Here is a 121896-nt window from a genome sequence, read left to right as displayed (position 1 = left end):
AACAGGCAGCCAGTAAAAAGTCTTCAAAGTACAGGTACTTCTTGTTTAGTAATCACAATTGGCACCAGCCAATCAGTAGTTAAGCGCAAAGCAGTTCTTAAGCGAAACTACAACATTGCTTATGTTTCAGCATTGCTGTGCTTTACAGACCTGCAAACGTCATAAATGCAAGGACTGGTCGTAAAGTTACTTTTTCCATTATAACTTTGGATAGTTGCTAAATGAGGCATTCTCTTAAAAAAAAAAAGGATTACCTTTAGTATGCTTACCCTTTTGCAGAATAGAGTCACTTTAATGCTTCTGAAAAATATATTGCTAAATCCTATCCATAGCTGGATATAAGTATGTTATATTGTATCCTTTAATGAAAATACACTAACTGTGGAAAATGTGCAGGTTACTGATTTGTGTTCAGTACCCCTGTTCAATGTCCTCAAATTACTCCTCTGAACTTCTGATTTATTTGAAAAATTACAGTCTACTGGAGAATTTACTTTACACCTGTATTTAGGTGTAAATACTCATTCCATTAGTTATGGCCATTCCTTATGGTAAGATTTTCCATTTTTCTTCTTCTCCTTTTGTTCTTTTTGGAGGCGCTCAAGTTCGGCTTCATACATCATTTCCTGAATCAGATATTTTTCTCTTCTCATACGATCCCTTAGATCTTTAGGAAGATCTGGGATTAAATAGGAAATCAAGTGTTTTATGCAAAACACAAGGTGCTGTAAAGAAAGTTTTAACAGCAAGTGAGTTTACTAGCATAATAACCTGAACACTTATACAGTAATATTTATTATTAATAAACGTAATGGGAAAAATACAGTTGTCTCCACACAGTCTTTATATTTCTGTATTTCCTTTTTTTAAAGAATCAGTTCATTTCTATTAACATCCTCACATCTCAAAGAACTACCGGTATCTATTCAGATAGCAATGTTAATTGCTAACTGTACTTATTAGTGTCAATTTATTTCGTTCATTACAATAGAAATAGGAGGAGGAAACAATCCAGATACATTTAAGATTTTTTTTTTTATTTTAGTACTAATTAAATTAAATTTTAATACATTTACATTTAGTGAATTATCTGTGCATCCATGGTACTATGAGCCATCCTAGATACAAACAGCAGCTATTTTGAATTAATAGATTCACATAGGAAGATCTTATACTGTGAATGTATATGAATAGTGTTGTGAAAAAAACATTTCAGCAACCTTTCAATAGATATTGGAAGAGAAAAAAATTGAGCACAGGAAACCAGAATTTATTATACAGGGTCAGCCTACCCAGTGTTAATAGTATCAGCATTTTTAAGTTTTACATTTGGAAGGCTGCAAAACTGAAACTTACCTCAAAAACAATAATAAATGCCAATCGTGCAGCTAAGACATGCCAGAACTGTAGTGTGTAACCATAGGGCACTGGAGAATGAGGGGGATCACGATAGTCTCTGTACCTGAAAGGACAAGCGAAAAAAAGATAAATTTTGTCTATTAAAATGCAAAATGTCTACTGAATGTATATCAACACTACTATGATAAGTCTGTCTTGAAGCCTTTGTTCAACATTAAGCCCATTAATAATTGAAATTAAAGGTATTGAAAGATTATGGAAATTCCCAATATACTGAGCTTCTAGACAAACAACAAGATGATTTAAACCATTTATGTTTGCATAATGTTGTTTGCCATTAAAGAGAACAGTATGACAGTTGTAAATAACTGAGTAGGTAATAATTTGAAGAAGAATAGCATACCAATTTTATCTTGTTACTGACATCCCATTCCACTGAGTATCTTTATGTGGGACACATGAAATGATGAGGGAGAAAGGGGACACTTGCCAAACTAGTGAGACCAGTCAGATTAACCATCGCAATCAATGGGTTATGACATCATATGTCACAGGTTGCCACATTTATCTACATAAATATCTGATTTTTAGCTTATTATGTGTGCTTCTTACCTATTTCTTGTGTTTCCATCCCTTTTCTATCTATATCTTCTTCATCTTTTGGTATTAAAATTCAAACACAGCTTCTGCATTACGTTTAAGTGCTGTTATATTTTCATAACAGATTTAATGTGACTACAGATAGTCCTCAGGTTACAATGGCAATTGGAACTGGGAACTCCATCAGTAAGCAACATGGTTGTAAAGTATGACATCACATGATCATGCCATTTAGTGATGCCAATTCTGGCAGTTCCAGTTGCCATTGTTAAATGAAAACCATATGGATTGTTTAATGGGGGCCTCCTATGATTGACTGCAATGGTATGGTAGAATGTCTTTGGGAGAATAGGCAAAATGATGCTGTCTAGGGAACAGTCAGATAAGAGACAGCATAGCCATAGCTGCATAATGGGCAGAGAAAGGCTCAGGAAGGACCTTTCTTAAGGTGATGGAGGGAGAACTGTAGTTTCACACTTATAGAATTCTGTTAATACAATTTTACAATAAAGTAAAAATAGCCTATGTTTCTTGTTGGGTCTACCTGGTAAGACTGACATTGTGACTTCTGACTTCCTGCTGGCGTTTCCATTGTCTTTGCTTGTGGGAAGCCAGCAGGGAATGTTGGAAATTGTGCTCATGTGACCAGCGGGACACTGCAAAACCGGAATTCTGAGGACCTATCCTAGATCTCCCTTATTCAATGCCAGTGAAACTTTGAGCAGTCACTGAATGAATAGTCATAATCTTAACTACCTGTACAAATCACATCTTAAAGGTCTTAAATGGTCTACATAGCTACTAATGTCTCATATCTGTGGGAGGATGTCAGAACAGGCAAGGTGGTGAGGCTCTACCAGTTTGTATATGATTCAGTGTCATGCACAGGGGTTTTTATCATGCTACAGCTACCTTGCCAGTTTGTCCCTCCCTGTGGATGTTAGTGGATAATGTTCTAGCTTTTTCTATAATAAAATGGTATCCAGTCAGCATCTTAGTCCTTTGCTTCATATGCACTATATTGGATAAATTAGTATTTTTACCATCCTAAATTGCTGATGGAAGTTGTGATGGAGACCTAAGAATAACTCAGGAAAACCCTGATTTGATTTCATACGGCATAAAACACTTTTATTTTACTTAAGCAAGCATTTAAAGTTTTCTATTTCTGAAAGTGGATTTTTGTAGCTACTATTGCTTTAGGTCAGGGGTGTCAAACTGGCAGCCCGTGGGCTGGATGTGTCATACACAGGCCACGCCCATCCCAGCTCTGCGAAGGGAGGAAACGTCGCAAAACGTCAAATGACAGCAATTTGACACCTGTGCTTTTAGGTCAATGTTAATTTTTTTTAAAAAAAAGATGTATACTGTTTTGAATAAAAATAATGATGGTAAAGCAGTAAAAATTCTGATAAACATGCAGCATTTTCACATATATTTCTTTACCTGCAATATTTTAAAGATGCATCAGAAAGCTCACTTCCATTTGATGATGGCTCTGAACGATGTTCAAAATCAGACACCAAAAATAGTGATAAACTTGCATTAACATAGCCAACCATACACCTAGAAAGAAAGAATGGTTTTACTCAGAAGTCAGCCTTCTTACACCAGATTCTGTAATAAGTACTCACAAAAACTCAGGTCCATATTACTTAGATTATTTGCTAACAATGAACATCCTAGAAAGAGCTGTTGGATTTAATTCTGAATTGATGAAAATAATACAGAAATTATCTGCCAAGTTTCTGATCATTTACAATTGGGAAAATAAGAGTAAACATCTCTTCCAAAGCATTAGATTGGTTATTTGTATGTTGAGATAAATATACACCGAGGATTTTATTATCTGGAAAAAACACAAAATTGTTCAGTTTTTTTAAGGGCTTAGAGGTTTTTTATTCATAACTTCAAGAGAAAAATACTGATTCTCAATTAAAATATTTGTTCTGCAATCACGTTATGTAAAATTATTTAAAAAGAAATCCCAGTCAATGGAGAACTGCACATGAGATTCTAGTTAGTAATGCAGTAAATGAATACACTTAATTTTGGTCACTGACCAATTTTTAGTTAATTTATTTTTAATACTGAGCCAAAGGGCTATAAGGAAAAGATACTTTTTTTCACAGTTGGAATGAAGAACAATCTTAATAAAATTAAAAAATACAGAATATCCACTGGGCTCAATGAAATCTTAATCAAGGCTAACTTAGATTATATTGATTTCAGTTGAAATGAATGGGATGAACTGAATAGGATACACCGAATACAGTAGGGATCCAACCATTTTTATGTTACTATATTCTTCCTAATAATACTTTTTATTTTCAAACTATTAAAATAGATCTTAGTTAAATATTTATTTGTGAATATGCTGAATATATACTTCTCTCATGCTCATTTTTTTTTGTATTTTCAACTTCAATTGGCTCGAGACAGGTATGATTTTTTTAAACTTCAAATCAGTTTACTAATCCTAGGAAAAAAATAACATATAATAATGAAATGTCATTAAAGACAAATGACAATAGTGTAGAATTGCCTTGTCTTAGAATTACCTTCATTTGTCCTCAGATATAGCATAGGATCACATCATTAGCTACATGAGACTTCATTACTTCCAAGATTTTTTTAAAAAAATGCCATTCCACCCCTAGGTAAAGCCCCTTTCTGCACTGAAATGGAATGATACAAATAACTCAAGCTCTGGAGAGCCCATCATAGGAAGAGGGGCAGCTTAGAATTCATCAAAGCTTTTGCCAGTGATTGGTTGACAGCTACAACTGGAATGGAGTTCAAGCACTTTCTACTGGTCACTATGATGGATTAAATAAATAATTTTATTGGCTTTCTTATAAAACGTGTTGTTTAATCTGCTACATTTCTTCCAGTTCTCACTGCTGTTCTCAATACTAGCATTTTAAGATGAAAAACTTCATATAATGCAGCTTCAAAATGTTTTTCCTCAGAAAAAGCAATGCAGCTATCCATTGCTAGAAAGGATAATCAATAGTTCAGCTCCTTAAACTCAGCTTCCGGCGGTGACATCATCACGATCGGGTGAGGAAACGGAGGCTCCGTCTCTGAAACCCAAATTTCCTCATTAAGTGCTCTTTAGGGGCATTCCTGAACTTGGAGGGATCGGGAAACGAAAGAGGAATTCGCGAAGCCCCCTGGTGTTGCGCTGTCATCAGGGAGGTCGAGCGATCAATCTCTTAAATTGGTGGAGAAAAGCAAGAGAATATAGGCTTTTCCTCTGTAATTAAGTGCCAAATCCTTGACTCATTAATGAATGAGCAGAAATGCATACCCAAAATTATAACTTTGTGTCTTTTATCCTATGACAAAGCTGCAATAACATCCAAATATATTCACTCGAGAAAATTTTGGAAATAGCTTTCTGTATAACAGGAATGCAAAATATAATACATCTAAATGGTTAATGAAACAAATGCTGCCTAGCTTATTCTGATTCAGTCATATAGATATGTGAGGTTTATTTCGTAAAAAAGAAATATCAAAATAGAATAATAGATCTTATTGGTGTCACAGAGGAACATTGTTTTATGTGGTGGTGTTATTTAATATTTTAAAAAGTAGTTATCTTTAATATGACAATCACATGTTCAATAATCTTAAACCAAAGTTATTTGCTTAGTTATTGGCTTCAGAATACTTGTTCTTTCTAAAAAGCTTTGTGGCCTGCTTTCCCATAAATAGCTAATAAAAGCTGGTTGTATTGGTGGTTTAGTCTCCTTCAAATTATTTTAATTATTTTTGCAGTGGAATCAAACAGCAGAATAATTTGGATGCAAAGAAGAAGCTTAACAATGATATTTCTCTTTAAATATCTCATTAAAAAGTTCATAGTCCTACTGAATGAAATCTTAGACATGTTGTTATGAGGTTCTAAAACTGAAACTGCAAAAGATATTTGTATTATTTTGTAGCATATTTCTTAAAAAATTACTTTTGTCCGGCCTCTCCTTGACCTGCACATGGTCCATATTTGTAAGCATAAACAAGCCGTGGGATAAAATCTGAAGTCACAGCAATAACAAATGCATTTGTGATGACAGAAAGAATTCCAATGCCTTCAAGAATTCCATACCAGATTCCTAACAAAAGAAAAGAGGCATGTCAGTTTTAGCTTCTAAATTATTAGCTAAATTGTAGCATTTATGCACTACTTTAATCAACATTATTAATGGCCCAGTTCTAGTTAGGTCTACCAGACTGCCTACAAAATGTCAATACCAAAGATTTCCCCATTAGATGTTTTTTCAAATGAATGTAAAAGATCAGAATCTGGTAGTACCCATTGATGAATCTTACAAGTTTTTGAAATGTGTTAGTTGGAGAAGGTGCTCCCAGGCTCCTTTTAATGTTTGCCACCATAGATTTAGTTGGTTATTCTCCTATGGTGTCTATAAATGAATTAACACTAAAAGCTTGCCACCCTGAGTCTGATATCTACAATTCTTTTTTTGATTTTTTTTTCCTGATGTGAAAATGAGTGAAAATTGTCTCAGAAATAAGCCATTCGGTGAACGCTATTTCTGGAAATTGCAGCTAGGGGGATATATGTATGTTTGAGTCAGTGGTGGGTTTCAAAATTTTTTACTACCAGTTCTATGGGTGTGGCTTGGTGGGCATGGCATGGCTTGGTGGGCGTGGCAGGGGAAGGATACTGCAAAATCCCCATTTCCTCCCAATCAGCTGGGAATGGGAGGCGGAGAATAGATGGGGGTGGGGCCAGTCAGAATTTTTACTACTGGTTCTCCGAACTACTCAGAATTTCCACTACCGGTTCTCCAGAACTGGTCAGAACCTGCTGAAACCCACCTCTGGTTTGAGTAATCTATATTGTTAAAGAAATGCTTTGTACCAGTAATGAGCTGGCACATTTGGATTATGGCTCTACTTATTGCTCAACTAATTACTAACAGTTGATCTTGGCTGATCTTGAAACAAAGCTAAGTAAGATTAGACCCTGTCACTTCTTGGATGAGACAGGATCTGATAGGTTAGTCTGAAAAATATCCCAGATGAAGACTAGATGGTCTTAGATTATAAATTTCAACTTCAATTTGCACCAACACTTTACACCCATTAAAGATTCTGTTTACCAATATCTTTTGCTTTGGAAGCTAATGGCCGTCTCCACTGGGTGACAAATTTATATGCATCAAGGCGTATTTCAATGATATTGTTCAATAAAGCCAGAAGTGGAGCAAGTGGAAAAGCTGCTACAAATATAGTTGTGAATCCAAACTGGAGGACTGAGAAGGAAAATGAGAGAAGGAATGTCATATTTAGCCACGTATATTTTATGTGTATTGTATATTATCAAAGGCCAGTAAAAGTGTACACTAAAAATTAAATTCAGAATAAGGGTCGAATATGATTTCTATATAGAAAAACATTTCTTCTGCAACCCACAACATTAAATACTAACAATGGCAGATTCATAAGATATTCTTTCTGTACAGATTGGAATATCTAGACAGTATATCCCAGAATAAACAGTATATCTACAGATTTGCAGACTACATTGCTGCTTAAAATGGCAAGATACAAATCAAAATGTACAATGTTTTATCATCTCCAAAATAATGAAAAGAATCTAAGATTCTAGATTAAATCAGTTTCTTTTCAGTACCTCTTTATCAATGCTATAGTTTGAAATGCTAGAAGGCATAGTATCTACTCTTAGAGTCAACATGCCTGATTAACCTAATTTCATTTACACTTAGGTCAGTGATGCCTGAGAATTTATATCAAAATGCCACAAGAGATGTTTTTGCTGAAAAATCGCTATCTCTCTGAAAATAATTTTACAAGCTTACAATGGATGCAACATTGTCCTGGAAGGTTTTTTTTTTTTTTTTTTTTTTTTTTTAAAAACACATTATTATATCGGATCATGAGTAATATATAAAAACACCAGAATCAGGCAACAAAGAAAAAATTGTTCATACTCATTTCGAGGTATTCATCAAAGAGTCCATAGGCATTCAAAGGCAGCAAGTTATAGTCTTTTTCCCATTGTGGTAAAGTTGTTTTTTGCTGTGAACCATACTCTTGCCGCAGTCTTCGTCTGGTCCACCAGTTCTGAATTATCCTGCATATGTGAATATTATTTTTACATATTTTTCAGATCACTTAAATTTCAATTTTTTATTTTTGCCATACATTTGGGTTTTTTTTAATAGAGGTACTCATTTTCACACAATTCCAAGAAAAATAGCCACATAACAAAAACATAATTAAAATAAGCAACTTAAAGTATAAAATAAAAATTGGAATAACCAATGTACTAATCTGATTGCCAAAAATGCAAAGTTCCCGTGTGGCGGATCTAGCTGTGAATGTCTGAAGCTGAACTTCTTCTCAGCAAGATGACACTTTGGTCCTTAGCTCCTATTGAAAACACTGGTGGGATGCTGAAAATTCCTCTGGATGGAATAAGAACATATCCACGCCGTAGGCATATAGTTTGAGAGACCTCTATAACTCATCACTGTTGGAACTTCATCAAAATGAGCAGTGTTTAAGACTTAGAGCTATCCTGGAGGATCCAGATGAAGACATCCAGGAAAAGGTGACCCAAGCTCTAGCTGATTTCTTTGCTTGGCAAGTAGATTTCAAAAAAAAAAAATCCATATATGACAAAATATATAGAATTAACACTTTCCAAGAGATTCGTTGGTGCATTTTTTAAAGGAAAGTAACAAGAGAACAAATCCTCCAATGCCATTTCAAATCCAAATTGAAGCTCAACAATGTAGAGGTAATTATTTTGAAAGAAATTCTTATTAGAATCCTATGTATAAGAAAAGACTTTCCTAACTGAAATATTAAAACCACTCATTTTGTTGGGAAAAGTTATAATACATAGATTTTATCTTCCAACAAAACAGATTTAGACTAAATACTATGCAAAAGGCCAGAGAATTTCTAGAGAAATACAAAAATGAATTACAACAGACCCAGAAAGGCACTGAGGAGCGAATATCCAAACAAATTGAGAGACAAGTTAAGTATATAACCAGCATGAAATAAGAAAAAAAAGTGAGGGCTATGGGCACAGACTTTTCAAAAACAGTTCATTAACTATGTAATAAAATGCTTAATCTGGAACATAAATGGCGCCAACTCCCCCCCAAAAAGGAAGAAAAAAAACCTATTTCACCACCTTAAAAAAAGGCTATAATGTGTCTTCAGGAAACATATATTAGAAATAAAGATGTAAAATACTTAATTTACAAAAATGTGTATGAATTTAGCTCAGCAGAATCAAACATGGCAGTGTTCTATACATTGCCCAATAAAAACCATAATTAATAACTGTTCAGGATGGTAAATATGTAAGGGTAGAAACAGAACTAGATGGCCAAAAAACCTGTGTGCTGGGAATTTATGCCCTGAACAATAGAAATACTTTCTACAAACATGATGGACCTAGTGTTAAATCTACCATACCAAAGTTGGTTTCTGACAGGCGACTGGAATGCTATGGTGTTTTCACAACTGGATAGAATATCTGAAAAAATAATCAAAACTACCCAAGGAAAATTGTCAAAGTGCTTCTTGCAGAAAATTTAACATTAGTCAATATCTACGATAAAAAAAAGATAATTCTAGGGAATACACCATTTTTTCACCAATCATTTTCAAAATAGACATAAGAATTTCAAAAAAATTAGTTATTCTAGCCTCAAAAGCTTTCTTTGATCACAATCCAGTTGAATTGACTTTAAGAAAGAAATCAGCAAATTTTAGATGGAAATGAAACTTTATTACAGAAAGAGTGAATAGTAAAGATGTCAAAGAGAAATTAACAGAATTGTTTGACAAAAACCTAAACAAAGGAATAGACAAAAAAGAGTATGGGATGGAAGCCAATTGAAAAAGAAAGCCCAGGAAAAATCTGGGAGATTTTACAAGAAATTAAAAGTAAAGAAGAATTAAAGAAATCAAGATAAACATTCTAAACCAAACTTATTATCTATGTGTTTAAATAATTAGGGAATAAATTGAACACCCTTAAACAAAATAACTTTGAACATGCAAATAAACCAAGAAGGTGTTTGGCCTATATATTAGGGAATGAAAAAGAAAAGATGATTTTGAAAGGAGGATGACGCAGTATAACAAATAATTTGGCAATACAGAAACCTTTGATTATTACTATTCCAATTTATATAAAGCAGGGGTCCCCAACCCTGGGGCTGTGACCCACTACTGAGCTGTACCCCGTAGCCTATTTGCAACTGGACCATGCGAGTGGTGGGCTGGCACACGCATAACTCGATGCACACAAGTGGCAGGCTGGACCGCACGTGCAAGTTGAGCTGCACACATGCCGGCCCACCGCTTGCGCAGCCCGGTTCCCTTCTCTCCCTCCCCCCAGCTGGGCCACCAAGCTTCAAAGGTTAGGGACCACTGATATATTTTATTTATTTATTTGTTTCCATTTCTATACCGCCCTTCTCCAAATAGGACTCAGGGCGGTGAACAGCCAAAGTAAAAAAAAGAACATACAAAATTTAAAAACAGTTTAAAATAATTAAATATTTTGGCCGTAAATTAAAACAACCCAATTTAAAATCAATTTAAAATTTAACTCAAGCCAGCCCAGCTAGTTGAAATAAATAGGTTTTCAGGGCCCGACGAAAAATCCGGAGGTCTGTTATTGTATGTATCTCTGGGGGGAGGTTGTTCCAGAGGGTGGGCGCCGCCACAGAGAAGGTTCTCCCCCTGGGGGTCGCCAGCCGACATTGTCTGGCGGACGGCACCCTGAGGAGGCCCACTCTGTGCGAGCGTACTGGCCGGTGGGAGGCTATTGGTGGCAGAAGGCGGTCTCGTAAGTACCACGGCCCTAAGCCATGGAGCGCTTTAAAGGTGGTCACCAACACCTTGAAGCGCACCCGGAAGACCACCGGGAGCCAGTGCAGCTCACGCAGGAGAGGTGTCACATGGGAGCGTCGCCCCCATAATCCCCCGCGCGGCCGCGTTCTGGACCAGCTGGAGCCTCCGGGTGCACCCCAGGGGGAGTCCCATGTAGAGAGCGTTGCAGTAGTCCAGGCGGGAAGTGACGAGTGCCTGAGTGACTGTGCGTAGGGAGTCCCGATCTAGAAAGGGGCGCAACTGGCGTATCAGGCGAACCTGATAAAAAGCCCCCCTGGCCACGGCTGTCAAATGATCTTCTAAAGACAGCCGTGCGTCCAGGAGGATGCCCAAGTTACGAGCCCTCTCCGTGGAGGCGAGTGATTCACCCCCAATAGCCAGCGATGGCGTCAGCTGGCTATATCAGGACGCTGGAAGCCACAGCCACTCGGTCTTAGAGGGGTTGAGTCAGAGCCTGTTTCTCCCCATCCAGGCCCGCACGGCCTCCAGGCACTGGGACATCACTTCAAGGGCATCGTTGGGGTGGCCTGGGGTGGAGATGTACAGCTGGGTGTCATCAGCGTACTGATGGAACTCCACCCCGAAGCCACGGATGATCTCACCCAGCGGCTTTACATAAATGTTGAACAGAAGGGGCAAGAGGACTGACCCTTGTGGCACCCCACAAGCAAGGTGCCTCGGGTTTGACCGCTGCCCCCCTGTCAACACAGACTGCGACCGGTCAGAGAGGTAGGAGCAGAACCACCGCAGAACGGTGCCCCCCACCCCCAACCCCGCCAACCGGTGCAACATGATACCATGGTCGATGGTATCAAAAGCCGCTGAGAGGTCTACCAGGACCAGGATAGAGGAGCAATCCCTATCCCGAGCCCTCCAGAGATCATCCACCAACGCGACCAATGCCGTTTCCGTGCTGTGCCCAGGCCGGAAGCCGGACTGGAGCGGGTCTAGATAGACAGCTTCATCCAGGTACCAGGGAAGCTGTTGCACTACCACACTCTCAACAACCTTCGCAACGAAGCAAAGGTTGGAGACTGGACGATAGTTAGTCAAAACAGCCGGATCCAGAGAGGGCTTCTTGAGGAGAGGCCTCATAACCGCTTCTTTCAAAGCAGCCGGCAGGACCCCCTCACTCAAAGAAGCGTTAACAATCTTCTGGAGCCAGCCTCGTGTCACCTCCCGGGAAGCCAGTACCAACTAGGAGGGACACGGGTCCAATAAACATGTGGTCGCGTTCAGCCATCCCAGGACCCTGTCCATGTCCTCGGGAGCCACAGGATCAAACTCCCCCCAGATAACATTCTCAAGACCTGCCTCAGTCATCCCGTCCGGACATACCCAGTCAGAGGCCAGCCCTTCCCGAATCTGAGCGATTTTATCATACAGATACTGCACAAAGTCCTCAGCTCGGCCCTGCAAGGGGTCATCCCGCACTTCCAGGTGGAGGAGGGAGCGGGTCACCCTAAACAGGGCGGCAGGGCGATTATCTGATGACGCGATAAGAGCGGCAAAATAGCTAGATTTCACCACTTTTATCGCCACTAGGTAGGTCTTAATATGAGACCTCACCAGTGTTCGGTCGGATTCGGAGCGGCTGGTCCTCCAACTACTCTCCAGGCGTCTTTTCCGGCGCTTCATCTCCCTAAGCTCCTCAGAGAACCAAGGAGCTAGGTGAGTTCGGTGCCGGGTCAGAGGCCGCAAAGGCACGACACGGTCCAAGGCCCCAGCAGCCGCACTATCCCAGGCGGCCACCAGGTCCTCAGCCGAGTCATGAGCCAGAGTCTCAGGAAATGGCCCAAGCTCCATCTGGAACCTATCAGGGTCCATCAGGCGCCTGGGGCGGAACCACCTGGTCGGTCCCGCCTCCCTGCGGCGGGGTGCAGCGGTTAGAAAGTCCAGTCGAAGGAGCGAGTGGTCAGACCATGACAAGGGTTCGATGACTATATCCCCTGAATCAAGGCCACTCGACCACTGACCAGAGACAAAACCTAAGTCCAGAGTGTGTCCACCCGTGTGAGTAGGGTCATGAATTAACTGAGTAAGGTCCATGGCCGTCATGGAAGCCATGAACTCTCGAGCCACCTCAGACGTTTCGCCGACAGATGGCAGGTTGAAATCCCCCATGACTAGAAGTCTGGGGGTACCAACCGCCACCTCAGCTATGACGTTGAGCAGCTCGAGCAGGGCCGTTGTCACGTGACAGGGAGCCAGGTACGTGATCAACAAGCCCATCTGTACTCCACGATCCCACTTCACAAAAAGGGGCTCACATCCGGCTATCTGTGGAACAGTGGTCTCCCCGGATCAAGACTTTCCTTTATAATAACCGCCACCCCCTCCGCCCCTGCCCTGAGCTCTCAGCTGATGGAATGCTCGGAAACCTGGTGGGCACATATTCACGAGGGGAACCCCCCCCCTCATGGCCCAACCAGGTCTCCGTAATACCTGCCAGGTCCGCTCTCCCCTTCTGAATAAGATCGCAAATGAGGGGGGCTTTATTTACCACGGACCTGGCATTGCACAACAGCAGCCGAAGGCTCGGGCCCTGAGAGTCTGAACAGCCTGGGGTGCGAGAAGAGCTATGGGGACCGGGGCGCACCACCGCTCGAAGATAGCGAGTGCGTGCCCCCACCATATGATGCGGCCCCCTGCTCCCGCCATATCTGCCCCTCCCACTCAACACATTGATAGAGAAGCCCTCGACAGAATGGACTCTGATATCCCCCTTACCCCCGGAATCCGCACCCTCCGTGGCCCCACTGACAGCTGGGCCGGACCCCTCCCCCCGTGGGTTAACCCCCAAACCCACACAACCCTCCCGCCCCTTAAAATCCCTTAAAAATCTATCAAAAAGTTTCCCTAAAAAACCCCTCAATCCCCTTTTTGCGGCATGTCACCTCTCGGGGTGCCAAAGCCCGTCATAAAGGTAGGCCCTTGATAAAGTGGAGGGCCACACCTGCGAGAGGGGGGAGTCTCGCAGAATAAGAAGTTCTGTTGGCGAATACATCTAATCAATCAATTAATTAATTAATCAGGGGGAAGTCCACGGCCTGGGGGTAATCAAGATAGTCCAAAGTCTGGGGAGGGATATTCAATCAATTCCAAGTCAATAAATTCAATAAATTCAATAAATATAAAGGATCTGACATCTCTTCACAATAAATAGAATGTTATCTACAAAAGCAGAATGAACAAGTTACATTGCCCAGGAGGTATCTGTCAGCAAGTATTCTGTACATGTTACAATAAGCAAGCATTAATATGTATATTTTTAAAAAGCACATACGTACGGGTAGCCTAATTCCATGAAGTTGTTCCAAGTCTGCTTTAGCACCATTATAATACCCATCTGCATACAGAGATCAATAAGGCATCCACTAGGGTGGCACTGCAGAAGAAGCAGGCAGCAAGGGAACAAAGAGAAGTTTAAGCCATGCTGACTGGGAATTATTGGAAGGAAACACCAGCATTCATACTGAGGAATACTGGGAATACACATTTCACAGAACTCAGCCTTGTATGTATCCTTATTGTATCGTTATTATGTACATCATTCAAACACTTTCTTTAACCTTGCTGTTTAAAATTGCACCATGGTATTTACGGAAGAAGAATTTACATACTGCTGTTTAAATTTATGCATAAGTGCTTATGCTAGGTTGGGCAATTCATAACCAATAGAGGGGTTTTTTGAGTCAAAGAGGCTAGGATATGAGCTTTGGTCCCTGGGAATATCAGTTTAAGGTGATGTCTTGCATTGGCATTAATAACAGAAGCTACAAGGATTGAAGTGGGAAATCAAGGAGATCAGTTTTTATTTGTATGACCGATTGGCTGTAAAGTTTGAAAACCTTCCCAGACCTATTACTGATTAGCTGTGCATTTTCACCTGCTAGGAAAATGATTTCTGCAGAATGGGCAATGAGGTCTTCAGACTGGCCAGTCTGGGAGTGGTCAAAACCTAAGCTTTACTGACATCTGCCTGCTGCCATGGACAATACAAAGCCAGAAAAAGCTTGAACAGTAGCCGTCAGTCAAATGTAGTTAAACTGGATTATTTTCTGAACAACTGTGTACAGTTATTGGATTTAAACTGCAGTGTATCCTTTTATTACAATTCCACATGCATTTATATAGAAGTAGGCCACATTAACTCAATAGCAATTACTTCCAATAAATTGCACCGTTAATTACTTCACACATTATTTTTAGTACATTAGATATATTTTAGATACTATAAAATATGATATACTTCCAGATACTTCTGCATAACTTATTTCAACCCTAGAATGTATGCATGGAAACTTTGTACAATATGCTTCAATATTAATATAAAACACTTACTTCTTCTAGTCTCCATCTGTTTATCAGTCTGAGGTAGGCACCAGGGTGACCTGTAAACCTTCAATATAGGAGAGGTCATCATCTCTTTGCAGGTACGTTTTTGATCAAAACAATAGGAATGTAAGAGGAGAAGATCAAAGACGAGAGGCACAATTGTATTTTTCCATGGAAAAGGGCATTAAATTTGCATTTAGTATTTAGTACTTAGTATTTGAATGTACAATGTACCAATTGTTTTTTAACAATATTTTTGTAGTTTATATAAGAATCTAGATCAGGGGTGTCAAACTCGATTTCATTAAGGGCCGTATCAGGGTTGTGTTTGACCTCAGGGGGCTGGGTGGGTGTGGCCAGGTGGGTGTGGCCAGGTGGGCATGGGCGTGGCCAGCTCAACGTCACTCATGTTGGGGGCACCTGTGGTGGCCCAGGTGCGGCTGGGGGGATCCACTTTTGCTAGCGGTTTGTTTTGCTAGCACTCTACCAGCAAAAATGGAGCTTGGAGGGGCCTGTTCACCCCCTTGGGCTCCGTGTTTGGCTGTGACGGCCTCCTGCAGCCCCCTGTCAGTGAAAACAGAGCCTGGGGGGGCTGCGTGTGGCCCTCCCAAGCTCTGTTTTTGCGGGTGGAGGCGTGATGGGCCGGTCCTTTGCTATTTCCAGGGCGGCACCGTGGGCCAGATCTAAGCACCCCATGAGTCAGATCCGGTTCGTGGGCCTTGAGTTTGACATCTCTTATTTTATTTTTCCTATCTGTGTAAAAACAAGATGTTCGCTAACAATAATAATTTTGTTCTTGGTTTTGATTCATAGATAACTGTTTCAGCTTAGCCATATCAAAATATTCATGATAAAACACATACTGATCTTTCAAACAAAAGATACATTTGATATTTTTCAGGTGTTGGTAAACATCCCCAAAACATTTTATTAAAAAAGTGAAACATTCCAAATGATTATTTGATGTGTTGATGTATTAAAAGACAATAGGGTCTTCACAGTTGCAGTACACTGCTGACTCATAATTAAGCAGTGGTCCACTCAGACACCTAGATATATCTTTTCATTCATCTATTTTTTTTTTATTTGATTTATATGCCGCCCTTCTCCGGAGACTCAGGGCGGCTTACAATGCGCTAAGCAATAGCGCCACCTATTTGTGGAGTTAGTTTGCAACATAATATTTAAACAGAGATCTTATCTAGTGTAGAATAGCCTCAGCACGCTTGGAATAAATCTGGGCTTCAGTTATGCTTGTGACATATTGTCCCAAATATAGGTAGTTCTTGGGTTAAGATGGCAAGTAGGACTGGAATTTCCATCATTATTATTATTATTATTATTATTATTATTATTATTATTATTATTATTATTAATAATAATAATAATAATAATAATAATAATAATTTTAGTGATGCCATTATAAATAATAATTAAGTGATGCCATTATAAAGCATAATATCATATGACCACATTACTTAGCAATCACAGTCCTTGCAATCCTAGTTGTTGCCATAACTCAAAAACTGCAGGGGTCATTAAGCGTAGACTGTCATGTGGTAAGATGGGAAATCAGGTAAGCAGGATGGCAGGTGAGAGCTAAGGTCAAGTAGGACAGTGCTTTGGGAGAGCACTACAGAGTGTGGGAGGGTATCAGAGGCAGGCACTACAGAACGTGCATGACCGGGGAGACAGGCAGGTGTGGTACAGACTATAGGGAGGTGGGTGCCATGGGAAACTGCTATACAGCACTTGAGGTATAAACCTCAAATGGACTAATTTATAGAATGAGTCCAAAATCTGGGACCCATGATTCATGTGGAATTAAAATTTGGTAAATTTTTTAAAATGCAGTATGACATTATGATATAAAACTACCTTATAACAGTTATAAATATAAAATGTCATAAAAGATTCACTGTGCTGATGTTTGACTGTGCTATACATCCCAACATGGGCTATTATCAGTATGAAATGAATGTATCCCAACTTTTCCATTTAAGGCAGTACATTAGAAGCTCTGCCATTGTTGAAGGCACTGAGGAATCTGGTAAGGAAATATCTCTGAAATGATGACCCAAGGAGTTTTAGATTGCCTAGTATTTATTAAAGATGGGGAAAAAAATCGATGGAAAGATTTAGGTTTTGCACATGATGGCAATACATACTGGTAATATGTATGCAAGGAATTTATGTTTATTAAAAGAAGCTAAAATGGCTGCTTATAATATACCTTTTCATCCACTACATTACAAGAAAGCTGTATGAGGAGAAATTTAAAAGGAAGACCAATGCAGTGGGAAAGATTTAATCAAGAAATATTTAGTAAATTTAGAACAGATAGTGTCAAGAATGAATAGATGCTTAATGAATGTGGACTGAATACTGAAAAATGGGTGATATTGTGGAATACAAAAATGGTATATGATTTATTTTTATTAAATTTATATGTTGCTCATCTCACTGTTGAACAACTCTAGGCAGATGTGATGGAAGTAAAACATGCATGGGAATAATTGAAATGCTTAATTAATGACTGAACAGAGAGTAAGATAATATTTCTTTCTTGTTTAACATTTTTATGGATACAGTATAAAAGAAGGTTGTTGAAAGGGCTTGGTTTTATATAGAGAATGAATTATTAAATCACACAAAGAAGATTGAATGGGTTGATAGTAAGAAGAAGATAGACAAAGTGGTTTTGGATGGAACCAAGCTGTGAAATTTAAATAACAAAAGTCAATGGATGAGTTAATGGATGGACATAGTGAAAGAAAGATGGAATTTATTGAAAGATATAGTGAATGGGGGTGGGAATATTTCCCCTATGTTCTACCTTTCATTACTCTTTCTTACTGCTTTTCTGCACTTGCTGTAACATTACTTAACCACAAGGGAATAGCATGTTCTTATGTAAGTGGTATTACAGATAAAAATACAGAAGGTATTAGACAATGTGACTCCCTAAAAGTGTCTTTAGTGATCACAGTTAATCTACATTTATGAACTTTCGAGGGACATACTGTATTCTACTACTTAGGGCATACTTAGCATGAATTCAAAACAAACAACAATTTTACAGAGGCAGATATCATATTATTTAATCTTACCTTCCAAGGAAAAATGCTATATAAAAAGTAGAACTGTTCAGATTAACAAACTGAAAAAGAAACATTTTCAAAGTGAAGCTGTTTTCCCACTCAGATTCAGTACGAGGCTGCTCTGTAATGAAAAAAAAATGGAAATTGTAATCTTTATTGAAATTTGAATGCTGGATTTGGGGAAACTGCATGCACCCTACAAGTCTAGAAATGTCCCGGTAAACTTAGTTACAGATCTTGCTTATAATGCAGGGAAAGTCTAGTTTCTGAGACAGTACTTCTCAACCTTGACAATGTTAAGATATGTGGACTTCAACTTCCAGAATTCTCCAGCCAGAAAAGCTGGCTGGAGAATTCTTAGTATTGAACTCACACAACTTAACATTGCCATGGTTGAGAAACACTGCAGGATAAGTAGTATACATAGTGCAGTATCCACCAGCAGGAACTTGCAGGTTCTGCCTGCTCTCTATACAGAAAGTTTCTTGTTTTCAGTTTTCCCGTTGGAGATGCTTGTAACTGAACAGAGAGATCTGAACCTGGAACCATTCCTGGCCTTTAAAAGTGCGAAAAATGCATGAACTCAATGGACATCAAATGGGATGTGAGTGGATTGACTCATATAGTATTCTCAGCAGCTCAATTGTATTTAGGACCCAAAGAGGCCAACTTTAAATTTTCTGTTATTTTGTGGAGAGAAAAATATGATGATGTGGGAGGAACTGATGTCCAATAGGACTTTCATATACTTGGCCATATGATCTAATTTTAGAAAATAGGAGCTAGTACAAATGTTAGTTGCAACTACAGTAGGTACCGTAGCTGTAAGAAAAGCTACCTGTACTAAGGATCCTATCTGAGTCAGTCATTGGGACCAAAGTTTTATTCTTCTAAGCTTCTGGGCTTGTGCTGCAGCCCATCTTCAGGGAACTTCTCTCTCTCCAGAGTATGTGCATTGGGCTATTCTATGCATTTTATTTTATATGGTACCTGGTTGTATGTAGCTTTTAGTTGTTAATTAGTGTTGATGGCTGGCTATTAAGTCATTGATTTTTATTTCCTTGTGTCCCTCAGCTCCTATGTACTTGATAAATTGGTGGTAAATCTGATTGCATCCTCCAACATTATCCTAGGCCATGTAGATTTCCCTTCATTCGCAAAACTACCAAGGTTATAAACATTCTACTCAGATGACTTGTTACAGAGTTCTAACAAATAAACATTGTTTTACAGAAAGTCTGGTCCCACATGGTATCTTTTGCATTTGGTCCTTTTGTACCAAAGTCTGACAGAACACGTTCTAAAAGGCTGGGCAATAGGTTTCAAAGGGAGTTGTTTGGAGAACTTTCCTTCCTACTGCATATTAATAGTGCCTGAAAAAACAACACTAAAACATCTTAAAGATGCTAGTTGAAAAATTCAAGCACTTAGTTAGGCAAGGCATACCACATAAACACTTGGTTGTAAACAAACTCTGAGAAATAAAGCAGCACGTGTATTGTTTAATGTAGTGAAGGGGAAAATTCAATCTGAAATCAAAGACCTTTTTTTGACATAGCAAAAACAACTCCAGCTTTTTACAAAGTCTGTCTCACACTGATGGTTCTTAAATAGATTGGACAAGTTTAGAACTAGAACTAACAGTCCATTTTATGCTGTTTAGGACAAGTAACATCAGTTACAGTTCAATCTAATCATGCGAATAGAATTTTTGTGCAAAAAATTTAATACATATGCACAGTAGTGGGCTACAACCGGTTTAACAACTGGGTCTATGAGTGTGAGCTTCACGCCCGCCTGCAGGCTTTGCACGTGTGTGTGCCTAATGCACTTGCACGCAGTGTTCAAAATACAGCAATTTGAAGCTCAGCTGCTTACCTTCTAAGGCAGCCCCGGTAAGTAGAACAGCCGAGGCACGGAAATCAGTTGTGCTGTGCAAATCAGCTGAGCCAGAAAGAAGGAAATATAGGACAGGATAGGGCGGGTGCGGGTGGGCGGGGCCAGCTGATTGTCTGAACTACCGGTTCTCCCAAACCAGTCCAAACCGGCAGCAGCCCACCACTGCATATGCAACTGTATCACATAGGGATTCAACTAGTTAACTCTTTTGCTTAGTATTGTCTATTATACAAGGAATTGTTCCAGGTCTTATTTCACTGCATCCTTGCTCTGTAGGATGGAAGACCGGATGAATGGGAAAACTGGCATATAGAAAAGTAAGTTGATTTGTGGAAACACGAACACATACAGATACACATAAATACATACAGTGACACAGAGAAACAAATAATACAGCATACTGTTAGCTCCATTCATGCAGGAAATGAAGGTGCATGATAACCATGAAACATATTACTTCATTTTCATCACTTACCTAAGTTTGTCAGAAAAAGAGCAACCTTTTCATGCAACTGCAAAAAATGAAAAACAGCGTATAATTTTAATGTAATATATAAATCAGATTTGATGAACATTATGTGCTTACTACCTTCATTCTTTATTTCTCTATTCTAGCGGTGATAATGACAGCTTTAGAGGCAAAATCTTACTGACCTTTCTTTTAAAAATGCCTACTGAGTTAGTTTAGAGCATTTTGAATCTCACCGAGTTTGGATATTCAATATTGGTTTGCATTTGTAAAAATCTATATTTCGAATCAAATAAGACAGTGCTTTGGGAAAGGTACATTTGAGATGAATTATTTATGTTTATATTTATTATAAATGCAAATAAGCATTTTGTTTTAAAGTTAAAACTCTAATCACTGGAGGAAAAGCAGGAATAGAAAAGAAGGGCAATTTATTCCTGTTCAAATATTACTATGGCCTTGGTGTGAGAAGAAACAGTGTTTTCATCCAAAAATATGTAAATGCACTAAATTTTTCAATTTAGCAGACAGATTATAAAAGGGCCCATTTTTCCATATTTGTTTCTCCAAGTAATTTAGCATTTATCTAATATTTATACTATAAAGAAAGTCTATGCAGTCACTAGGAGTTGACACCAATTTGATGGCATATAATCAATAATGTATTTATTAGATTCACATAGGATTTACACTGCTAGTATCTAATTTTTTACATACTTTAAAAAAAATATGGCATTGTTCACTTTTCAGCAATGGGACTGCTTTTGATTAAGATACTTTATCTATTTGATTATAAATTGTGCTTAAAAAATCAAAGTGAAGAACACTATTTTTCCAAAATATATTTCCAAACCAAGTTAAATGGAACGGTGGGCTCTATTTTTATATTTTAAATGATTTTCAACCATTACTCTATCTTTAGTGAAATATTTAATAATGTCTCAATTTTTTAAATAAAATGAGCAGCGGAAGAGTTTTTTCACATTGTAAAAATGCTGAAGTCTTATTCTATTGATCTATCTGTCTGTCTGTCTGTCTATCTATCTTATTTGCATTTATAATAAATACAAAACATCAAGTCTCAAATATATCTTTTTCAAAGCACTGTCTCAGTTATTTTGAAATATAGATTTGTACAAATGCAAACCAATATTGAATAGGCAAAATCAGCAGGATTCAAAATGCTCTAACTAGTTCTGTAGGCATTTTAAAAAGAAAGTCAGTAAGATTTTGCCTCTAAAACTGTTTCTATATCTATCTATCCATCCATCCATGTCATACTCTGTTCTACCTCCAGGAGCTTCCCAAAATTAAATATGTAATTTTTGTTGAGATATTCCTCTTGAATGTCTCAAATTCTTACTGTGCCTTTGACACGTTTGATCTATTCAATCTGCAACTTAATTTTGCTATTGTTTATTTTTAAATGTTCACAGTGGATCTCTGTTATGCCAGAAATATGCAGGAAAAGCAATATTGATATAATCAGTGTAATCCTGTATGTGTATGTGCATTTATAAAACATTTTATGATTCATTTAAAATAATTCTATATCAATAATCTTTTTAAATATAAACAAACTTTGGCTAAACCACCATATACTACAAGTTGTGCTATAGTTCTGATAAGGCTATTTCTTATTACAGAAATCTGAGTACAACTAAGAAACAACCTAAACACAGATTGAAATTAATCAAGGTATGAAGAAATTTCCTTACAACATTCAGCAGCATGATGATGCAAAAATTGATGCAAACTGCAGTCCCAGTTGTTGCAACCTGAGAGTTATTCTTGATTAAAGCCCATTTAAAGGCAGCAAAAGTGCTGACAGTCACAACACGATATATAACAATGCCAAAAACAGCGGCGATCACCACACAGATCTAAAGAAAGAGGTGATAGAAAGAACATACAGTATAGCTTACAACGAGTACAGTAGCTCTCAACAACTAAATAATAAATCCAAGTAAGTAATCTATAAATGTATTCTGATTTTCTTAAATGGGACATGTGTGGGGGTTTATCCCTTATCCCAGACCACCCCAACGATGCCCTTGATGTGATGTCTCGCTGCCTGGAGGCTGTGCGGGTCTGGATGGGGAGGAACAGGCTCAGACTCAACCCTTCCAAGACCGAGTGGCTGTGGCTTCCGGCGTCCCGATATAGTCAGCAGGTGCCATCGCTGACTATTGGGGGTGAATCCTTGCCCCCCACAGAGAGGGCTCGCAATCTGGGTGTCCTCCTGGACGCACGGCTGTCTTTAGAAGAGCATATGACGGCCGTGGCCAGGGGGGCCTTTTATCAAGTTCGCCTGATTCGCCAATTGCAGCCCTTTCTGGACCGGGATGCCTTGCGCACGGTCACTCACGCCCTTGTCACCTCCCGGCTGGACTATTGTAATGCTCTCTACACGGGGCTCCTCTTTAAGAACACTCAGAGGCTCTAGCTGGTCCAGAATGCGGCCACGCGGGTGGTTATGGGCGCAACCCATTGTGCCCACGTGACATCCTTCCTGCGCGAGCTGCACTGGCTCCCAGTGGTCTTCCGGGTGTGATTCAAGGTGTTGGTCACCACCTTTAAAGCTCTCCATGGCATGGGACCCGGGTACCTTCTAGACCGACTTCTGCCACCAATAGCCTCCCACCGGCCAGTTCGCTCCCACAGAGAGGGTCTCCTCAGAGTGCCATCAGCCAAGTTATGTCGGCTGACGACACCCAGGGGGAGGGCCTTCTCTGTGGGAGCCCCAGCCCTGTGGAATGAACTGCCCCCGGAAATACGTAAGATCTCCAACCTCCGGGTATTTCGTTGTGCACTCAAGACCCTGTTGTTCCGCCAGGCAGGGCTATCAACATAAAAATTTTAAATTGGGTTTTAAATTGAGCCAAATTCATTTAATAATTTTAAATTATTTTAATTGATGTTGTCTTGTATTTTTAATAGACTGTACACCACCCTGAGTCCTTCGGGAGAAGGGCGGTATAGAAATAAAATTTATTTATTTATTTATTTATTTATTTATTTATTTATTTATTTATTTATTTATTTATTTATTTATTTAATTAATTAATTTCCTTCCTCATTTTAATGTGATCTCTTCCTATTATTAGTGTCACGGCAAGAAATAATGTTCAAGGACTCAAGTGTCAGATTAACAGGGTCAATTATGCAATTTAATTTTCTGAAGATAAAATTCAATGCTTGGAGGACTTTGTGTTTTGTGAGTTTTCACTTCTCAGTGAACTTACTTAACCTTGCATCATATCCAAGGGCTGGCAGTTTTCTCTAGTTTTTTCTGAAGGATTCAGTTAGGCTGAGATTCAGAGAAGCAATTAAACTAATAGTTTGTAAATTGCTGCTCTGATTAAAAGAGGTAAAGAAATTTGCTTAATTGCTCTACTGAAGTGAGATTTGATTACAAGAGCAGAACCTATTATGATGAACCGTTTCTCACAGAAAAGTAAATTAACATTTATCTGCAATAATAAAAAAAAAACCCAACAAGTCTTAGAAGAGAATTGAGAGAAGGAAGTAATGACCATTACCATAAATATGGATATACAATTCTTGGAGTAGTCTCAGTATAGAATAATTATGGAATGCTTTGGGACCTATAGATATTGAAGCATTTATTTGATAGATACTATTGAAAATAAAGGAGATAATCAATAAAAGAAAGGAGATGATAATTTACTGACTTTCACTTGTAAATAGATAAGAAGCAAGCAAGCAACAGTCAAATAAAAGCAGGCTAATAGCTGCTTTAATAATCCCTCAACTTTTGAAAAGTGCTTAGTTCTTATACAACAGTAACAACATAGTAACATTCAATTCCCTGTACTGTAAAATAAATGCTGGCTCCATTATTTTTAATACTAAATGACCCCTATAAAATGAAGTTCAGCTGTTTGAAACAGATATTTTCAATATTTGAAGAATACATTTCAACAAATAATAAGTTTTAAATTAAACATTTCATTAACCTTGAATCAAATAGCAATAACACTTAGACTTATATATCGCTTCATAGTGCTTTACAGCCCTGATTAAGCGGTTTACAGAGTCAGCATATTGCCCCCAAAATTTGGGTCCTCATTTTACCGACCTCGGAAGGATGGAAGGCTGAGTCAACCTTGAGCCTGGTGAGATTCGATCTGCCAAACTGCTGGCAGCCAGTGATCAACAGAAGTAGCCTGCAGTACTGCACTCTAACTACTGCGCCACCGTGGCTCTTATGCTAAAGAATCAGTTTCAGGCTATCAATTATTTTTATTACATAGCTAAAGTTAAGCTCATATAAATAACAGTCAAAATAAAAACTATAAAATAATAGTTTATTGTTTTGAAATTTAAAGTTACTGTAGGCATATGTTTTCTTCTACTTCACATAAGCACATTCAAGAGCAAGGAGACCTCTGTACCATAACCACTACAATCACCTTATGCTGCAGTGGTATCTGCAGGAAGCTATGATGACACTGTACGAAGTCAGCACAACCCCCCACCCCCAGCCCTCAGCAAGGAGGCTTTCTTATGAACAAATCATACACTTCTCTCCATTACCAGGAAAACACTCCAGGCAGTCCCTCCAATATTTAAGTTTTATAAATGAGATACTTTTGTCTCTATTGAGAAAACTGGAGCTTTCCATTCATTATCCATTTACATATGTATTTTACAGAAAACCAGACAGCTCCATTCATAAACAAAATGCCTTCAGTTACAGCTCCCAGAGAAGGCTGAAGCTGATGGGGTTAAAAGCAGAAAAACAGACTCCTAAAATCTACATTCCCTATCCAGCTCCAAGAACAGGGCATGACTGCCCAGCCACAATGGGAGGCAGGCAACAATAATTAGAATACTAAAAGGGCATACTCAAGCATAGGTCAAAGTACATTGCACAAGAACAGGCATCTTAATCACAAAGCCCCATAGAATGTATAAAAACCCACCTTCTCTCAACCCCATTTTGTCAGTCACCCCAGAAATATGTTGCTGTTACTAGTTTCTGGCTACCAAATAAACAGATACTTATTTTCCTGCAACCTGCCTCCTTTTTATTTCCACCGTCTTTCTCTCGGCTTGGAACCGGACCGGATTTTACTTCCAGCAACACCAAATGATATGCATGTCATAATGTCATGGCATGAATGCTGTTATTATTTGTATCAGGTACCCTGACACAAAACCATAATCATTATGTCATTATGTCATTATTCATGTGTTTTCATTTATTCCAACCTATCCCACCCTGCCCCTCATCCCAGTCAACACTCATTCATATAAGTGTTCAGAGGTAAACTGATAGTCAGTTTACAGAATACATAATTCTACTCTAAGAAAAAGTAGATCTGAATTTTGCATTCAATATTAGCTTGAATTGTGGAGAAGTCTTTAATTTTTTTAAAAAAGATATAAATCTATAGTGTGTATGCTTGGAGGGGAAACATATCACACAATAACTTGAATTAATCTGCACTAATATTAGATAGGAACACTTTCCTTTGCTAGATTTCCCTTGTTGGAGCTTTTTTAAAAAACATGCTAGAGTTTTGTTTTATTTTCATTGTTTAAATTGATCACTCCTGAATTTCATTTTTATTAAATATATTAGCAAGTAAATGTTTCAGTAATAATATCACTGAATATTAAATTTCTTTATATTTTTAAGACAAATAAACATAAGACAACCCTGTGACACAAATGAAGAAAAACAAAACTAAAAAAGTCAAGATGGCTTAATGCTACTTTAAAATATATACTGCTCAAAAAAATAAAGGGAACACAAGCAGAAGACATCCGAGATCTGAATGAATGAAATAGCCTTATTAAATACTTTGTTCTTTACATACAGTAGTTTATACACTGCTCAAACAACTAAAGGAAACACAAAACTACTGTATGTAACGAACAAAGTATTTAATAAGGCTATTTCATTCATTCAGATCTCGGATGTCTTCTGCTTGTGTTCCCTTTATTTTTTTGAGCAGTGTATATGATCTCCATTTTGCTGATGTTTTAAAATCTAGTTTTCAGGAAAAACAAAATTAAAAAATTTCAAACCATAAAAAATATTCCAGATGCAGAAACAATCATTCTGCTGCATTTATCTGCAAATGCTTGATAAGGCTCTGGTTTTCCAGATATAGGATTCACTCTTTCTTTCTTGGAATACTTGGCTTCAAACTGGGGGCGTACTTCTTCCTAAAGAATACAAAAGTTAAAAAAAGAATTAGATATAATTGTGTAGAGAGCTTAAGCTTTTAGTAATTTTATGAAGCTTTTATTAATACATTACATTCAGCCAAGCCAGTAGGCCAAGATGTTAAAAATATTTAAAAGCATTGCTAAGGAACTAATAAAATACTACTGTAATCCTTCAGAGAGGGGTAGAGATATCTTTACAAAGCTAAAGGATTATTTTAGTTTTTGACAGGATTATTTTAGTTTCCTGTACAGTACAGGAAAATTCTTCAAAGTTCAGGAAAATTACTGTTTCTTCCCTCGTTTCCTTTCACTATAAAAACATAACAATAGGAGGTCAATTATCATATTTTAACTAAGTATCTTGCAGCAATGCCAAAGAATTAATGTGGTTGGGACAGCATCAAGAGAATCAAAAATCACAAAAGGACCCTTTGTGAGCTGTCCTTAGCTGTCTGGCCTGCTTGATCTCAAGATAAACATCTTGGCCCTACTGCTACTTTTTCCCATTAACTCATTAATTGCACTCACTCCTTTCAATGGCATCTTTCACTCAAAAGCTGCTCTTATTATGGGAGCTGATTCTGAGGTGGTGCTTTGCTTGATTCTGTAATAGCAGTGACCTTAGATGGCCTAAGATAACACTGATGTTTGGTGTTTGCCTCTGGGCAAATTAACATATTGGCAATTACTGCTATAAACAGAATGCTGACCTGGTTCTTATGTGGGGATAGAAGGGTTCAGTATTTCTTTTATACGTGCTTATTATACCAAAATAATTCCAAATGAACACATAATTTAATTTTACACATCCCTTCTGTTATGTAAATAGGTTTGTTTGGCGGGAAGTTCGAATTAACTGACCATCAGCTGATTGGCTGACCACCACAGCTGCAAGGTATATAAAGGGAGCTGGCTCCCTGGGTCAGTTGCTGGAGTCTCACCATATAATAAAGAGCTGTTGTCACTAACTACTCTGACTTGCTGCGTCCTCATTCACCCAACTTAACATTGGCGACGAAGGTGGGATTTTGAGGCCAGAAGCAGAGGAGAGCTGAAGCCACACTTGAGAAAAAGAGCTGAAGCCACGTTCAGAGAGGGGACCGGAGACCGCAACCGAATCCAGCCAGGCGAGCGAGCAGAGCACAGGAGAATCCCGAAACGATGTCTGCCTACACCCCGCCAGCGCCTTTCGACCCCAAGGAAGAGAAGTGGGGATCCTACATGTCTCGGTTCGAGTGCTTCATGGTGGCAAACGACATGCAAGGGCTACCGGACGTTCGAAAGAAAGCCCTGTTCCTGAGCCACTGCGGGCCACGGGTCTTCGACACAGCCGAAGCATTGTCGGAGCCGAATTCGGTCCACAACATTTCCTGGTCGACGCTACAGACCCTGCTAAAAGACCACTATGCACCAATGCCATTGAAGTACGTCCAGCGCTATGATTTCCGGCAACGGCTCCAGCAGGAGGGCGAATCGATCAGCGAGTATGTCGCTGCCCTGCGTAAGGCCGCAACCCAATGTGAGTACCGAGACCTGGATGAGATGCTCCTAGAGCAACTAATTTGCGGAGTGAGAGATAGCCGGCTCCAGAGAAGGCTGCTTGCGAGGTCAAACCTGACCCTGCTCATCGCGCTAGACGAGGCCAGGGTGCAAGAGTTGTCAGTAAAGGCTACAGAGAGACTAAAGAGCTCCCACCTAACCAGAACAACGCAAAAGACGGCGCCAGTGCACCGAGAGGCCATGAGCACCGCGAGCGAGGGGGAGTCTGAAGAAGAGGTCTACCGCACCGAGCAGTCCCACACAGCCCGCAAGGAGCCCAGAGACGGATGCGCCAGCTGCGGAGGGTCCCACTCACGACAAAACTGTAAGTTCAGGGATGCCGTTTGCCATTCCTGTGAGAAGAGGGGCCACATCGCTTGGGTCTGCAGATCCAAGACACACCAGAGCTACAAACCACGTGGCCAATCCTTCCAATCAGAGCCGGCGCCACACCGAAGGCCCAACAGAGATAGCGGAAACCGGAAGGGCGCGAAATTTGAAGACGCTGGGGCCTACACCATACGCATCGCACAGACCTGCACCTCGCCCGGAGAAAAGACCTACACCACGGTCGAGATCGAGGGACGGGAGTGCCAGATGGAGATCGACACGGGATCACCGATATCCATCATGTCTTGGGAGAACCTAAAGAAAGTCATCCCCAGCGCATGCAAGCGACAGCTCCAGTCACAGCAACGCAGATTGAAGGACTACCAGGGGAACCGCATACCCGTCGAAGGAAGAGGCGAGTTCCAAGTACAGTACGGGGAGTTTACCGAGAAACTGCCCCTCACCATCGTCAGCGACAACCTCCCAAGCCTCCTGGGCATGGACTGGTTTAGAGCCCTAGGCATGGGGTTCACCGGAGTAAGGAACGTTCGAAGCACCCTGAAGGAGGACCTGATGCAAGAGTTCCAGGACGTGTTCGACGAAAGGCTTGGCAAGTATGTGGGGACCCCGATTTCGTTTAATCTCAACCCCAATATTGCACCCATCCGTTTAAAGCCTAGGCGGGTACCGTTCGCCCTGAAGCCCAAAATTGACATTGAACTGGACAAATTAATCAAACAAGGGGTGCTCGTTCCAGTCGACCACGCCAAATGGGAGACCCCAATTGTGACACCGGTAAAGCCGGATGGATCAGTGCGTATATGCGCTGATTATAAATGCACAATTAATAAGGCCCTGCAGCAGAGCGCCTATCCAGTGCCCATCGTCCACCATTTGTTGCATTCCCTGGGCCCCGGCAAGATCTTCGCAAAACTCGATCTTGCGCAGGCGTACCAGCAGCTGCCGGTAGATGGCGCCACCGCAGAGGCACAGACTATCGTAACCCACAGGGGGGCCTTCAAGTGCACCCGCTTGCAATTCGGAGTAAGCGTAGCCCCCGGACTTTTCCAAAGTACCATGGAGCGACTACTACAGGGTATCCCCGGGGTGGTGCCCTATTTTGATGACGTGCTCATTACCGCCGACAATGAGCAACAACTAAGAGAAAGGCTGAGGGAAGTCCTAAGGAAATTCAGGGACGCAGGACTCAGAGTGAAACGAAATAAATGCATGATCGCAGTCCCTTCAGTCGAATTCCTAGGATACAGGGTAGATGGCACCAGCATACACCCAACAGAGAGCAAGATCAGGGCAATCAAAGAAGCGCCCACCCCCAAAGACAAGGCAGAATTACAGGCCTTCCTGGGACTATTAAATTTTTACGCCATTTTCCTTAAAGACAAGGCAACAGTGGCAGAACCCCTACATAGACTGTTAACCAAAAAAGCCATTTGGAAATGGGGGAAGGCTGAAGACAGGGCATTCACCAGCATTAAAAAGCTGCTATCAGCTGAAAGCTTTCTAATTCAGTACAACGCAACGCTTCCCCTTGTTCTAGCATGTGACGCGTCCCCGTTCGGAGTGGGAGCTGTCCTGAGCCATAGACTCCCGAATGGCCTAGAAGCGCCCATCGCATACTACTCCCGAACTCTATCAAGCGCCGAGCGAAATTATAGCCAGCTCGACAAGGAGGCCCTCGCCGCCGTTTCGGGAGTAAAGAAATTCCACGAGTACTTGTTCGGGAGGGACTTTGAACTAATCACCGACCATCGACCGCTCCTGCGTCTCCTCGCGGGAGATCGACCAACCCCGGCAGCACTATCGCCCAGGATGACACGCTGGGCCATCTTCCTCGCAGCATACTCCTATCGCCTGGTACATCGACCAGGGGCAGACATGGGCAACGCGGACGCACTCAGCCGATGCCCACTACCCGACAGCCTAGAAGACCCCACACCCGGCATCCCCATCTTGCTGATAGACGTCTTGGACTCTGGGCCCATAACATCAGCCGAGGTTGCCAGAGCCTCAACCAAAGACCACGTGATCCGGACAGTCGCAAGTTGGGTCATGAGGGGGTGGCCGGAAAAGATTGGGAGCGGGGAATTTAAACCATTCGCGGGAAAACGGGACGAATTGACAATGCAAGGGGATTGTTTGCTATGGGGCGATTGGGTTGTTATTCCTTTACGTTTACGGGAAAAAGTCTTAACATTGTTGCATGAGGGGCACCCGGGAATTGTAAGAATGAAGGGGCTAGCCAGGAGCTACGTCTGGTGGCCCAGCATGCCAACCCTGCCAAGAGTCCAGATCAGATCCACCAACAGCACCCGTGAGGGAGTGGGAAAAGCCCCGGGGACCCTGGTCCAGGATACACATTGACTTTGCAGGCCCATTTCACGGACAGACCTTCATGGTCGTAGTAGACGCATTCTCCAAATGGTTGGAGATCAAGCTAATGAAGGCCACTACCACCGACGCAACCATCAGGGAGCTAAGACAGTTATTCGCCACCCATCGGTTACCGGACATCCTAGTGTCAGATAACGGGCCACAATTCACCGCAACACAGTTCGAGGGTTACTTAGCGGGACTTGGGATCAGACATGTCCTTTCGGCCCCGTTTCATCCGGCTAGTAATGGACAGGCTGAGAGATTTGTGAGGTCAGCAAAGGAAGCCCTTTCACGTTTAAGTCCCGGAGACTGGCAGGAAAGGATAGACAAGTTTCTAATAGCTCAGCACTCCACACCCTGTACAGCCACAGGCCAAAGTCCGGCAGAACTATTAATGGGGCGGAAACTCCGAGGAATACTAGATAGGCTCAACCCCAATTACTCCCCAGAGGCCTTCAAGGGGGGGGAGAGGAAGCTTAGAGAGTTCACCATAGGAACACCGGTACACGCTAGGAACTATGGACAGGGCCCGCTCTGGGAGGCCGGGACAATCACAGAAATCACGGGGCCCAAATCATACAGGGTAGACATGGGGGACGGGAGAGTTTGGCGCAGACATATTGACCAATTAAGAAAACGAATCACCACAGACACCGACGACAAATTAGACGACCCCATCTCTGACCACAACTACCAACCAGAAACACAAACTACAAGCCTGAGTGGAGCGGAGGACTTAGCTGAGGAATCTGGTATCCAGCGCCGCCCCATCGAGGTAGTCCAAACAGCCGGAGAAGTCGCCGCCCACGAGGAGGTCCCGGAGGCCTCATTGGCGGAGCAGGGAGAAACAGAAAGTCCCTCCAACCTGCTCGACGCCGCCCCTCCGACTGAACTGTGCAGGTCAACTAGGACTTGAACACGCCCTAGTCACCTGAGAGACTTTGTATGTAAATAACACCCCAAGTGACTTCTGGGAGGGGAGGAGTGTTATGTAAATAGGTTTGTTTGGTGGGAAGTTCGAATTAACTGACCATCAGCTGATTGGCTGACCACCACAGCTGCAAGGTATATAAAGGGAGCTGGCTCCCTGGGTCAGTTGCTGGAGTCTCACCATATAATAAAGAGCTGTTGTCACTAACTACTCTGGCTTGCTGCGTCCTCATTCACCCAACTTAACACCTTCATTTATCTAAAAACCAAACAACTGACACATTGTGTAATTAGGTCCTTATTTTCTTGGAAAAAAATGTATGATTTGCTGCCAGTTTTCTCCAAATTAGAACTATAGAATAGTTGATCACTATACCATTATATGAGTTTCTTCTCTGCAAGAAGTGGTTGTAAGATTCCTTAACATTGCTTGGCCTTTTTTTTTTTTACAGTTGCCCATCATTTTCTGTTCACTGTTTCACATTGGTCAGACTGTTGACTGATTTGTGTCTTCTGCAAGACAGTGACTCAGCTAAAATGACATAGACTAGAATAGCTAAAAGAGATACCAGGAAACAAACTAAGCTCTATGTGACAGGCAATTATCTTCAGTATTTTCTGTTTATATTATAACCGAGTCAGTTAAGAGCACATTAGTATTAGTTAGAATTGTGACATATTATCCATACAAACCTCCTCTTCTTCCCAGTCAATTAAGTCCCAGTCATAAGCAATTACTGCTCGTCTTCTTTTCCAAAATTCCAAAAAAACAGTGGCTACCGCAGAAAAATAGAAGGAAAAATGTATCTGGTCATATTATTGAATGAGAATTTGCAAGTTAGCTCTGTATTCCCCCCTGCAACCAGAAAATGTGTGTGTGTGTGTGTGTGTGTATACATATATACATGTTTTTATATATATAACAATATATATATAACAATTCTTCTGATAAATGTGATTACTATGTTTTATGAAAATGGCAAGTCTGGTGTAGTGTATAATGGAAAAATCACAGAAAGAAGGATGCTTTATTAACTTCTCAGCAATAGTATTTTAGTGCCCCTTATTCTTGGAAATGTAGGAAATGAACAATAAATGAAGGTATTTCATCTAATTTACTCTGTGGGCATGGCTAGTAGTGATAATCCTTCATATTTCAGAAAGGAAATATTTTCACTAAAAAAAAGTCTGCATTTTTTCTGATTATTTTTTCTCTGCAATCCTGACCAGATCTAGGTAAGAATGAATCTAGCCCATTTTCAGTCAATCTTTTTTTGTTGGCTACTATTCTCACACCAAATTTGGTGCTGTTCAGAGAGCTATTCTGCCAATAGCTCAGATCTGTAGACAGACAAATATAGTATTGAGCCCCTTCATATAATTGCAATAGCAATAGCACTTAGACTTATATATCGCTTCACAGCCCTCTCTATGCGGTTTATAGAGTCAGTATATTGCCCCCAACAATCTGGGTCCTCATTTTACTGATCTCGGAAGGCTAGAAGGCTGAGTCAACCTTGAGCTGGTGAGAATCAAACTGCTGGCAGTCAGCAGAATTAGCCCGCAATACTGTATTCTAACCACTGGCACCACCACAGCTCTAATCTCAACATTTTGTTCGGTTGAAAAGAATGGGGAGAAAAGTTTATGGAATACTATATATAATTTGATATAATATTGTATCACCTAGGACTGTGATAGCAAACCTATGGCATGCGTGCTGGAAGTGGCACACAGAACCATCTCTCCGGGTATGCGAGTCATCACCAGTTGCTCTTCCGGATTCCAGCACGCTGGCCAGCTGGTCTTCACGCATGTAGAAGCACCGGAAACTGGAAGAGCAGCCGCCCGGTGAGCATGCATGCGCCGGGAAGATGAACTTCTAGTTTCCAGCGCGCGCATGTGCACCAGCCAGCTGGTCTTCGTGTGTGCACGTGCCCCAGAAATGGGAAGACCAGGTGGCCGGTGTGCATGCATGTGCCGGAAACCAGAAGATCATCTTCCTGGCACGCACATGCGCACCAGGCAGCTGCTCTTCTGGTTTCCGGCATTCGCGCATGTGCGCGTGCCCGTTTCAGCACTCAGTGCCAAAAAGGTTCACCAACACTGACCTACGAATTCTTTAGCAGAGATTCAAGTTGAAAGGATCCTGAAAATAAAGCATGAAATTCGATTGTATTTGATATAAGGAATACATAAATAGAAATATACAAATTAGTCAAAATTTGATCAGTGTTGGTGTAACACGTTTCCACATACTATTTTGTTTTCTGTCAATTTTATTTTGCACTTAAAAAGTATGAGAAAGGAAAAGAAGAAAAATACTATAGATTGCTATTCATGTTTCCTCTTAAAATATGGTGCTTTGTTTAAAACTTTTTCTAATGTGTCAACAAATGTTTTCATTTTCAATAGCAATAGCACTTGGACTTATATACTGCTTTACAGCCCTGTCTATGCAAGTTACAGAGTCAGCATATTGCCCCCAACAATCTGGGTCCTCATTTTACCGACCTCGGAAGGATGGAAGGCTGAGTCAACCTTGAGCCGGTGAGACCCGAACTGCCAAACTGCTGGCAGCTGATGATCAGCAGAAGTAGCCTGAAGTACTGCATTCTAACCACTGTGATACTGCAGCTCTTACCAACAAATCTATTTTAGATACATATTTCTAACATGGTTTTAATACAACATTTTAGGTGGAGAATGATAATTGATAATGTATTCTGTTCAATGTTGCCAATCTGCTTTAGGATACAATCAGAAAAGATCATCTCTTTCCGATCTCTAGTTTAATTATCTGGGATAATTCAATTATGTCCCTTAATAACAGAAGAAACCTACAGTTATCTTGTTGTGCTATACTGACTTCAGGGGAACAAATGGTGAACTGAAAAGCTGATTAGCTCCATGAAAAGCTAATGATGGTAGTGAAATGAAGAACCAGTGAGTAGAACAGTTCTTCATAGATCTGTGTGGTCAGCCCGGATCCTCCTGATCATCTGAAGAGCCTAAAGACCTGGCTCTGCCAGTTGACTTGGAGCTCCAATGGGGGAATATCACAGTGGACGGGGTGGATCAATTAACAATAGATACCACCTTCACCCCATCCTGCTCCCACCCTCCCCATCTTTTAACTGGGCCACTAAGTTCTGGATTTTATACAAGGTTATTTATGTTTTTAGCTTATATAGTGGTTTTTTAATGATTGTAAGCAGTTACTTCGAGGTAAGATGGGTGGCCTATAAATTTTATAAACAAATAGATAAAATAAATGAATAATTCTGCTCTGCACAAGAAGAGAACTTGAGAACACCTACAAGTGCTTCAGACACTTTCTTTTCTGAGGAGACTGCAAGACTCTGGTAGGTTTAGAGCCCTGTGAAATGAGCAAAAGCCAAAGGCACTGTGGTCAGTGCCTTTGAAAGTTTATTGGATTTGCATCAGGGGTGAAATCCACTTACCTTCGCTACCGGTTTGGGAATTGGACTGCGCGGAAGTGAACATGCACCTCTTCTGCGCATGCGCAGAGGGTAAAAAACCGGTACGTAGTGACGTTCCAGTGGGTGGGCAGAGCCTCCCGCCGTCAGCAGTACCAATTCAGCGAGCCGGATAGAACCGGGTGGATTTCACCGCTGATTTGCATACTTCCTTTTCTAATCACTTTTGGAAATTGCTTGTTAATTGTTTTTCAACTATCTATTAGGGATGCTTTGATATTTATTTATTTATTTATTTATTTATTTATTTATTTATTTATTTATTATACAAAGTCAGTGTCAAGTTTCCGAAAGATGCCCTAATTAATTCATGAGCCATGATCCAAACTTCAAAGGAAATATATTCATTTATTAAGAGCACCATTCCGGCAATACAAGCAGTTAGGACTGATCCTACGTAGATTTACGTTCCCCTATGACCCTGTCTCTCCCCTCCTCTCTGGCCATGTCATAAATCACATTCTCCAATTAACCACTTTGGCTGGCTGTGAAACCTAACACCCTCCTGATTGTGGTGAGAAAGAATGTATGGAATTCACTTCAGTTCTCCCTCCCTCCTGCTCATGGCAACTTGAAAGCTTTGCCAGTTGACAGTCACCTTATTGCCTCCACAAACTGGGTCCTCATTTTACCTACCTCGAAAGGATGGAAGGCTGAGTCAACCTTGAGCCTGGTGAGATTTGAACTTGCTGTAATTGCAGGCAGTTGATGTTACTTAACAGCAGTTTAGTCTGCTGCGCCACCAAGGCTCATAGTTTGAGTTTGAGGAAACCAAGTTCCTTCAATCCAAATAGCAAATGAAGTTTTAAATACAAATTTAAGGACTAATTATTTTTATGGAATAAACAGCAAAAGGGTGATTAAATTTTTGATTTTTAGAAAGCTACAGACAAACTAAAGGTATGGAAAAATTTGAAATAAGATTTTGGAATTAATTATAAAGAAGCCTCCATGTGGGAAACACTTTTGTTTTAATTTCTTTTAAAAAATATGATAAGATTAATGTCTTGCTGCCATATACTGTTCCTATTTAGTTTGCAAATATGAGAGCAGATAAAAATAGAAGCGTTCACTTTTAAAGGACAGAACAGAGGAGTAGAAGTACTCCAAGAATTCCATATCATTGATCTAAATCTGCTGAAGTTAAGCATATCCTCCATGTAGTTATTTTAAACAAAATTATATTGATATTATTCCCTTATCATCACTTACCCCATACTGCCATGAAAACAGCAAAAAAAACAGTTGCTCCATTGTCAAAAAGATGTGTTACCTGGAGAAAAATATTTTTAACTTAAATTCATTTTTTTTTTTTTTAATTCACATTGGTTTGTGATTTCTAAACTAGACATAGTCTAAATCAATTTTTATTTCTACCCCTACCTTGGGCTCAGCCTGGTCATCGCCTACATTTTCTATGTACTGGTAAGTGAACTTCTACAAAGAATAGTAAATAAATAAACCTTACTGAAGTTTAAAGCTAAATATTATTTATTTTATTGGAAGGAATTGTTATATAATTTTTCATAGTTCTAAAATGTTTTCACTAGATTCTACTTGTGTGGTTCTCATGGGAACAGAAGAGGATCTTTGCTAATGAGATTAACACCATTCTACCCAACAGGTTGTTTCTTAAAATGTCCAATTTAGGTATAAATCAGAGGATTTGTTTGTGGATAAAGGATTTTCTGGCAGACAGGCCACAGTCAGTAAGGATGGGATCTCACCATTCCTCTACTCTGATACTAAGCACAGGAGCCCCCCAGGGTTGTGTGCTAAGCCCTTTCCTTTATTCCTTGTATACACATGACTGCACCCCATTGTATAACACCAACACAATTATTAAATTTGCAGATGACACGACAGTGGTGGGGCTCATTAATAAGAACAATGAGTCTGCTTATAGAAAGGAAGTACAAGGGCTGACATTGTGGTGTAAAGAAAATAATCTTACACTTAACACCAAAAAAAACTAAAGAACTTATAATTGACTTCAGGAGGAAGAGAGATGTACATTTATCATTGTACATAAATGGAGAGGAGGTGGAGAGGGTTGGTAGTTTTAAATTTCTGGGAATTTCTATCTCGGAGGACCTCTCATGGACTATGAATGTTAACATGCTTGTGAAGAAGGCACAGAAGAGGCTGTCAGGTTTCGTTGCTATCTTAAATAAACTTCATTCTCAAACGCAAAGTCTCTAATGAATCTCTTTTATTTAAGGATAGAAAAAACGACATGCCTGAACTCTGTTGCAGCCAAGATTGGCACCTCCTTCCAAACCCCTCCCTTTCCGTCCTTCAACCCCAATGTCTCATTGGCCACCATGCAGATCCATCTCTTCGTCCCATGCACTTTCTTTTCACAGGAATTTCACCCGTGTAACGCTAATCCCAAGTAACGCTATCTGCTGAAGAGCCAGGAACTAGGTGAAAGTTCATCCCAGCATTAAAGCAGGTCTTTCTGTGTCCTTCATGATTTCATGTCAGCGCTGAAAGAGATCATAATTTGGAACCCTGACAGAGGCTGTACTTCCTGAGAATACTCAGGAAGATAAATCTATCTCAGCATCTACTTCTGTCCTACTATCGCAGCACCATTGAGAGTGTCCTGACATACAGCATTCTTGCATGGAATGGGAGCAGCTCTGTAGCGAACAAAAATGCTCTACAGAGAATCATTAAAACTGCCCAGAATATCATTAGGCTCCAGCTACCAGCCCTGGACGACATCTTTGAATCTCACTGTTTGAGGAAGTTGCATAACATTCTCAGAGACTCTTCCCATCCTGCTTACAATCTTTTTGGACTGTTGCCTTCTGGCAGAAGATACAGAACAATTAAAACTCGGACCACATGTTTTCTAAATAGTTTTTATCCCAGAGCTATAATTGCACTCAACAATGAACTAAAGGGCCACCATCAGTGAGCTGTTGGACAGCATTACTTGGTCTGTTGTGTGGATGTTTGGATGGTTTAGGGGTGGGGAATTTGTGGTGGGTGGGAGTGTGTTTGGGGATTGTTATGTGTGTTGGACCTGGTCTTTGGGTGTTAAGTGAATTTCGTTGTATGGGTATACTGTGTATACACATACAATGACAAGGACTATTTTGTAGGACAATGCAGGTAAAAAATGGGCTTCACAGCACATGAAGGCTCAAATGTAGCATCTGTCTGAAACTCCTTAAAGCAGCTGTATCTTTCCCAGGATCCTGGGGCAAATACAAAGTGTTGCATTTAAACTCTCACAAACTGTGAATTATATTTTCCAAATTATTTCTTAAGTGCAGCACAACTCCTAGTCCCTGTTCAACAATTGCCTTCAAAACCTCACTGAAAGGTTTTAACTGTTTATGAAAAGTCATAAACAGAATCCCTAATCTCTGTCAAGAGGCTCTTGACTTTCAATAATAAAGGCAATATAAAACAGTAATAATTTTATACAACCTTTAATATAATATAGTGACCTAGAGACCATAAGAATTGGACCATAAGAAAGGCTGAGCACCAAAGAATTGAGGCCTTTGAACTATGGTGCTGGAGAAGACTCCTGAGAATCCTTTGGACTGTAAGCCGATCAAACTGGTCAATCCTAGAGGAGATCAACCTGACTGCTCTTTCGAAGGCCAGATCCTGAAGATGAAATTGATATACTTTGGTCACCTAGTGAGAAGGAAGGACTCACTGGAGAAGAGCCTAATGCTGAGAAAGACTGAGGGCAAAAGAAGAAGGGGACGACAGAGAATGAGGTGGCTGGATGGAGTCCCTGAAGCAGTAGGCGTGAGCTTAAATGGACTCCAGAGGATGGTAGAGGACAGGAAGACCTGGAGGAACGTTGTCCATGGGATCACGATGGGTCGGACACAACTTCACAACTAACAACAACAAAGTGACCTACAGACATTAAAAACTTGCTGTTCTCTCCTTATTCCTCACTCATTACATTTATCTATCAGCAAATCCTTTTAAAAAAACTAAGCATGCTTAATATTTTAATATCTTAAGAAGCAAGCTCTTTGAAGTTGTTGCTTTCAACTCTAGATTTAAATATCTAGCATTTTTAAATGCAATGTCTTTATTTTGAATACACACACACACACACACACACACACACACATAGATAAAACTATTAGTAGAAAAAGAAAAGCAGCATTTATTTGTACCTTGGCATAAATGCAGCTATCTGACAACCTCATGAAGGGACAATATTTATCACAAATTGGGCACATAATAATCTCTGTAGCCTGGCAGATTTCTTTACTGTAAAAGAGAAGAGATAATGATTATTAACCCAAGTTGTAAATATTTTGTTTTACTTTAAAAAAAAAACTCCCAATATTTAGACACTAGTGGAAAGGTGGCTTTTTTCTGTAATAACTGCACCAATAAAATGTTTTCTTTTTGGCTTAAAATTAATTTAAAGAAAACATCAATCAATAGTTCAGGACATTAAATTCAACACGTGTACAATTTTTCTCCACATTTATGTACCAATTCCCATCTGTGCATGTTACACATCACTTGATACTGTTCCCTCATTGACTAGTTTCCATAAATATATATTTATTTTGTAGAACCCTGAGATGCTTCCTTATGCCGCAGGCAGGAATAAGGGGGAAACATTTTCTGGGTATGTATGCTTGCTGTATCTTTAAATTTTCTGCCTTCTTTATTGTGACAAGAAGCACTTGGCAATTAGAAACCCTGACAGCACTGATGTTAAATTTTGCTTCCCAATCGTTCTTTTTTGTGTTTCATTGAAATTATTGTAATAAATTCTCCTGGGATGGTTAACTGTTTCGTTATTTAGAACTTTTCAGACTACATTAGCCTATATTAAACATCTTTGGTGTTTCATCCCAGTACAAGTGGCACTTTGGAAGGCCATAGTTTGTAACAAATATATGCATCTTTACAAGTCAGAGCAGGACAAAACTCTTATTTTACCAAAAAATTCTGCATACAGAATAAATAAATCAAGGCAATGAAACAAATGAATCAATCTATACTATTGTAATGCATTTTGATTGCTGACTGACAAGGAATTAACCATTTACAGAATATTTACAGAATATTCTGGAAAATATTTTCCCCATTTTGACTGATAATCATTTTGGCTGATAAAGGAAGAACCTAAATCAATTAAAGCATCTGAGAAAATGATAGAGTATGGGAAGATAGAAGTAGGATAAAGGAACACAGACAAAGAGTAAGATGAGCAGAGTATGAGAGAAAAAAATCTGATTAATTTTCTTAATCATATTATTTACCATATCTTTCAGAGCATAAGACACACCTTTTTCCCCCCTAAAAGGGGGTGAAAATTTAGGTGCGTCTTATACACCGAATGTAGCCCCGCCCACCCACTGGCCCCCACCCTTTGGCCTCTGCCTCGCAGCAGTTACCTCCTTGCAAAACGGCAAGAAAAAACAGCTCCTTTCAGCTTCAGCACAACATAATTAGCACAAATTGATTCCATCGGCCTCCTGACTCTCAGCTGATTTGCTCTCAACTGTTTTGCGCAGGGCTCTGCTGCTTGCTGCAAAGAGGTAAATTGCTGGAGCAGATTTTTTTTCCTTGTGCTAATCAAGCTATACTGAAAATGAAAATGAAAGTAAAGCAGGCTGTTTGCTGCAACGAGGCAAAATTGCTCAGAGGCAGAGGGAGATTTCTTTTTCTTCTTTTCCTCACCAAAAAGGGTAGGTGTGTCTTATACTCCGGTGGGTCTTCTACTCCAAAAAATATGGTAAATTTGGAACAGAACTAGCTGTCTAGTTTTTTTTAAACAGAACATATGGACTCTATAATCAAACTCATGAACTTAAATCAATAAATCAGTATCCAATCTGGGATGGTCACTGGGACCAGAAGTTTTGTCTTCCAAGCTTTCAGATTTGTGCTGGAGCCCATCTTCAGTAAATTTCCCTCTAGTTTGATCTAGAGAGAGAAGTTTCCTGAAGATGGGCTTCAGCACGAGTCCAAAAGCTCGGAAGACAAAACCTCTGGTCCCAGTGACTGACCCAGATTGGATCCTGTAACATTATCCTAGGACGTGTATATTCACCTTCATTCGCAATAAATCAGTGTTTGAGTGGCAGAATTATTCAGTGATTATTGTACAGTATTGAATTGGATTATGACCTGTTAAACAAATAATAGGATTTTTCTGATATAAAGATAGCAAGGTTTGTCAGCAGATGCAAAATACTATATGGTTGGCCGTTGAAAGTAATTTAGGATTCATTTGTATAGCAAGAAAAAAGAGGAAATTTCCATATTGCAGGAACATAACAGCAATATATAATAGGTTAGAAAGGGGAAGTGAGGTAAATACAGATTATTAAAAGAAATCATACGAAGAAAAAAATAAATGTATCTCAGAATGTCAAGACTTTTAGTAACACTACCACCTTCCAGACTACTCATAAGCATATTCTCTACCAACTTTTGTGCCAAAAGAAAAATTAGACATAATATAATAATTTAATTTAAAAAATAAAAAGTAACAATTAATATAATTATTTTAGAGATAAGCATGTTGACTTCACCTGACTTGGCAGTAATTCAATGTGGCTACTCCATATAAAAAGACAAACAGTCCAATGAAGGCAGCTGGAAAGAGCATTCCTGTATACCAGCCTAACCAGGCAAAATATAAACCAATTTTTTCACCAAAATACCGTCTGTTCAAAAATACAAAAACAAATAATTTTATTAACATTTTTGAAGTAGAATTTATTAGTGGTTCTAAATATAAAATAATCCAGAAATGTATGGACTTCCCATATATGAATAAGATCATATGTTCACATTTTTTCACCCTTATTTTTTTTAAATAATATTGTTATATTGATGCAGATACATATATCAATGCAGATAAGCAATACTGAATATCATATTACCACGTGTTTCAAAAACTGATTATCACTCGGGTGGTTGTTTTTATATACATGAGGATATTCATTATTGATGGGGGCAGAAGATGACTGAAGATTTTGAATAAACTGTTGCACTAGGATGCTATGTTACCCTATTATGGATGACGGATTTAATAATCTAGTGGAAAGACATCAAAGAAGATACTAAATGAATTATAAATTTAAAGTTATTGTCTTTTCTTTTTTTTATAAAATGGAATGTATATATAGACATATGTATATTTTAGCAGAGTGGGCAGTGGATTATATTTAGAATTGTAGTGCATGGTAATCTTGCAGGAAACTGGGTTGAAATAGGTTAGTTTAGTGATTGATTAGTTTAAGAAAAAGGATTTTTAAGTTATATATTTCGGGGAGTGGAAGAATTGGATAGAACTGAATAAATGTTAAATTTGGAGAAGGCTGCTTTGAAATGTTAAATTAATATATATAAAAGTAAAGGTTATGTTGTTGTAATAATAATAATATTTTATAAGTTTGAGGGAGGAGAAAAAGGGTAGATTGTGAAAAGCGGAGAAAAGCGGAGTTATAAGAATACTATGCTAAGGGTCAGTATTTTGAGGAGTGAGTAAGGGTATGGTAAAATATTATGTAATTAATTATGAATTAGTTTATTGTTGTGAAGAAGAAGTCACAGGGGGGGATGGGTGGTGAGGGGGGGTTAGGGAAGAAGGGAGGAAAAGGGGGAAAAACTTGTATTCGAAAAACTTTTTCAATAAAAAAAAAAAAACTGATTATCACTCTTCAGATTACTCCTTATAGACTATTAGACCAAGAGTCCTGCCTCTTCATTTATTTAACCTTGTTAGAGATATTTGCTATTAATTTTGACAGATTGAGTTTTGCCACAAAGTATTAAAAACGAAGAACAATTTGTTTCATGAGATAATTTCAATTTCCATGAGAGTTTTGGCAAAACTGCTTCTCAGTTTTTCACCCAGGATCTTTAGAATTAATTTACACAGCAAAATTGATTATATAAGATAAGATTTCTATGGGTATAGAAGACCCTTTCAATCTCAATATTATTCCAGATTGATTTTATAGTGTTATTGCATCCTACTACTTGCCTTGTCAGAATTTGCCATTTTATGGCATGTGATTTCAGAAATTTAACTAGATCCTAGATGTAGAAACCCTGAGAATCCCCAAATAAGCCTCTGCAGAGCTGGATGCAGTGGATACGGGCAAAGTGTCCTTGGGCTGCTTTTTTCACTTGGTTAGCCCTGGTAGAATTATTTAGTAGTAGAAAAATCGTTTTAACCAGTTAGCAAATAAATATACAAAGGGAAACAAGTAAAATTTCTCTCAAAAGGCTGGAAGAAGATCTCCATTCCATATAAATATTCCTTCTATATATTTAATTGAACATGCATCGGTTCCTGTGCTTCTGCTGTAAACCCACTGTTTGAAATTCTTCATTCCACTAACATAGTAGGTGCTAAAGGCTTTCAGGAATCATTTCTCATATTCCTCTCTTAGTGCCACAGTTCTCACAAGAACAACATCTGTCAGAGGAGACCCTCCTAAATGGAGTTTACCATGTTAACTATCACTTTGATAAATCAGAAAAACATATTACACCATTTTGACATATTACACCATTTTGATATGACGTTAATATGCAGATATAACACTTGTTTCATTCCCAGAGAAAGCAGCAATAGGACATATTTTTCAGTTTGTCAGTGAAAAAGTAACAGGGCAGGTTAGTCTCCTGGCACTCACAAGAGTTCTTGAGAATTTCAAATAGATATTGTGAATCGCCTCAAATAAAATCTCACAATATATTTCAGTATTTTAGGTTACCTATACATTCCCAATACAAATGGATTTTTTTTAAAAAAATTACCGTATAAGATCCAAAGGTTGGTATTTATACCAAGCTCCCCATGAGGCCCAGCATTCATAAAGTAGATGCCTGTGGTTTTCTGCCCCATGACTTCTTATGGAATTTTTACTTTTGTAACTACCCTAAAATACAAGTAAATAAAGAAGAATTAGTTAATAGATATTTATAAATATCCATGAATATTTTAGAGTATTAAATTCATAAATATAAATTTAGCATCTTATCACTGAAATTATCTGTTATCATTGAAATTATGATTAGCTTGTGATCTATACCATCTCAGAAACTTAAGAATGAAGCTATACATCTGTATACAATTTGAGAATAAATCTTACTGAACACAATGGAGCTCATGCTTGAGTAGACTCCATATTTCAAAGAAGCAACCATAATTTTTGAAGTTTGCTTTGTAAGAATGGAGGTCTTTAGTTCCAGATCTTAACTCAGTGTAAAAATAAGTGCAGTGTTCATAATGAAAGACTGGATTTGATATTTTGTAGTAAAGCTATACATATTATAAAGTTAATCAAAAAGAGAAAATACTACAGTTAGTTACAAATGTATAGAAACCTTTTTCCAAACTTCTATTTCTCTTAAAATATGTAATTTTGCCCAATAATTACAGGTAAGTCTTTGTCTTATGACCACAGTTGAGCCCAAAATTTATGTTGCTAAGTGAGATATTTGTTAAGTGAATTTTACCCCATTTTATGACCTTTCTTGCCACAGTTGTTAACAGTTGTTAAGTTATTAACATAGTTAAGTGAACCTGGCTTCCTCATTGATTTGCTTGTCAGAAAATCACAAAAGGTGATCACATGATCCCAGGACACTGCAACCATCATAAATATGAGTCAGTTGATAAGCTTCTGAATTTTGATCATGTGACATGGGGATACTGCAATTGTCATAAGTGTGAAAAATGGCCATAAATTGTTTTCTTCTTTGTAATCTTGAACCATCACAAAATGAACTATGTACGTTGAGGACTACCTGTATACAAAATTAAGCTAGGTTCACACAGAACGGCTGTCTTGCATGTGCAGTGTTATACCTATCCTAGACAAAAATGTGGAAGGCCTGATGATTGGGAATGATTGTATATTGAGTTGTTAATTGTTGTTATTGATTATAAATCTTGTACTTGCTGGATTTATTTCTTCTGTAATGTCAGTTAGGCAAGCATCAGAATAACCTATTCATATGTCTTTAATTTCATCAGGAGAAAAGCACTTGAAGAATATATATTGGTAAATTCATGATTTGATTATAAAGGTTCTCATTTCTGTGGGAACACAAGTTGTGAAGAAGATATTCGACAACCATTTATCTGAAATGATATAGGGCAGTGATGGCTAACCTTTTTGCCATCGCATGCCAAAAGTAGGGGGAGTGAGCGATGGTCGCGCGTGTGCGTGCCCACACCCATAATTCTATGCGCCCTGCCCCCCCATGCATGAGACCCCCCCCATGCTCCCCCCGCTTTTGGCATGTGATATGGTGGACCCGGTAGGCCTGTTTTTCACCCACCCCAGGCTTCAGAGGCTTTCTAGAAGCCTGGGGAGGTGCAAACAGCCTTCTCCACCACCCCCCGGAGGCCCTCTGGAGGCTGGAAACAGTCCGTTTGCTGACTTCCGGTGGGCCCAGAAGGCTCGAAAATAAGCTGGCCAGCGTGCGCATGCGTGCTGGAGCTGAACTAGGGCAACGCTCGCGTGCCCACCAATATGGCTCCACATGCCACCTGTGACACGCGTGCCATAGGTTCACCATCATGGATATAGGGTTTCCTGCCTGAGCAGCGGGTTGAATTAGAAGAACTCCAGGGTCCCTTCCAACTGTTATTCTGTTATTTGGACGTAATACCATTCCCCTGAAATTTCCACAGATGATCCTGAATTTATACCTTTTCATTCCATCATTCATTGTTTTTGACTTAAAAAGCTGTAGGTCACCTTTTATGAACATCATCTTCAGACATATTTTCTTAAATATGAATTTATACATCAAACCTTTAAATTACTCTGTCTTTGACTTTTTTTTGTCATTATTTGTTGTGAATTCAAAGGCATAACTTTCTAAAAAAGAATCTGAAATTGCATTTTGTTTCATTTGCCAAATGAGATGACTTAAATGGACTGTCCCCTTAATACAGTGAAAATCAGAATTAATGGTCCAACAATAATGGTGGGAAGTAATTGGATTTAAAAAAATTAAAAGAAGGAATACCTCATGAAGAGAAAATGCAGCTTCATAGGAACCATTAGTAAGCAACCGATTGAGACCTAGAAATAGAAATATTTAACATATAACAGAAAAAGCTGGAATGAATATAATATATAGCATCCAGCATTAATCTAGAGTCAGATGTGCTTAAATTGAATGAATCAATCAATCTAATATAACTGTGCATTCAGAGTGGGCAGTAGGTGTAAGCATGAAAAGATACAACTTACAAATGGTACACACACATTTTAGTATTTTTTTCTGAAAGTTATTATTGAATTAAAAGGTACAAAAAGGAACAATTTTGGTAGCTAATAATTTTATCAAGAAATATACTAGTATCAATAGTCCTCAACTTACAAACACAATTGAGCCCAAAATTTCTGCTAAGACATTTGTTAAGTGAGTTTTGCCTGATTTTACAGCCATTCTGGCCACAGTTATTAAGTGAATCACTGCAGTTGATAAATTACTAACCCGGTTGTTAAATGAATCTGGCTTCCGCATTGACTTTGTTTGTCAGAAGGTCGCAAAATGGGATCACCTGACCTTGGGACATAGCAATGGCCATAAATATGAACCAGTTGCCAAGCATCTGAATTTTGATCACATGATCATGGGGATGCTACAAAGGTTGTTACTGAAAAACGGTCATAAGTCACTTTTTTCAGTGCTGTTGTAACTTTGAATGGTCAACAAATGAATTGTTGTAAGTTGAAGACTACCTGTTCTGTCGCTTCTTTTAACTCTATTCTATATAATAGGAAAGGTTGAAATGGAGTAAGATTTGCAGAAATCCCACGCTTACCGATTTTATTTTTTCCTTCTTCATATTTCACTCTTTGTAAAATATGATGAACAATTCTACTTCTTATAGCATTGTTAAAAAATGTGTCCTTATTGTGAATGATAAAGCTGTTTTGAAAATACAAGCAAGAAAATGCAATTATTGTTTCTGACAACTGAAAAAGTCTCACTAATATTTCTGAGATACAACAGTAAAGCAAAAAAAATATAAATAAAGGAATCTTCTATAAAATTTCTAATGAACTGCACTATTTCTAGAAATATTTTAAATAAAGTCTATTGCTTATTAGAGTTTGTAGGATATATAGTCACAAAGAACTAAATCAGCTTCAGTGATATTCTTTGTAAAATGAAAGGATCATACCAATTTATTTGTGGATGAAGCAAACGATGAGTTCCTTTTTATGCTAACCAAATTGGCCACTGAATCTTAAATCAATACCAAACTTGAATGAAAAAGTATCATGTGATTCCTTACCAGACAAGTCAACATTAAGGCTGTGCTTAGAATACAAAGGTAAAAAGGTGTTCCAAAATACAGGAAAAGCTGCAGCTGTTTTAAGAAATTGTATCCTACATATACTGAAATACCTTTTAGCCTTCAAATCCAAAATGCTTCACACCAGTTAGTATATAACCAGTGGTTGGTTTCAAAATTTTTTGCTACTGATTCAGTGGACGTGGCTAGGTGGGGGGCATGTGACTGAGTGGGCATGAGTGATGTCAAATTGGCCACGCCTACTCAGTCACACGACTCCCCCACCTAGCCACGCCCAGAGGAAAAGGTAGAAAAATTTTTGGAATTTCCACCTATCTACCCCCGCCCTCCCTTCGCCAGTCACCTGTTTTCCCTCCTTTAGCGGCCCCAGCCCTAGCCCTGCTTCCTCCCCCCCCCCGGCTCTTTGTTCGGACTGCTTACCTTCCGTAGCCGCTGGTCCAGAGTCCAGAAGGCAAGCTGACCGGAGTTTTCGGCGGCCCCCAGCAGCCGCTGCTGCTGGAAAGTGGCTGACAAATGTCGCAGGTCGCCGAAAAGTACCGGAGGTCGTGGAAAAAGCTGCTGCCATCGCCATGTTCTTCGTGCATGCACATCCCATTGGACTTGCAAGGTAATGGGATGCGTGTGTGCGAAGAATATGGTGGCAACGAACATGGTGGGTGGGATGAGCGAATGGCGACCGGGGGACAGGTTTGGGGGTGTGGCCAGCCAGCTATTGCTACTGGTTTGGCGACCTTGGCCAAATTTCCGCCAACGATTCGTTCGAATTGGTCCGAACTGGCTGATACCAACTGTGTATATAACCAAATGTACCTGCAAGCTTTGGAAACAACTGAAATGCCTAGCACAAGACAAGTGAATTATGGGAGGACAACTGGATAATGTAACCTGGGATTACAAAATGTCATTTTATTCACTTTTTGGACACATTCCTTTTTAAAAATATTGAATACTAGAAATACAATATTTTCATTTGTTATACGGTAGACTAAGATAGTGGTCGTTTAGATATCTGAAAGTGCTCTCAATGTGACATAAAAAAGCAGAATAGATGTGCAGCACACGGTCATATAAAGAATAGCTTTGAATGCAGCTGGCAGTAAATCAGCCAATTAATTAATTTTGATTTATCTAGATTGGAAATGTTCTAGATAAAAAACCACAGATTTGGGTCAAATGTACTGATTTCCTGTAAGAAAATTTAGGCAAGACATTTTTATCTACTGCAAGACATGCAAAGATAGATTGAGCCTGCTTTACTTTGCTATAATTCTTTCAGAACACTAAGATACATGGCATTATATCAAATAAAAATAGCCAGTTTTAAAAATATCACCCATGTACTATATGGACCAGAAAGGTGTTTAACTAATTTTCTTTTTTGCATTTTGGTGGTAATGGTTAATACAGAATTCAACATGAAATTTCCAAAGATAAGATAATTCAAAATTTATTTTCATATTAAAACATCTATTTTCTTTCAATACAATTGAATACAATTAATTCAAGTACAATTTTTTTCATTTTCCATTTATGTACCTCCTAAATATTGGTAAAATAATAATGATGCCATCTCTGGGCAAATGTAAGTTTCTGAGGCTGATGGTGAACTTGATCCTTGATCTCTATAGGCCTAGACTAAAATCCCAACCACTGTACTACACTAATTCTCCAACTTTTTATTTTTATTTTTATTTTTATTTTAATGTTTCTATAAAATGAAATAAGATCTATATCTTGATCAAGTTAAGGACCTCTTTATGTCTGAAAACTGTTTGTTCCTTTGATAGATGTAATGGAAATCCATAGATGCATTTGTTATTGCTGTTAAATTGTTATATAAAATGCTTTGTAAAATATAGATCTGAATTATGAACTACCGGTATATGCAGAAGATTATAAGCATTTAAGTAGATCAGCTATTGCAGCTTTTTATTTTGATATTTTGGTCTTTATTTCACAACTGATGTATTGATGTTATATTTTATGCTGCATAGGGTATATTTTATATGGAGAAGTTGGATCAAAGTGTAATGAAACAAACAGAACTAAATACATTGCTAGCCTAGTGTTTTTATTTAGCTATTATGCACCCAGCGAATACTTAGATGGTAAAGGATAAGTGGACTTTTTAAGTATATGTTAAGGAGAATTTAGAATTCAGCATTTGAAAAATTCTCAAGCATTATATCCCATTTTTCACGTAAATATAAATATTTCCCCTTTCACATTTGCCTTTTTAAATAAAACTCACTGATGAATCCTTTGTTGACTGAATGGAGCCGTGTAGCAGTCATTTTCTTCCAAATCTGGCAGCCTTTCCTTGTCCAAACTCATTGGCTTTCTAGGTAACCATCCTCGAAACCTGCTTAATTGCTTCTCAATTCTGCAGGAGATGAAAGGGAAGGCAAACTTAACATTTAAGTGGAAATAAGCACTTTCTATACATAAACATTTTATGGATGCAAGGGATATAAAATGCAATAATTTTCCAGACATTAATCATAATTAACCTGGGCAATTAACTGTGTCATGACTAAACAGTCTATACCTGTGTATGTATATACAATCTATATATAAAATAACTGTCAATCTAGCTTGTTTCATAATAGGTAGCATGGAGGGTTCTTCAGATAAATCTCTTAGAATCAAATCTTTGCTTTGATAAAGATTTTGAGAAGGAAAAGCAAAGGAATGAAGCATTTAGATTTCTCTTCCTTTTAAATGTTTCAGTTCAAAAAGCAATTAAGAGCTCTAAAGACTGTTCTAGCTCTAAAGATGCTATGGCAATCTAGTGCTTTATCCACTAATTTTTAGCACAACATTTCAATATGGACCATTTATTAGCAGTTTTATTTTCAAAAGGTTTAACTCTTTGATTAAAAATTTAATCTTATCTGAAAAACTGCATAAAATACAATAAAAACTTCCTAGAATCATTATGAAAGGTTCTGGCAGCAGAACTTTAGGGCAATGATTTCGCTGCCATTTTCTTCCTACTCATATGTCACAAAGAGAACTTTTTAAAAAGCATTGTTATCATAGTTTGTTTCAAAAGTACTTGTTTTGGTCCAGCTAGGTAATTATGAAAAGCTAATCAGGATAATTAGTGTTTGGATAAGAAATTGAGAATAGGCTAGTCTAGGAAAGAAAATGTGGAAGAAAACAATCCCAAATCACTTCCAAGAAAACTTCCTGGATGTATCAATATAGACACCAAGTACTGAGTTTTATCATGCACGCTGGTTTTCCATTCCCAATCCCAAAACTCTGAGTTTATTTTTTAATAAAAGCAAAACAGTTACCAGGAGAGTAATCAGTCACTACATACTGTATCGTTCAATCAAGATTGTGACTGTACAAATAGTATACATAGGCAACATGAACTACATGGCTTGGGATCGGGTTATCTGAAGGACCATCTTTTTCCAAGAGTCTCTACCCATTCAATTTGGTCCTGAAGATCCCACCAGAGTGTTGGTTGACAGGGATCAGAAGATGGACCTTTTCTTTTGTAGACCCTGCTCAGTCAAATATTCTCCCTTTGGAGATTAGAATGGCCCCAGCCCTGTTGGCCTTCTGCAAGGCCTTAAAAACTTTGCTGCATAACCGGGGTCTGTCGCTCTGAATTTGTTAAGGGCCCCATTTCTTGGCTTTACTGTTAATTGATTAATTATCTCAGTTGTTATATATATTTAGTTTTGGATTGTTTTTATTGTTTTAAATATTTTATTGTTTTAGAACTATAAGCTACCCAGAGTCACTTGGTTGAGAAGGATGACTATAGAAAATAAATAAATAGCCAATGTTAATATTTGTTTTCTTGTTACATTGTACTGAAAAGTAATGGCATTAATATAAGTGGCATATGATCTGGTGAAAAGTGAAAAAAACAAACAAAAAAATCTAGAACATACTTGTGGCTGTCTGAATATCTATTCCTAGCTGAAATGTCCTATCTTTATTCTTATTTATCAATGTTTTGTAGGATATTTCATAATATTATTTGGAGAATACTCTGTGAAATATATTTACTTTCATCATAATTTATTTTACAAATAAATCTCTGTCGTTTGGGCTGATCATATATTCAGTGACTCTCTGAGGCAAAGTCTTTAACAGATTATTTGTTTCTTTCAAAATTTTATACTGCTTTTATCTATTATGTTTTCAATCATAAAACTTTGGTTTCTTAGGGGGAGGAACAAAATAACAAAATTAAGATGCACGATGGGAATTATTTTGCTAAAAGTGAAAAGCAGAGACAACAGCTCTATTTTATCTTAGGAACCAGGTGGAAGAAAAAGTTAATAACTCCTAAACTTACTCTCTACCTACAAAGATGTGAGCAGCGCAAGCAACTTATTCCCTGTGACAAGTCATTGAAGTGAAAGTTGGATTTTGAAAAAGCAGGATACAAAAAATACAGATAGTCCTCGCCTTATGACCATTTACTTAGCAACTGCTTGAAATTATGATGCCATTGAAAAAGTGACTTATGATAATGACTGCAGTTTCCTGGGGTCATGTGGTCACTATTTGTGATTTTCCCAACTGTGTTCCAACAAGCAAAATTAATGAGGAAAGATAGATTTGCCTAACAACCACATGATTGCTTAACATTATCAAAAAGTCATAAAATAGGGTGCAGTCATATGATGATTCACTTAAAGACCACATCGCTTAGTGATGAAAATTCCTGAAACAGATCAAACCAGAGTTCTCATTTTAGACAGAAATGACCAAGCTCAAATTATCCTATTTTGAATACATTATGCTGAGGCTTAGCTTCCTGGAGAAGGTTCTAAGGATCTTGAGAGAGGAGGAAGTAAAGAGAAAAAGAGACTAACCTAGTGGTGGGTTTCAAATTTTTTTACTACCGGTTCTGTGGGTGTGGCTTGGTGGACGTGGCATGGCTTGGTGGGCGTGGCTTGGTGGGTGTGGATACTGTAAAATCTTCATTCCCACCCTACTCCAGGGGAAGGTTACTGCAAAATCCCCATTTCCTCCCGACTTGGGAGGCAGAGAATAGATGGGGGCGGGGCCAGTCAGAATTTTTACTATCGGTTCTCTGAACTACTCAAAATTTCCACTACCGGTTCTCCAGAACTGGTCAGAACCTTCTGAAACCCACCTCTGGACTAACCAGTGGCAAGATGGATAGACTCAGTTACAGTAGTATTGAGTGCACAATTGGAAGACCTGAAAGACCATGCCGGGGGCAGTTCATCATGGAGAAAAGTTACTAAGAGCTGACACTGACTTGTGGCATATAATCAAGCAAGCAGCAAGCAATTAATACCTTACCCTTCCAGACTTTAATTTCTATTGGAAATTAATTTCTATTTACTCTAAAAAAATCATTAAAATGCTAATTTCATGAATGGTGTCATATACCATTTCTCTTCAAAGGAATACACCCAGGGGAGTTGCCATTTGATTGGTGCAGTTCCAATGGAATTTGGATTTGACACCAAAAAGCCACTTCAATGAATGCAGGAGCATGAACATAGCCCCTTCCTGCCACTTCATAAAGAATCCATCCCTTAACTGGGATTATACAGCACTGGGAAGCCTTCATAGCCTTGTTATAGACCTTTAAGTTAATGAAGTGGTATATAAATATTATCACCATATTTGAGAAATAAGTGATGATGCCTGGAAGAGCTCAATTAAAATTATAATTACTGCTTTTATGGAAACCACAGTTTGGGTTTTTCTTCTGTGATTTAACTTTTTGATTAAACTGAATTCCCAAAAAATAAAACAAAACCCACTAACTTGTTCAGGATCTTGTAACGTCGATGCAGGTAATAGATTTTTCTCCTGGAAGAACAGCAAAAATGAAGCCAGTCGAGAAGAAAACCCATCGTCAGTTACAGTATGAACTAGCAAGGAAGGAAAGGAGATTGAAGATAGAATCCTGTAAGAAGTGAAGAAGAAACTAAAAAGAGATTAACAATTAGAACCATCAAAAACATCCTTAATCTCTCTCTCACTTTCTCTGTATGTGTGTATACATTCGTGTATGTTCATTACTTTCTTTTTTTCAATTAAGTCATGCACCTTGAAGCATTTTTTGTTCAATAAATCATGAACCTGAAATGAAATAAAATGCTAAGCTTTTATACTGATAATAAAATGCTTTAAATATGAGAATATAAAAGAAAATTGTTCTAGTTATACATGCAATACATGATCAGGTGATGTTGGTGCTAGTGATGCAGTTTTGAAAAGATTATATTCATGCACAATGATACTGAGGCATTTAGTATGTGTTTTCCCTACCAATTTTATATATATGTGATGTGAGTATGAGATTCTATTAGTTAGAATGGCTTTTGCATTCTCCATTAGGAATGTGATGTAAGAAATTCATGGGACAATGCTACTAATTCAAATTAGCATTAGGTATAATTTTTGTTTTGTTCTGAAGAGAAAGTAACAGAATTGATGTTATGGGATTAACTAAATCAAGGGCAAAAAGCAACACAGTAAGGGCTTATTTACACTGCCACTTTGCCCAGTGACCATATGGCCAGCAACCATATTGAGGGCACAAATAAAGGACATTGCTGTGTATTCTCCTTCCCCACCACTCCACAATGCAATCTCTGGGCATGACTTCTTGTTCCCCTCCCTTCTTGCTCCTTGTTGCCTGCTTCTTTCAACTCAAACATTGCTGTCTGGTTTGCTCATTGTGGTTTACTTTATTCTAGGCCAACATTTAATTTTGATTGCCTTGCAGAGACAGGATCATCCTATCAAATGGGTAAATGTTTGTTGCTGTGGATGCATTTTGGAGTTATAGCTCCAAAAGATGATGAAAAAGTGCACTGATACATTTATTAAAAACAAAAATAAATTCCAGTGGAAGAATCATTCAGGAAAAAAAAAGTCATTTAAAAACATTTCTGTTATGAACCAGCAACCATCTATATCTCATACAAATTTTGTCTCTTGCATTATTACTAGTAATAGTTCTGAAACTACTGGAGTTAGAGATCTACAGTGTGGCAATACAGTTTTTTATTTCAGTGTTGATTATTGTATCTGTACATATGTGTATGTATGTGTATGCATGTATACCTATGCACACTGTGTATACACAGCCACTCCTCATTAAACTATCTTACTCATGTGACTGTGATCACAAATATGATTGTAATAAATGGTATAACAAAATTCATTTTTCAACAATGTATGCATTTACAACTAAAGTTTGTGTATCTGACAACAATACATGCTGGAGTCTCTCCCTCCCGCTCTCTCTATCACATGTTCACTTAGCAACCATTTTAATTAAGGACATGGTCATTGGAATGAAATGCAGTCACTAAACAAGAAGCGGAGGTATATACATTCAGTTTAATATTCTATGCATGGAAAATGATTGGCAATTGCTTTTCTGGTACAAACAGTTAGGAGAGCTCAGCAGCATAACAATTGTCCAATGGTAGCCTGCAATCCAGATAAACACCTTGCATGTCAAAGGATCTCAGCTTCTCCAGGATACTCATAAACTGATCTAGAGTAAAGCTGAACAGGCTAGAAACAGAATGGATATGCCCACAAACAACTGCCATTACAAATTCTTTCTAGGTGTATTGGGATTAAAGTTATCATCTTCTTTTACTCTAAATTTATTGGCAGCTATAGTCCAACACATTTAGGCTGCATACCTAGACTGAAGAGAGTTGCTTTAGGAACACAGTGAAAGAACTTCTCTGTTCCTGTTGCTGAGGTGATATGGAATTCTGCTCAATTAAGATTTAATTTAAAATAAAAGCAGAACTATAAAATTGATAATGGTCTTACTATATTAACAATAAGTCTTAAGCTTCAAAAAATTACCTCACAGCTTTAAGGGAAGTATTATTAAGAAAATTGAGATGAAATTTTTCATAGGGCTTAAGGATTATTGTATTTTGAAGTCTATAAGAACATTACATGCTTAACTTAGCTAAGAATTTGGTTATTAGAAGTAGAAATGTCTTTCCCTTTCTGGATGTCAGAATTACCAATGGAAAGGAAAAGCTGCATAATTCATTTATGAAATTCACTACAATAATATGAGATGATAGCTACTTCAGTAGGTCTTATGCAGGAGAACAATTTGCAGAACAAAACCAATTGGAGGACAAGATTGAACAGAGAGGTCTCATATTTGTTGGGCCTGTTCAATTTGAATACATTACTTAGCTTTTCTAATCTGGTGTTGTATCATAAAGATCTTATCATTTGGGGAATTTGGTAGAACTAAGGGAACAGTGTCCCATAGTGACTATATATGCATGAATATATTCATGCATCATATATTCATGAATATATGCACCATCATTCAGCAACGGAATTATCAAGAAAAAAAGCAGTAGAAAATGGACATCACTTTCATATTCCTTTCATAAATTTTCTAAAGCATATTCTGCATTCTTTTCAGATCATTTCCCTTTTTGTTAAAGAATGCTGGAAACAGAATGTTAGCCATAAAGAATTTGGGTCAGCATTAAATTTATAGACATACACACTTTATTACCCAAACTTTTTTAGAATTAAGTTTACAGCTTACAATGAAAATTCAATGCTGAAATCATTAGAGTTTTAATTTCAACCTCGTATATTAACAGAAGGGAGTTAAAATTTTAAAAATCATGTCTTTGCAATTAACTCTGCATATTAATGCCTATTTAGAACACAATTAGATCAGAAAATTCTACATAGTAAGAATTTAATTTTTATTTATGTAGCGTATCCTTCGTAAAATTTAGATTAATCAAATGTCTTTTAGAACAGTCATATAAGTCTAAGATGAACTAAGATGAACTAAGTTACGTGTTATGTTATGTTACTATTAACCACTTTATGTAACATATGCCTAATGTAACTTGAAATACCACATTTCTAACAATATGATATAGGAATCAATTTTAGTCAATTACAATTCTTTTAAAATATTCAATTTTAGAAAAAATATACAGTTAAATATATCAAAATTATGATATATTGTTAATTGTGGATTATTATCACATTTTAACAATTCTTCTTTAATAAACAATAAATATTTAATTTCTCCCATATGAATTCTTGAATGTTTAGGTGAACTTTGTTTCTAATAATGCAAGTTACATCATAGCTGATCATAGCCGCTAAATATGCCACATGGTTCTGACAGACTGGCACTTGGAAGTTTGTTTCCTTTCACTGACTGCAAAGAAGTCCCTTTAAAAAACAGAGGGCATGATTTGGCCTCTAGTAGTGAAGGGGCTAAAGGATAGAATGACCCATGAAACTAGCGGCACTGCAGAACATATCATGTTAAGTCAAAGTCAAAACTGAATCAAAATTGCAGCTGAACCATAATTATTTCAACTGAATCATAATCACATCAACTTCATGTTCATGTTAAATTCTCCACAATTATAATTAAACCTACCTGAAGGGCATTCTTACATTCATAAGTTCTGCAAATTTTCCCAGGACTTCCCAAGGGGCATGCAACTTCACAAAGATGATATCACTGTTTGACAAAGATGACTGCAACAGATAAAAGATAGTAAGTTAAATTCCTACATGTAAAAAATGTAAATTTTTATTTTAAAACCTCTGCAAACCTTGGGAATCTCCCAATTCTTCTGATGCTTTTTTCTCGTGGGTAATACCATTTTAGCTGTTACTAATAGGACAAATTATTCCGAAGCACAAGGAAACATCTGAACAGGGAAAAGTTCTGTTTTAGTGCAGAAACTATTTAAAAAGTAGGAATGTGATGACTAAAAAAATTAAACAGGATATTTTGAAAGTATCCCTCAAAATAAACTGAATGTAAAAATTGATATATTGTTTAAAAATCACAGATTATTTGAAAAATTACTCTCAAATATTCTCTTAATATAAATGGTTAAGTAGTTAAGAGCGTAGAAGGCCAAAAAATATGAATCATCATTTAAGACCCAAGATGAATCTACTTCAAGTGTTTCATTCACAGACTCATTAATGAAATGTATGAAAATCCCATTCAGAACTGCATTTCTGCAAGGTTAGAGATGCAAGTTGTAGAATACTGAAGAGCTTGTGATGATGCTTGTAAATCAGTTTTAGCATAGTAAAAATATTTTTGTGCTTTCCAACTTGTGAATTCACATTTCTTTCATAACTTGATTGCAAAATACTATTGAAATTATTACATATTCAATATGTCTGTGATGGAAGTTTGTATGAAATATCTTTTAAAGGTGCTTCATAAAACTTCGAGTCCACTAACTCTTAGGCATACTGGCTTCCTTTGCATTTGCTCCAAGTCTCCTAACTGGAACAAGAAAAACTGATTGAAATTATAACTGCTTTTCAATTGATCAGATTTACTATTGAATTATCTAGTTATCATGCAGTTATAGGAATCTTCATGTTTGTTAAGTGCAATGCCATAAGCCTTACACACATTTTTTATAAAGCAAAACACAAAACCATAAAGTTAGTGTTCATTGATTCAGTATAAAGTGCGTATTACCTACATGAACAACATAGGTATTGGTTTTGTGTTAATGTTCTTTTTATAGTACTGTACATTAAATTCATGCAAGCTCTAGCCAGAAAGAGACTCAAGCACTAACTACACTTCTTTCTAATGTATTTTAATTCATACTGTATTTATGAAGACCACAAATAGACAAGTGTGGTCAGCATATTTTAGAGGCTTTAATGGAAGACAGATGAGGAATTAGACCCTTTCCAAGAAGGCAACAATCTAAACCAGGTTGTTGTATACAGCATATTGCAGCTTCAAAGCAGTCTTTAAAGAAAGATTCAGACTTTTAAAAAACAAGAAGCTTCAATTTCTGGAAAACAGCCAAAGGGAGATTAAAATATTGATTTTGGAAAATTAAGGGGCTCGATGGACTTGAAAGAATATTTCCTGTGGGTGCTTAAAAATATGTAAGACGATATATGGTCTTTGAAATCAGTTTTAAGAAACCCTTCTACGAGAACGTTTTGTTGTTTGGAAAATAAACAAGATGATAAGAAGAGAATGGAAGGCTGGCTAAAGGGAACCAAAAGAGCAAAGGATTACTCTTGAAGGAAGACAGGCCATTTATTACAATGGATGAACACTATTTGATTATTTTTTTAAAAAAAATAAGGCTGTTTGGGAACAATGCACTGAGTGCACTAAGTTACTTTCAAGATTGTTTAATATTATAGCAGGGAATATACAAGAACAGATTTTATTGGATAAACAGAAATTGAGACTGCTTTCAATGGCATGTGCGAAGATGGCGGCTCGTAGGTGAAGCTCCGATGCCTCGGAGGAGAAGTAGGGCTTACTGAGGACTTTCGGGGGGCCGAATATCAGCTGTTGGCCCCCGCCCAGCAAGAGGAATGTGTGGGCGGCCTGTCGCGAGCTTTTGAGCTCCCCTGGATGATCGGCGTGGGCAGCTGGAGCCGAAAAACGCCGCGAGGCTATGGCGGCGGTGAACGGGAGGCTGGAGCAAGGTCGGGGCGGCGCCGGGTTGCCTTGGCGTCCCCCCCCAGCGGCGCCCCCCCCAGCGGCGCCCTCCCAGTGTTGGCCGGAGTGGGGAGGGGTGTGGGGAGACAGCGGCTCGTTGGAGCATCCCCCCCCCGGAAAAGCACCCCGATATGGTTCCCAGCTGTCAGCAGCGGCCGCGACGGTTGGAGCGGCGGCTGCGGCGGCTGGGGATGAAACGACGGCTGCTGGGGCGGTGCTGGGTGGAACGGCGCTATCCTGGCTGTTTTCAGACCGACTTTAGACTTTTTTACTAGGGTCGGTTATTTACTGCGGAGGGAGGAAGGGAAGAATGCAGTCTAACTGGTTGCTGACTTCTGAAGACCCCTGAAGACCGGGGCTTAAAGGGGATTAGAAGACCCTATGGAGACTGGGGGTTTGGCAAAGTTGGGCGACTGGCCTGCCTCCCCCTGGCCTGTATCCATTTTCCCCTCCCCGCCGCGGCCTGGTTATGGGCGTGGGCGGGGCCGTGGCCATTTGATCTGGACCTTATCTGCACCGGCACTGGACTGCATTGGACTTATTGGACCCCTGACCTGACCTGACTATAATTGACCCCCGGTTTCCGGCTATATCATCAGTCCCAGTCACATTTACAATGCCTTGCTGTGAGGAGAGGCTTAAGCCTGGGTGTGGTCACCGAGGGAGTCACCTTGCTGTTATTGCCACTGAATTAGACCTGTCGATACCAGCCGCCGTGAGAGGGTGGCTTGGTCATTGCTTTTCAGGGCATCGGCTTGAGACTCCTCTCCACTGCCGTGAGAGGACAGTGGAGCCCCGGTTCTGATCCGCGCCAAAATGGTGAACTGTCTCTCCTGGACTTTTAAATGTACCATCATTGAATCCTTAGCCTGACTCTATTTCCCCAAGCGAACTTGCAGGAATGTATTCACCGGCTGAGCTCTTTGCCTTGCGAGACTCCCCCCTCTCGCAAGCCTGGCCTTCCATGTTATCGAAGGCCTACCTCGATGAAGGGCTTTGGAACCCAGAGAGGTGGCATGTCACGAAGAGGGGGTTGAGGGGTTTTTTAGATAAAGTTTTAGCAAATGTCCGGGGGGGGGAGGGTTGGATCAGAAGTAAGGCTGTGGGTATGGGGGATAACCCACTAAGGGGAGGGCCAGGTAAGGCTGTGGAGCACGGCATGGGGGGTGGGGGGCCCGGGGTCAAGAGGGGGGATAAAGTTCATCCAGATAAGGTTTTTACCATCAGTACTGTGGGTGGGAGGGGTAGATATGGCGGGAGCAGGGGGCCATATCGTGTTAGGGGAGCGCGCGCCCGCTGTCTTCGAGCGGTGGCGCGCTCCGGCCCCCAAAGCTCCACTCGTTTTCCAGGTGGCGCAGATCCTCAGGGCCCTGGTCTCCGTCTGATGTTATGCAATGCCAGGTCTGTAGTAAATAAAGCCCCCCTCATTTGTGATCTTGTTCAGGAGGGGGGAGCGGACCTGGCAGGTATTACGGAAACCTGGTTGGGCCAAGAGGGGGGGGTCCACCAAATGTGCCCACCAGGTTTCCGCGCATTCCATCAGCCGAGGTTGCAGGGTAGGGGTGGGGGGTAGCGGTTATTATTAACGAAGGTCTGAGACCGAGGGAGGCCACTATTCCTCAGACGGCCGGCTGTGAATCCCTCCTTGTGAAATGGGGCCACGGGGTTCAGATGGGTTTGCTGATCACATACCTGGCTCCCTGCCATGTGGCAGCAGCCCTGCCCGAGCTACTCAGTGTCATCGCCACGGTGGCGGTTGAGACCCCTAGGCTTATGGTCATGAGGGATTTCAACTTGCCGTCCGTTGGTGAGGCATCTGAGGTGGCTCGGGAGTTCATGGCTTCCATGACAGCCATGGACCTGACCCAGTTAATTCATGGCCCTACCCACACGGGGGGAAACACGCTGGATCTGGTTTTTGTCTCTGGACAGTGGTTGAGTGATCTCGAGATAGGGGATATAGTCACTGAGCCCTTGTCATGGTCTGATCACTCTCTCCTTCGTCTCGACCTTCGAACCGCTACACCCCGCCGCAGGGAGGCGGAGCCGGTAAGATGGTTCCGCCCCAGGCGCCTGATGGAACCGGATAGGTTCCAGATGGAGCTTGAGCCATTCCCTGAGGCTCTGGCACACGCCTCGACTGGAGACCTAGTGGCCGCCTGGGATAGGGCGGCCGCTGGAGCTCTGGATCGGGTCGTGCCTTTGCAGCCTCTGACCCGGCGCCGATCTCATTTAGCTCCTTGGTTCACTGAGGAGCTGAGGGAGTTGAAGTGCCGGAAAAGACGCCTAGACAGTAGTTGGAGGGCCAGTCTTTCTGAATCTGACCGGACACTGGTAAGAGCTCATATTAGGAATTACCTAGTGGCGATAAAAGCAGCGAAATGTAGCTATTTTGCTGCTCTTATTGCGTCATCAGATAATCGCCCGGCCGCCCTGTTTAGGGTGACCCGCTCCCTGCTCCACCAGGAAGCGCGGGAGGACCCCTTGGAGGGTAGAGCCGAGGATTTTGTCCAATATCTGTATGACAAAATCGCTCAGATTCGGGAAGATCTGGATTCCGACTGGATAGTCTCAGGGGGAGGGACTGGGGCAGGTCTTGAGAATATTATCTGGGATGAGTTTGATCCTGTGACCCCTGAGGACGTGGACAGGATTCTGGGTAGACTGAACGCGACCACTTGTTTATTGGACCCGTGTCCCTCCTGGTTAGTGCTGGCTTCTCGGGAGGTGACACGAGGCTGGTTCCAGGGGATTATAAATGCTTCGCTGGGTGAGGGTGTCTTTCCTGCCGCCTTGAAAGAGGCGGTGGTGAGGCCTCTCCTCAAGAAGCCTTCTCTGGACCCGGCAATGTTGGTAAATTATCGTCCGGTCTCCAACCTTCGTTTTGTGGCGAAGGTTGTTGAGAGTGTGGTTGCGCAACAGCTTCCCCAGTACCTGGATGAAATGACGTATCTGGATCCGTTCCAGTCGGGCTTCAGGCCCGGGTACAGCACGGAAACGGCATTGGTCGCGTTGGTTGATGATCTCTGGAGGGCTCGGGTCAGGGGGTGCTCCTCTGTCCTGGTCCTGTTAGATCTCTCAGCGGCTTTTGATACCATCGACCATGGTATCATGCTGCACCGGTTGGAAGAGTTAGGGGTGGGAGGCACTGTGTTGCGGTGGTTCTCCTCCTTTCTCTCTGACCGGTCGCAGTCTGTGTTGACAGGGAGACAGAGGTCGACCCCGAGGCCCCTCATATGTGGGGTGCCGCAAGGGTCGGTCCTCTCACCTCTCCTGTTCAACATTTATGTGAAGCCGCTGGGCGAGATCATCCGTGGTTTCAGGGTGGAGTACCATCAGTACGCTGATGACACCCAGCTGTACATCTCCACCCCGGATCACCCCAACGATGCCCTTGAAGTGATGTCCCGGTGCCTGGAGGCCGTACGGATCTGGATGGGGAGGAACAGGCTCAGGCTCAACCTATCCAAGACCGAGTGGCTGTGGTTTCCGACGTCCCGATATAGCCAGTTGATGCCATCACTGACTATTGGGGGCGAATCATTGGCCCCCACGGAGAGGGCTCACAACTTGGGCGTCCTCCTGGATTCACGGCTGTCTTTAGAAGAGCACTTGACGGCCGTGACCGGGAGGATTTTTTATCAGGTCCGCCTGATTCGCCAGTTGCATCCCTTTCTGGATCGGGACTCGTTACGCACGGTCACTCATGCCCTCGTCACCTCCCGCCTGGACTATTGTAATGCTCTCTACATGGGGCTCCCCTTGAGGAGCACCCGGAGGCTCCAACTGGCGCAGAGTGCGGCCGTGCGGGTGGTAATGGGAGCGACATGGCGCTCCCATGTAACACCTCTCCTGCGCGAGCTGCACTGGCTCCCGGTGGTCTTCCGGGTGCGCTTCAAGGTTTTGGTTACCACCTTTAAAGCGCTCCATGGCTTAGGGCCTGGTTATTTACGGGACCGCCTACTACCACCAATAGCCTCCCACCGGCCAGTACGCTCTCATAGAGAGGGACTCCTCCGGGTGCCGTCAGCCAAACAGTGTCGACTGGCGGCCCCTAGGGAGAGAGCCTTCTCTGTGGGGGCACCTACCATCTGGAATGAGCTCCCCCCGGAGATACGGAGGATCCCGGATCTGCGCTCCTTCCGCCGTGCTGTGAAGGCCTTTTTATTCCATCAAGCGGGCTTGGCCTGATCTCTTCCCTTTTTAAATATGTAAATTTTAATCTGTTTTTAAATTATTGGGGTATTTTAATTTGTCTGGGCCAAAAAGTTTAATTTGATTTTATCGGGTTTTTAAATTTTGTGTATTTATGTATTTTATTGTTGGCTGTTCACCGCCCTGAGTCCTTCGGGAGTAGGGCGGTATACAAATCAAATAAATAAAATAAAAATAAATAAATAAAATGTAGATTTTTAAAAAACCCTGGATTATAAAAGTGATACAGAAAAAGATGTGGTACAAATATAGAATCATAGGGCTGGAAGGAACCTCAGAGGTCCTCTAGTCCAACCTCATAACAGCTTTCGTCTTAAAACATAAAGTATGATTCTTGAGAAAATTTACAAAGGCTGATCCTGAATATAACTTTATTTTGATTTGTTTCGTTGCATATCAGATTTTATGTCATGTTATTATATTCAGTTTCAAAGATGTGGCTTTTCAAACCTCATTTTGGATCAAGTTTTAGGTCGAATCCGGAACCACTGAATTAGATTGAGAGGAATCAGGTCATTGCCTAAATCACTAGATTGTATTTAATCAATTATGTAGGTCAATGGACATTTTAGGAACCCTCTTGAAATCAGCTGTAAATTATAAATTGAATGAAATACTCTTGCTTCCAGACCTCCTACCTCTTTCTCCATCTGAAGTCCTTCTGCTCTAATATTTCTTTCAAATACTTCTCTTTTCTCTGCTTGCAAATTAGATTTTCTGTACACCAAGATATAATCAATGCGACATTTTCCATCTCTGAAGTATAGTCCACTGGATTTATTTTTTTCTGGAATATCCTGTAAAGGCAGTCAGTACAGTTGTCAAATAAAACCCCCAACAAAACGACTAGTGGCTTTAACAATTTTGATAAAAAAAGGATTCAGAACAAAGTATCTGAAAACTACTACAGAACATATAAATATTCATAGCATAGCATAGCATAGCATAGCATAGCATAGCATAGCATAGCATAGCATAGCATAGCATAGCATAGCATAGCATAACACAGCACAACATAACAAAATGACATAACATTTAAATAAGATTTATTAAACTTCATAAGAATTTTCCATGTAATCATGTCATACATAGTTATGATCACCATATAGTTGCTCTCCTATTGCAGTTATTTTCTGAGTGTGCCTATTACATGTTTTCAAAATTTCATATTATCTGTCCCAGTGAATGCTCTGACAGATCTTTCTTTAAAATAACTTGGATCCACTATAATTCAATTTTTAACTATTAATGCACTCTTCCAAAAGAAGCTGATCCAGAACCTGTGGATTCTTTGGAATTATGACTCTTGCTGGAATAGAAGGTAGAAACGATGGTCTGTACAGGAACACTTGGAATGCTTGATACAACTGTTTCTAAAAGAAGATGCCCTTGTAACTGTCACTCATACCCTGATCATCAAACATTCGTAATGTGCTTTACTTGGGGTTGCCTTTGAAAGAAAATGCTGCCTTACTTGGGAACTACAACTGATCCAAAATATTACAGCCTGGCTTTGGAAGTAGGCTTCCAGATACATTTTGAAGTGCTAGTCACTGCCTACAAAACTTTTTATGTCTTTTGTCGTTGATCTGTATGGGATCCCTTCCTCTGAATAGAATCTTCCAAGTGGCATATTCTATTTAGGAACATTTATTAATTGTTCCTTCTGCATAGGTACATTAGGAGATGGTAATACAGAGGCAAGTTCATCTGTAATCCTTTGAAATTCTTTTTCCATGAAGATACAATGGCTCCCCCCATATTTGTTTCAGAAAGAAGTAAATATTATTTTTTTATCATGTCTTCAAAACATAAAATGAATGCTGGAATGCTGGATGTTATGGCTTTCATGATTGGAGGTGATTATTCTATATTTGTTATTTTATTTTTAGTAGGCTGCATATAAATAGTTTTAAATAAATAAATAATTTGTCATTCCATGTACTGTTTTAATATGCTTGTTTGACTTTCTGTCACTCATATGACAAAGCAAATGTTTATTTTCCACACAAGAATGAGCTATGCTGTTAGGGGAATCCAGGGGTGTAATTTTGCAAAATAATCTGCAAAATACAAGAATGATGAAAACACTGTGATTTTATAGTATATTGAACACACAGCTCTATATGGAAAGTAAATTGAGAAGTAGCTCAGAGCCACCTAAAGGAAATCCATAAATAATATTTGTATGAAAATGTCTTACCTCTTCAATAGATTCCAATCTGCTAGTATCATCTGAAGTACTAGTCAAGTTTCCATGGTGAAGCAAAGACTCATCATCTTTGGAAGGGTTTGTTATTTCTTCTAATTCATCAAAAATAATATTGACATCCTTAGCTACTAAAAAGCAATGACAAAGAATTAAAACATTAGTGCTTTAAATAATAAAAAGTCAAAAATTTTAGGTATCTTTTCAAAATTGGCATGGATGAGCTCAGCACATCTAGTAGGAACAAGATCAGTCTGGCCTCTGCAATAATTATATAATGTAAAATAATTATGTAATGTGTATCTATTATAACAGAATTTATTTATTTAGCGTATGGCATCTACAGAAGTCATGCAATCACTGATATACAAATACTGGTATAAGTTTAAATGAAGCATCAGCAAGGTATGTATGTGTATGTATGTACATATGTGTGTGTGTATATATATATCTTTTATACCACATACCATAAAATGCATATGTATACACACACATTATATACATATACACACACATACACACACACATACACACACACACACACTACAATATATAAGATAAAATATTACCGTAAATTAATATAAAACCATAATAAAATCACCATAATATGGCACCATATAATTGCAGTGAGATAGATGTTATAATTCGATATCTAAGGAAGCTAACCATCTAACTGTTTCTGGTGTGGCTGCAATGAGGTCATCCAGGTGCCTAGAAATTTCCTGAGGGGACATTCTATAACTATATGTATTATCTTTGTTCTGGTGCATCACAAACACACTGCAGGTTCAGATTATAACAGATCATGGTATATGAACAAGCAGAGCATCTTCTAAGTGGCAGTGATTCATATATACATGTTCTGTGTTTTGACCTACAGTACAGTTTTTAAATTCATGATAAATATTAGCAGCCATTTAACTTCTTAATATTTGACTGGAATTCCAATGTCTATTATTCATTTTTATATCCACTCTACAGAATCTAATTATTTTCCAAGTCCTATGAGACGTAAACCTATTTTCTTAAGAAAACTTTAAAGCTGTACCCCAAAATATTGTCTAAGTTTTATATTTGGCTAAGAAATACCTTCTACTGACTCGGGTTAAATGATGTAATAATATTTCAATTTATTTTTCATTCAGGAAAGAAACAAAAAACAAGCAAATACCGGTAAATGATCAATATCTTATTTGTATTATCAAGTTGAGTTTGCTACATTTGTAAACCTTTTCATTCCCATCTCCTGGTAATCTGCTTCAAATTTATTAATGCGTATGAAATAAACAATTAATGCGCAATAAAAGTGCCAGCTTGGAGTATATGTACTGTATTTGTACAAACACCATTAGTTTAGAAAAGTGAAAAATTAGCCTTGTATAGAGACAGAGACATATATTGTAGTCACACACATATACTATAGATACATAAAATATATACCTTATGTATATACAGAATACAGATATACACACACACACACACACCCTACAGATGGAATATAATTCTAATGAATAAAAGTCAGGTCTAGTCCTTTTATTCACATTCAGGGATGTATATCTACTGGAATTCATGTGCCAGTATCAGGTAAATATTTAGTCCCGAGGACTATTCTATTTTTGAAAATGACTGTATTATAATGTAAAGGATTTTCTTTTTGCATTGTTAAACAATAGCTATAGCAATAAGAACATAATAATGGTATAAACAGAAAAGAACAAATGTCTTTTGAAATTATATAAAAATAATAAATAATTAACAGTGAACATAAATAAATATCACAAAATTAAAAGGAAAGAGAGTAGAAAATGCATACTATAGGTAATTGATCAAATGACTCATAAATCCTCTTCATAATCGTTTCTTGACAAACTAACATACTATTTCACTTCACCACTGTGTATTAAGGATCTGTGTATTAAGGATCCATAATTAGATATCTTGGTAACTTGGAAATAAAGGAAGAGATGTATGTTTCTTTGCTAATCAACAATCTAAGGTCAAGCTGATAATTTTTTGAATTTCAAAGCAAAAGCCAAGCCGCGTGAGTTAATGTTTCAAGTTTTTTGTTTTGGCTCCCATAGCAACCCTTTATGGAATGTTCTCTGAGGGGATTCAATGTATAGGAAGCAAACTTTTTTGTTGTAGTAACTGCATTTTAAGATCAGGATAGACTATTTGTACCATTTTTAATATAGTTTTTATTGCTTTTAAAATAATAACAGAAAAAGGAAAAACAAAGGAATTATTATATAGAGAACTGTAATTATTATTGTAATGACATTATGCGCTATATTTTTATTTTTACTGTTGTATTTTTCTTCATTTTTAATTACTTGTTCTGTATTTTTTTTATAATGTATGCATCTTTTCATTTTGTTAGTTTACCATTTTTAAAACATCTTGCCACTTTACCAATAAACCATTCAAGCTTATTCTACTTGAGCTCAGGAAAAATGGGAATTATACAGATCCTATGAAGTTGCCTGAGGACTGGCATGGCAATCTGGGAAGGCTTGATCCATAGGTAATGGCTTGTTTCAACGACAATTTTTTTAGATAAACTAGAAGGGCTGAATTCAGATATAATACTTAACCATAAGAAAGCAAACTACATTATGAGTTAGTGTGACATCCAATAATAATGGCTTCATGTTGAGGCAATACAGAATAAGTAGAGATATATATTTAATGAATTTCTCTTTAAGATGAAGACTTCCAACAATTAAGTATAATAAATAACTATATTATTCATAACAGCAGAAGAAGTAGTTTATATTGAAGAGTAAATGTCTTTAGTACACATGTATCATGGTGTAATGGACTCTATAGCTATAATAAAGAAAGCTTTAACAAAATAAATGTTACTTGTTTCTTGTCTACTAAGAAAAAGTTTAATAACAGCAGCCTATAGCATAAAAATCTGGTCCCTGTTTTCTAGAACCATGCAATAACATTAGGAAGATATAAAGAAGGTAACAAAATAATCTCTACAACCCTCACCTTATGAAAGAAAGCAAAAATGTCTCAGTTTAATACTTTATTTTAAAATATATTGAGACGAAGTATATACTACGGTATTTTCCTTCATCATGCTAGAAGTCAGTTTACTCAAATTCATTGGCAGCAAGTTCAAAAGAAACAAATTGAAATATTATTTAACAGGATGCGTAACTGATGCATTGAATCCACTGATACCGAAATCAGTAATGGCTATTAGCTTGAATATCAATAACATCACGAAAAAGATTATCTATCAACAGTTATAACGATGTTGACCAATTGAAACTAAGCTGTTGGCATTTGTTCTGCCCCAGCTACGGACCCCCAAAGAACGCAGCACAAACTCTATACAAAACTTATTTTACTAAAATAACTTAGTCTTTATCATTCAAAGGCTGTTAACGAACTGTCTTAACAGCCTACCAGAATTCTAAGATAAGGTAATCACAGTCTTACTAGAGTTGGCAGAAAGCCCAGAAGCAATTTTGCAGACACGAAGAAGAGTGAACTAAAGTTGTTCTCTACAGTTTGTTGCAAGCGGCGTTCCTTCTTAAATAGGCTAAGTGAGTGGCCAATTAGGCCCAAGCCTTACTCTCAAGGAGACCTCCTCCTGAGGAGCCACTCCTGCCTTTTGGCAGTTAAGCGCCCGTGCATTGAGAAGAGGAACCTCCTCTTCGTCCTCTACACTTAAAGGAGCTTCTGGAGGTTCTGAAGGCCCTGGCTGAATCCCTGCCTCTGGCACCACATCTTCTACAGCATCCTCACTGTCCGACTCGAGCGCCAGCTGCACAGGCTGCTGACGCAGCACCACACCAGCCTCGTTGTCAGAATCAGCTACAATCTGCACAGGCCGCTGACGGGCCACAACAGCATTATGGAAGTGGACAGGATCTCTTGAAGCCTGTTCCCAACCTCTACCTACTATGGAAATCATTATGCTGTAGCTTCAAAAGGCCTGGATCAAGTAGATTACCTGGATCCCTTTCATCAGGTTTTAGACCTAGGCACAGCATTGGCTACATTTGTTAATGACCTGTGAAGGGACCTGGATGGATGTGATGTGCCAGTTGAGCCCATTTCCGGTTGGGGAAACCCTGCTGACAGTCATTCATGCCTTTGTCACCTCACAATTGGATCACTGCAATATAAGGAGCTGCCCTTGATGACCACTTGGAAACTTCAGCATGGATAATTAAGGGCATAATCCAATGGGTCCATGTGATATCTCTATTTTGTGAACTGCAGTGATTACCAGTCCACTTTCTGGATCCAATTCTAGGTGTTGGTTCCATGAAGCAGAGCCAAGCTACTCATCTACTTCCATCTACTCATCTACTTCCAATTATTTCTTTCCATCCAGTAAGAATGGATAAGGTTGGCATGTTCCATTCCTTAGGCAATACCATCTCTGTGAAGCAGGAGACATGCCTTCTTTATTGTCCTAGTGGCCTTTTGAACAACATTCCTCTGAGATTTGTCTGATTCTGAGACGGCCTGCTTACCTTTCAGAAGCTATTAAAGTTCTGACTACTTTTCAAGCATTGGTTCTGGTAAAGGTCTGACTCAGTGGAAGTTTTTTTTCACACGTGTTTCCAGTTTAGTTTATGGTTTTATGCTTAGACGATAAGGAGGAAGGCCTGTCACTTATATTGACATTTTTTTTTTAAATTTGATTTATATGCCGCCCTTCTCCGGAGACTCAGGGCGGCTTACAATGTGCTCAGCAATATTTCAATTATCTTACATTTCAAGTATCTTACTTCTAGAAGTCTTTTCCAGACATTCATTTTTTATCAAACTTAAATATAAGCAGCAACCTTCAATTCTCGTAATTATAACCACTCTAGCTCATTTTTTGAATCACATATATGAACACATATTATATAATTAAGATTCACAAAATAACTTACTTTCTTGTATTGCATTAAGAATCTCTGAAAAGTCCACATGTGTCTTCTGAGCATCAGGCCTTATTGGTATTGGTGTTTCCAGCTCACAACCATGACATTGCTCTCTTCTATCTAAAGAAATTGAAGAGAATTAGGGGGAGTTTGCAACAATTTAGTAGTGACTGCAACAGCAATGAATGGAAAAGATACCATAGCAGCAACTATTGTGTATTTATTTTTGCGTATATAATAGTGCAGGGAAATATCAGTCAAACAAACACTCCCAGCAGCATACATGAATCAAAACAACATGTGAAATTAAGTCATGATACAAATATCATGATTATCAACTTGTGTCATAATATATTTTGTTGGAATTTCTTTAAAGTAATTACACACATGTTATTATTTGCCTTTCTTACCTCTCCATAGACATTTGTTCTCACCGGCTACTTAGAAAGTGACAATATATTTGACTAACTCAGGAGTCAAATGCTACCTGTTTGCTCTGGTTCGGGAAAACTGGTAGTGATAAAAACTACCAGTTCGGGTGAACTGGTAGTAAAAAAAACCCTACCGATTCGGTTGAACTGGCAGTTTATAAAGGTACCGGTTCGCCCGAAGTTAGCTACCGCTTTGGGCGAACCGGTAGTTAAAAAAAACTACTGTTTCCTCCAAACCGGTATTTCCAATGATCAGCTGTGCAGTGGGTTTTAGCTTTGCTAGAAAGCAGGAAATCCTGCTTTCTAGCAAAGCTAAATCGCGCACCATAGCTGATCCCCCCCCTTGCTGTTCTACTTACCTTCCCAAGCCTCCTTTTGGCATGTACTGCGCGTGCACACAGCACACACCAAAAAGAGGCTTGGGAAGGTAAGTAGAACAGTGGGGGTGGGGGATCAACTGTGCAGAAGTTTAGCTTTGCTAGAAAGCAGGAAATCCTACTTTCTAGCGAAGCAAAATTGCACGCCACAGCTGACCCTCCCTCGCTTCTACTTATCTTTCCAAGCCTCCTTTTGGTGTGCACTGCACATACAGCACGCATTTGGTACACAGTGTGCATGCGCGGCCAGCGAACCAATAGCAAACCGGTTAGGATCTCACCACTGGACTAACTGCATTTGCAAATTAAATCGCTGTTCCAAAGCACATCCCTTTAGCCAGGGAATATTGTTTAGCTTTTCTTTGCCAAAAGTATACAAAATGTAGCATTACAATATACAGTATGGAAATTATTTTGAACCAGTAAAAATTGTACTACTTAACAAAACATAACAGAGGCTAAATTATCAATTTTCCAAAATTTATTATTGATAAATCATCTTTTCACATGTGCAGTTTTAATAATTTATGTTAAAAGGAGTTATTTCTGCACATATACTGCAATACCAAATAAATGTAATCAGGATCTAAATTAGTCATAAATATATTGCCCGCCAAAGCTCTGGAAACTGAAGACTGATATATTCCTAATATATAGTTGTAGCAGAGAAGAACTAGCATCAACAAGGTGTCTGTGTGTATCATATATAATGACACAAGCATAATGATGTCATCACACAAAAACTGCTATGCATACTTTGCAAGTATGTCATAATGATGTTTGTGTGATGACAACATTATATGCGTCTGATAATTTTGCCCTCTTTGGATCTATGAATACTGCTTGCAAAGAAGTGAGGTGTCTTGGTCATCATCACACTATCAAGCTTGCCAAATTCATCCCTGGATCTCCAGACATTACTAGAAGTTGTGTAACTCTAGTGCTAATTTAACATTGAAATAATAGCAAGCAGAAGAAGAAAGACAATAAAGAAAGGTAAGTTGCAATATTACATGAGGCTGAGATCCACATACAAAACTGGCACTTATTTGTTCAAACAAAGTTAAAGGGACAAAGAATGGGGACACATAGTTGTAAAGTCAGCACTGCAGATAAGTAAACTATGCTGGCATAACTGCACCCTAATTTCCTTGCCAATGCTATCTATCTGATTCCAGTTTTCTGATTTTTTTTAGTACAAGCCTAAATCTTAGGATCAATTAGACAAAATCTGTATTTTGTTCTCCTTGTTTCTATGAGAACTTTAAACCTTCTTTAAAGTTTAAATGACAAAAAAAACCCTTCCTGATGACAAAAAAAACCTTCTAACTTCCTCTCCTTCTCATTCCCCCCCCTCCCATTGGAGGAGGGCAGGAGCTTAGAAATATAATGTAAGACTCTTTGTGTTCTGATAGACCACTCATTTAAGAGTCAAGAATTAACTTGAAGGCTCCTGGATCTTCTACCTTTCTGCCTTTACAATGAGACTAGGTGAGTGAAACTGAAAGTATAAGGGTTCCAGATTCAGAGAAGCTTTTCAGAAGTTTAGAATTCTTATTTTAAACATAAATCATAATAAAGCTTTGGCATTGGCATTTTATATTCTCTACATTAAGTGATCTATATTCCATGAAGCATTATGAGAATTCATTTTGTTATTGCAAAATTCTGTATAATTAGGTTTATAAATTGTATCACAAATACAATTTATACTAATGTATTAATACTTGTATAAAATGTACAAGTGCACTGGGAAATTAAGACAAACTAATACAGTCAAAAGTGGACCGTCACCCCCTTCCACTAGCAGTATGTATAAATATAATACCAAGCCCAACATTAGGTCTACCAGATTAAGTTTGCAAAAATATGCTCAGCTACTAGGGATAGCAGAAAAATGTGGCCCCAACAGTCAAGTATAATAAATAATTATAAATTATAACAATGAAGTATGATTCATAATTTCCTTAGGATAAGTAGCAGAAAAATTTTAGCACGAAAAATACTGAGGGTTAAATGTCTTTCCACCTGTCCAATGTTCTACTGGACTCCATATCTACAATAACAAAACTAAAAAAGAGAGAAATTTAGTTATGTACTGTATTTCTTGTGTATTAAGAAAATAAAGCAAATAAAAACAGCCTATGAAATTAAAAAATGATTTTAGCTCTAGTAACCATTTTTCTAGAATGATGTCCCAGCATTAGGAAGAGACAAACATGGTAACAAAAAAATAATTTAACTCCTACTTTATAAAAGAAAACAAAAAGTGTCTCAGTTTAGCAAGAGAAATATTGGACATATATTTAATTTATATTGGAAATATAAATTAAAAACACCCTGAGAAAGGATGTATATTTTTTTCTTCATCATGCTAGAAATTATTTTGTTCAATTAAATTGATTTGCAGGAGTTTCAAAAGAAACGAAAGAAAGTATTATTTCACAGATTGTGTAATTGATATATTGAATTTATTGATACTGGAGTCACTACTGGCAATAGCCATTAGTTCAGATTGTAGTAAAATCATAAAAGAGATGTACATCAACAGCTATGATAATAATGGCTGCTTGAAATTTAATATTTGAGTATTAAGTGCAAGCAGATACATAGGATGAGAGGCAGCTATCACTTTCATTGTTACTGTGCTTGTAAGACATTAGTCTTACAAGCACAGTACAAGTTACTGTGCTTCTAAGACATTAGGGCTTTCTAAAAAAAAAACTATAGATAATAAAATGCAGTTGCTAAATAGATTAATTTATGTTCTTTTAATTTATCCTGAAAAATTAATAAATTATTTTTGTATAATTTCCACTGCAAGAAATACTCATTATTCATAAACAGTTTATGATAACAATGCAATTGCTACTGAAAAATGAAAAAGAAAGAATTTTTGATCTGACTCAGTTACAAAATGATGTAACTCAGTCACATTCATATTTTATTATTAGTTATTAGCAATTGTTATGAGCAGTTCTATTTGTTGGGGGTATTCAAAACATGCTGTCCTTTAATAGTTTTTACTTTTTAGAAGTGTTGCATTATAGTATTATCGTTGTTTTGCATATGATGTGGTCATAGGATGAAAAATAGTTAATTGCTAAAAACAAAGAAATGTACTTTTTTCAGTGAAATAAACTATAGCAATATTTTGAACAGGCATTCCATCCAAATGCTGAATCCAAATGTTTTCCACACTGAAACTAGCATACATTCCATATTTAGATGCACAACTAAAATATGCTTCCTGATAACTGCATACTTGACTTTCCAGCATTCTTACAGTAATGTTTATTCCCAGCCAAACTTTCAACACAGTTGAAAATGCACATTTTGCCAAATGGGCTAAATAAGGCAACATTTCTGTTTCTTGCCTTTTTCTTTCTCCTTTACAGTTCATACCAGCAACATATCTCCTAGCAATTGAAGAGGTGGATTTCCTCCAGGTCTTTAACCCCCATTACCTCTATGCAAGATTTGGGCAATGGGAATGCTGCCTATATTCTTAAGTTAAATATCTTTCACATTTGATGTTTCAAATCATAATTGTGATAGAGGAAAATATTTGTACCTCAGCATTGAAATGAAGGGTTCTTGGTACTCTCGAAGCTTGGTTGTTTTCTTGTAGATGTTTCATTATCCAAACTAGGTAATATCATCAGTGCAATAATTTGGTAATGAAATATCAGCAAGAAAACAGAGAGCACCAAAAACTTCTCAATCATAATAGCATCATGGAATATGTCAAAGTTGGATGAAATCAGCAGACAAAGCTGACCTTTCTTCCAGGTTTGATTTAAGTATGTTCAAGGTCTTTTCAATAAACCTATTGAGTTTAAGAGCTTTCCCCCTCTCCTTATCCCTTATGTTATGGGCACCATTATGAAAATGTCATAGAAAATAAAAGATTTCCAGTTGTAACATATAGCTCTGAAAGCTGGACCATCCAAAGGCTGAATTTTTTAAAAAAAAAATGCCTTTGGACTATGGTACTGTAGAAAACAGTTGAGAATACTATTGGACAAAAAGTGTGAATAACTGAATATTAAATGAAGTAAAACCAGACTAATTAATAGAAATACTAATTATGAAGCTAAAATATATACATTTAGGGAACCTAGTGTGCAGGAAAGTAAGAGTCATTGGAGAAGATTCTTGGGAAAATCCAGGGCAGTTGAAAAAGAGATTGATAGAATATTATCAATGATGACCAAAGCACGAATGTAAAAGAGCTCAAAGAAGTAGTTACTGACAAACATTCCTTGCAAAATGATGCTCATCGGGTTATTATGAGTCAGAAACAACCGAACAATGGCAAATGTATAATTGGTAAAAATGTCAAAAGAATCTGTATAAAAGGGTTATGGGAAATTCAAATTTGGTATAAAGGGAGTATTTTTCCCCTAACCCTTATACATTTTAGGATGGGTTGAGACTACATGCATGATGGTGACCTCCAGGGGAAGGGCCTTCTCTGTGGGGGCTCCCACCCTCTGGAATCAACTGCCCCCAGAGATAAGGAGAATCCAAGACCTTCTTGCCTTCCGCCGTGCCCTTAAAACTTTCCTTTTCCAACAAGCCGGGCTGGCCTAACAAATCCTTTTAAATGATTTTAAATTTGTTTGTCTTTTTAAATTTTGGGCCAAATTGAGTTATTTCCTTTTAATCTGTTCTTAATTTATGTATTATGTATTATGTATTTATGTGTTTTTACTTGGCTGTACATCGCCCTGAGTCCCTAGGGAGAAGGGCAGTATATAAATTTGAAGTAAAATTAAAATAAAATAAAATAAATGATAAAGGTGAAATCATAGGCCGTTATTTAGACAGACAACTTAGAACATGTCAGAAAGATAAGGGCAATGACATTTATTGTCTTTCTTCCACTGAAGCCAAAATCACAGAAAATGTAATATAAATATTATATAGGTAACGTATAGGAAGTAAATAGTAGCAAAAGAATTAAACATTCAGCATTTCTATACAAATATCAGGAAAAATTCCAGCAAGAAAGAAATTATTATTATTTCCTATAATTATGACTAGAAACTACTATTTACGAAACAAAACTTTCTCACTATCCCTTCCTATCCCTCATGTCAATCCATGATGATTCAGAAGGTCACAAATTTGATCTAACCGGGACAACAGTTGTAAGTAACCCAGGCAAAATCAAGGAGAGAGAGAATTCCTTGAAGCCTGGTTTTCCACCAATAATTCAATAAACAGGCACATTGACATCGACCCAGTCTACCAATTGCTGAGAACGAAAGAACTACATCAACCATGATCCCAAAGGTAGCATTTAAAAAACGAACAGGAACTCCACTAACACAACAACAAAATTATAACCCATCGTCTCAAAAGAAATCGGTCCACGTCTCAGATGCACCCAGTTAAACAACTCTAATCCTAATCTGCATCATACAGACAGTACTTAAGTTTAGCCCAGCAACAACAGCCAGCCAATCACAGTCCGAAATCAGATCATGACTCAGAAATATCCGAACAAACAACATTCAGACTAATTTGCATCTCATAAAAAGGTATTTAAAGACCTGAATTCTAACGGACGAGCACAATTCACAACACATTGACAATGTCTCCTCAAATGGTGATGAAACATCTGCAACCAAATTGCCAAGCTCAGCTCAAACCAACAGCCTAATTACCAAGCCAAGCTACTAATATTCAAACACATTTCAAAACTTCCTTATGTCTAGCCTCTTCCTCCCAGTTTGGTACTGATGATAAATGGAATGTTTAGAAATAAATGTGCCAGTTATTGGAAACAGGTTTATGAGATTTCAGGAGGTTTCAGATTTAGATTTAACTGATTTTGGACAAGGCTCATTTTGATTCAGAAATTTGTTGGATGAATGCAAAACATACTTCTAGAAAATACCACATGCTTCATAAGTAAAAGTAGCTAGAACCACTGTCCTCTTCACAAATTTAGAAATTTATAAATACTGGAACTATGATTTTAATACTTAAAAACAATTTTTAAAACTTAGCCTCATTTATAGTTCTAATTCATTGCCCGCTGTTGTGGAATCATGTCCTTTAATATCTTTAATCATTTTGAAACTTTAGATTAAATCACACTATGAGCCTTTCTAGGCCAAATGGCAACGTATAAATGCCGTTAATGTTTTTATGCCTCTTGGCTACATCTTCAATTGGCTCTGCATGCCTGGTAGTCATCAGTCAACTGGACAATAATCACAGAGTGAAGTGATATAACAAAGATAGGCAATGTTCTTTACTTATTTGAACTTATACAGACACATCTGGGTATATGAGGATATAATTTAAGTTATTCCTACATAGATTTAAAACACTAGACTGAGATGACTCTCTAACAACTGCACAACAATTGGATGCTTATGAATAGTTTGAGTGTCAGTAATTTGAAAGTGATCTTGAAAGAAAAAAATAAAAATAAATGCTCTTGCTGCTCAAGAGCTCAGAATCGCCAAAATGGCCAGAAAGCCCAATGATATTTCAAAAAAAGATTCCCAGCAGCTACTGTTGTCCTCATTGGTGTGAAAATCCTTTTGATGCATGTTTGAAGTACATGTTGCCTGAGTAATAAGAAATTATAATCTATCAATTAGATTGTGAATTTATCTCTATATTTCAAACATAATATACAGATAAACTTACAATCATCTAATTTGTTTGTATTCAGAGAAGAAATATAGCTACCGTATTTTTCGGAGTATAATACGCACCTTTTTCCTCCCCTAAAAGAGGCTGAAAATTTGGGTGCGTCTTATACTCCAAATGTAGCTTTTTCGAAGCTTTTTTTTTTAGCCCTAACGAGGTGCTAATGCGGTGCTAGCGAATGAAGCGATCTTCCCAACTTTGCCTGCTCCCTCAACTCTCCTCTGTGCTTTAACGAGGCGCTAGCAAGTGAAGCGATCTCCATGCTTTGCTCCGACTCTCAGCTGTTCTTTAGAACAGGAGTCATCAACCTTGTTAGGATATGGTTTGAGCCTAACAGTTGTCCAGGCAATATAAGTGTATTGTAACTTTAAGCTGTATATGTATTATGTGGCTTTAATGCTGAGTCATGCTGTAATCACATAATTACTGGTTGTGAGAATATTTAAGCAAAGCTTCTGTAACGTGTTCAGTTGCTGCTATGATCTGCTGTTGATGAGGAAGCTGCAATGCTATGCTGCCATTGTGTATGAAGATGATGTGATGATGAAGCTGTGATGATAAGCTACCATTGAGAGGAGGTGCTATCTGTAATCATTGTTTGATGGATCTGCAACCATCGTGGTTTGTGAACCAGAGTGAGTTTGTTATTCTAACCAACTACTGTTTGTTGGGTAAGAAGATTCTGTAACTACTGGACTGATTTACTGGCAAAGACTTGGAATTTGTTTAAAGACTATGAGACTGTTTTTCTACTATAAAGTAAGTTTTTGATAAACCAGTTTGCCTATCTCTTATTCATTGCTCTCAGCAACATTTCTCTGTGCAATCTACTCTGCTGGTTGGTAACACAACAACAATAACCTTAACAAACCTTTCGGATCTCAGGGACCACTAAATTCCTAATTTTAAATCCTGCGGACCACTAATATGATTTTTTAAAAAAGATAAATAGCATTTAGTGCAATATAAAAAATGCAAATAATTTTCCTGCGGACCACCAAGATTTTCTCGCATACCACCAGTGGTCTACAGACCACTGGTTGGTGACCACTGCTTTAGAAGCTTTTTTTCAGCCCTAACTAGGCGCTAGCCGAGTGAAGCGATCTCCCTGTGCTTTACTTGCTTTTCTCATTGCTGCTTCCTCTCAACTGTACCTTAGAAGCTGTTTTTTATCCCCAAGCAGGGGATAAATAACCAACAAACTAATGTGCTGAAGCTGACCAGACTAAGGACACCAGCCAGATGAATATGTGGTAGACAGATTTTTTTTTTCCTATTTTCTCCCCAAAAACTAAGCTGTGTCTTATACTCCTGTGCGTCTTATACTCCGAAAAATATGGTATTTTGGCATGGCTTTTTTTAAAATACAAAAGTGGGCATAACAATACTGGATGACAATAATAGAGTATCTTAGAAACAAAATCTCAGTTTCTCTAAGATCTCCCAACCATCTCTGTTCCTGCTCTCCTTATCAATCATTATGACAATTGCAAATAACTGTAGTTTTATCTATTAACTGATCTAGAGATTAATTCTATGGAGGTTGATAGATATTCTAAACACAGTATTTCACAGCAGGGATAATTTTTGTAAAGCTGTTAGGAAAACAATAGAACTAAATACCTGTGTGATGAGAAATTGGTGATGTAACAAATCCAGAAGAGGAAGCTTCCATGTTTATTGAGTTTCTAACTTGTGGAAATGAAGAATGCCTAACCACAGATGGATGTAGCCAATTATTTGCTGTACTTCTCCTGTGGTAGACCCGTGTACAATTTTCAGCCCCATGAATACACAAGCTTTTACCTACCAAAAAGGAAAAGATAAAAGTTTATAGGAGGCAAACTTTGAACAACTAGTACAAATTTTGGTGTAGAATCTGAAATGAAAAGTTGAAAGAAATGCCTAAATTTTATGCTAATCTGGATTCATAATTTAAATCTGAACATTTCCCAGTTTTGAGAATTATTGTTGCAATATACTGTATTAAGTAGGTATACTTAAGTATCACCTTGTTATGAAGGCTCTTAAGGTACTTGCAGATTAATAGTTCCTAATAGTACCAAGTAATGTGCTCTCTTCAATATGAAAAAAAGGGGACGGGAAACTGCCAAAATAACAATAGAGTTTATTTGCTGCTAATAAAATTCTCACAGCTATACAAATATTAAAGATACAAGAACCTGTCTTTTTATATCTTATGATTACTCTCTTAGTGATTTTAAAAGATGGTAGAGGAATAGTTTATCTATATTAGAGGAAAGGTCCTGAAAAGGAGCAGATGAACTTCATTAATAATTTTCTGTTTTACCTTCAAAACTAAATCACTATGTCAGTGTATTTACTCTCCTTATTTATAACCATAGTTATCAAATCAAATTTATTGTAATAATTAAAAAATCAAGATATATATGTGTATCCCTTCCTTCCTCTCCAATTCTTTGATTTCAAAATGTTTTCCTGAATAAAATTAAGTTCTAGCTTATTGATACAATTAGAAATTTATATTATATTAATTATATTATTTATTCTATTTATATATCCTATCTATATTCATACACACATACATATTTTAAAAAGATTGATTTGAATAGCCAATGATAAAATGTCACTTCTTTAAAAAGAACAGCATCACAGTAGTTACAGAGGTGAGCTTTCCTTTCCTTTCCTAATGCTAATGCTTTGAGGAAAAATGTCAAACTATTCTGATTGTATAGTGGAAAATAATTTACAATATTTCTTAAGGGAATGACGAATCTATAGATGTATAGATTAAAAATGGAATTTATGCTTCCATTCACTTTTTATATCAGTCCTTCCCAAAGTAAAGATGCTAGATGTCTTTGACTACAAATCCCATTATTCCCACTAAATCTCTATGGGTTGGGGAAGCTGGTACTAGCAAACTGGTAACAATAGAATCATATGAAGCCTTTAGTTAAAATATTTGCACTGGTTAATCTGAGCCAAACTGAGCATTTTGGAAATTATAACAAAACTGGTTCTAATATATTGCTGCCTACAACTAGGGAATAAATAGAAAATATCTGGCTTCATATATTTGGCCTGGGCTCATTTGGTCCATAGAGGAGTTAGAAACTTAGCATCTACGTAAGTGCTTTTCTTTGAAATAACGACAAGCCGATAGATATTGCTTGAGATTTTAAAAAACTTGAACAAAGACCTCTTAAGGCACCGAAACAAATTCAACAGTAATGAAGATAGGTATTTTTGTGAATTGGCAATTACTAAGAAAACAGGATGGAATGGAGAAATTAATGGGTAATGACTAAAGAAGGTGAGGGGGAAGGGCTAGTGTTTTTTAAATTTGTACACAGATTATCTTGTTTTAGGGCTGAATGGTAACCAGCAGAGATATACAGACCTAAAAAAAATTCAAAAATTACCAATCAAAAATTTTAGAGAACTGAAACAGCTCCCTTATGAAGAAAGATTACAGCAATCAAGGCTCTTTAGTTTGAAACAAAGAAGGGTAATAGGAGATATGGTAGAGATATATAAAACATCAATCACCCCCCCTCCCTTTCCATTCAATTGTGTCGAATTCTTGGAGACTTCCTGGACTGGTCCCTGCAGGAACATGAATACTGATCAGATTAAATATCTAATAATGCTGGTAGCTGTTTACTACAGTACCTTCTAAATTATACATAACCTGTCTTAAATACTGATTGACATTGGAAGAATTTTAGTGTCCTTTAGTCCGGGCTTCCTAATGCATACAAATGTCCTTTGTGTAACACAAAATGCTGGACCAGATAGGCCTATGGCCTGATCCAACAGGGCACCATTTACATTCTTGCTTTTCTATACTAACTTTAACATCTGTGTAGATTTTTAAATGCCATGCTATCTTTATCATCTTCAAAACATAAATAAATCTTTGTAAGACCAAAGAGCTTCCCTTTTTTAAAAATAAAAACAAATGCTTTAACTAAAAATCTGTAGAGATTCTCAGTCATCCAGGTCAAGGTTATCCCAAAGGTGCTTTTTCAGGAGGCAACTGGACTTTCTTATTTTTTCTTTGAAGACGTTTCGCTGAAGCTTCTTCAGCCCTGACAGGATAATAGAGAATGGGAGGATTTATATTCCTTGCAGACAGCTGGTCATTTGCATCCTTTTAGAGGGTCATTGAAGCACTTGGAGGTTTATCTGTGCCCTCAGGGTCACCTGAGTAGTGCTCCTGGTTCCTGTAGTCTGCAATTTTTTCTGATGTGAAGCGAAACGTCTTCAAAGAAAAAACAAGAAGTCCAGTTGCCTCCTGAAAAAGCACCTTTGGGACAAATGCTTTAACTACATGCAATTCCTGCATAGACTGGACGTTGGTCTTACCTGCTACGTTGGTTCTCGCTATGGAGGAAACAGCAGTCAGATTGGGGACATACCAAAGCTGAATGTCCTCCAGGGCGGGAGAGCTCCGGTCTGGAATAGTCAAGGTTGGTGTACCACCTGCAAAACTCGACGGCCGAAGGCAGCATCCCCTGATGCAAATGAGTCCACCGGGTAGTGGCGGATGAAGGGAGTGAGGGCAGTCCAAGTGGCTGCCCGGCAGACCTCTTCCAAGGACGCCCGGGTGGCCCAGGCTGCAGACGTGGCTGCACTCTGAGCTGAGTGCGCCGTTATTTGTGGAGGCACCGGGAGACAAAGTTGTTGGTACGCTGTAGCAATGGTGGCCCTAACCCAGCGTCCCAGGGTGGGGCCTGTGACCGGTGTGCTGATAGAATCTGCTTGGAAAGATACGAAGAAAGCTTCCGTTTTACGGAAGGGACTTGCCCTGGAGATGTAAATCCTAATGGCTCTACGTACATCGAGAGTGTGCCAGGAGCGCTCTAGTCTGTGAATGGGGCGAGGGCAAAAATCCGGAAGAACCAGCTCCTGCGCCCGGTGGAAGATTGAGTTCACCTTAGGTAAAAAGGCCGGGTCGAGGCAGAGGACGACCCTGTCAGTATGGAAGATACACAGATCCTGGCAGATGGAGAGAGCCACCAACTCCGATATACGACGAGCCGAGATGATTGCAATTAGGAAAGACACCTTGAAGGACAAGAAGCGCAGGGAAACCTGACGAAGAGGTTCGAAAGGCGCCGTTGTAAGGGCCCGTAGGACTTTGTTCAAGTTCCAAGTCGGAAACCGGTGGACAACTGGCGGTCTCAGATTTGTCACCCCTCGAAGGAAACTGCGGAGGAAAGGATGTCGGGCGAGCGAGTCCATGGAGCTGCAGGACAACACCGTCGAGATAGCTGTTCTGTCCCTGTCTCACACACACACACCAGCAGTCGACCAAGAGTTAAAATAAACCAGCAGACAAGAATTTCCTTTGATAACAGAATTGGCAGCAACCCAATGGCTGCTTGCCAAAAGTTTTTACTTACAAAGGAGGTTTATCTCCTCCGAAATAATCAAAGTAAGTCCACAAAAGCCAAAGAATAGTCAAGTCCAGTCCAAGAATCAATCCAAGCAGAGCATATAACAAAGTTCCAGAAATGCAGAATGACTTACTAGCTTTCAGTTTTGTCCGTCACAAAGCCTGAATGGCCACCACACCCCCTTTTATCCCCTGTGGGGTGTGGTCCAGTGACTCAGCTTAATCTCTGGCATGCCTCCTTCTCTGCTGCGTGCGCTTGTCTTTCCGACGCTGTCGGGGATCCAGCCAAGACTTATCTCCGTTGCTGTCTAACTGCGGCTGCTAGGAAGTGCCTGGCTCCTGGCCTATCTCTTCTCCTTCGGAAGACACCTGAGGCATTGCCAGAGAGGAGGGTCCTGGAGAGGGAGGCCTTGCCAACTCCTCCCCTTCACTTTCGGAGTCTTCTCCCTCCGATAAGACGGGCTCGGGGGTCAGAGTCACAATAGCTGCCAACTGGCGACGCAGAGTGTTAGGGGCCAGGCCCGCATCAAAACCCTCCTGAAGGAAGGTAAGTACGTTAGCTACTGAAGCAGCGACCGGATCAATATTGGCCCGGCCGACCAGGCCGAGAAGGAAGCCCAAGTGGCCTTGTAGATCTGTCGAGTCGAGGGACGGCGAGCTGCTTGCATAGTTGAAATGACCCAGGCTGGGATACAGGCTGCTGTTAGAAGGCTCCGCTCAGCCACCAAGCGGTTAATTGGAGGCTCGAGGGGTCCGGATGGTGAAGGGCGCCCTGAGTAAAAACCAGCCAATGGGCTGCCACTGATAGGGTTTTCAGGTCCGTGTACCACGGCTGCCGGGGCCTGTGAGGGGCCAGAAGAATGAGTTCCGCCCTCTCGTCCAGCATCTTCCGAATGCATTTGGTGATCAGAGGAAGGGGGGAAGGCGTAGAGAAAGCCGGGGGGGGGCAGGGGCTGCGCAAGGCGTTTGTGGCTTCTGCCCTGGGATCCGGGTACCTGGAGAAGTACCGGGGTACATGGTGATTGGCCGAAGAGGGAAATAAGTCAACCAAGGGAGTCCCGAAGCGGTCCGCAATCGAGGTGTGCACCCAGCCAGACAGGCTGGCGTCCGTGACCAGGGACAGGCGAGGAGGCTCCCGAAAACAGGTGCCCCGAGTTATGACATGCGATGTCCACCACCGGAGAGACACAGAGACTTGGGGCATCAGCCGAAGGCGAATCAGCGACGAACCCTGACCGGCCCATTGGTGCGGGAGCAAAAACCACTGGAGCTGCCTGCTATGCAAGCGAGAACAAGGTACTATTCCGAAAGTGGACACCATCTTCCCCAACAGACGGGATAATTTCAGGGCAGAGACTGAACCTTCCGACCTACACTGAGAGGCCAGAGCCCTAATGCTATCCTGACGATCAGGAGATACCATCGAAGGGATGGTGTCAATGGCTGCCCCCAAATGCACAATGCAGGGACCCGGGGCAAGGTGACTCTTAGCCCAATTTATAGAAAAACCATGACTCTGCAAAAGGGAGAGAACTGTAGACAAGTCCCGGTGGGCATCCGGGAGGGAAGGAGAGAGGACCAAAATATCATCTAAATAAAATTGTAGACGGACAGGAAGAGTCCGGATATGTCCAATTAGGGCGGCCATAACCTTGGTAAATACCCTACGGGCCGAGGAGAGGCCGAAGGGCATTGGTAATGCTCGCTTAGGAAACTGAATTGGAGGTACTGGTGGTGGGGGCGGGCTATGGGGATGTGGAGAAAAGCCTCTGTTAGATCTATGGAGGATAGAAAATCCCCCGGACGCACACACTCGAGGATGGTGAACAGAGTGTGCATCTTGAACCGTCGATAGATTATGTAACAGTTCAAGGATTTTAAGTCAAGAATGGCCCACCATCCCCCCGAGGCTTTCCTGACAACGAATAGACGGGAATAGAACTCCAGGCCCCGTTGCCCCCGGGGCATCCATTGGATTGCCCTGATATCCAACAGGTGGGAGATGGCTGAAACGATCAGTTCCCTCTTGATCCTGTCCCGAGAGACTGGACAGGCGAGGAAAACGGATGGGGGGAGGGAGTGGAATTCTAAATAAAGCCCTGATCTGATGGTGGACAAAACCCAGGCATCAGAAGTAGATGCCTCCCACTGGTGGAAGAAGAGGGACAGGTGGCCCCCAATGGGAGCGTCCGCATGGGGACTAGCGGGATCTCCTTGGGAAACGTCCCTTCCCTCCCCGGAAGGAGCGTTTGGAGAGGAACTTGCCCCCCTGTCTGACCTGGGAATCCGGGTGTTGGGGCCTGGATGGAAAGGGACGTTGGTATCGTGGCTGGTAAGTACCAGACTCGGGAGCTCGAAAGGACTGGAACCGAGGCAGAGAGGAGAAGCGGGAATCAGATCGCCTGGTGACGGAGGGAAGAATCTTGCGACGGTCTCTTGTCTCAACGAGTAGAGGTTCCAGGGGAGGACCAAAGAGACGTCCGGAGGTATAAGGAGTGGATGCCAGTTGCCATTTGCTGCGCAGATCAGCATTCCAGTTCCTAAGCCAGAGGAGGCGGCGAGAAGTCACACTGGAGCCAAGGGCTTTAGCTGCAAACCTGGTGGCGTTCAATGTCGCATCCGCCGAGTATTCAAGGGCTGCAGAAATTTTGTTCAAGTCCTGACGAGATCGAGAGTCAGAAGGAGAGATATGGTCCTGAAGTTGTTTGAGCCAGAGGAGGGCAGCCCTATTAAAGAAGGACGCCGAAGTTGAGGACCTGATGGCCCACGCAGCCGCTTGATGACCCTTGAGCAATGTTTTCTCAGCTCACCTATCCTCCAGGTGAAGAGATTCCTCCGGAGGGCCAGTAGTATGGGAAGAGTTGCAAAGGGCCACAATAGGAGGATCCACAGATGGAGGTTGGAGGATATCTGAAAGAGCGGGTGCAGAATTGTAAAGATGTTTGTCAAGCCCGTTGGGGCTGGGTCCTGCCCCCGGGATAGCCCACTGACGGTGAAGCACATACAGAAACAGCTTGGGAGCAGGAATGGTCTCTGGGTCAACGGTGGGCTCTGCAAACATGGCAGAAGCAGGATCCGAAGAGGTGGTCGATGTAGGATCAGCGGCAACATTTCTTAAATGAGCAGTCGCTATGGCTTTATGCCAGTAAGGAATGAAAGACTTGAGGCCAAAAAAGGCCAATAAATGGAGGTTGGTCAGGGACCAGACCCTCATCGTCAGAGAGAGCTGAGTCTGGCACTTCATCGGCCTCGGAAACAGAGGCCTGGTCAGCTGAAACTGGGGAATCTGCGAGGTCCTGCACAGATATGGAATCCTCCATTTGCACAGGTTGCTGTGTATGAGACACAGCCGTTGAGTCAGTCAGCAAATTGCCCTGCTGCATGCATTGGGCCAGGCCTAGTCTGATGGCCCTAGCCAGGATGATTTCAAAGGCCTCAGGTAGCTGAGATGGAGGAACAGGTGGAGCAGGTGCAGAAGCTTGGACCTCCCCCTGTACTCCGTGAGGCCCCTCAGGAGCAGGCAAGCTTTGAAATAGGGGCTCCATCCCTGGGAAAGGGTTAGGGCCAGTTGCTGCTGGTACATCAGGAGAGAGCTCCCTAACAGAGCTGCCAGCCTGGGATTGAACAGGAGACCTGGCCCTGGAAGGAACATCCTGAGGCAGGGATGGGACGACAGGAACCGCCTGGGATTGGGCCCTGTTAAAGGCCTTCTCTAAAGCCTTATGGCGGTGCTGGTCCACCTTGGAGGATGAGGAGACCTTAGTAGTCTTAGGGGATTTAGGCCGCGATTGAAGGCCAGAGGAACCCTCCATTGGATCATCCTGTGCCTGCCGCTTCCAAGAGGAGCCGGCAGTGATTGAGGCCTTGGGCCGCCTGGCATCCACTATCTTGGATAGGCCTGTAGGAGCGCAAAATGGCTGCCCGGAGCGCGAAGAAGGGCACAAAAGGGATCGGAGGAGGGCTCACCTCACAGGACCGCTGCAGCCAGGTAAATCGCCCAGAAAACGCTGCTCCAAGGAATGCGACGATGGGCGAATGCAGGAGAGCTCAGATTGCTAGCCAAGGGGCTATTACCACGATCGCCGCTGATGGGAGAGCTGTTGACAGCTGAGGCGCCTCCTGAGCGGAGAGTCAGGCCGCCAGCCATCCGGCTGTTACCACAGCAACGAGGTCTTCAGAAAAATACGCCACCGGTCCTGTCCCCAACGGCGCCGGATCGCCAGCTGTCAGCTGTGAATGCGATCGCTGGGACTCGACAGTCCGACTGCAGGGCTGTAAAGCTGCTAGGGCAAGGCCGTTAAAATGCAGCTCGGCTCCCCCGATGGTCGGGGAGCGCAGATGGTAGAATTCGCAGCTCGTAAAAATCAGCTGTCAGCAAAGGGGCTCAGCAAAAATAGATTCAAAGCAAAATAGTCCCAAAGAACAGAAAGCTTTCTAGTTAAGCAAAAAAATTCCAAGATTGACACGGCTAAGCTGGGAAGACACGTCTGTCCAGCATAGACTGAGTCGAAACACTGAGCCAGGAGGGCGGAGCCATGCAAATTTAGCAAACTCGGTCCTATGCTGCATAGAGGTGTCATTCCCAATCTGACTGCCATTTCCCTCCTATGCGGAGAAAAAAACAGGTTCAGTTGCTGACTAGAAAAACTGAGCTATACTGTAACCAAGTTTATTGTCCTTAAAGTATGTTCACGGGTACGTATTGTTGCTCTTTATAAAGCCTGTTTACCTGACTTAAGTTTAATTTGTAATAATTCTGTATTTGTGTAAAATAATATATTAGAAATCACAGTTTATGTCCTTTTTACATTAAATATGGATATTATATGTCTAAAAATCTAAGATGAATTCTAAGTTTAAGAGGAACAACCTCTTCCAAAAAAGGATTTTGTATGCCATCAACCGAGCTACCTTTAGACCCATAACTTGATTTCTTTCTCAGGGACCTACGTAGGTACGATTACCATTCCTGAGATCTGGAATATACTCTATGACTCCTATGACTCCATTCATTTATTGTTACCTGTCTTGAAAAGTAAAATTGATTCAAAAATTGGGGAAATGAATACCGTATATACCATAATTTTCCAGAGGCTGAGTAGAAGACATCGAAGCACACTTATATTCTGAATTTTTAAATTAAAATACTTTCAGAGAATTTTTCAGTTTCTCCCATTTTCAACAACCAAATTTTATTATCTGAATTTGCATTTGTCAGCATTTCCAACTTATAAGTTATATTTCCAACTTATGAGTTAACTTATAAGCATTATTATTCTCCTGTACAATTATTTAGTCTACTAATAAAATAATTTGTAAATAAATCTAGCAGGATTTCCTATTTTTCTAATCTCAGAGAATATTGTTATATTTTACAGACGTTGCCCATTCATAGCAATGTTGTCCATAAATGTTATTTTGCCCCTTTTACATATTGAAATCTTGTCAAAATTATACTCAGATAAGTTAGTTTCTAAAAATATCTTAAACAGTAAATATTATTTAAGTTATGCTTAGTTTTGTAACCCGTAGAGTTCTGTTTGAGCACACCACCAAATTTCAGTTGTACAATAGAGTTTTATCATCACAACAATAATCATAATAACTACTCTGAGGAAAAAAATTCATGAAAATTGTAGTGTAAGCTCTAGAATATGTTTGCTACATAAAAGCAAAGTTAAAGAATTTAACTTTCCTAAAAAGAAATTTGGTCTCCAAATCAAGTTTTTTAGCTCCTCCCCCACAAATAATTTTGTTAGTCATTTATCTCTAGTTCCAGCATTTATCACTGAGGACTTCCGAGTAATATTAATAGGCATTGGGAAACAAATACAAAAAACGGATGGGAAATAATGGGAAATGCCTTTGTCTACAGTGTTCAGTAACAGCTGTTTCAAAGTTGCTTCTTTAGTTCCCCTCCAAAAACCTTCACTAGCAGTAACAAGTTGTATTTATTTTTTGATATGGTCAAACTTTCCCAGTTGAACAGGTATTTGGGACCCATGTCAACTTTTGATGAAAGAAATGAGTGTACAACAGTTTAAGCATTAGATGCTGGGGTGCGGGTGGAGGCTATAATTTAAAATCTGGCCTTTGTACCTCCAAAATCATTATAAGGAGCCTAGTAAAGAGTTTCTAGATACTGTCCAGAAATGCTTGGACTTCCTTTGACATTAAGGAAGAAAAAAGCAGACGTATTAACACAGGGTTCAGATGTACTTCCCCCAATATTTTTACAGTACTTAGAACCAAAAGGTTACTGAATTAACCTTCAGTATTAAATATAGAACTCAGTTTATGTTCAAATTTAACACAATCAGAAGCAAACCGTAATATCAGAAATAAGATTTTATATTTGCTTCATACTGAAGGCTATCAAATTAAAACAGTAATCTCATAAGAAACATAGCATTTCAGCTTGTTTAAGACCATTGAAAGTAACTAGATTTTGGCTAAAATTCAGTCAATTAAGCAAAAAAAAATCTTGGCTCCTTAAATCATAAAGATTTAAAAAACAGATGCCATTTGCAAAATTGTCATTATACAAGATGATGCCAAGATTCTATAACAGCAGTTGATTTTCTTCATAATTTATTCAAAAGTTTATATCATTAATTTTTATTATATTGCAATATATGCAATATATATCCTCTAAGGCAGTGTTTCTCAACCTTGGTAGCTTGAAGATGGGTGGACTTCGACTCCCAGAATCCCCCAGCCAGCAGCGCTGGCTGGGGGATTCTGGGCGTCGAAGTCCACCCATCTTCAAGCTTCCAAGGTTGAGAAACACTGCTCTAAGGATTTATTTCAGTTGAACCATTTCCAATCAGATATTGGATAAAAATTCTGCATTTATGAAATAAGTAAAGAGTTTAGTTTCCATAACATGCATGTGTGCTTTTGGGTCACAATCAAGTCTCATATGTTCAGTGGGAATTACAAATAATTTTGAACAGTATTGAAGTGCTAGGTCTTATGCATATTAGTTCTGTACTCCATTTTTAATTTTTTTTTTCCAAAATCACTTAACATTTTAAGCAAAGGTTTAGAATTACCTGATATTATACCCAAGTATCCAAAATAAATCATTTCGTATTATGCTAAACTTATATGAACATCCACTTAATCAAAAGAGTTGTGTAATTATTTGGAAAAGATACTGCAATATTGTATACTGTTCTCCCCAATTACACTATGGATGAAGAAAGAGGAAAAAGTGACATTATAAGTTAACATTACATTAGTACCTCAAGGAATTTTTTGTTCAGAGACCAGTACAAAGGACTAAAATAAGTAAGTATTTATGATGCTATTGGGCTGCACTAAATCTGTGGAATAGAACTTCTAGAAGCTGATTTCTTTAAAAGAATTTGAATTTTGTCATCCTTACACTCAGGATGCAAAAACAGTTTTTTGCATTTCTATAATACTTACAATTTGCCTTAATTCAAATACTGTAAAATAATCATGGAGACTAGGGGTAGGTTCTACTTACCTTTACTACCGGTTCGCAACAGGAGCACTTGTGCGCGCTCGCACTTCCATGCATGTGCAGAAACTTCTGCACATGCGCAGATCGTACTTAATGAAGTCCGGCGGGTGGGCAGAGTTTCCCGCCGCTTTTACTACTGGTTTTCAAGAACCGGACAGAACTGGGAGCAACCCACCACTGATGGAGACTAAAGTACCGATTAAAAGAACCTATATTGATCACAAATAATAAACACTAAAAATGCACATATTAGCTGCTAGCAATATTTTATAAAACAAGTAATTTAACAAGTATTTAAAATTTTTAGCGCTAAGCCTATCAGAAATATTTGAGCTGATTTCCTGACTTTCTGTCTCCAAAATCAAAACAATAGCTGCTGTTGCTACATATGCTAAGGGCCTGGTTATTTTGATACCACAACTATTTGTTTTCCAAGAAAAATACCTACGTATGTTCACTGAAGATGCAAACAGGCTAGAATTGTTGGCTACATCCTTAATTTCCATGCTGCATTTGTGTCATATTGAGCTGAATGCATCTGCATGGATTTGACCTTTGGGAATACGGCCAAAGAAGAGAGGTTATTTGCAAAACCTTAATCCTGTATGTTTTATTGAATAATTGCAATCTCCAATACCAAACTACGTTCCTCTTGGGCATCCCACAATTTTTTCTTTGGCAAAGAAATGTAAGCCAACTCTCTGAAATTCACACTTGATTCACTTTCTCTTTTGCTGATGCCTACGCTGCTTGTTGATGTGCATTGAAAAAGTCACATAAACATAAGTAGTTATGTTTCCTTATTTGGATAATAAATAGCAGCCTTCCCTCTCACTATACATCTCAACTAGCATTATAAAAACTTACATCTATGATCTAAATCAGGGCTGTCAAAGTGGCAGCCTGTGGGCTGGATACGTCACACACTGGCCATGCCCACGCCGGGTTTGGCGAAGAGGGAAAAAGTTGCAATACATCACATGGTGCCACCGTGATGATGCGAGTTTGACACCCGTGATCTAAACTAAAACCTTTAAAAAGTTTTGTTTTTCATCTTTCTTAGACGAAGCCCCAATATTATTATTTGAGTTGATTGACTTCTGATAATTATGGACCAGCAGTATTTCAATCTCTTCAAATGAAAAAAATTGCATAATTAGGTATTTCCTCAAAACTCTTTTGCAGGAATGGACAACACACATGTAGCTAATGGGCTGCATGTGGCCACCAAGATCAATTTTTACAGTCACAAACTCTCTATGGAGAATCCCTTGGGCCAGTCACTTTCTCTCAGCCCTGGAAGGAGGCAATGGCAAACCACTTTTAAAAACCTTGCCAAGAAAACTGCAGAGACTTGTACAGCAGTCTCTGAAAATCAGTTAGAATTGAATGGAAGAAAGAAATATATAATATACAAAAACTATATAGGGTTGGACACAAGTTCAAATGTTTTCTCTTAAAAATAAGTCCAAATGTGGAAAAGCCTTTCACCCAAATACCCATGCATACGTCTTTAACATTTGGTAGATAAATGTCATTAGGGTCTAATAAATATCAGCCTTTTATGAATTTATTATGATGGCCAATAGGAGATGAAAACTTTCATTTCCAAATCTTACTTTGTATGTATGGTGAATCAAGCTGAATTGGACTGATCTGACAGAGCCTGAAGACATGAAGTCTGACTGTTTATAATGTCATTTCAGTTCAAAAAAGCAAACAGTTTAGTTTGAAAATGCATAATGCTGTTAAAGTGCAAAAATAATGGCTTATACTAAAATACCACTAAAGCTTTATCTATGAAGACAACATCAACACAAATCCCACAATTATTACAAGGGCATTTTAAGCGTGTTCACTTAAAAAGCAAGTCCCACAAGGATCAATTGGTTGTTCTTCAGTGTCTTTAGAATTCTGATTCTAAACTATGAACCAATATAAATTGATTTTTAAAGTAAAACTTGACATTATGCTATTTATTTACAGTGATTTCAATTTGCTCACTGAATGTAAAACATAGTTTTTTAATTATTTCTGTAGCAACAATCTGTGCAGTCTTCAGGCAACTTGCAGAAAGAATTAACACCATGCTGTGCAGCAAAGCACTACCTCATGTGCTGCGAGAGCTAAAACCTACAGTAGGTCCTCTGAAGCTGTCTGTCAATTAAAAGCACTGATACCAATAAATATTTAAATAATACTATTATAGTAACCCCCATTGTTTTTGCTTTTCCTTTCATATTTAATGAAGGCTTATCTCTCAGTGAGCACTGCTACTGATACGGTGTCTGTTATCAGCATGAATTATCATCTCCCTGATGATAATTAGCGACTGGACTAGTGTTTTTCTGCCATTGTCAAACAGAGCATTAAACTCTGTGATGGATGTTCTTTTTACTTTTTGCATTTCCAATATAAAAATAAAGCTACAATACCATTGCAGGGCAGGTTTTATGAAATAAATGCTCTATCCTCATGTCTCACACATTTTTCTAGAGCTCCTGATGGAAGCAGAACCTTAACTGCTTGCTGCTGCTGTTGCTGGATTAAGATCCTATTTCTTCTAGCCTCACTAGCTACCACTTTTCTGTTTTAATTCACTGGGCAAAGGTGGCCTTAAGGAAGAAGCTTAAAAGAGGAAGAACTACCACTTTCATTGACATTTGCCATTTTATTCTAGGTTGTAGCTCCTAAAACAACTTAGTGATCAGTCTCCTAACATAGTAAAACCAAAGAGTACTAAAACCTGGAGTTGGATTAACATATAGAGATCTAATTGATCAACATTTTTCTAGAATATAATGTGTACAATACATACGGAATGAAAGATCTACAGAACTCCATGTATGGTTGATATTTTTTCATCTTTCTTAACTGTTGGTCAGATATGATGGGGCTCAAGAGAATTGGAGTCCAATAATAACTGATTAATTATTATTATTATTATTATTATTATTATTATTGTTGTTGTTGTTGTTGTTGTTGTTGTTGTTGTTGTTGTTATTACTGTTCCTTTTCTCCAGCCTCATTCCCACCACTTAAAGCATACAAAACTATATATTAAGTAGCATTATATTTCTAGAGGCTAGCATTTGAACACTTAAATAATTAAATAAATAATATATACTCAAAGAGCTGGAGTTGGGATAACAATGTAGCACATAATACTAGCTTGTGTCTAGTACAGGTAGTCTTCGATTTACAACCACAACTGAGTCCAAAATTTCTGTTAAGTGAGTCAGTCATTTAGTCTATTTTGTCCCATTTTATGACCTTTCTTGCCACAATTATTAAGTGAATCTCTGCAGTTCTTAAGTTAGTAACTTGGTTGTCAAGTGAATCTGGCTTCCCCGTTGACTTTACTTGTCAGAAGATTACAAAAAGTGATCACATGATCCCCCAGACACTGCAACCATTATAAATATGAGTTAGTTGCCAAGCATCTGAATTTTGATCATGTGACCATGCAATGATCGTATGAAAAATGGTCATAACTGACAATTTTTTCAGTGTTGTCGTAACTTTGAACAGCAACTGAAAATGAACTGTTGTAAGTTGAGGATTGCCTGCACAACTAGACAAAAGCTAGTATTGAAGTAACTGAAGAGTTGTGATACTGAACTAGCTGAAGAGTTGTAATGCCCATTTTTATTTGTTTTGTTGCTTTGTTGATTAATTATATGAGCTGCCCAGAGTCACAAATGTGAGATGAATGACTATACCAATCAAATAAGTAGTGAGTGAAGAGCTGGATTTATTCAACTGTGCCCATAACAATGAACTCCATTTCACAAAACTCAAAAGGAATCACTGTTCATGTTCTTTTTTCAATCCACTCATCTGCCTGACCTGCCAAAGCTTTCTTTTATTTGACAACTCTTCTCCAATCTGGTGCCCTTAATGCATTTTGGGTCACAGTTCCCATAATCTCTAGCCAGCATGACCCATGTTGTTTAGGGTTAATAAGAATCATAGTTTAATCATAGAATTGTACAGGAGAAGGCTTTGTTGTATTGAAATGTAACAAAGGAAGAATCCTCATGGTAGCTGTTAAAAATAGAAACAAGGAGTTTCTTGCTTATATACATACTGCTGCTGTTATACTTATTAGCTGGTCACTACATGCAATAGGAAGAGAACATGTCACAATAATCAGTTTTCTGTCTTTCAATAAATTATATGATAAATAATTTTGATTATATAAAAATAATTTTATTGCTTTTGACAGGATGCTTTGTTTGATCTTGACAATCTCCCGCAGGTGTTTCTCTAACTCAATAATATTTTAATAAAAGTTATACAAAATAGGCTCTGTAGATGAAATTTTATCTGCTACCATTTTAAGATATCATGTTGATGGGTTGTACTTAGTTTCTCTGGGTTTCAGTAATGGAATAAAAATATAGTGATACAGAGCAATCCTTTGAGTATAGCATAAAATAGACATAGTTCACCTGAGCAAAACACAATTTTCATCCCATGCACTAACTGTGAAGTACATAAACATATTTCTTGTTGGGACATATAAGAACTATTCATTTTGTTAGTATTCTGACAAATAAATACACTGAAAATAATACTTTCACACTATATCTAGTGTAAGTTGGCGATACACTAAAATTCTACTAATCCTATTAAACAAACTCCAAAGGCTGTTTTATCTACAATTTAGGAATTGTATTTTAGATCCCTATAGTTTAAAATTTGATTTTTCTGAAGTACATGAACATGCACGCTTAAATTTGCCACAACAGAGGAAGTTCCCATTTTTGTTTTACAAAATTGTTACATGCCTTGCTTACCCCCCACTTTCTACATTAATGTTAAAATTACTACTGCAATTCAGATTTTAAAACATCTCTAATCCCATTTTTCAAGCAACAATCTTTTTCTGAAGAAAAGTTCTTAAAAATAAAACAATCTTATAGTAAGATTAATAAAACATGTTGCTTCAATGTACATTTGTATCCCATTTACAATTATTCAACAGAATAACTGTAAATTATTCAACAGAAAATGATTTCCCATTTACCTGGAATGGCTATGTACCGTATGCATGACACCAGGATCAACTTTTTTTTTTTTTTTAAATTTGATTTATATGCAGCCCTTCTCCGGAGACTCAGGGCGGCTTACAATGTGCTAAGCAATAGCCTTCATTCTTTTGTATATTTATACAACTTAACCATAACTTTTTCAACCCAACCATAAAAAAAATCAGGAAGAAGGCAGGGGCAAACCCATTTTGTAGTTGAGCCAAGAACATGACTTGGATTATGAATATGGTAACCACTAGTTGATGCTAATTAGGAAATATTTACTTTTACCATACAGAACAGTGTAGCTACTGAGTCTCCACAGCACAAATCCAAGAGATCACTAAATGGCAGCAAAGGGTTGGTGTTTTCTGTCCCTTTGATGTCATTTAGTGATTGTCTAAATGTCTGCAACCCAAATCTTGCAACTCTGCCCTAAAGCCTCCAGAGAAAGGAGGGAATCAAACATAGGTAAAATATTGGCAGGCATTTCTTTTCCTAGGTGTGATGTATGCTATCCAAGCTGGCAGCTGTGGTCTTCTGTGAAGCAGCCAGTACAATGTGACCCTCAATTGCCCTGGAGCCAATTATGCTGGTGGAAGAATGATTCATATGAAAAACAATAAATACTTTTGACAGAAAGCACATGGATTTCTACCAACATATCTTTGATCCAAGTACTATACATTAAATTCATAATACCTGAAATAAAGTCCTGGTTTTTATTTTGTGGCACTTTGAGGGTTTATTATTGTTTATATGATCTCATTGAAATTGTTAATACATAGTGGAAAAATATTGTGATATATGATTTCATAGTAAATTATGTACAATTTTTTTATTTTTTTAAACAGGAAACAAGAAGGAAAATGTGAGAGTTTACTATTCCAAAAAACTGCTGTTCTGTACTGTATAATGATTCAGTTCTGCTTTTTACTAAACACTCCTGATATTCAAGTTAAAGTTGCACTAACTGACAAAAGTAGGGTCAAAACAATTACATTCTCCATTATGTACCCTGTTCTTTCTTCATGAAGAGCTGCAACACATTTCAACTTTTCAGATTAAAAACAAAACAACCGCACGATTACAAATCTACACAATCTACTGGATCAAATAACTTTCCTTTCTAATATTGACTTCACCCTTCACTCACACAAACACACACACACACACACACGTCCATTCAATGTCTGTTAAGTCCCCCCCCCCAGATATTTGTACTTAGTACTGCAGCCGCGTTAAGGAACTGTCTTTAATGACAGGGACCAAGTGCCGATGAGAACACGTGTGTGTTTGTGTGTGTGTGCGCGCATATCTGTCTCACCCTCCCCACTTCTTAATGTCCTGGAATTACGCGAGTTGCTTTCCTTCCCTGTTCTTTGCAGCCCGAGGATATTTTGCTCTGGGGAATGGACTGTAATCCGGCATACAGAAACCAGCAGTAACATCCCCCTCCGCTCCGCAAACACACCATTTTATTTCCGCGGGATTTCTCTGTATTGTTCCAGCACAGCAAACCGGCGCTTGTTCCATGCCTCCTCCGTCAAGGACAAAAAGGATTTCGGGCAAGGGGCTTCGGCGGGGTTGCGAGGAACAAAATCAGAAGAGAACTGCATTGACTTCAATCAAAGCACCTGAAGAAAATGGGCCAGCAAAGGAAGAGCGCGAGGCTTAAGTGATCCGGAGGGGTGAGAGCGAGGAGGAGGAAGAGGAGGGAAGGGAGGTAGAGCTAGAGAGCACTGCAGCAAATACACCTCCATCTATACACACCCGCCACTTACCACACGAATCGGAACATCGGAGGGGAAAAAAAGCAGCTTAGGAAAAGGAGGCGTCCTTTAGAAAGGCGATCTTAACGGGACGAGATTCAGGCAAAGCTCCGGCAAATAGTCATCTGGAGGACAAGAGGCAAAGGGAAGGAGGCGCGATGCGAGACTCAACACACACACACACATACACAAACCGCGCGGCAACAGGGAAGCCTTTCCACTATCTACCAAACCTGTCAGCGGCGATTCGCGGTGCGGCAGTGGCCAACGTTGGGCGCAGGGCTCTGCCCCTGGAGCACTGCAGCTAAACGCAGGCAATTGGGTCCTCCCTCGCCGGGACACACGCCGAAGCTCCGCGGTGGGGATTCTCGCTTTGCCCTGCCGCCTTCCTAAGCTCGCGACTATTTGCGCGCGCCTGCGTTTGTCTATGTACGTGTGAATGTGTGTGTTTATGTAGGGGAGAGGCGGAGGCGCGCGCCCCTCTGTGGAGCGGGGGAAAAAGTGGCGGAAACGACCCCGCCAGCATTAGGCTTCTTGCTCGACCGGCCGTTGGCAAGAGTGCTGGCAGCCCGGCTCTGAGGCGAGCACACCTTTCCCAGGCTGGGGTCGGAAGACTGCTGGCCTCCCGAAGGCGTTCGCTGGCTGCCCGCTGGCCCTGCTATCTGAGGAGGGGATCCGAAGCCCCCGCGGTCCGAATGATTTGGTGTCAACCGCACTATTTCTCCCCTACGCGGCAGTCATCCCGGAGTCACGGAGAGGACAAGGTGTTACAGGCAGAAAAGCAGAATGAGCACGTTTAAATATCTTACAGAAAATAAGTACACGTCTTGCAGTAGGGGCGTTAGGCTTTGTTTTTTTTTCTTTTTGCCCTGCAAATACTGTGCAAGTCCCTGCAATCACATCACAACCAGAGATCCAGGGTCATAGCAAACTAGGCATCCTTCAGCCCGGATGCAATATGCATGCCTGTATTTCCAACTGAATTCATCCAGAAAGCCTGGATTCGGTTTAATTCTTATTTTGTACACCATGGAAACTAAAATGAGAATATGGCTTACACATTTGCATGCAAAATAAAATTATTTTTACTGGAGAAATAAGAAAAGTGTATATGTCTTGAATGGAAGTATATGGGTACCATTAAAAAATAGACTTGTTTTTTTTTTAAGTTATCTGATACTTTAAAAAATTATATAACTATAACTACAATCTTGCTTCTCAACTGTAAGGTAAAAGGTTAGAATTTCAGATTCGGAATAACTTTTTACAATATAGTAGCATATTTCACTCACTTAAAAATAAACTTAATAATATTAGCAAAAGTATCTGGATTTAAATCTAAAATAGAATGTTTTGACACACGAAACATAGTTTCCATATTGCTGCAGGTGCAATTCGTAAAATAGTGATTTATCCGTTTCAAAGGCTAATGGAATAATTTTGCAATCAGAGATCTGACACTTAAGAAAATATATTTTAAAATATATCTTGAACTAATTCAAGAGGGGAGAGCAGACCTGGCGGGCCTTACAGAGACCTGGTTGGGCCATGAAGGGGGAGTCCTCCTGGTAGAGATGTGCCCACCAGGTTTCCGCGCATTCCATCAGCCAAGGGCTCAGGGTAGGGGTGGAGGAGTGGCAGTTATTATAAAGGAGAGTCTTGATCCTAGGGAAGCCACTGTTCCTCAGACAGCCGGATGTGAGTCCCTCCTCGTGAAGTGGGGCCATGGGTTACAGATGGGCCTGCTGATTATGTACCTGGCTCCCTGCCATGTAGCAGCAGCCCTGCCTGATCTCCTCAATGTAATAGCCGGGGTGGCGGTTGAGACTCCTAGGATTCTTGTCATGGGAGATTTCAATCTGCCGTCCATCGGTGAAACATCTGAGGTAGCTCCGGAGTTCATGGCTTCCATGACGGCCATGGACCTGACCCAGTTAGTTCATGGTCCTACTCACACGGGAGGACACACTCTGGACTTGATTTTTGTATCTGACCAGTGGTTGAATGGCCTAGATATAGGGGATATAGTCATCGAACCCTTGTCATGGTCAGACCATTCTCTCCTTAGGCTTGACTTTCTGTCTGCTACACCCCACCGCAGGGAGGTGGAACTGATTAAATGGTTCCGCCCCAGGTGCCTGATGGATCCTGACAGATTCCAGATGGAGTTTGGGCCATTTCCTGAGACTCTAGCTCACAACTCGATTGAAGACCTGGCGGCAACCTGGGATAGGATGGCCGCTGGTGCCTTGGATCGGGTTGTGCCTTTGACATCTGACCCGGCATCGAAATTGCCCGGCTCCGTGGTTTTCCAAGGAGTTGAGAGAAATGAAATGCGGGAAAAGACGCTTAGAGAGTAGTTGGAAGCCAGTCGTTCTGAATCTGACCGAACACTAGTGAGGTCATATATTAAGACCTATTTAGTGGCAATAGCAGCGGCAAAATATAACTATTTTTCCGCTATTATTGCATCGGCAGATAATCGCCCAGCCGCCTTGTTTAGGGTGACCCGCTCCCTCCTCCATCTGGGAGCACGGGAAGACCCCTTGCAAGGTTGAGCTGAGGATTTTGCACAATATCTACACGATAAAATCGCTCAAATTCAGGAAGACTTGGACTCTGACTGGGTAAGTTCAGACAAAGTGATGGAGGCGAGTCTTGAGGATGTTATTTGGGATGAGTTTGACCCTGTGACTCCCTGAAGACGTGGACAGGTTACTGGGGAAGTTGAACGCAACCACATGTTTATTGGACCTGTGTCCCTCCTGGTTGGTACTGGTTTCCCGAGAGGTTACACGAGGCTGGCTCCAGAGGATTATAAACGCTTCTCTGTGTGAGGGTTTCTTGCCTTCCGCCTTGAAAGAGGTGGTGGTGAGGCCCCTCCTCAAGAAGCCCTCTCTGGACCCAGCTATTCTAGCAAACTACCGTCCTGTCTCCAACCTTCACTTTGTGGCAAAGGTTGTTGAGAGTGTGGTGGCACAGCAACTCCCGCAGTACCTGGATGAAACTGTCTACTTAGATCCGTTCCAGTCCGGCTTCAGGCCTGGTTACAGCACTGAAACGGCATTGGTCGCATTGGTTGATGATCTCTGGAGAGCTCGAGATAGGGGTTGCACCTCTATCCTGGTTCTATTAGATCTCTCAGTGGCTTTTGACATCATTGACCATGGTCTCCTCAGGGTGCCGTCAGTAAAGCAATGTCGACTGGTGGTTTCTCTGGGAACTTTTCTGTGGGGACACCTACCCTTTTGAACAGGTTACCCCCAGGGATACGAATAATCCCAGATCTTCATACTTTCCGTCGTGCACTTAAGACCTTTCTATTTCACCAAGCCGGGCTGGCATAAATCTCTTCTAATTGTTCTAAATCTTTATGCTGAAGATTCTTAACCGATGAACCAAATTGGCTTAATCATCTTATATTCACATTTTATATGTATGTTATTTTAACTGTTCACTGCCCTGAGTCCTTCGGGAGTAGGGCGGTATAAAAATTAAATAAATAAATAAATAAATAAATAAATAAATAAATAAATAAATAAATAAATAAATAAATAAATATTTGTAATATTTCAGTAAAAAATCTGAAATTATTCTTACCTTCAGGTCAAAGCCTAGAGACGACACAGCGAAATCCAATTGAGTTCAGTCCTTTATTTGCTTACATCTGGACAAAATTTTGTCAAATAAAAGCTTTCTACGCTACTAGATATTTCGTGAGATTCTAGGTTTGTCTACCCTGAATTTCTTTCCCTGTTCCCACCTCCAGATTGGGACTGCACAATCTCTAAATTTGGACTTCTCTCTCTAGGAAAAGCTATTGTGTTGCCAAAAGTCTCTCCCTCTGCTCCTGCAGCTGCATATTCCATCATATTCACATGCAAAAGTAATTAAAATACATAATTTATAAATAAGTGCATGCAGGAAAAGCTAAGATAGATCAATATTCATAATACACATATTCTGGAAATACGCATATTCTTGACTTTTGCTAGAATCAATTTACTTGCTTGGTTGCCTTTAAGTAATAATAATATTTTTAAAAATCACTTAAATGCATAACTGCAAGATTTCAGGGTAACAATTTGAAATACATTGATTTAGATTAATAGTATGCTAGCTCTCTTAGATGGCCATAATATAGTTATGTAGTTAAGTTAAGATAGAAGGTCCTACTCCACTGTTGAACACTTACAGAAACTTTCATAAATATAAATGTCCCATAATAGTATTTTTACTCCTGATAAGTAGTAGATTACAAAATAAAAAGTTGCAGAGTAGGATAGGGAGTATAGACACCGTGGCTATGATAAATCCTTTCTAAACCAGATTTATAATCAATATTTGTTTATTTTGTCTTTGTTTTCATATTAGCATTCCTAGAAAAAGTGCTGAATGCAAACATCATAATATCTAATGAAGCCTAATTTCTGTGCCTTTCCCAATCCATTCTGTTTGTTGTAACTTTCTGAGATTTCCAGAAATCTTTTGATGTTCAACAATTTCTCACTTAATGATAATGTTAAAGTCCCACTTTCCTAAACAGTCACTTTGAGATCTGCTTTAAGTGTCCTGGGAAGTTGAAACACTGTGATATTACTTTATTACTTTTAAGATGCCTGGGAAAGCCAAGGGAAATCATCAAAACTATCAAAAAGCGAAAGTTAGAATGTTTTGGACATGTGATGCAACACCCAGAAAAATACACATACTTCACTTAATTCTCCAAGAAAAGATTGAAGGCAAATGAGGTCCAGGCAGAAGAAGAACATCATGGCTTCAAAATCTAAGGAACTGGTTTGGACAAAACTCAACAGCACTTTTTCGTGCGGCTGTTGATAAAAATAGGATCGTCAACATGATTACCAACGTCCAATGATGGATATGGTACAAGAAGAAGAAGATTACTTTATCCTTGTTTTGAGTCATGATACCAATTTGTGTCCATTAACTATTTTATGCAAGGTTTGCACCATTTGTTCTACATATAATGCAGAGGAACATTCCTGGCAAATTATTGAAAATGTCGCAAAAGCTTATGCCTTTTAAGAAAATTTGTTATTTGGGAACAGTGCTATCAAGTTCTTGATAGAAACAGTGACAGAAAAAATAATGATTGAATGCCACTATGTCATTTTATAAATAATGTTGGAGTTTCCTATATAGAAGAATTCTTATGCCATGCAAATAATGAGCAAATGCATAATTGATTGTTATATCTGCACATATATAGATCCAGAAACAAGAAAGATCCCATACAAATTGTACAGATGTATCTCCATAGCCTCCAGTATATGATAATGTTTGAATGCTATTAAGTATGGTATAAACTCATCCCTTTGTAGTAGACTATGTAATAACCTTTTTCAAAGTTGAATGCAATGCTTACTTTAAATATGCTGCCTTATCAGTTTAGTTTAGTTTAGTTTAGTTTAGTTTAGTTTAGTTTAGTTTAGTTTAGTTTAGTTTAGTTTAGTTTAGTTTAGTTTAGTTTAGTTTAGTTTACTGGATTTATATACCGCCCTACTCCCGAAGGGCTCAGGGCGGTGAACAGCCACAGGATAAAAAGACATAAATACAAACTTTAAAAACAGAATAAAACTGAATTAAACAATTTGGTTTAATTTAAAACACCCCATAAATTAAAAATGAATTAAAATTTGCGTTTTAAAAAAGGAAAAAAGGGAAAAATTAGGCCAGGCCAGCCTGATGGAATAAAGTATCAGTCTTAATTACATAAATGCATTTTAAAGCAAGAAGCAGCTTTTTTTCAGATATGATAATTTGGCAATTAAGAAATTGAAAATAAAATTATTTTGTTCAGGGCTTAAGCACAGAAATGTTGGTGTGCCTGAAGTTAATCACTAAAGGATTCATCACATCTGAAAAGACCTTTAAGAATGATAGTTCCCAAAAGTATATTAAAACATCTCAGAGGATATTTAGCTATTTGTACGACTGCATTTTAGACCAGTTCTAGTTCCAGATGGTCTTCAAGGGCATATGTTGCAATAGTCTAATTGGGAGGTGCACAAGAATGAGAGGTCATGGGCAGGTCCTCCTAGTCCTGGAACTAAAACTCATTGCTTAAGTTAAAGCGTGTTCTTCCCCATTCAGATTCAACAGCTTCTGAGCACTGGAAAAAACATTTTAGGAATAGGGTTGAGCTAAGGATAGTAGCTCACATGTAAATGTTCAAAATAGAAAAGAGTAGCTCAGGGTTGAAACATTGAGATCTTGGTATTCACTAAACTTGATTTTTTATCTTGAAAACATTTATTTATATTAGTTAAGATCATCAGTGCTCTGATAGGCAAGAATGGGGTTTGCTGCCTTTTATGTATGACAGATTATTCTACCCATCTTGGTAGGGATTGTAGTTTATGGTACTTGTTTATGGTTCACCTACCTGAATCAATTAGTTGTATTGGTTAATCTAAGATTGTTTCTGACTGTTGTGTTGGGTTTTACTTATCTATGTATTGTTTTCTAGGTACGTGATAAGGGAAGATGTGTCCCAGAATGTTTTCTTCAGTCTTGGCCTTTGCTTGCTTTTTTTAAAAAAAAATTATAATTAAGTTTATTTCTATATATCTGTTGATGGTTGATCTATCAGAACACCAGACTTCTAGAAGTTCTCTTGCATTAACATTGTAATGGCCAGATAGTTCTGTCAGAAACTATACCAGCATTTCATGTTGTTTTAGCGATAAATTGCATCAATTAATTTGTATATGAAGTAAATTAGAAAAGAAACCAATACAGTTTTATTTATTATACAGAACCTACAAAAGGCTAGTAAACAGGACAGGCATCCCTTCTAATCCATGAAACTTTTCTAGATTTGCCTCAGCTTCATCAGAGGATAAGGAACTGGATGGGCCTACTGGGGTCAAATCAGGTACAGAACCATTCTACAAGCATTTTAGGATCTAAACCAGTATAAAAGCTATTAAAGGAAGGTTAAAATAGGAAAATCAATGAATCCATTAATGGTTTTTCTCCTTAATATTGTTCATATTATTGAAATCAAATGAAAGCTGCTTCTTCCATAAGTACATATAGAAAATGAGTCCAAATATTGGCTGGGTGAAGACTGAACAATTGCATTTGAAAGCTATTTTAGTATAGTGCAACAACTAATACAAATAGAAAAAGTCCTGACTGAGCCACATAATTAGCATTTCCAGTATTTTTTTTAAAATAAATGGATTCTTTTCCTTTATTATAAATGGCATGAAAAATTAATTACCTATGAAAGTCAGGGAAGGGCAGTGATCAGTGGTCTGAGTTATATCCTAGGTATAGCACTTGAAAAAATATTAGTCTTGAGAAGGGGGAAATATGATAACTATAGGAGGGAAAATGCAGCAATGGCGATTTGTGATATTTTTTTTACAGCATTACCTTGATGATTTAGCAGTTAGATCTGAAAAGGAGGAAGCAAGAGCAAAAGGGGAGAAAGGGAGGAAAAGAAACAATGGGAGTTTGGGAGAAGAGGAACAAAGAAATTGAAAATGAAGGAAACTGGTACTAGCAATTGATTTTCCTGCCTAGGGGATTTACAAGAGGACTGGCTGGTAAGAACAAAGATGGTACATAACAGAAACTTTTTGCAGTTAAGCTTCTCATTAGGACTGGGCAAAGAGGGAGAAAAGATTGCAAAAAGCCTTGATTTATAGGCTTCCTTCCAATATTGTTTTTCTCTCCTGTAATAAAGTTAATAGGAGAAAGCCTGTTAATTTTTCTCCTTTACCACTCAGAACAATAAACTGTACTAAATACTGGAGATTAGTATTGTAAAGGTACCAGCTAAATGAAAGAGACAAGATGGACTCTGTTGATTGGTTAACACAACAATATCCTTAACAGACTCATTCCTACACTATGAGATATGAAAAGGAAAGAACATTGACCTTAGCGTTCTTATAATTCTGGCAATAATGCTCTTCAGCCGAAAGATGTCACCCAGAAGAAGGTCAAGACTGATTTTCTGTCATTGCAAAGTGGAGTTATATAGTAATGGATTTATATTACAGGAAGGTAGATTCTAATTTAATTTTGGAAAGAATACCTAATAGTAAGAGGAGTTTGATAATGGAATCAATTGTCCATAGAAGTGATGGCCTCCCATTTCCAGCTTATATTCAAGTGTTGGTGAACAGTCATCTATCTTACAAATTTTAATTTGGATTCCTGCATGAAACAAGAAAACGGACTTGATAATCTAATGTTTAGTCATTTATTCATAATTAAAACATTTATTTGGGAATTTTTGCATTTACCATATTACTTCATGTTTTCATTAGTTGTTCTAATAAGAAATAATAAGCTAACAGGTTGAATGCTATAATCATCAAACTCAGAACTTGTCTCAACAAATCTTAGCACCTTCACAAAACTTATCTGGTAAGATGAAATCTGCCCATAGATATATATCCTTTGTTCCCTTTAAAGACAGAAAATACTAGGGGGTCAGGCTTATTTCTCTTGTGGCCGCACAACGTCTCAAGGCTAGTTCCCCACTTAATGCCACCTCTTTGTCTGGCTGGGAGTTTCCCAACATCTGGTTCCTTTTGGTTTAGGATAATTGTTTCTTTAAATGAAAATTCATAAATAAAAGAAGCTTGGTTTGATTAAGTGTCTGTTTAGAATCAATTATTCTTCTACTGCAGTGGGCTGTATTTTCACATTTTATAATATACTTATTCTTTAAACACATACAAGAATAAGATACAGGACCTGACAGAGCACTCTACTAATGCATACAAATTTCATTTCAATATCTTTTAAAAAGTTTTTGCAAAACCTGACAACTAAGTACTAATAACAGAATTTCAAGAGAGAAAGGCTTCTAGAAAAGTATTTTTATCCTTTTTCTCCATTATGCGCTGCCTTGATCACGAACTCATATCTGGCTTTGTTTGCTTTTCTATCCGAATCATGAAGCTCTTCCTGCTTGATAACTTTCATTCTCCATTATTCCGCTTGTTTTTACTTTCTCTTTGATATTGACAATACCTCAAAATTATCTTAACCAATCATTGTCCATTCCTTGTAAAACTCTCACTTTCCAATAATGATTCACCCTACAATTTATTTGGTCAATTTTAATTTAGGATACAATTTAGGAAGTGGCTCTGATCAATGATGTGCAATCTTTTGTGCATCAAGAACCATGCTTGTTCTTTAGCGGCATGTTATTGAGTGCAATTAAATATCACTAATTATTCCTGGTTTTTTAATAATTTTCTCCTTCTGTAATACAAATAACAATTTTAGGTTATTTCTTGGAGAGACCTAGGAGACTATGCACAAAATTTTAAAGTTCATAAATGAGGTATCAGATTATGTACTTATTCTATATACTTTAAGCCAAGAACCCAATGCCAACATAAAAGCTAAGATCCCTTTCCCCAAATCCTTTTACCTGTGAGGTTTTCATTAAGCGAATCCTCACTGCTGCTGTCACTGTAAGAAGGCACTGGAGTGACAGAAAGTGAAGCTGGACAGGACAAAGGAGCAGATAAGTTGGCCTGTGGGACATAATACTGACATGTGCCAGCCTCTTCGTAGAAAGGGAAAGGGAGAGGATGGAAAGCTTGAGAGCAGGGATTTTTCCAATGAGAAAGTCCAATTGAGAACTGGCCAGAAGCATCAAAACCTGAAAATAAGCAAGGTATGCATTAATATAGGAAGAGCCTTACTGGATAAACAGCCATATTTGACAGAATAGCAGATTTGGGGATCGGGAAGAATTCACCACTCTCTACTGTTTAGAGAGAGATTCATTTAGAGATGTATTTATTTGTGTATTATTATTTGTATTGTGTATTATTATCATTAATACACAATATTATTATTATTATTATTATTATTATTATTATTATTATTATTTTATTTATTTTTACAATAAATCAAGGTTTATTTGTAAAAATAACTCAGGAGCCTGAGTGGCGTAGGAGGCTAATGCCTCCTACTAAGGCAGCATTTAACATCCAGCTGCCTGCAATTACTGCGAGTTCAATTCTCACCAGGCTCAAGGTCGACTCAGCCTTCCATCCTTTCTAAGGTGGGTAAAATGAGGACCCGGTTTGGGGGGCAATAAGCTGACTTTGTATAAAACATGCAAAAGTATGAATGCTATTGCTTAACGCATTGTAAGCTGCCCTGAGTCTCCGGAGAAGGGCGGCATATGAAAATAAGTTAAAAAAAAAAAAGGTGGCAAACATATCTAATATTCTTCTCCTATTTTACCCACAATAACAGCTCTGTGAAGTGAGTTGGGCTGATAGAAAGTGTGTGGCCCAAGGTCACCCAGCTGGCTTTCATGGATAAAGCAACACCAGAACTCACTTAAACACAAGACCAAACTGGCTCTAATAAACCAGCTAGCTAGCTAACTATTTGGTCTTATTTAAAATTGTTTATTTGTCCTTAGAAATGCATAGTGGATATGTCCCTTTTCTATGTTCACTTCTAGATTTGCTCCAGAATAAAAGAAAATAAGAGAAATTTTTGCTGAGTGAACAGAAATCTGCACATGACATTAAATACAGCCTGGAGCATCTTTATATGTGTGCCTAGGAACTGATTTTTTTTTTTAAGCCAGTCACATTTACAATAATTCAGTTTGAAACCAGTTATGCAAAGCAATTTCAGACTATATATGACCTATTATGCAAATATGTGTTCAGAGTCTACAAAAACAATAGAATCTTGTTTCCTACAGACCTGAAGATTAGGTTTTAGAATTCCCTTTCAAATATGTAAATAATTTTTTCAACAGTTCTAACAAGCTGGTTATAAAAATAGTTCTAATTCTAATTGTGATATTGTCACCAAAATAAATCTTTAGTAGTATATATAGAAACCTGGCTATTTGGCTCCTATATACATGGTCCTCAATTTATGATTGGTGCCTAATGACCATCCAACACACACCTCCACAGAGCTACTCACAACCCAGATTTGAAGTTCTGACAGCTGGGTCCCACGCACAGTCATGTGATTACATTTATGGCTGTTTGTAGCATGCCAGGATCATATGACTGTAATTTAGGATGGGGTTTTTGCCAGAAACTGGCATTTACTTCCAATTTCCAGCAAAAAAACCCATTGCTGAAGCTGAATTTGTTTAATAACCACTGTGTTCACTCTAAAACTGCCACATTTGCTTAATGAACACCACAAAAAAGATAATAAAACCGGGCACAATCACACAGTGACCCACTTAATGACCAGCACAATTTAAATCCACAATTCCAGGCTCAGCTATGGTCATAAGTTGAAGACTACCTCTAGTGCAAACACAGGCAGGAGTAGTTATGATTAAAGTTGTAAAATGAACAGAATAAAACTCTTTATAAAAGAGAAAATTCAATAAGGTGACTTAAGCATCCAGTTCTTAAAGATTTGAGATTAAATATACTTATTTATAGAGTTTTGATTAGATACTTCCTCAAACTTTATTATAACAATTATAAAGCAACCTTCTGTCTCAGGTTCTCCTAGAAGCTCTTTCTTCAAAGTGGTTGATTGCAAAAAATATTTGCTGACTCTACTGTTCTCCCAATCACCTAAACCACCCATGTTTTATTTCTTAAGGGTCTTTTTATATCACATTGGCATATCTTCACCTTCTTGAAATTTGTATGGAACCTTTATCGATTGACAGTTTTGTGCTGGTTTTCTAGACAGAGAAGCATGCCTCAGTTTTTGGCTAATTCCTATTTACAGGTATTGGTCATATAAGACATTTGACCAGTGGTGCCAAAGATCTTAAACTTGATACTAACTCACTAAATTTCCACAGTATTAAAACAAAGGACTTCTGAATCTCTGCAAGGGGCAACATGGGCTGTTTGAGCCAAGGATATCTATTGCTTATCTACATGAACCACATCACCAATCAGAATCACTGATCTCACAATCAACACAAATTGTAATGCATTATGTGTCTGGTCCCTACCTAAATCCAAAATACCTTATTCAGTTGTTTAATGACTTTTCTTGAGCTACAGTCACCTTTTCATAGCAATTGTTGACTTTAAAAATTGCAACTGTTTTAGGCTTAATACGGGAAATCAAATCCAAGCTTCGGAAGAAAAGTTACAGTGTAGCAGCTCTCCAAATTCATTTATCTATTTATCTCCTTTATACAATTTTTATAGAATATTAGGCACATTTTTTTGTCACAAAGCTTGTGCATAACATTATTACAATATCTACTGTAAATTAGTAGAATCACAAGTGTCAACATTAATTTTTCTATAAACTAAAAAGAAACAAAGGGTATCCAATTTCTTACCTACTGTAATTTGGCTGATGCAACTATGGTAGCTGGTTCCAACAGAAAGACTACTGCTGCCATGAGAAATATTATTATCTAAAATAAAAATGCAGGAGAAAATATATACAACACAATGGTTGCAACTAAAACTTTGTGAGAATTAGAGTCTTAAGCATTCCTACAAATCCTCTTTGGGCTGCACATTTAGACACTACAATAAAGAGGAAATGCATATATATATATATGCAAATATATAATTTTTCTGTACTTAATATATTTATCACAGAATGTTAAGCTACTCTATTCTTTAAACAGCAGTACTTTCTCCTTTAAATAATGGAATTATGATTATGACAATTCAATTTATATGGTATGTGTTTGGATATGTGTGGATGCCTGCTATCTGCTTTGATGTGAAGGTTCTGGTTTGGACTAATGCATTTCAATCATTTCTGTAATTAATTATACTGCTGAATAATTTGTTCAGAAATCCATTTGTGAAAGGGAAATACTTTAAAATGTAGGGATCAAACTCAACTTTTGCTATAATTAGTCTCTATTTCTTTTTACTGATTATTAGCTATTTGCTTTTCTACTGCTGAGAATCTCATCTTAAATAGCATTTTGTGGATCTAGCACTCATAAATAGTATATCAACATTTATATGCCAGAAAGAAAAATAGCAATTAATAAAACCTTGATTTGTGGAGATGCTGCTCTTCCTTTACTATGCAATAGATACATATACTTTCCAATTCTTCCAAATGATCACTGGTGGTATTTTTAGTCTGGCATTAATGGCACTAATGTTTATAAATGATTATTTTTGACAGATCAAGTGATACCCCAATGTTTTAAATGGCAGCAGATAAAATGTTTGCTGTAAATTTTAAGATGAACTTTTAACAGTACTAATAGAGAAACCAAAATAGCGGCATGAGCCCCAAACACACATTTGCAAAACGTGTATTTACTCAGAAATAAATTCAGTTCTATCCAAAACTACTTCTGTCTTAATATGTATAAAAGTTCAGGCTACATTATTCTTTCTGGAATTCTCATACTCAGTTCTAGCATTTCACTGCATCTGAAACCAAAACTGTAAAAATTGTCTTAAAAGTACAATGAAGCATTTTCTCTTCAGCCAACAAAAGTGAGTCTATCTTAGACATCCAATGGCTGCATTCACACAACATGCTTACCTCATAGTTAGCAAAACATTTAATTTCCTATTTTAACCTAATTTTCTGTGGTCGCTCTACACAGAGAACTCACAGTAAACTGGGCACATGAACATGCTAGGCTAAAATGTGACTGGCTTGATAGTAATGTGCCATGTTTCATATGAACATAGTCATACAGTCTTGAGTAAATAAAAAGACAGCAAGGTGATTTTCCATAATGCTGCTTTTTCCTACTGAAGCAAGGAATCTGGAAACCTAATACTTTGTTGCACACAGACTAAAATATCATAATGATCCCATATTTTTATACAAATGTATAAATATATATGTGTAATAGTAAGAGATGTTTTACCGTATTCAGTCAGGGAGGCCATTCTGCTGCCTTTCTCGATGGTGTTATTGATGGGGGTACAAAATATAGTCACATCTTTCAGTGATGTTTGCAGTTCTGCTTTCTGAATAGTTCCCATTTTGCAGCAGATCTGATTCCTTGTGCATCAGCTTGGTTGAAGTCTTCTCTGCAAGTTCCCCTCTGCTTCTGAAAGTGGCAATGTGCAGAGGGCCCACATTCCAAGCCAAGCTCAATGGTATTGCCCCCTCTGGAGCTGGAAGTTGTTCTTCCTCCAGCATGCTAGCTAACACATGGGCTGATTTTCTTCCACATGCTGCTTCTGCTGCTGTTCCAAAACCAACACTAGGGTGGATTTATTTTTGTATCGTTCTTCGGAATCCTCAGAAATAGCAGGCTTTTAGCTGTTTCAGCTGCATAGATATATGAAGGACAATTAGGAAAGAAAGGTAATCCTTAAGCAATATTCCCAATGTAAAATTCCCCCTTCAACCATTTTTATAGACAGAATAAAAACACACTTGAGCAACAAATCCAGCACAAAGCTCTGCAAGCCAAATAAGGTGGTTTCTTGTCTAGGTAAGGGCATGTTGTATTAAATCATGGTTTATTTAAATGTGGATCATGGAATAAATGCCTAGGTTTATCCAACATGCTAATCTATAAACCATGCCTTATAAATCACAATTAGTAAGGTCACATAACACACTAAGCCAAAACTTAACAAGCTGCAGTATACTGTAGTTTAGCATAAAGTGTGAATTCACTTCACACTTTTAGTATAGTATTACTGTGTCCAATCTTTTTCCTATGCAAAAAGAAAATGATGATGCCATGGATTAGAAACAAGATTTGTTTGCAAGATGGTCACTACGGAGTTTCCATGTAGAGCTCTCTATTGTGAACATAGGTTTTCACAAAGATTAGAAGTGGCAGGGTAGTTTTATTAGAAAAAAGGTTAATCAAGGAAAAAGATCTACCCTAACTAAAGGAATAAGATATTTATGTGTTCATTTATTTTTAATGTATTCAAAGTGCTGGCTTAAAGAGACTCCTTATTTTTGAAAAGTTTACTTTTTATTTTTATTTTTTTTATTTTTGATTTATATGCCGTCCTTCTCCGGAGACTCAGGGCGGCTTACATTGTGCTAAGCAATAGCCTTCATCCTTTTTGTATATTTATACAAAGTCAGCTCATTGCCCCCACAACTGGGTCCTCAATTTACCTACCTTAGAAAGGATGGAAGGCTGAGTCAACCTTGAGCCTGGCGAGATTCGAACCTGCAGTAATTGCAGGCAGCTGGTCTTAATAACAGGATGCTTTAAACCACTGTACTACCAAGGCTCCTTTATATTATTATTTATAAATGGTTAAATATAAATATTTAACCATGTATATGCTAATCTTCAGCATTCAGAGTTCTCATTTACAGCTTCAAAAGAAAACATCAAAATACAAATGCAAACAAATAAGGGAAAAAATCTCCCTGAAAAAATGAAAAATAAAAATGGCAACTTACTGTATATGACTATTATTAACAGCTCTGATACATTATTTACAGAAGGCTGCTTTTCAAAGTTCTAGTAATATCATAGCCATCTACAATATAATGATATGAATAATGATACTGTCCTAAATAGAATGCTGAATGAGACAAGCAATAGCAATGGATTCTTTGCTGCTATGTATAAACTGCAATATTTCAATATTGTTTGCATAACTGTCTACTTAGATCCGTTCCAGTCCGGCTTCAGGCCTGGTTACAGCACTGAAACGGCATTGGTCACACTGGTTGATGATCTCTGGAGAGCTCGAGATAGGGGTTGCTCCTCTATCCTAGTTTTATTAGATCTCTCAGCGGCTTTTGACACCATTGACCATGGTATCTTGCTGCGCTGGCTGGAGGGGCTAGGAGTGGGAGGCACTGTTCTACGGTGGTTCTCTTCCTATCTCTCTGACCGGTCACAGTCTGTGTTGGCAGGAGGACAGAGGTCGACTTCAAGACACCTTATTTGTGCGGTGCCGCAGGGGTCGGTCCTCTCACCTCTTCTGTTCAACATTTATGTGAAGCTGCTGGCTGAGCTTATCCGTGGTTTTGGGATGCAATGCCATCTTTACGCTGATGATACTCAGCTGTACATCTCCACCCCAGACCACCCCAATGATGCCCTTTCAGTGATGTCCCGGTGCCTCGAAGCCGTGCGGATTTGGATGGGGAGAAACAGGCTCCGACTCAACCCTTCCAAGACTGAGTGGCTGTGGCTGCCGGCGTCCCAATATAGCCAGCTGATACCATCGCTGACTATTGGGGGCGAGTCATTGGCCCCCACGGAAAGAGCTCGCAATTTAGGTGTCCTCCTGGACCCGGGGCTGTCTTTAGAAGATCATATGACAGCCGTGGCCAGGGGAGCTTTCTATCAGGTTCGCCTGATTTGCCAGTTGCAACCCTTTCTAGATCAGGACTTCTTAGGCACAGTCATTCATGCCCTCATCACTTCCCGTCTGGACTACTGTAATGCTCTCTACATGGGGCTTCCCTTGAGGTGCACGCGGAGGCTCCAACTGGTCCAGAATGCAGCTGCGCGGGTGATATTGGGAGCGACATGGCGCTCACATAGAACACCCCTCCTATGCGAGCTGCACTGGCTCCCGGTGGTCTTCCGAGTGTGCTTCAAGCTGTTGGTTCTTACCTTTAAAGTGCTCCATGGCTTAGGACCTGGGTACCTACGAGACCACCTTCTGCAACCAATAACCTCCCACCAACAGCACGCTCCCACAGGATGGGCCTCCTCAGGGTGCCGTCACTAAAGCAATGTCGACTGGTGGTTCCCAGAGAAAGAGCCTTTTCTGTGGGGGCACCTACCCTTTGGAACAGGTTACCCCCAGGGATACGAATGATCCCAGATCTTCGTACTTTCCGTCGTGCACTTAAGACCTTTCTGTTTCACCGGGCTGGCATAAATCTCTTCTAATTGTTCTAAATCTTTATGCTGAAGATTCTTAACCGATGAACCAAATTAGCTTAATCATCTTATATTCACATTTTATATGTGTGTTATTTTAACTTCACTGCCCTGAGTCCTTCGGGAGAAGGGCGGTATAAAAATTAAATAAATAAATAAATAAATAAAATAAATAATGTACTCAGAAAAAAACACTCATCCTTAGATGGCTACTATTCTAAGCAATTTTGCAACGGGAAATTCCACAGATCCCTGAAACTCTAAATTATACCTTGGGCAAGTTTAATATACTCTGAACTATGGTTATTTATTTCAGTCAATCATTCCAATCACATCTGATGCAACCATACATGCTTACTTTCAAATACAGTAAAAATATTTTCCTACAGTGGTTCTTAACTAGAAAATGAGCTTTCTAATCATAAATGCTTATTTATGAATTTTTTTAGTAAAGGAGATTTTTCATTGGCCAAACATTAAACATACTGACCTCAGTTTTATCTAGCTTAAACTTCTGTTTTATTATACATCAAAACAGACATTGCCATGAGCATGAAGGAAATGTTTCACTTCTATTATGTTAACATAAAGGTTGAAACATCCATGTGGAGTATATAGTCAACAGTGCATGACAATTGTGAGCATGACCAAATGATCAAAAGCCAATTCCCTTTTGCTTGTGTGTGATACATTTTAAAAGGGGTCAGACCAGTGGTGAAATCCAAATTTTTGTACTACCGGTTCTGTGGGCGTGGCTTGGTGGGTGTGGCTGGGGAAAGATACTGCGAAATCTCCATTCCCATCCAACTCCAGAGGAAGGATACTGCGAAATCTCCATTCCCACTCCACTCCAGGGAAAGGATACTGCAAAATCTCTATTCCCACCCCACTCTGGGGTCAGTCAGAGGTGGTATTTGCCGGTTCTCCGAACTGCTCAAAATTTCCGCTACCAGTTCTCCAGAACCTGTTCATCCTTGGGTCAGAACTTTGATCTTCTGGTTATGCTTGTCAGCTTGACACTTTTGACCAACTTATGCATGTCCATGAATAAAGGTATAGTCTTCCACAACTCAAATCTGACTCCCACTATTTGGACTTGGACATGTTCTCTGGTTGTGTTGCTTTCGTGCCATGCCCTGGGTCATCACAGTTCTCTTGCAACAATATAGAAGCAGCAACTAGTTTTTATCTCACTTGGATCAGCTAAATTCAGCTAAAGCTGGCTAAGTGCTGTCTCAACTGTTTGGGCCACTGTAGCCAGTGAGTACTCCTTTTCCCCAAGAATTGGGAAAAGGTAACTATGAATATTTCAGTCCCAAACTGGGACTCAGCAAAACACAGTACATCTTTGTTTGGTGTAGTTTGCTTTAATTAAAAAACAAACAAACTCTGGAAAGCTTTAAAAGAAACTGGGGCATGAAGAAGTGTTTCTAATGAACTGAACAGAAAAAGTATAATCCCAGAAAATTTTGGAAACAAGTCAGCAAGATTAATTTACTCCCCCCCCCACCCCCATACATCTTCTTCATTTTGGGTGAATAAATAGGTCACAGATGTTTCAGCACTCCACATAGACATGCATTCTGTTCTGAAATAGAAAAGGGATGAAAAATATTTCACTTAGATACATTTAATATAATAAAAAAATACCAAAGCTCTTTTCGGGTACAGCATGGCTGTATACATCTACAATGGACATTCAAGGAGGATGTTTTATTAGTTCATTTTTTATAGCGATTATCCAGTAGTCTAATTTTCTAAACGAAAAAATGTCTTTTTCCATAGCTCCTCCTTGGTCCTCTACACAATCACATTCATTGATATGATTCCTTTTGCCTCAAGGAGCAGCCTGTTGTGATCAGAACAAACCACCTAACAATAGCTGGTCTTGAATTAAAAGCCTGGAAAGCCAGCCTAAGGGGGGAACCAAGGAAAATCAACCTTTATTCTTGGCTTAGAGAAGCAGTGTTCCCTCCTTGTCCAAGTAGCTCTAAAAGGTAATTTCTAAAAGGAAAGATAGAATAAAAATAAAATAAAAAATGATCTGAATATATGAGACTTCCACAAGCAGAAATCCACACATGGAGCATACGGTATCTATTGAAAGGAAGAAAATCTTCACTGCTTGCATTTTGTCCCTTTGCCCCTGGATATCTACTCTAGAGGAGATCTGACTGGCTCCAGTCTGATCATGGGGACCGTGATTCAAAGTTGAAGATGGCAACCACAACACTGCACTCAGAGCTCCATCTTTTTAATGTGTACTGATTGTATTGAATAGTTTTATGATGAACAAAGTGTAGTCATGTTTTACTGCATTTTTATTACAACTTAGAGGAGATAGTTTAAATTTTTAGGTATTTTTAAAACACCTTCAGTACCAGGGAGAGATGTTAGTTCTAAATATTCATAATTACTTTTTACCAATTTTTTGGGGAAAAGAAGTATTATTGGGTACAATAGCCAAATTTTCTAAGTGTAAGACATTAGTGGCTTCATGCAACACTAGTTGCTAGAAAAAAGTTATTGATAAGGAACAGAATGGAATTACAGAAATCATGCAGCACAAAAGATAAAACAGTTCTTCCTTATATACAACAGTGTGGAAGATACGGCACGGAAGTTTAGTGGCAAGCACCTCTTTTGCTCATGCTTATAGATTATATTACAGTTTGATTAGATTATTAGATTATAACAGTTATATCATGCAGTTTGAAAGCATGTAAAAAATGCAAGTAGAAAAATAGGGACCACCTTTGGTGGGAAAGTAACAATGTTCTGTGCGTCTTTGGCGTTTAGTCATGCTGGCCACATGACCACAGAGACATCTTCAGACAACACTGGCTCTTTGGCTTTGAAACGGAGATGAGCACCATCCCCTAGAGTTGGGAACGACTAGCACATATGTGCGAGGGGAACCTTTACCTTTACCTTATATATTATATTAGTTAAATCCATTTCTTTCCCATCCTGCTTATATTAGTGAAATAGTTAAATTATTATTTTTCAATGATACATAGGAAGCTTGGCTTAAGGTAGATGTATGATTTATAGTAAATATGTTTTCTTGCTATTTGGTAAAACATTGCTTAGGTTTAAGATATACATGTTTAAGTTATATAATTTGTGGTAATACATTTCTTATTATCCTTCTAAGAGGCATAAAGGGACATAAAGGAACCATTAGTATTCTGTTTCATTTAATAAAATCCCTGAATTTTTTCCTCAGTTTCTCCTTTGAAGCTGAATTAAATTTACTACCTTACTAAGGCAAAACAATCTGTAATAAAAAGTAGTCACCTAGACTGACACCTAAGCTGAACACGTGTTCTTCTTGGCTCACCTTTTCCTGATAAGCTGCATGCTTACCCATGCTACATCATCATTCTTATCGGAGCAGACAGATCAGCGTCTACTAAAGACTTTTCAGTCTCTCTCATATTTTGAGATCAGTTATTAAATTGCCATTGTTGGTAAAATTTAATGAATCAAAAAGTTGACCTTACATTCCTGATATCAGCCATGAATATTATCAAATATTTTATTCATGGAAATTCTAGTCTGCATCCCAGCAAAATAAATGTAACGTTCACACTGTTTTTTACATGGCACTCTCAAAGTTAATACAAGGACTCTTTGAAGTAGCAAAAATGCTGATAATTTATTTTTTAAAAAATGCTGTGGGTGCAATGCTGTTTTGACACCGGTAATAAGTACTTTTCAGGTATTACAAAGGTTTTAGTTCTGTAATGTGTACGCATAATTTATGATGCTCTTATTTCAATGCTAGACTCAGCAGAACAGAGCTCCATTAGACATACTATTCATCAGAATAACACTTGGTAATAATTATATTTTTCCAGTGGCCATCACAGGACCAATACAGAATGATTCATAGTGTTTTTTCTACAGAAAGATTATTGCATCATTCTGGCTAAATTGGTAGGAACAACTTGAACCCTATCAAATAGATTGATTTGTAATAAAACATTATATGGACAGATAAAATGAAATTGATCTTTGTTTATTAAGTTATTAAAATATTAAAATATTTAGTACCTATTTTTTAAAATCTCCAAGATAGTTTGCAAAGCATCAATAGCTAGAAAATGTACAAATAATATAAAACAGATTCATCATATAGGGTGTAAACCTGGAATTTACTCAAGATAACTTCAGTGTAGAACTCCTAAAGAGAATGTTGATGACTCTGGCCAAATGGTCAGACATGTTGCTTTGTTTGGAAGATGCCTCTCAAAGGATTATTCTGCTTACAAAGTAGGTGCTTTGGGGCAGAAAAGGGTTCCAGTTTCTCTTCATTCAAATAAATCAGGTTTAAATTGTTTAAAGTTGTTTTTACTGTTTTTCATTTTATTTTCTTAGATAACTGCATTCTTCAAGATGGGATTAGATAATTGCTGGCCTCAAAGTGTTGCTAAATTACAGCTCCAAGCATTTCTCCTCAGTGGCTATACTCGAACTGCAAGAAATGCAACAATTCAAAGTCTGTTAGTTGTCCAACGTTAGCATAGCCTGTAACCATAGGTAGTCCTTGACTTACAACAGTTCATTTAGTGACCATTCAAAGTTAGCACTGAAAAAAGTGGATTATGACCATTTTTTATACTTAATACCGTTGCAGCGTTCCCATGGACACGTGATCAAAATTCAGAAGCTTGGCAACTGGCATATATTTATGACTGAGATCATGTGATCATCTTTTGCGACCTTCTGACAAGCAAAATCAATGGGTAAACCATATTCATTTAACAACCGTGGTACTGACTTAACAAATGCAGGGATTCATTTAACAACTGTGGCAAGAAAGGTTGTAAAATGGGGCAAAACTCACTTAACAACTATCTTGCTTAACAACAGAAATTTGGGGCTCAATTGTGGTCGTAAATCAGGTATCATCTGTACTATGCAGTTGTTAGAAAATGTAACTTTTCCTACACTTACTTTTAAATAGGGATAAGAGAAGACAACATAAAGAGTGGCTCATGAACTACTTACTTGTTCTTACTAAGCAATGTCAGGGTGTTTCTTTCTTTTTATATTCTTTTTATTATTCTGAATAATAATTGTAACAGTAGAAGTAAGAGTTGCAGGTGAAGATAGACTTCTTAGTAAAATGTTTTGCTCTACTAGGCTTCACCTTGTCAACAATATACAAGTTCTGTTAAAAAAAATAAGGAAAGCATGCAAAATATGACTTCTAGAATTCTTCCCAATTGTTTCATCACTCTAGTGTTGTCCACTAGAGGTCCCCAGACTATCAAGAAGTTGTCATTTTACTTAAAAAAAACTTTTCAAGCACATAAAGTAAGTAAACAAATTGGATATTTAGTGAGCAAGAAACAGATGACAGCAGAGTTCATTACTAGTTTTGCAATGTTACCGTTATTATTTAGGTAGTATCTGAATGTTTAAGCAATATGTCATGGGCTGTGTATGAATGAAGAAGGTATGAAAATATTTAACGTCAAGAAAAATCTTTCAAATTGCAAGATCAGAACATAGTTATGTTCACATGCTAAATTAAAATTTAGTGCACTGAGCACATGGAAGCATATAACTTTTAGAGCACTCAGTGAACTGAAGCAAGCATCATAGAGTAGGGATAAGTGAAGGGTGCCAGGGCCTTTCTATGGGCAATATCTGTATTAAGCCAATTAAAGGATTTTTAATGCACACTTTTGCATCCCTAAGAATTCATTTTCGGTCAAGATAGTAGACTGAAAAAGGGCTTAGAGGTTTTTTTAAAAAAATCTTAACTTTAGTAGTAAATTTAGTGGTAACTAATATCAGAGTAGACCAAAAGGGCAAAGAAGCAAGGTGCAGAAAACTATATCACCAACTATTATTAACTGCCCAGATAAAACTATTAAAAACCCAAGACTGACAATATTTTAATTAGTGGTCTCTACTACTAATAATAATGGTTGTCAAATCTGGGTGGGAAAAAGAGAGAATGAATTTCAATTAAATATTCATATTAAATATTTAAACTGAGGTCAGGATAAGTTGATAATTAGGAAACAAATATACCAAAATGGCAAAGGGCCCATTTTGCTGATTGTATTCCAAGTCTCAAAAAGGAAGCACAAGCTTTTGTTACATCTTTACTCATATTTTCTCATATAAATATGCAGAAAGTTTCATTGCTGCAACTCAAAAAAGCATTAGGTAAAAAGTGATACTGAAATTACATCAGGAGATGTGAATAAGAGTTGATGATCCACTGGTCAGATGCTAGGTGGCATTGGGTATTCCTAACGTTACTACACCTAACGTAGTAATCAAAGAAGTATATTAGAGATTTTGTACAACTTCAGGAGAGCAAAACCATAGAAGTGAAAAAAAATAATCGATAAGAATTCAGAATGTGCCAATCGCTGCCTTGTTAAATAAGCTACGATAATTGGAGACAAATATCCTGGCCCTAGGCAATGGAGGTTTCACACACACACGCAGACATCTATCCGTATCTATATCTACAGAATATCTTTATACCCATACATATATACTGGTACATAATATACCTTTTGCCTGTAAACTCACTACTAAGCAGTGGAGTTTATGAAGTTATCAACTAATTAATGCCTATTGTGGCTTTATAAAGGATTGCTACATTTTAAAATAACTTGTTGATTTGAGTTGAGCAGGCAATTTCTTTGGAAAAATCATTGAACCCCAAACCTGATTTCTATTCCATATATAGTAGCATCCTACAGATGATCCAGTAGTCCTCTCCTGTTCATGTACAGAATCTGCTTCCTTCCATGTTTTGCAAGAACTACAGTAACAACAGTTATTTTGCAAGAACTACTATAGTTCTCTCCAAGAAAACAAGCAAGCTCAGAAAGCACTAAGGACCCTTCATTTCAACCCTGAACTACAAATATTCTCCTTTATTGGAACTACAGTATAGTTAACCAAGAAAGTCATCACACTGTGGTTTCTAATCACCATGTCATATCATGACTTGGAGCAGAGGTGGGTTTCAGCTGGTTCTGACCAGTTCTGGAGAACTGGTAGTGGAAATTTTGAGGAGTTCGGAGAACCGGTAGTAAAAATTCTGACTGGCCCTGCCCCCATCTATTCTCTGTCTCCCAAGTCCCAGCTGATCAGGAGGAAATGGAGATTTTGCAGTAACCTTCCCTTGGATTGGGGAGGGAATGGAGATTTTACAGTATCCTTCTCTTGCTATGCCCA

General features: G+C 38.8%; 1 protein-coding gene across 1 annotated transcript; it reads right to left on the bottom strand.

The window, feature by feature from the left end:
• Positions 1 to 533: 533 nt before the first annotated feature.
• Positions 534 to 111739, bottom strand: ANO4 (anoctamin 4). Its single transcript, XM_070946824.1, has 29 exons — positions 111718 to 111739; positions 110200 to 110277; positions 107320 to 107553; positions 79827 to 80009; positions 70730 to 70840; positions 65814 to 65950; positions 64249 to 64407; positions 57326 to 57426; positions 53674 to 53718; positions 50147 to 50278; positions 47398 to 47504; positions 46593 to 46648; positions 44367 to 44488; positions 42125 to 42259; positions 39740 to 39836; positions 36792 to 36852; positions 32773 to 32855; positions 26743 to 26883; positions 22401 to 22565; positions 20689 to 20725; positions 18324 to 18435; positions 15220 to 15277; positions 14166 to 14263; positions 7944 to 8086; positions 7092 to 7244; positions 5933 to 6080; positions 3406 to 3525; positions 1357 to 1462; positions 534 to 725 (listed from the first exon to the last, which is right to left on the bottom strand). Exons 1-29 carry the CDS (start codon positions 111737 to 111739, stop codon positions 534 to 536), a joined length of 3336 nt encoding a protein of 1111 aa, XP_070802925.1.
• Between the last annotated feature and the right edge of the window lie 10157 nt (positions 111740 to 121896).

This window comes from Pituophis catenifer, unplaced genomic scaffold (assembly GCF_029215685.1).
Source record: "Pituophis catenifer annectens isolate HBS135680 unplaced genomic scaffold, rPitCat1.0.hap2 SCAF_7, whole genome shotgun sequence".
Taxonomy (NCBI): Eukaryota; Metazoa; Chordata; class Lepidosauria; order Squamata; family Colubridae; genus Pituophis; species Pituophis catenifer.
Note: the sequence above shows the minus strand (reverse complement) of the source record. Positions and strands in the feature narration are given on the sequence as shown.

Bases quoted from the DNA above. Each gene is read 5' to 3' on its own strand.
- ANO4 (XM_070946824.1), bottom strand. From the start codon at position 111,739: ATGGCCTCCCTGACTGAATACG. The intron at 80,010-107,319 runs GTAAAAGGATTT...CCTTTTTGGTAG, and splicing joins GCTTAATGAAAACCTCACAG to GTAAAAGCTTGTGTATTCAT. The intron at 46,649-47,397 runs GTAAGCGTGGGA...TTCTATTTCTAG, and splicing joins AGAAGGAAAAAATAAAATCG to GTCTCAATCGGTTGCTTACT.